Source organism: Strigops habroptila, chromosome 10, assembly GCF_004027225.2.
Source record: "Strigops habroptila isolate Jane chromosome 10, bStrHab1.2.pri, whole genome shotgun sequence".
In the NCBI taxonomy this organism is placed as follows: domain Eukaryota; kingdom Metazoa; phylum Chordata; class Aves; order Psittaciformes; family Psittacidae; genus Strigops; species Strigops habroptila.
In genome coordinates, this window is record NC_046359.1 from 38,290,186 (window position 1) to 38,434,364 (window position 144,179).

At 41.2% G+C, this 144,179-nt stretch overlaps 1 protein-coding gene and 3 long non-coding RNA genes across 10 annotated transcripts in view; 1 reads left to right on the forward strand and 3 right to left on the reverse strand.

Moving 5' to 3' along the window:
- Positions 1-11,525: 11,525 nt before the first annotated feature.
- LOC115613963 lies at positions 11,526-36,826 on the reverse strand. Of its 2 annotated transcripts, none has more exons than XR_003993582.1 (6): positions 36,146-36,826; positions 35,661-35,777; positions 26,485-26,654; positions 25,747-25,857; positions 24,092-24,166; positions 11,526-12,186 (listed from the first exon to the last, which is right to left on the reverse strand). It is a non-coding gene; the product is annotated as an uncharacterized LOC115613963 (long non-coding RNA). The 2 variants fall into 2 exon arrangements; XR_003993583.1 differs by lacking the exon at positions 11,526-12,186 and adding an exon at positions 18,472-18,766.
- Positions 36,827-48,313: 11,487 nt separating this feature from the next.
- On the reverse strand, positions 48,314-66,417 carry LOC115613962. 2 transcript variants are annotated; one of them, XR_003993580.1, is made up of 5 exons: positions 66,283-66,417; positions 63,587-63,689; positions 62,155-62,229; positions 61,392-61,520; positions 48,314-48,480 (listed from the first exon to the last, which is right to left on the reverse strand). It is a non-coding gene; the product is annotated as an uncharacterized LOC115613962 (long non-coding RNA). The 2 variants fall into 2 exon arrangements; XR_003993581.1 differs by lacking the exon at positions 62,155-62,229.
- Positions 66,418-77,940: 11,523 nt separating this feature from the next.
- LOC115613960 lies at positions 77,941-86,351 on the reverse strand. Of its 2 annotated transcripts, XR_003993579.1 has the most exons (4): positions 86,301-86,351; positions 82,993-86,050; positions 82,056-82,252; positions 77,941-81,540 (listed from the first exon to the last, which is right to left on the reverse strand). It is a non-coding gene; the product is annotated as an uncharacterized LOC115613960 (long non-coding RNA). The 2 variants fall into 2 exon arrangements; XR_003993578.1 differs by lacking the exon at positions 82,056-82,252.
- A 105-nt stretch (positions 86,352-86,456) lies between these two features.
- Positions 86,457-144,179, forward strand: part of ESRRG (estrogen related receptor gamma) — a 380,477-nt gene continuing 322,754 nt past the window's right edge. For 3 of the 4 annotated variants that reach the window (XM_030500070.1, XM_030500073.1, XM_030500072.1), the window contains exon 1: positions 86,457-86,765. The gene's annotated coding sequence lies outside the window, so the exon portion shown is untranslated. Of the gene's footprint in view, positions 86,766-119,208; positions 119,255-144,179 lie in introns of all 4 variants that reach the window. The other variant, XM_030500071.1, reaches the window with a different exon arrangement.

Consider the following 144,179-nt stretch of genomic DNA (forward strand, 5'->3'; position numbering starts at 1 on the left):
TTTCAGTGTGTGTACTGTTACTACCTAGTTTAATTAACATCTGTGCCAATCAGAGCAGCTGCCTATAACATAGAGAAGGTTAGCTGAGCATTCAAGAAGATAAATGAGACAAGGGGTTGCCAAGGGGATGGTATGTCAAACACGTGCCGTGGCTGCAGCGTACATACACATTCCCATTAGCTGTACTGCTCTTAAGTCTGAGGGCAGAGTTAAGGCTTTAAGGCAGGGATGATACATGCTTTAACTTCACATTTTTTATCTTTAAAAATGTAAATACCATTGTATTAGATATTGTGAAAGGGTTTGTGACCCCACCAGTCAACTTTAACCCTTATATCAATAGAGCCTTAAAGCAGCTAATAGAAATGATTTAACACTTGACATCTGAGAAAGATTTCGAGACTATGTACGATATTCCCTCCAGGAGCTCTAGGAATAGTAGAGCTACTAAAGTTCTAATGCCAAAATATCTCAAAACCAGAAGATTTAGAATATCTTGCAAATTAGGATTCTCCATTCCAACTGTATGCATTGCATCCCATCCCATTGCTCCCAAACCAACTGGTGCTAGAATACTATGGAAGAGTCTGAGCTTATGCGTGCCTTACGAAAGTGGAGTGCTCTTCCTAAACCTTCAATATTGTTTTAATTAACAAGCATCAGTATTGGGTTTGGATTTTTGGTTCTTTTTATCTGTTTTGGTTTTTGGTTTTTTAGATATTGGGAAAACAAGCTGCACTGAGATCATCCTATATGGACATATTAGCTTCAGAATGATTGTAGTAAAATCTTTCTGCCTCAGCACCCTAACAGCATTGTAATGCAACAGTCATAGGGTCTAGACATACAGTGGAACAGTTTTGCCATCACAATCTTGCATCCAAATGGCCTGATAAGACAATCCCTGTAGACATGCAATGAAATCCTTTCCCCCTAGTGACAACATCACAAACTCTAATTGTTAGGTATTATTCTTGCTTTGACATTGACATGAAATCTGTACTACAAAATGCAGATCTCATGCAAGTTTACATTGCATTAGCACACTTTTTGGAATTAGATTTACCTACATACTAATTATTCTTCAGTTATACTAAAGCTATATTAATGTCTTGGCTTTTCAACATTTTCCTTGCCTGAGTATGTTAGAATGGTTTTACATGGAAGAAAGCTTGTCCGTCTAGATTTGAATAGGGTAAAATTAGTGACGGTCTTTAAAGCATTCAAGCAGTGGTTGAATGCTTTATGCTTTACAGTTTTACAAAAGGAAATAGAGAATTTCTCCTCTTTTTTTTTTTTTTTTTTTTTTGTTTTTCTTTTTTCTTTTTTTCTTTTTCAGAAACCTTAAATGCTCAGAAAGTAATCTCAGGTTTACTTACAGCAGCACTGGCATGCTATTTTTCTCCATACCCTTTCAAAAGTAATTGCTTTACAAGGCACTAGTTACCAGTAAGATATAAGGTACTGTAAGCTTCTCCTAAAATTTTGCTGAAGTGATGAAGGAAATTAACTCTCACTTTCACTTGTGCATCTACAGCAAAGTTACATTCATAATAAGCTATAAAGGGTTTATTGAAAAAAATATGGATTTAATTTCCTCTTGGAATTTACTGAAGAATGGAAGATGATTTCTCTTGGAAGCTGAAGCACAGAGAGGGTGTTACTATGCTTAGCTCTGCTATTGATTTTCAGCATAGTCACTTTGCTTCAGCAAAGGCTGGACACCTCTGTAATGAGCAACCCATGTATCTAAGGAGACGGGATGTACAGTGAGGTGCTCAATAGAGACGGGCAAAGACATTTGTTCTTTTACAGCAGAGGTACAGTCTAAGGGAATGCTGTTTCTGAGGGTAAAAGCTGAGGGAAAGAGCTGTCATGGCCCTGAACAAAACAAGAGGGAAGAGCCTACCTTCTTTGATCCCTTCATCTCCTTTTTTGTTTGCTTGCATCTGAAAAGGCAGCAAAGTTGGGAACCACCTTCATTGCACAGGGCAAGTGGGGAAAGCCTCTTCTTCAGTGAGTTTCCAAGGGGAGATTGTTTTGTATCTTGGAGACACTGGGGAGAAAAGATTCAGCATAAGAAGAAAGTCCTAAACCCCCTTAGCATGTGCAAAAGGACTAACCTTGTCCCAGTGATGGCTTTAGTAGGGATTAGATGGAGATAGTGGACATCACCCTCATTCCCCTGTAAAACCTGGGCACGGCAAGAATCCCTGGAGATGTTTGTTTAATACCTGGAGGATGCTGCTGCCTAGCAGTGCAGCTCCATGCTGCCACACCTCCCATGGTGGCAACATAAGGAAACCTTCCTTTAATGCAAGATTTTGCATTTCTGTAGACATACATCCACTTAGCTCAAAGTGGTTCTCACACACAGTCTGTGTGATGGTAAGGTATAGGTGATGAAGACTGTCCAAAGAGAAGTTTTACTGACATCTGGACTACCTTTTCTTTGGCCATGTCATCAAAGGTTGTGTGACCAGCTAATCTCAGTTTAAAACACCTAGTTCTTCCTTTTAGTGAGAGGGCTGACACTGATGAAAAGTCAAGGCAAAACACAATCCTGGTTTTAACTCCTAAAAGAGAGTGCAGGTATTCCACTAAGTTCTTGACCATTGTTGTTGATTTCACTCACAAAGCACTATTCCAGCAGTGCTGAGTAAGCAGTACAAACCCTCTAATAAAATACCCTAATAAAGAAAAGTCCCAGTGAGTGGCAGGCACTTACACTGAAGCAGGAGTATTGGTCACATGGGAGTGTATGGTTGAAACAGGGGTGTTGGCAGATGAAGATAAAAGAGCCCCTGCCACCACTTTGGTGGTGAAAATGACATGGTTTTTTTCCTTAGAATAAAGCTGTGCCAAAGGTTTTGCATTTGAATATTTTTACCCACATAGGGAAGAAAAAGTCTTGTCACTAAAGGGTTCCAATGTGGTTTAAAAATGCTTTGGCGCCTTACTCTAAATTTAATGATGCGAGTACATTTGCAGTGGGCTCGTTTGGGGTGCATGCGTGCATACTTTGTGGATAATGAAGTCATCAGCAGTTGCTTGGCATTACTGGATAACTAAATAGCTACTACAGCATTGTTGTGAAGAAGTTAAAACAGCCTGGGGCAGCCATACTTTATGCATCTGAGTTTTCCTGAACTAATTCTGCATTCATGGACTGTTGCTATTTGTATCTGGAAAGATGAAGCTCCTAATTTTTTCACTCTCAGTCTCTTTGGAAAATTTCCCCATTCCCCTGTTCAAATGAATAAAGTGGGAACTACTCTCCATGTGAGGAGGCAGGAAGGGGATGCAGTACACATGAACACAAAAAGTCCCTTAAAGGGCAGGTCACTTTTCAATCTGTCTTATGGTATAAAGCACTTTCCAGATGAATCATACTAAAATACAGTACCTCGTGTATCAGAGTAACTCAGTTTAATTCACTAATGTATCCACTTGATGTCACTGTCACTGCCCAGTAGAATCATTAATGTCAAAGGGCTTTCTGGTCACAAAGACCTTGCACCAATAAGTGACTGAGCTGCACAGAGTCAGTTGCCTTTTGGACCCTTCCAGTTAGCTTTATCCCTATAATGGTCCATTCTGTTGGTGTGGACACTTCCATTTCCTGATTCTCTTTATTCATGTTTTGCATTCCTCAAGAGACAAACACTCATTTTTTTCAAGGTTGTATTTTCCTGCATAGAAATATTCTATCTTTCTCTTTTTCTTGTAATAAAAAGGTTGTAGCATTACCTTAATTATTTATTACTCATTTCTTCTCAAGAATAATGCCATTTTTTGAGAAGGCAGTGAATGGCATTTATTTGTTTAAATGTTGCATGATCTCTTGGTACTCTTCTGATTATCATTAGACAGCTTAATTTTAGAATGAAAGATCTATGCTTTGCAGTTCTCCTCTCTTCCTCGTTCCAGCATGCCCTTTTCTCCTCCCACCATCTCCCAAAGTTTTATTTGAACCTTAAGGAAACAAAGAGGTGATGTCCATCCATTCCCCTATATATTTCTTTTCATAGTGAAAACAGAATAGGTGTTTCAAAACACAGATAAAACCTAATTTTTAGTTATTTTTCCATCCCTCTCTCCTAGACTTATCAGCCTGAGATATCATGTGAGGGGGAGTAGAGCAATTAACTGCCTTAAGCTGGGATTTAGGCAATCGTCCACAGCAAAGCACAGCTATAGCATATGAACTGTTCTTTGCCAAAGCCTGTTGGCCAGGATCAAGTTCTCTGGGGACAGCTGTATCCTGCTTTAACAGTCCTTGATCCTTTCACTGTTGCCTTCTTGCTGTCTGGGTAATAAACACTTTGTCAGTCTATAGCTCTCTCTTCAGTGCCAGAGTAAAGATCCATCCTGACAAAGCGGTGCAATATGCTCTTCTGTGCTCCTTGCACTGGGTGAAAGCATCTTAGCTCCCCTCCTGCCCCTCTCTAATGCTGCTCTGCTGGAGCCCTGTGAAGGGCTGGAAAGCTGAAGAACTGGCATGTGGCTCTGCATATTTGTACACGGGACTTTATTATTTGTGTGCACGTAGGTATTATTGTGGGCGCTGGAAAAGGAGATTGTAAGCGTTTCATGGAAACACGCACTCAGAGCCAAATCCTCATTAAAAATTGCCTTAGCATCCAGGCCAGAAGAGAATTGCAGGCGCAAAGAGTATTCGTGTATACTGCACTTTCAGAGGGTTACTGAGATGCATGTTCCTTTCTACAACATCTCAGACAGTCAGGCTTTGCTCTAAGAGGAGCTCCCTATGGAGCTACAGCAGCTTTATGCTGCCTCAGAAGACCAAAGCGACCTTAAAACTGGTGCAGCAGGAAACAAGAGGATTACATTATTTCAAGAGACAACTTGGAGATGGCACTCTCAAAATCAACACTTCTCTTTGCTGCCAAAATAGGATGCGTGGCAATGGTACCGCTTGCCCGACTTCATTCTTAGTTCTTGCACTTCTGCCCTTTGGGCTGTTGGTAGCCAGTGTTATTTAGAGCCGTCCTTATTCTTGGACTGCAGAGGTCTTGCTTGGCATGCAGCCATCCCAGGCTCTGAAGATATCAGAGGCCAATGTTTCTGCCCTGAGCTGTAAGCTCAAGCCATAGCAAATGATCAAGATCAAAGGTTTTGTCTTTTTCCTTTTCAAAGCTTTGGGGTTAAATTGTTTCCTGTGCAAGGGCTCCCTTCAATATATCCTTGGGAGCCATTTTAAAGGCATTTTGCTCCCTTCTGTGGATAACAGTAGTTACCAAGTTGTGCTAAACTGTAATTTTGGAATAGACCATTTATGGATGGTTGTAGCAGTGCACCACTATTGCCAGAATTTACCCTTCATCACGTAATAGAAATAAGAGAAGGAGCCACTTGAAGGGAACTCAAGTCTAGAGTGCTTAGGTGCGTGGTTTTTTCCCCTCTAAAATATTAATTCGTTATGACGTATTTGTGGCCATATTAGCATCCCTTTGCACTACGTGAGCAGCACAAGGAAGCTGGAACTATAGACAGTCTGGTTCATTGCCATGACCAGGGAAGCAGATGTACCACTGTCCTCACAGCAATCTGCCTTACTGCCATGTCAGCTAGTAGCAGCTGCAAAGATGGAAGTTTTCCATGCTTCACCCTATTCCTCACTGAGGTGTGACTGCTTAAATCTTGGGTTTTATTCCATAACACACACAGAAATATTTTAATAGAAGTAAATATTCTGAATAAGACTATCAAAAGTTTACAGTAGTCAACATTTCAAATGTGGTAAGACATTCATTCAGTGTTAGAGCTGATTTGTCCTTCACATTTTAGGTTTTTAGTGAATATTTTGTGAACCTTAACAGATTTATGCAGAGACATATGTAGTCTCATTGTCTTCACTGGCATATAGGAAGTGAAATCTGAAATGGGGAAAACTTGTTCATTAATATTATGGGGAAGGATGGGAAAATGAATCAGTTTTAAAATCTTATTATCAGTTGTAAAATTGCAGCAGAATGAAATTTCTTAACACAGAACAAGTAAAAAGCCAGTTGTACACAAAATTCTCTATGCAGCATATTACATCTAGATCATCCATTACAGATATTCTGCATGACCTGGCTCACTCTGCTTGGCAATGTAAAGGATTTGACTTAGAAGTCTGACAAATCTTCCTGCTTGGAAAGTAAATTCTTGAGGGCTTCACCTGCTCTGCAAGGCCTGACCCAAGTATTAAGGAATAATAGACAGGTTTTTGAAAGCCTTCTTAAAGAGTGCTTCTTAAAATGCTTTCTGATTGCTGTCAGCTAATTTTAGGAGTTTGTTGGGATTTTCTCCCCCCATCAACAGAATTTCAGGATACCCTGCCAAGAATGCCTCTGCTGACCTCAAGGTCTGTCTATAGCAATATAACTCCCAGCCTGATCTTTCAGACAAAAGAATGAGTTTTAAATGTTACTAGAAATAGGGGGTTTATATACATTTGGATTTTAAAGATTAAGCTCGATGTTAATACATTTTAACAACGCATTGTCTCTGCTGACCCCAGCGGAGTGAATGGCAGCTATTAAGTCTGGCTATAGAGACGGAATATGTTCTTCTACACCTATAGGAAAATTTTCTCTACTGAAAGTGTTGTCAAGCATTGGAACAGGCTGCCCAGGGAAGTGCTCGAGTCACCATCTCTGGAAGTATTTAAAAGATATGCAGATGAGGCACTTAGGAACATGGTTTAGTGGCGAACTTGGCAATGCTAGGTTTACGGTTGGACACAATGCTCTGTAAAAGCTCTTTTCCAACCTAGATGATTCTGTTCAACTGACACTGAGCAGTAGCATCCACAAATAACACGAGCTAGTCTTGTCTTTAGCCAGCCTTGTCCCCTGTAAGTTTATCTCAGACTTCCTTGATCCTACATAACCACCAAAGGTTTCATGTGATCTCAAACACTCTCACATCTGATTGCCCTCCAGCTGTTTACAGTTAGAAGAGACACTCCTAAAATCACCTTTCAAAATCTGAAGGGAGGGTAGCTAGAATAATTTTGTTTGTTTGTTTTTCCCCTCATGCTTTTGTGTGAGAAATGGGCTGAAAGGGACAGCTGGGAGCCTGCATAAGCACGCTTATGAGGAAGCAATCAGAACTCTTCTTGTAAGTTGTACAAAAGTAGTACTCAGCCTTATTGAGCAGTCTTTCACCACTCCAACTCTAGTTCCAGATCCTATAGTCAGTGAGTTGAGTGGTTGAGATACGGCTCCCTTTCAGCTAAGAGCAGCCTTGGGAGCAGCAGGCTGCCCCAGCTCACAGCTGCTTCCATGATTCCTAGAAGAACAAATAAAACTGAATCTGTTTATTACTCTATGGGACAGCAGAGGTTTGTGTGCTCACTTGCGCATTGGAACAGGCTGCCCAGGGCAGTGCTGGAGTCACCGTCCCTGCAAGTGTTCACACACCGTGTAGGTGAGGACCTCAGTGACATGGGTTAGTGGTGGCCTTGGCAGTGCTGGGGAACAGCTGGACTTGAGCTTAAAGGTCTTTTCCAACCTAGTTGAGTCCATGATTCTATATGGGACTAAAGTAACTTATTTACTCCCCACTTGAAGCAAGACGAAGAGGCATTTCTCAGAGAACACGTGCCTGGTAGGCAATGCCCTCCTGGGTTACTACACAGCCCCTCCACTGCTCCAGGAAGAGCCTAACAACCTACCCTCACTGTCTAGCCCTGGCAAGTGCTTATAAGCTCTTCCTCATGTAGCACTGCCTTCCCACAGGAGCTTTTTTCCCTGTGTGCCTTCCTGGTCAGCTCTTTGTATTTGACAGAGCCAAGGAGCAAGCTACTCCCTGACCACGTGCTGCATGTTTTGGTGGTCCAGCTGGTGAACATTCCTATGCTTTCACCCAGTCTGCCTCTCCTTCCCCTCAAGGTGATGATACGTTCTCAGAGGGGGCCTCAGATCCATGGCTAATGAAGCAAATTGTTCCTGGCACTATTTCTGGAATATTGGCAGCCTTGTTGCTTCACGTCTTAAAAAACAAACCCAGATTTTGAATATCACTGAGCATAGAGTTTGTAAACTCAGGACAACTCTTTCGTGTCAAAGATGATGGTGCAATAACTGTATGCCATGACGAGCTTTCTCTAAATCCCCACGGTATATCAGAGTCCACTAATTTTTTTTAAAACCCCTTCTTTTTATATCAATGCCCTTAACAGAGTGTACAAACAGCAGCTAAGCCCTTCCCAAGCTCATTCATTTCCCTACCCAGTTCTCAGAAGGCAGGCATGGAGACCTCCCACCCTGTAGCCATTATCCCCATAACAACCAGCATAACCCAGCAGCAGAGCTCAGCAGACTCACTGCTCTGCTCCCAGCCCATTCCTTGCACAGGGACAGAGCTCACCCTTAAGGTTACTCTCTGCTCACATATTAAATGCAGGCCCTGGCCATCTATATTGTTAGCATATGGCATGTGTACCAGCTAACTCGTCTGGCTGTCAGGTGGCTGTAAATTAGGGTTGTGCCAATGAAATCGCTTGAGGTTCTTCAACACTGATTGGGAGATAAATGAGTAAAAGCTTCAACCTGCTTTTTCTTTATCCTGATCAGGTGCTGCCCATTAGGTGTAAGTTTGTGCTGTCTAACGAGGAAGGAAAACCCTTCTGATCAAATTGAGACATCCAGGGGTGGAGCTGCCCTGCTGCAAGCAGGTAAGTTTCTAATCAAAGCACTCCTCTAGTCTCTTCAGAGTGAGCCATCACAGCACAGATAGCCCCTTATGGCTAGAACATCTTAATTGAGCTGTGACAAGCCTTTATTTTGACAAGGTTATTAAGGTAAGCAGAATGGAGATTTTTTTTCCTCTTTATCTTGTAGTTAGACTTGAGGGAGCCTTTTTAAAAAGCCTAGTTGTCTTCTTTGCTTGCCCTGGTCCTGAGAGAAACGTGTGTCTCTTTTGGGACGTGTTGTGAGGGGATGGTTATTTTGCTTTGGTTTTAATATGGAAAAATCTAAGGTTGGAAAACCCTCTGCTCAGTTCTAGAAATCTTGGATGATGCATTGTTCAGAAAATATGCTTTTGTGTTGGACCCTCTGACAAAGCCGGAACACTGTAAACATGTTCTTTTCCTTGGATGACAAAGATGTTTTTGTCTCTGAGTAGCAGGACTACAGATTAAATCCTGGAAAACATTGCTAACAATTACAAACAGAAACTTATTTTGCATAAGATACCCAAAAGCAAGGATTTATTTATGCTTTGGCTTCCAGTTTTCTGCTTAAATCTGAGCTTTATTACCTAGTTTGTCTCTTAGCTGCACTGATCTGCTCTGTTGTTGGTTTTGTTGGGGGGTTTTTTTCCTATTATGTTTCTAGTTGCTGTTTGGGCATATTCAACCTCTAACATAAATCACTTATTGTATTTTGAAAGTTGGATAATGTGTTTAATGCAGCCAACATTAAAAATACACATCTGTTTTGATGTTAGGTGCATCATGCCAGTAAATAGCGTCATTTGTCTTAATATTTTTCACTCCATATATAAATGAGTAATGAGTTTACAGCCACAGAGGCATTTGTAAGCGGCATGGTTTGGGCTGGGTTTTTCTCCTTTTCCTCTAGGTTTTTAGAACACATTGTTAGTTTGTAGAGAAATGTTGGGGGGAGGTTAAATCACTTTTTTAGTTTGGGTTTTTTTTAAGTTTCCTGGGGGTTCATTAACTCTTCTCTCCCTTCTCTCTGATATTATGTTTCCGCTGTAACTACAATCGGGCTGCATTTTATACTTTGCATCTAGCCTAGGGATTGCTGTGGTTTGTGGCCATGCATTTTTAGGCAGCGTTCATCACCAGTTGAACTTTGCATGTCCCTGGCCTGTCTGAGCACAGGGCTGCTATATGTGTGTGTCTCTACCAAGGAGGGAGGATGGGGGTAGCTATCTTGCTTTCCATTTCTTTGCTGATGCCAATTCAATGTGGAAAGGGGACGCAACAATCTAGTTATTGGGTTAAGTACCAAAGCTGCAGGTTTTACTGAAATACAATAATTCAGGCTTCAGTGGTGCCTGGCAGATAATAGACCCCGTGGTAGTAAGTGTTCATAAAGCTTGAGGCCATCACATGCCCTGGACTGCAAAGCAGTGTGACCCTCAACAACCCTTCCCTTTGCTGCCCTTCTGTCTCCCAAACCACAATATTCTTGTCAAGCCATTTAACAAGAATCATGTTTCCTTGTGGCAAGTTGTACCTGTGCACTATTTTACACTCTTCCTTCTTCTCCCTTTATAGATATACATAGCTAGAAGAACGCTCTTGGCTTCTGAAGCAATGCCTGTACTGTTGCATGCCCTTATTTCATATTGCTCTGTTTAAAAATATAATAAAACCCCACTGAGGGTTTTCTGGGGTGGGAAAAAAAATTGGGACGCTTACCCTGTTACTGGAAGAGAGCTTGGAACTCCTGGATCTCTGAGTCTCAGAAACTTAGTTCCAGTTTCCAGATTGCATTTATTTTTGGCCTGACACTCATTTCTTAATGCATGAACACAGCCCTCCAGCTTAAGTAACTCTTTTTGTCTCCCTGGTGTGTACTAACAATGATGTGTTAGGAAACATCAGACATTCACACCCTTGCTCGCTGTCTACTAGACGTACCAAGACCTTTAATTCCCACAAATGTGTCCCTGCTGTATAAAACTAAGAGGTTTGTGAAGTCACACAGCATCTGGCCTAACGTCACCACATCCTCCTAATTTCCTGTCTGGCTCCTGCAATACCGAAGAAGGAGCTACATCAGTTCTTAATTTACTTTTAGCAGATAAGATCCCTGATAGTGAGAATCTTAATCCTACTTTCAAAGACAACCGTGAATGCCTCTCCCAGCAGAGGTAGTCCTCTCAAATCGCAAATCAGATGCTAAAGGCACCATTTGATGTTGGTACCAACCAAACCATTACTGTTTGCTTCCTAATTTTTATTTTTATACACTGTCAGCTTTGCATCTGTAGTTATCACAAAATAAAGAAAGTTCACTTAACAGTACCAGACTGTGTGGGAAGGGAAAATAGGAATAGGATATGTTCTATGTCTCTCTTCAGTTGGCTTCTACTTCCTTGTGGTTAATAGCTCAGGATGTGGTGGCTCTCCTGGAAGAAGTCCCATAATTTTATACTGCTTTTATATATGTTTAGAGATGTGTGTGTTTTGCTTTATATGTATATATATATAAAAAAATTGTATGCATAAAGGAAATTAGAAATTATCTTTTCTACATCACTACATTACTGCCTGTAGTTCTCTTAATAGAATGAGAAAAATATAATTCTGTGCCAAAGAGACAATATGCACACACTGGTAAGAGAAACCCTCCTTTATACCAAACAGCACTAGACAACCTTGCTTCTCTGTTTTCTCTGCATGTTTTGGGGAGATGCCATGTGGGTAGTATCATCGCCTCAGAGAATCCAGAGGTGCTATTGTTGGGCCAATAGATAGTGTATGAAGCAGGTTTGTCATTACAGCCATACATTTTGTTTCTTTAATGGCTCAGCATCAACGTTTCAGGAAGGTTGTACTAATCAACCAGCACAGATCTCCAGAGTATCCTTAGAATAGATAAATGCCAAACTTATTTTTCCTGTTAAACTTTAAGGGCCATTGCACTTCCATGGGTGGGTGTTTCCAGTCACACAAGTACTTGCATCTCAGACCAGCTGAATTTAGGGGAGTGCAAACCAGCCTGACGCAATGGATGCAAAAGTTCACAGGTGAAATGAGTTCAGATGATCTTAGTCCCCCACGGCACATGAATACATGTAATAAAACAGCAGTGCACTGGCACCAATTTCTCACTTCTAGCTGCAGGAGGTCCAATGGGTGGAAGGAGAAGAAAGAACTGTGTCTGTCTGGGGCCAGCAGCGGGTGGTGGCCCAAGGTCAGGTGTGATCCTCAGTAATGGGTCAGTGGATGTTATGACAATCTCATTGTGCAGCTGCTCTCCCTCTTTCTAAGATATTCTAGGAGAAAAAAAATCTCACATGCATTTTATTTAATGGAACCTCTCCATGATGTCAGTGAACTTGAGCTCAGATCTTGCAGTCGGCTGTGTATAAGCAAACTGATGATGCTCTGCCTGGAGCCATGATGAAGTCCACGGGGCTTGGTGTGAACACAGCAGTCTGGCCATGTGGTAGCAATTTCAGGGCCAGAGCCTGGAAAGAAATTGTTTGACATCTTTATAATGCAATTTCAAACCTGAAAGTAAAGCAAAGTAAATGAATTCATGAATTAAACATGCATAAAGGCTCAGAAGTTGCTATTATGTCTTTCTCTAGCCCTGCGACCACCAAAAAGCATTTCTGCATCCTTGCATTAAAATAGGCAGGCCAAAAGTGGGTGATATTTTTAGTGGTGATGCAGCACACCCTGCAACAGTGCTTCTTCAAGAAATGTGGTGTTGTGCATCCTGCCACTGTACATATGCACACTAACATAGATTTGCCTGGCTCTTTTATTCTTTGTTAATGGATAGTGACTTCTTTCTGTATTGTATAAAAATGTCTCTCGACTAAATTCCTTGAGCTATGAAGCAGTTGGTGTTGTTTTGGTTTTTTTCACCTATATCCTGATGGACAGCAAAATCCAGGGTGTGACAAATGGCACCTTCCAGGAAGGAATATATCCTTAAGAATAAATCCATATCTCCAAACTCTTTCTAATTTTATAGGGCAGCCTTTCATTCTAGATCTGTATCTACTGCAGTTTTGTAAAGACCAGATCTTATTTCTCAGTGCTTGTGAATTACAAGCATTACAAAAGTTCAGTTACAAAACTTCAGTTTCTGTTTATTTGAGAAACCTGGCTGAAGTTTCTTGTTGTGTTGTGTTGATATTTAGTCTCAGAATGCAAAATGTAGCTAGAAAATATAGCCACAATTTGGGTTCAGGAGCAAAAGGCAAAGAAATTACTCATCCAGAGGTATACTTTACATGCAGTCCAAGAGATCCATCTCAGTGAAGTAAGATGTACTCTTTTAGGGTGGAGAAGGTATATAAGGAAGGCTAGATTAAGGCATTTATAGTTTTGGAATATAACCCTGTCCATGTTATCAGTAGATTTTATGAAATATTGAGCCTTAAGCAACAACTTAAGCAGTTGTTACTGAAGTGCTGGAGAGAGAAACTGATACTATTTCTTTAAATACTTTAAATGTTTGACAGAGATTGAAGTACGCCTTTCCTTAGTTTGTTGTAAATGGCCACAGGTTTTGCATAGGAGCAGATAGATGTGGTTATAAACATGCATCTACACTCTACATGTTTCTAAAAGCTCTCATTACAACATTATATCAACAGCTATGATATCTGGACATTTTCTTCTTTGCTGCAGCTATAAATCATTCTTCTCATAATGCTGAGAATGCTTCATTCCCAGCTGCCTTCATATGGAGGTTCTAAGTTTCCTAATCATAGATGAGTTTGTGCTTCCTTATCTCTCTAATCTGGGTGATATCTCCAGTGTGGTTTAGTGGTTCATCATTATTTCATCAGAGCATTTTGGAGCTACCCACGGTATTGAAATGAAATGACATAGGTAACAGGGAAAAATGCCCTGGGTCTTGCATAGAACACATTCAAATCATGTTCTACTTTGTTGGGTTTTTTTCTCTAGATTACTCTGCACCTTTTTCAGATGCAAATTTCTTTACCTTTAATTAGCAACAAGTTTCTGACCAGGGTTTCAGAAGAGAAATTTGGAGGGCAGGAAGTGTGGGTGTTGCACAAGCCGTATATGCTCTGCCTCGAAAAACCTGTCAGTGGTTTGCAAACACGAATACAACAGAAAGGATGCCTGAGAGGTGGGTCAGAAGTTAACAGGATTTTGCCCTACTATGGAAACTTAAGCTGCAGATCGGAAAGTGTTTATGTGATATCACAGTTTGAGTGACAACTGTCAATAGGTGTTGGATGGAGGTGAGGTCAGTATAGATTTTTTTTTGAAAGGCTGTCTGCTGGTATTGCCTGTCATGAGATAGCTGTCATTTCCAAATCACTCCATGCATTCAGCAAATGTAAGGCATCAGCATGCTGGCAAAAACACTGAGGCAGCAACTGTTATGAATTTAAGTTTTAGAGATGGTGATACTCTAAGTGTAGGGGATGTAAATTTTCTAAACTTATAAAATATTTGGGAGGCCCAATATATTTGGCAAAGCATTAATTAAGGTTTTTTACTGAAATTTGTGTGTGTTTTCTAAATTTATGGTGTGCAAATCAGTCCTAAGACTTTTAATTAAGTACCCCAATGTCTTTTATGTTTCTTTTAATGGACAGAAAATGACTTTTGCTCAAGCTGACTTTCATTGTACAGTGTTATGCATTTTTCATCTGATGTGGGGAAAAAATCAATTATTTTAAGAGTTCTGTTCTTCTGGCAGTTCATTTAAGTGAATTCTTACTGTGTTAAATGATCATCAGTATTTTCTTTCTACATAGCAACTCTTGTAAAAGTATTGTAATGCACACAAAGAAGTGTAATTTGCCATCACGTAGAAATCATTAGTCTTGTGCTTTTTATGGACTCGTGAACCTCTCAGTTTCAGCCACAGCACTTTAATTTCGGTTTGGGTAAAATTTTGGGGGAAATGAAAATGAAAGATTAAGTAATAGGGAAGTGCTCACTGATTTGAATATATCTTTTATTTATTGGAGCTAAGAGGCTGTAATTCTGATGAGCCCATTTGTCTCGCTGTAATTCTAACAAGTCCAGTGGAATAAATGATGGATTGCCTCCGTGTGACCTCAGAATCAGGTCTGCAATAGTTACAATGTGCTTTGCACTGTGCAGAATTGTTTGTGTTGAAAGTCACACCCACAGATGTGTAATAAGACTTCATGGAAAAGTAGAATCTGACTTTGTTGATACTGAATTATGTTTTTGACAGGCATATAAAAAAGATTAATTTGACCTTTTGCTTAAGATTCTGAATTTTATCTTCCAAAGCTGTAGAAGGAAGTAACTCCTTCCCCCTTATCTCAAAACTCCAGGTTTCCTTTAGGTCAGGGGCTGTTTCTGACGGTTGCTTTCACTAAACCATATGGTTTTGGACATTTGTGTTGGGGAGAGGGTCTACAACTTTGAGAAAAAAATTCTAAAAACAATTGCATTCTCTTCTACCTGTCTCCACAAGTACAAGATGAGAAAGGCAATTGCTAAAGTGACAAGTTCAGCAGACTACAGTAGGCTTTACACATATTTGTGTGTGAAGTATTCTTCCAGCATGGAAAAGAGTGGTAACACATCTCAAGTAGAAATGCACTAGTTTTCGACCCTATTAACAATGCTTGTAGTATTATTAAGCTTTGTATTTGTAGCAATTAAAGTATTAAAAGGCATTTAAAGTTTAAAGCAGCCTCTCAGACATCAAAATTGGCCAAACACATAGATTTTTAATATAATGTACTTCCAGGATGATGTTTTCAGAACTTTGAGTCACACTTCCTAATCCCAATTGTCTATGAATGGTCACAAACTATTGGAGATGTCATGTGCACAACAGCAGTCTCCTTAGAATAGATGTACTATTTCATAGGTTGAAATTTGCTGCGTAGGGGTTTTGTTGGTGTTTGGGGGTTTTTTTAAGATGCAGAACTGATTTAGGTATGCTGCAGGTCCTTTCAGGTTTAATTTTACAATGTTTACATTGGAGCAGCTCAGGAAGAGGCAGATGTCCAAGGGTGCAGGCTCAAGAGGTCTGATGATTCATAGAGAGATGGGGTCGAATGTTCCTCTCCCACTGATTCATCCTTCCTCTGTCGTGGCAACCGACTGGGTGGCGTGCCCAGAGTTGAGGGCCTGGTACCTCGCTTTAAATCATTATTGATTTCAGTTTACATGAGCATCCCTGGCTGTGAACTGCTGCAGCTGAGGGCTCTGATTCACAACCTCTGTCAGACTTGAAAGTGGTGGCTGAAGAAATTTCTGAGCACAACAGCCTCTTCAACAATTGCATCTAATTCCATGCAAATTGGGAATCAAATCCTGGAATATTTTGCTACCCATTTGTGAATAATTATTCTGTTTTATTCTGCCCACTATTTGTATGCTTGAGTGGGAACAGCATAAAACAGATATAATACAAGTTGAAAAACTGCTCAAAGATCTCAGAGATCCTTTATTTATGGGGTAAAGGGAGGAAAAAAGCCATACACTCAAACATGTGACCATATCAAGAAATGGCAATTACATATTTTAAAATATCTGTGTTAGAAATGTTTTTAGTGAAAGAAATTTACTTACATCTTAGTGGAAAAAAGACACAGGAGAAAATATCTTTTTGTGGAAGATCAGAAACTTTCCTCTGGTACAGGTTCTTATGGTCAAGAATGTTTGTCTTTTGGTGGAAAAAGATACAGACAAACTTTGAAAAAGTAGATGTTCAAATGTCAGGAATATTATTTAAAAGAAAAAAGTGTATGTGTGTTGGGGTGGGGATTGTGTATGTGCAAAGAAGTGTCCTATTGAGATGAATCAGTTAAGGGTCCATCAAACTATCAGCTGTGATGATTTAACCTGTCTATAAACCCATATACAGGTGAAATAAGTAAATAGCAGCAGCTTGCTGACCCCCTGATTAATCTGTAGATTAGATAGAATATGGACCCTTATATTTTACGCAAAGGTTGTGATATCTTCTAGTCTGAACTGGGATTTCAAAGGGGAGTTTATTTGATTTGTGGTTCCTCCATAAAAATACCCCGCATTGCCAGCTGCCCATAATTCATGTGTTGTCTAAACCACAGGCATGCAAACAAAGCAAAGCCCATCTTGCAATTTCCCCCTACTCCTCACACATAGAAAAAGTGCCATATTTCAGTGCTAAGGCAGCTGGTTCTTGCCAACTCTGATTCTTGGCCTCTTTAGACAGCTATTGAAGATGTATCTCTATTCTTTGGCTACATGGGATGAATTTGCAACCTGACCAACCACACTTAATCATGCCCCTGTGATGGCTTGTGCATGTGAGTGGGCGAGAAGTCGGTTATACCTCAGACTTCTCTTTCCTCCTCTGCTTCTCCTTCACTCTGGGGTTAGAAAATTTCTCATCTCCCAAGAATCGCTCTGTTCCCATTGTGCCCTGGCAGTATGCAGAGAGATGCATGCCCAGGCTGTGTGCATCCCTTCTTTCCCCTTCGCCATCCTCTGCCTCTTTTCCTCTGAGACCACCCGGAGACAGTCCAAAAGAGAACAGTAAGACTGGCAAAAGGAAAGGAAAAAAAACAAACCAGAAAATGGCCTAAATGAGAAGAATGGAAAAGCTGGGTGGTTTACTGGCAAGGGAAGCAAGAAATGGAGGTGCAAGAGCAGACCATAGTATCAGTCTTCAAACTTTTGAAAGCCTGCAGCAGGCGGTTGAGTCTGTAAATTATTTGGGGGGTTTTCAGGTCTACAGGAGATGAGAGGCAGTGGTTAAAGTGCAATAAGACTTAAGAAAAGCTGCCTAATGGCAAAGATAGCTGGGATAGACAGGCAGTGGCATCTCCATTGTTGAATGCTGTTACCAATAGTTCAGACATATATCTGTCAGCAATGGTTGCATCTGATTTGGGATGAAGATGTGGACAAGGTGGTCTTTAGGAAGATCCTGACTTGTCCTGCCTCAGGAGATGAGGTCAGAAAGAGGTGAAACAGGGATATGGCAGAACTAGGCACAGAGTAAGATGCAGTTAGGCTGCACGGAGATGAGTGTTACTGATACTTCAAGTATGCAATATGCCTGTACAAAATGTTAGTTTAGCATTGTGTATCTTTATGGTCACATTTCTGTCCTGGTATCTATAAGTCAGTCATCATTAGAGAAGGGGTAAGAAGATGTAATTTCTTTCATTCTTGTAATGCAAGTATTGGGTGTGAAGATTGCAACCTGCGCTTGCCACATTTGGAACCTGTTACTGCAGTTCATTTGGAGGTATCCCTGACCACCTGGAACGGGTTAGTGACATTCTGCTTTTTTAATGGTATCTTGACCTGCTTCAAACTTACATTTTATTTACAGATTCATTTCGAAGTGCTGGTTTTGACATACCAAACTCTTTTTGGATTGGATCCTGTATGTCCCTGAAATTACCTGTCTTTTGTATTTTGCTTCAAGAGCTCAAATTACCTAGAAAATTTTAAGTAAAGGTGCCTTAAGCCCTACACCATAGGACAAGGCCTTGATGATAGGTTATATTTGGCTGTGTAATACCTTTCTTCGGTGTATGTTGCCCTTCTGGATACTGGGCGGGGGGGGGGGTCTGCAAAGCAAGAAGCATGAACAGAAGAGGTATGTTTTCTTTTAGTCTGATTCACCTGAAGCCTGCCTTCATGTTAGAGTAATTCAGACAGCTGCTTTGGTTAGGTTTTTGCATTTTATTGTAAACACATTCAAAAACATTCCATGTGACTCATTAAGTAAATAGGAGTAAATGGATTAACCAAGTAAATAGGAGTAACCATGTAGTAGGTAGCAGTACACTGGCTCATAGTGTTTGTAAGAGTTTTGAAATCTGGTTTTGCATCTTTAACTGGACATTTAAATATAACTCTTTTTTGTGGACAATCTGAGTAGGGCATTGACAGCCGTATGTGTTAGACTATGCAGAAGCCAAGCAGCATTATATGTGATGGTTGTTCATGGCTTTTTTTTCAGTTGCCTGAGTTGCTGAATGGAGCCAATTTACTGTTGGCTAAAAGCTGAAAGTCTCATCCACCTTGCAGAACGTGACTCCTCCATCCTGGGACTGGAGGTCTCTGAAAAGAACCAATGTCAAGTACAACCCACACAGTATGCATAAAGCAATGCTTCTCTAAGAGTTGATTTATAATTTACCTATTCTAGCCCTAGGCAGTGAGGAGGAAAGGCTCTTCACAGCAATGGAGTTTCATTATGGAAATAGCACAAAATTTTTGCTGATTAGTAACATTCTTTGGGTGTGTTTACTTAATGGTGGCACACCTTTCATGACACTGCCTTTCAGCTTCTTGCTGCAGCCACACTGGTTCCCAGGGGCTGTTCCAAAGTGGGCCAGCATTGCTTTAACTGGCTGTTTAGGGCAGTTTTACGTTTTGGTCTGTGGAGCCTGTGATGGCAGGGAAGAAAAAAAAATTGCATATCAGAAAATACTGCCAGCTCTAATGTTGAAAAGAGTTTGCTCAAGTGTCATCTTTTTTTAAGGGGGGGACCAAAACCTTCAGCTAAATTCATATGTCCTAGAGCTGTTATTATTTTATAACTATTAATCTCAGCACAGCACATTCCCTAGGCTTTTCCTTGGGCAGCTCCTCATTGACTTCTTAACAATGTGAGTTACTCCAAACAAGAACTGGGACGTATTTGCATTTGCAGCTCTTCTGCATGTTATTCTTCAGTTTCAGGATATACTTGGAATCATAGAACCAGCTAGGGTTGGAGAAGACCTTTAAGATCATCCAACTGTTCCCCCAGCACTGCCAAGGCCACCACTAACCCATGTCACTGAGGGCCTCGTCCACACAGTGTGTGAACACTTGCAGAGACGGTGACTCCAGCACTGCCCTGGGCAGCCTGTTCCAATGCCTGAGCACCCTCTCAGTGAGGAAATTGTTCCTAATCTCCGTCTAAACCTCCCCTGGTGCAGCTTGAGGCCGTTTCCTCTAGTCCTATCGCTTGTTACTTGGGAGAAGAGACCAACTCCACCTCAGTCCATCCTGCTGTCAGGCAGTTGTAGAGAGTGATAAGGTCCCCCCTGAGCTTTCTCTTCTCCAGAGTAAACCCCCCCAGGTCCCTCATCACACTTGTGCTCCAGGCCCTGCACCAGCTCTGTTGCCCTTCTCTGGCCCTGCTCCAGCACCTCAATGTCTCTCTTGTAGTGAGGGGCCCAGAACTGAACACAAGATTCGAGGTGCAGCCTCACCAGTGCCCAGCACAGGGGAACAGTCACTGCCCTGGTCCTGCTGCTGCACTATTGCTGATACAGGCCAGGATGCCGTTGGCCTTATTGGCACCTGGGCATGCTGCTAGCACACCTGCTTGAATAAAAACAGGAATTAGAAAAAATAAATATTGAAACAGATTAAGGATTTCAGAATTTGTTCTTCTTGAATATTCATACTGACAAGAGCTCTGCATATCTGCATGCCTTGCTAATACATTGCCATTTTTTTCTCTTTTTTCTTTTTTTTTTATTAATATGGGCTCCTTTTATTTGTGTGTTCTCCTGAATTACATTTTCTCTAAGCTGCAAACATTATCAAACTTGCACTAAGCTAAATATCAGGAGAAAAATAGAATAAGTAAAAATAAAGAGAAAAAAACCCTGCCTCTGCAGCTGGCAAGGACCCCTAAACAGCAGGACCAAGCTGTTCTGCTCTGTGTGGGAGGAATAACTTGATAGTTAGCTCAGATTCAGCAAGACAGTTTAAGCAATGCCCCCAAACTGCTTTGATGTAATAGCTCTTCATTACCTGGAAAAAAAAAAAGCTAGCAATCTTATGCATTGACTTCTGGTACGTGTCAACCAGACAAGCCATTCACCGAAGGAGCAGGATAGAGCTGAGGAAGACTGGCAGAGACACTTGTTCTACCCTTGCTCTTGCTGCTTCCCGTGTGTCTGGAAATGGTCCAGATACATGCAAGAAACATCTGACCTCAAGATATCAATGAGCACTTCAAAGTGACGATCTGTTCATTCATTTTGACTGCCATCATGGCCAAGGCATTGAGAAGATGACAAACCTGATCAGGACCATGCTGTGTATGCTCTCTGAGGTGAGGCAAATTGGAAAGCTGTATAAATCGTGCTGACAACAGTGATAAACTTTGCTCCTCCCCTGCTAATAATATTGTGACTGAATAAAGGAATTCATACCCAATTCATGCTCCCTTTAGAGACTTGGAATTGGACTAAAAAATGCTATTTAACACTTAAATGTAGCCAAGTTCTGCTTTTTCCAAGCAGATAATTCAAGGAAGATGGGGCCAATTGACACTGAGGAGGAAAAAAAAGAAAGGGTGTTCTCTCTGTGTTTGAATTGTTTTGCTGCCCAGACTAGAAAAGCCCAGGTAAACTTCATATAGTTTTATGAGACTCTTAATGGCAGGCATGATAATTCAGGCCAAGACAATACAGGCATGGGAAAAGCACGGGAGCACCTTGGTAGTGGTTAATGAGAGAGCTCACAAAGTGGAAAAACTCAAGTGTTTCGGGGACCTAGGGTCATAACATCAACTGCATAGCTTCTGGTGGCTGCTCTTGGTATGATTTAGCAGTGTATGGTTAGTGTTTCTGAGCTTTCCTTGGCATGCTTGATGAGGGAAGGCAACTTCTTGTCCAAGCATTGTGTGCTGCTGCTAGGAAAAGAATTGAATGAGTAATACAAGTATTGCTCAAAGCCAGAACCCTTGATAGAGTAAATCAGCTCCCTGTATTTCAATGACTAATACCATTGATTATCACCAGCTGAGAAGTAGGCCCTGAAGAGTATAAAACAATAGTGGATTAGAATGAGCAATCTATTTTCATATATCCAGAATGATTATGTCTCTCTAGAGATGGGGCCAGGCAGAGTTACAGTCAATTATCACTAGTTCCTTTTCATTGGAAAAGGAAAGAAAAATAAATGGTTACATCCACACATCTTTGTGCTTGTTTGCATCAATATTGGTTCTAGCTTAAAACTAAGAGACTCTGGAAATCAAAATGCTATCCACTTTGATTAACAATGCACACTGTTATGCTTATATCACTAAATTCTTATTTTCATTTAATTGCCATCACATACTCGATCTTTATTTTCCGTAAAAAATCAGCTTTATTTACACTAATTTATGCTTCTCATACCAATTTTTTTAAGTTACACCTGCAGATTTTTATCTGCTTTCCCTCAGCATAAAAGCCTCGGGATCAGCACTTCTCCGTTCTCCCATGAAAAGTGATGAGGTCTTGCAATGGCTGAAGTCATATGATCTGTCTCATCGCTGCCTTAACCAGACACCAGGAGCAACAGCATAAAGCAAGTGCTGTTTTGGCAGCGCTTTCCTGAAGTCCCCGTGCAGATGCTCTGCGCGTTTCACAGTAGAATTAGTAACAGCAATCATTGTTGAAGACTGAAAATGTCCCTGCTCAGGACTGCTCCTGGCAGCGAGCGATGACAAATCTGTTCCCTTCACTTGACACCGTAAGATGTCCGTGTGCTGCAAAGCTGCGTGGTTCTGAGGCACTAAATCACATCATGGGAACAAGCAAAACTTGGCTGTGGTACCTGAGGCTTTCCCTGCCTGACATATTACACTGTCAGGCTTTACAAGGTGCAGTAGATCTCCACATTTGGACTCTGCTGCACACCCTGTACTTTCTCCTCTCGCTCATTCTTTCATTAATTTGTCAGATGAAGTTCTCTTTATTCAGAGTACATGTATTCTTGATCTGTACATAGAGAATTTAGTAAAAGTTCACTTAAAATGTGTGGCTTGAATAGATAAGCAGTCTTTCTGAAGTGCTCTTTGATGAATTTTAAACAGTAGCACTGACTTGCACTGCTCGAAATACATATGCAATGCTTTCTTTTACCTGGAACAAAAATTGCCTCAATAACTGTTCATAGCTCCTAATAATGTCCTTAAAAGTACAGCTTTTAGGATACAGTTAGATAACTTTCGTAATGACAATTCAACTTGAAATTTCTTAGCCTCAGCTAGGGGAGAAGATTTCATTAATTTTAGAGTAACCATAGGTATTTTTCAATGCTCGTTTTAGAGGATACAGCTAAACAGAGCAGTTGATTTTTAGTGCAACACTGTTTTGTCAAACCTAACTGCAAATCCAAGAGTGTCTGTTAGTTGCCTTCCGTGTGTCCAGCTCAGAACAGTATTAATTTAGAAAAATGGCTTTTAAACCAGTTTGCATCGTGAAAAGAACAGCGTTCAGAAAATAAACCCCAGGATTTTCCAGTGTGTCAGTGATCCCTTTAGCATGTGTTTTAAATAATTAAGTATTTTAGATGACTTACTAGTTTTATGACTGTCCATTAAAAGACAGTGTGTTTCTTACTGTTGCTTATATCAGTTTTGCTTCTTTGATTTATGGAAATTAGCATGAAATGGAAATGGCATCTCCACAATATTAGAAGTATTATATATTTCAGTATTTTATTTATTGAATCGTGGTCTTATTGGGTGCAGGTTGTCAATAAGTGACCAAAACTAAAAGTCTGTAGAAGACAACTATCATAGATGGTTTGCACTCTGTTTTGGTCTAATCCGATGAAGTCGGTAGAAGTGAATGTGTGTGTGTGTGTGTGTGTGTGTGTATACATATATGAGCTATCTTTTGTTCAGAGAGCTTTATTTCCTTTATATTTTTCTTTTTTTTTTCCTCTCACATTGGAGCTAACTAAGTGCAGGTATCCCAGGTTGGATGGAGCTTTGAGCAACCTGGTCTAGTGAGAGGTGTCCCTGCCCATGGCAGGGGCTTGGAACCAGATGAGCTTTAAGCTCCCTTCCAACCCAAATGATTCTATGATAAAATGGCAAAATACAAGTTTAATTCATTTTGAAGACAGTGTGTTATGTGTTTAAGAAAGGAAAAATAACTTGAATATGGGCATCAGGATTTGACCATTTCACAGTAAAATAATTCAATTTTACTAATGAAATGAAGATGCCTTGTGTGAATAATAACATCAGCTTTTCCTTGCAGTCAGGAATCCTCCGCCTCCCACCTAAATAGTAATAATTTTTAGAAGGTCAAATTTGGAATTATCTCTTTGGTACCAATTACACAAATCAGAAGAGGAGGAGCTGAGAAACCCACTTCTGTTTTAGAAAGCCTTAATCTGACAAAGACTCATGTTAAAAGTTAAGTACATGCTTCTTGTCTTTGAGCTGAATGGATATCATCTGCTTTTCAGCCGAGATTCCAGCCCAGGTTCTTAGGGCTGTCTCATGTCATGAGTAGGTTTGTTGTTATCCATGAGATCCTTCAGCTTTTCCCTCTATGCCTGTTCATGAGAGCCTGATGACTATAATAAAGTAGGACGCTTTGTCTTGCTCCCTTGGACAAGATTAGAATGAAAGTCTAATTTCCAGATATCTTTTACCTTTATTACTTCTCCTTTGTGGTTGCAGTATTCTTCTGTCTTTAGGGCTCTTAGCAAGAAATTTTCAATGAAATTCTAACATTAAACAAAACCAAAAGGTATTAGAGTTAAGAAAATTAATTTAAAAGAACAGAAATAATTTACTAAATGTCTGTAAATTTACTCCTCTTAGAGTCTTAACTGGATAAGTCATTCTCAGCTTTGTTAAAAAGGGCAAAATAACGAGGAAGAACACATACTGCATGATGGTAACTCTGTTCTTTAATCAAATTGCAAGCATCCCCTGCTGAGCACTATGAGCTCCTTGCCGCAGCTAGAGGTCCCTATAAAGCCTTGCCAGGGACATCCAAAACTGACTTGGATTTTCTTATCTCACTTGGGATTTTCTTATCGGAAGGCTCAGAACCTCTATTTCTAACCAAATGGTCACCATTAGCACTACGAGCTAGGAACAGTAAAAATGTTCAGTCACAGAACTTTTAGGTTGATCTCACTATTGAACCCAGAGAAGGGGACCTGAGATTTCAGTACACTCGAAGTTCAATTTCCCCTTTGGAGATGACCAATAAACTGTGTAACATTTAGGTTGGATATTAGGAAACATTTCTTCACTGAAAGGATTGTCAAGCACTGGAAGCGGTTGAGTCACCATCCCTGGAGGTATTTAAAACTGTCTACCCCTGACAGCACAAAGGGTCTCTTAGCAATTAAAAATCACTTGCCATCACCTCTGAAATCCAACCAATCTTGGGATTATGTCTCCCAAGAGTTGTCCTGAGCCTGCCTTTGTTGTGACTGTTGCTACCCGATGAGGTCTTATTGCTACCTGTTTCTGAGTGTCATTTGACCCTAACAGGTGACCGTGTATTCCCAATGAAGGGCCCATGTCTTGGGAAATCTTTGATCTGAGTTTGCCCTATACAAATTATTCCACAAGATTACTTTGTCCTGTCAGGCTTTTTGTGTAGCTTATTCTTCCAGGCTTTTACTATGTTAAGTCCTAGGATAAACCAGAAACATTTAGGAAGTGTCAGAACCAGCATTCACACGCTCACTACTTCTAGTTAATTGGTGATCAGTTAACTCGAGGCAAAAGAGACCCACATTAAGTCGACGCTTACTATGACTTTCCAAAAGTGCTTTTTGTTGCTCTTTCTCCTGAACTCTTGGATTTCAGCAGGGAACCGAGTTAGAATTCTCAAATAAGCTTAACTGTAACCGACCTTCAACATTTCCAGTCTCTTTCTCCCAATCAAATATTCAGAAAAGGAATTTTTTTCCTAAAAGCTGGTGTGCCAGTCCAGCTGAATCAATGCACTTTATCACGGAGAACATCTTTAAAAACATAAGAAAACTTCCCTTTCTATGGAAGTAAGTTAAAAGCTCGGTTTTGTTATTTGTCATTAATAATTTCCCACTTGAAATTACTATATACTTCTCGAGCTTGAAATGGTGTTGAAATCAGAGTCTTCTGTGTTGATCTCATGCATTTTACTAAATGCCAGATGCACAGTATATATTTGCATTTGTTATGGTTGGGTATTAAAAGACAATTGCAATTATGAGATTGTGCAAGTATTATGGTATTATGTAAGATCCAAAAGTTAAAATGAGGTTTCGGAAACTAGTCCAGACTCTCCTGTTTTAATGCTTACCAGGGGTTCTCCTCTTATAATGAAAACCAGGCAATACAGTCTTTTGCCCAGACTTCCTGGCGGTGGGTTTCAACAGCACTTCAGCAGCGGAGAACTGTATCGTATCCCATTCTGCAGAAGATGAAAGCAAGGTGCAGAAAATCAAATTATTTTTCCCCAAGGTCATCTATTAAGGGAGGGGCAAAAATAAACTCATTATCATTCACATGAAGTATCACAATGACACGTTTCTCAGAATTCCCAATATTGGCTTTTCTTGTGTAAAAGTTAGTTGTGAAGAAATTCTTAATAACAGCAGTTTGTGTCAGGCATTTTTCATTTTTGATAGTAGAATGTAACCATTGCTTAATCCTCTGCCTTTGTTCTTTAGAAAGTAATAGTTTAAACCACACGCATAGATCAGGTACAGGGGGAAAATCCCTCCAGTTTTAGATCACTGGCAAGGATATGGGATGTACTGCATGTTTCATTTGCTGTATATCATTGAAAATACAGAGGACTTCACAGCAGAAGTGTATGTTTTAGGTTTGCACACATTTGTGGGAATGTTAATACTGCGTTGTGGGAATAGTGCTGAGTTCCCTGTTATCATGCAAGCAATTGCTAACTGTAGACCTCTGACTTTGTAATTTGTTCTTTATGGACTAGCCTGCAGCCAATAAGCAAAATCAATAGTCTTTGCTGAAAAGTAAGCAAGTGCCAGTGTGTTATGTGACAGGTGAAGATACATGTGCTTACCAGGGGTCAGAGGGCCACATCAAATTTCTCTCTGACTTCTTTTCAAAAAGCTAAATCCATTTAGGGAGCATTCGTCATTGGAAAATGTTGCAGTGGGGAATTAGACAGGCTTCTGCTCTTCTTTTCTCATTTAACGATGTTTGTTTTCAACAGTCTGTTCAATAATGTCACTGAGAAGAAATTATGTGAGAAGAATAAAGTGCTTATAGTCTATTTATTTATTCATTCATTTCTGTAGAATAACACTAGCTGTTGCGTTCTCATGTTTATTAATGCTATTGTGGCAGTCCAAATATTTGTTTGTTCTCATTTTCCTTTGGAAAAAAGGTGTGGAACAGATTACTTACTGTTTAAGCCTAAGGTGAAGGTTACACAGCTCCTAGGAATCTTACCCATTCTATAAGCTTTTGTTTCCTATCCTTGAGTACAGCACCTAACTATATGCCATAATTTTAATGCCATAATTTTAATGGCACGGTTTGGGAAGTCTCTTCTTTTCCAAGTGGAATGACCAGGATTGAGGCCATTCAGAAGTCTGCTAGAAAATCTAACACCAGCAGCCGAGATGTATAGTGCTAGTCTGTGATAAAACAGGCTGCTTGTGGTGGATGCAACTGGTGCAGTTTCCTCTTTTGCATCAAGTGCTGAATGTATTTCAGTGTTCTGAGGTCTACAGAAATCGCTATTCAAACCAGCCCTTGTCTCTCAACATAGTAGACTACAATGAAAGGCAGAAAGGGAAAGGGAAAAATCCAGCAGAGGAGTTTTATCTGAAATCCTGAAGTGGCTTAGGCTGATAAGCTATCAAAGAAAAGGACTTTCAGTATTTAGAAGTTAAAGTTATATTGTCTCTTAATATTTAAGTGCTTAAGTTATGTTCTTTTGAAAACTTTCAGTCTAATAGCAAAAATGATAGAAGGCTTAATGCCATTGTTTGCTTCTTATTGAATGTAGTTGCTCCATTTAATAGCCTGGACTGCTGCCATCATACTATCATATACACATGTGCACTCCCAGTCAGGAAAAACAAACAGTTACCACACAGGTTCAATCAGATTAAAGGTTCCCTGTGTGAGAGCTGAATATCAAAAACCAGATTGGTGTGCTAGATTCCTCTTGTGTCCTGTTTGATTTTTAACACACATAATAGATGTCTCTTAATTTTGCTACCTAGCTTTCTCTGTAGCTAGGGTTTTTTTGCTGCTGACTGCACAGATCATTATCATTACCATAGTACTTTCTCTCAGTTGAGCACTGCATCTGAAGATGCTGAATGGTACTTGATGCTTCTAGAAAGCTGTAGTTGAAGCCCTTCGATCTGGGTGCTGCCATGCTTCATGCCACCCCTTGATCACAGTTTCAGGATTCACAGGCTGCGTTCGACACCATGTTATATCTGGTGAATGTTCTGGTGTTCAGTAAGACAAATTTCTAAGGTGACTCACAGACCCTCTCAGCCACCAACAGTAAGAAATAAGGAAAACCCATTTTCATCATCTTCAAACAAGACTGCTGCCTTCTTAGCCTTTAGCTACAAAACATTAGAATAACACATTTAGCTAGAAAACCTATAAGCTCCACAAACTTCTATATCACTGAATTAAATTACTGCAGGATCATCTTTTTCCTACACTGATTTATTTTGCCAAGAAATAGTTCTCTCTTGACATGAATTCCCAGGCATGTGCTTGAATTTGTGGTAAGCAACTGAGGAAAAGCAAGGGGCAGGATTCGGATCTTGTAGTTGATTCTCAGGGAATGGGTCTGTGAGCAGACTATAAACAAATCAAGAACTTGCCTTTCCATCTAAGGGGTTGTAAAAATAAACTTATAATGGAATTTTATAGTTTGTGAAACTAAAAGATAAACCTTCTTATCCTCCTCTTCTCTTCATGGGGTAACACGGTTGCTGTTCTGCAGTGACAAGATGAGATAAAGCTAAAGTGACTGGCGACATCCCCTGAGCTCGAGGCTGCAGAGGGTTGAGGTTAAGCTTGAGATTTGCCTGCTCAAATCCTTTTCTTTTCTTTTATTTTCTTTTATTGGGTCTTAAACCTTTCCCACACTAAATAAACACCCTTTTATAGGGTTTTTCTTCACAAATGGCAAGGTTTGTAGCCTTGTATGAAAAACTCTTGTTGCTGATTCAGACTAAATGCTTCTTTGTTGTTTCTAGTCCCTCTGTCCCCAAGGGCTATGGACCCTTGAACAGTGCCACATGCTAGTACTTGGCCCTGCTCCCTTGCTGGGCTTACATCAGAGCTTTGGGTCTAAACTGTTTTGAACTTCATATCCTGGATCTAGTTTTGGCCGCTTGAATATATCTATTGATCTTATTGTGCAATGCTCCAGTCTGTGCTGCCACATCTTCCCGGATCTCGTTACTGCTTTGCTACTGCACCATCGTTTGGCTGGGTAGATGCGACATTCAGAATTAAATAGAAAAAGAGTCTAGTTTAACCAGAAGTCTCTTTCTTTTAACTTTCCCAGAACCCTATCATTTATTATCTTGTCTTTTTCTTGTTTTTTAGTCTTGCAAATATCTCATCAAAAGAAATTACCAGCAAAATTACTCTGGTGCTTGTCTCTTCCTATTTCATCACCAACACACAACATATACCATTTACAATAACAACCCCTATCACTTTTGTGATGGCCCTGCTACGCATTTGGTGTGACACATGCAAAGAGAGAGCAGTGGAAGAGGCGAGCAGCTCATGTTCTAATAGATAACAAAAGTTTGAACATGCATCCTTCTTGGCAGCGGTCTCCAAAACTGTGATCTGTTGAGATTTTGAGGGCTATCCAGATCATGACACTTAAATATCGTCTTTCTACCCAGATCATCAGCTGCAAGATGTTCTTTTTTCCGTATCTTCATTCTGGACACATTAGAATCAAACAAAATCTTCCTTAGAGGAATACTTTATTACAATTCTGTTATCCTTTCTTTCTCAGAGGGTGACTATGTGACATGTCATGGGTTGTATGTGCTTGCAACTACAGAAAATGTATCTTACTCTCAAATTTAGCCTTGCTCTGGAAGGGAATCAAATGAACCCATCTAGAAATCAACAGCATCTGTGTGAGCACAAATCATCTTCCATATGCTTACCTATTGTGGTCCTTAATTTAAATTTGCCAGTTTGCTTTCCTTAAAGCCACCTTAAAGTATAATCGATATTCTTCTATTTTGTTAATGGTACTGCAGTCACATCATGTATTTATGTCACACTTTTCATGATTTCTCTCTTCTTCAAAACATACTGTAAGGATGACATGCTTTATACACATGTTCTTGTAGTGCATGGAATTGTGCTAAATGATAATGATTAGATGATACTGATAAGAAAATATCATTCATATCTATATAAAGCCTAGAGAAGAACAGAGGCAAATTCTAAAATAGTTTACACGACTGATTCTTACCTTAATCATTCAGAAATAGTTTAGTGGAGAATCAGGGACTCGGAATGTTTCTGTGATCAGTGTCTATCCACTACATAAAATTATTCCTGACCTTAGTGGATTTTGGAAAAGGGTCTTGGAGTGACAGAATGGAAATTAGAATGAGATCTGTGATCAGTAAAATTTCCGGAGACCATGTTTAATTGTTTCTTAACCAGTTTGTTAAAGGTTTCTTTTCTGGTAATCATAAATGGGACAAATTTATTCAATTAATTTTGCTTTTTCAGTTTCTAATAATAAGTAATAGTCTGATGATTCATTATTTGGGATTCCTCCTAGAGCAAGTGCTGCAGCTAATACCTTTATTCATATACAGAACAACACTTTGAATCATATGAACATATTTTTGCCAAAGCAGGCCTCTGGTCTGCAGTTTTTCACAGGCAGTTCATTACAAATGCTTATTATTCAAAACTTCACTGTAATGGGATACGCACAACTTCTTTGTGATTGGTGACCATAAATATTCCTACTGATAGAATCATTCTGATTCTTAAGGCGTAAGAATGTCTGTGTATATACACTGGTAAAGCTTGCTTTGCTTTAAGGTGGCTATTTTGCAGGGCTTTCTACCAGGAAAAAAAGGATTTTTAAAGCTATTTATGAAAAAGGGAGCTCTGCATAACTAGAATGCAATTCAAGTCAATTGACTTCAGAAAAAATGAACTCGTGTATTAGGTTGTCTTTACATAAATAACTTTTCTTTACAGAAAAAATGAGATTAGGCTGCCAATTGGATCAAAAATACTTTAAAATGGATTAAAATTCAAGTAGATTTCCAGTGTGAAAAAGAATGAAATGACTAGTAGTGAACAAGGTTCTCCTAATAAGAAGCGTTATATCTGACCAGCTCTCTGCATAAGTTCTACTGCTTTCTGCAGAGCTGCAATATTCACTTCATTTTTTATCTCTAAACAGGCTGAAAAAAGGTATCAATGTTACTTAGCTGCAATGCAAATAAATATTCATAACAATGGCACATGCATAGCTAATTGAACAGGTTTTGTTAATATTATACTAGATATTCATGGACATGTGCCTTTTTCTATAATGAAAATACTGCCTAAGGCTAGCTTTGTTTTTCTTGTCAAGAACAATTTATGTGCTTTCATTTAAATGAATATAAACTTCTATTCTCATGACAAAGTAATTCACCATTAATTTGTGTAAGGAATTTCTTTATTCCCTTTGTGGTGCATTTTTATTGAAAAAGAAAAACCTAAATGTATCTCAGAAATTTTCTCTATGCATTCTGTCTAATTTCTGTAATAACTGGCATGAATGTGTAGGGATTTCAGTGATTACTTGCTAGGTAAATATGGGATATGGGCAGATAAGTTTTTATTTAAAATTAATCTGAAAAGATTTTTCTTGAAATAAAGGATTCCTTCATGATGTTTTAAATTTAGCACACACAATTCAGGAATATATACGTAAAAAACAATGCCCTTTATTTCTTTTTTTAATTCTTGCTTTATTATTTGTAGTGGAGATTCTGGTCCTTAAGAATGTTTTGAAAGGTGAAGAGAGCTAAAGTAAGGTAAAGGCAGATATGACAAATGTAACTGAAAAAATATGATGTGGATGGAGATATTGGCTGCTGAGAAACAGCTGAGGGTTTTTAGCTCCCCTTTATCAGGTAGCAAAGCATATATTCCTTCTTCCATGGGACTCTTATTTCCTCCTTTTATTAACTGTTTACACATTCTTCTCATTTAAATTTCAGTGATGTTACTTAAAGGTAACAAATGGTGCTAAGCACTGATTTAACTAATGAATTAATTCAGATGGCAAATTAAGGCTGTCTAATAAATAGAATATAACTTTCTATTAGAAGAGTGAACCTGAGGCTACTCTGCTGCCTGCAACACCTAGGTTATTGGCTACATTATGATTGTTTCACAAAGTGCCTAAATTGCAATTCTTGGCAATGATCTTTTAATCAAATGCTGATACACACCACGCAGTTCAAGCACTTAAAGGAGGCAAAAGGGAAACGTAGAAAAAGCAGGAAAACATGAAGCGTTACTGGACATGGTGGATCCAAGGCTATATAGTAAGGAATTTCTTGACTTACTTTAAAAATCTTTTCAGTCTTTTAAATTAGTACTTAAAAAAATCACATATTTGGCTTTCAGGAGTGATAAGGTCTATATAGTGGATTTTCAGATAATTATAATGCAAAGCATTATATATTCTCCTTATGCAGACCTGTAGTGACTCCTCGTTGTGTTCAGTTTTGGATTTGGGAGCCTTTTTCTAACCATGAGAAATTAGTTAATGGTGAAACCTGTTCAGTCACAGCCATCTCGCTCCGAGTGAGGGAGGTGACATGTTCTTTGCCATGCAAAGCCTTACCTCATGCCGAATTTGAGATGGTGTCTCAGAGTAAACAAGCTACCTTTGTTCTTCTGCTACTGACATCATTTAGACCATTCAGACATTAATTAATTTGGAAAGCTAGAGAGGGAGAGGTTTTTTCCCATTAGGAAGGGACAATCTAATGCGATTGGTATGGCCTATGGCTTGTGTTGCCTTAAAGTTCAGAGAAGCTATTTTAGGTTAAACATCTGCTGCATCCTGACAACCTGCAGAGTCTGCAAACATCTGAGTGTACAGTATATAAGTATGATACTGAGTTTAGGAGGAGGAAAATTATGAGATCAAATAGGGTAGATTTTGGGATGCCAGATCTTTAGAAAAGCTCTCTGATCTCTGGACAAAAAGGACTGACTCGCTTGTGGCCTGCTATTTTTCTTACAAAAACAAAACCAAACCTGGATGGAAGGTGGCATGAAAAACTCTCTCTGAACAGGACAATAAGAAAATCAGAAGATTGTTATCAAATTAATTTAAGAAAAGGACATTTAATTTTTTACTCAGCACTTGTCTCTTGACTAGTTTTCTAACCACATGTATGTGATTTACAGGGATATTATTTTCTATGTAAAATCATTGTAGATGGAAAGAGTGGGATTTTAAATAATTCTTAAAGACCATTATCCACCCATACAGGAGTAATATGGCTTCAAAACAAACCAGAAAGACTTAAAACACTGTAAGACTTGGGTTTCTTTCTTTATAGAGTTGGATTTTTTTTTGGGGGGGGGGGGGTGATTTGTTACAGTTTGGTTTTTTTCCCTTGTTTCAATATGAGTAACTGCAGCAGAACTTCCTAAGCAGCTTCAAAATTGAGAAGATTCTCTGAATGCTGCTAGCTCGCGAAGTGAGGAGGGGGCCTGGAGGGTAGACGTAAGCTACAATGGATCATGATTGATGCATTTTCACATTTCTGTTCCTTTCCCATTCTTGTTCATACACTGCTTTGACAATGTCTCTAATCCTGAGAATGACTTTTGGCTGTTGTATCCTGAATGTCACCACATCCCTTCACCCACGGGGTTTTTTTGTTTGGTTGGGTTTTGTTTTGTGTTTTTGACAACATTTCCTGTCATGTCCAGTTTTTTTAACTTCATTTTTTCCCCAGGAAAATATATTCCTTCCTGGGTTTTAGGTTTATCCTTTTACCAATCCATAGCTTAACAGATGTGGGACCTGCATGAGGTAGATTGAATATGCCCTGAGTCATCCTGAGCCATCCAGGTGAGGTCTGAACCAGCACAAAGCATTCCCAGCAACTCCAGCGAAGAACAGCCTTGCCACGGGATCCAGCTCCGGTTGAGGACAGCACAGGCCAGTAGCAAACAGCACCCTTCTCATGGTCAACATTTCCTCTCCTAAGGTTCACCCACCCAACAGAAAAATGTGGAGGTGCCAGTTTTCATGATGATGTGTAATAGTGCCACCTGGTGATTTTTAACATCTCCAGTGGGACCTTTAGAGTGCTCTGGCCAACTTCAACTCCCTTCGTGTCCACAGGAGTTGACTTTATGTGGAAGCGTTTGGGTCCCTGCAGGATGCTCTTGGAAATACTGGCTCCTTTGTTTTCCATACATTGTAAACATCATCCCTTCTCCCTCTCTTACCCAGTCTTGCCCTTTGTGTCATTTGGTTTCCAGTCTAGCAAGTGGTATAATTGCACTGGGCTGATTGTATTTAGATGAGTACTTAAACAAACAAATAAACAAACAGAAAAAGGGGCTGATTCAGCTTCTTCAAGGCCAAATAATGCCTTGAGGATCTCCAGGAATGGTGAATGATTTGTAGATAACACCAGGTAGCGATAAGAGGCAATAACTCTGTAAAATCTTTAATTGAGTCAGATTTCATGACATTGCTCTGCTCTGCGTGTGTTGAGAGAGGTAAACCCGTGAGTATTCCACAAGAATTACTGCATTTTCAGGGATATTAGCAAAATAAGAACATATACTTCTTCCAAATCAATGGTCATATTTCTCAATTCAAGTTGCTGAAACTGTCCAGACTGTCTAAAACAATACAGATTTTTACCATATATAGGGTGTAAAATCATGTTTCGTAGCTTAATGTAAAACAAAAGGCTTATCAGTAAACCCTTTTATGATGTTGCTACATCTTACAACCTGTCCTAACTATTCCTGTAAAAGCTATTTAAATACTGCTTGAGAGAGATACTGTATGTCTGGCAGAGAAGCCTTTTACAATCAGCAACGTATTTTTGTGTAATGTATCAGGAAAATATTCTGCATACAGCAAATGCAGGAAAGTCTCATATTGTACAGGATAAAAAGTTGAATCAGCGTGCACTGCTGCATCCTTTGCCAAAAGAAGTGTTGCAATCAGATGTTAACCTTGCTAATAGTTGAGAACTGAATTTGATTCTTCCTGTAGCTACTCTCTTCCTCACAGACAAGCATATCGGGAAGAAGCAGATTTGCAAATGGATTACATTCTTTTTGTTACAATGCACTGGGTGGTTTTAGTTGTATTTTTTGCGTGGTTCCATGCAGTAACAAAACCTGCAGATCCTCTGACACTCCTGTCATTGGATATGCAAGATTTGAAGTAGAAATCTGATAAAGATGTATTCTTATTGTAATTTTAATATTCCCAGATTTCACTAATATTAATATTCTTTAAAAGGGAAAGCAATACAGAAGCCATATCTGGAAAGCCATACCTATGTTCATCTGATGTTTGCTTCATGGGTAACCTTATACCAAACCTCATCTTTTTACAGATCTGCTTCCCATCTGATATATGGGAACAAGGAGGCCAGTCTCCTTTAGCATTGTGCCCAGAGACTTGCTGATGCGAATGTTATATCTTTTTGCTTCAGTTAATTTAGCAAAGCAAAAAGTATTGGACGACATCATTTCTATTTCCCTCTGTTCTGCAAGGCTGCCAATAGCCATGGGAAGCGACAAACAAGAGAGTAGTTCTGTGCCTCTCCTGTTTCTGTGAAACTCCTGATCCACCTGTTTGGACAGAAGTGTTTTATGGAGCTTTGCTTGTTCATGGCCTTTCCAGGTCCTCAAGAAAAGGAAAACTTGTTTCTTTGCATCTTGGCAAAAATAGGGAAAACTCAATGTTTTGCTTGTTTACTTAATCCCACTGCAATCAGATTAACAGCTGAAGTCAAATTCATCACCTCAGACCGCATTAAAGGTGTTATACCATCATGCCATTTAATGATGTCTTTTATGGTCACAATAAGGTATTTGTAATGAGAGACTAAAACTTTCGTGTTTCTTAATTAAAGAGATTTTCTAAACTAGTTGTAACCTGCATTTGGCCTTATGATGCCTCCCAGAATAACAATGACCTACCAGTTAATATGTAAGGGCTTGTGACTGATTGTTGCTCCTCTTCTTCTGCATATTAAGTAGTTTCATTAATTAATATTCAGCTTGCTTGCCTCTTGCACACAGGACATCATCTTTGCACTAGGTTCCCAGTAGACAAAAGAATAATTGTAGTTTAAATGAAAAGCTTTAGAGATCCCTTTGAGTGGGGTGTTAAGATTACAAACATGAAAAAGAGTTCAGGGGCTAAAGAAATTTAAGAGTCTCTATTGCAACAAAAATGTGGCTTTAGCTGGTTTGGTTTGGAAAGTCAAGCTACGTATTATCTATAAGAATGCCTTAAATGTATTGTTTAGAGGCTTATTTGGGTAGAAACCGCAACCAACTGTTTGAAATCTATGCTTTCAGGTATTTCAGCACATCTACATTCCCACTCTTTTTTCCAGAATAACACTATATTTTTAGGACTGGTTTTGACATATTTTATTTTATTTTATTATGTTACTTACTTGATGCACACTCGTATATGAGGTCTGATTTATCTCGTTTCCAGTTTGCACAAATCAGATCAAAGTTTCCAATTCAAATCTATTTCTTGATGAGCTGAAGAATAAAATGCTATACACAATGACTTCTGTGGCTTTCAACTAATTGTGCTGCCAGGACCAGCTATCAGATGGCAAAAGCAGTTTAGCTTGATAACTCTGCAGAAAACCAGAAAACACAGCAGCTCACCCCGGTGCTAGCCCTTCTAACAGTTAATACTGAGCGCAAGTATGTCTTTATTTTGGAAACATTGATTCTACAGTCGTTTTCTTTAATGAATGTCATTAATTTCTACAGCAATGACATTCTAACGTTCTCCACTGCTGTAAGTAAAAATTATAAGTAAATTTTTGATTTTGTGCGTGTATGTGAGAAACTAACCCACAGAATACACACATTTATCCTGCATTCAGAAATTTTCAAACTACTAGAGAATTGACCACCACATCCCTATGCTGTGGTCTGACCCTATTTGCAGTTTCTTATAAAAGCAAATAAAAATACATACGTTACAAAATTCACCCGATCAGAAACTTAAAGTTTAGGTGTCTGCGCAGTCACCTATAAAGCAGATCTGTTTCGCAGCTGCACGTTAGTTTATTTTTAAGGTAGTTCCCTTGTCATGGGACCAGGAATTGTTTTGTTGTTCATTTGCTTGTGCCTTTTTTTTTTTTTTTTTTTTTTTTTTTTTTCCCTTTTTTCTTTTTCTAACAATAAGTCTCCCTTTGGGATATGTCACTTGAAGCTTGTGTTTGTCATGCTCCTGGTGCAGGGGGAAAAAACACACACTAAATTCAATCTTTAAATTAAGCTGTAACCAAGCTTGTATATTCATTAGAGGAGAAAAATTCTCTTCTGAGAAGTTCAAATTGTTTATTGATTTTCATTTCTGTGTTCAAGTGAAGCTTGAGTAAGTCTGTCTCGTTGCAGTCCCTCTGGGGCAACACTGCCAACAAGTGCATCACATTTCAACCCAAGTGAGCAGTTAGCAACAAAAATCTGAGAATTCCTTTAATATTAATAAACAGTTAGAGGGTGAGATTTCCAGTTCAATATAGCTGATTCTTTTGCAAAGGGAATAACAGGCTTGAATTGCAGGCTATAAATGACAATCCTCTTGAAGAGCCTTAAAGTAAAATCAGGTGAGTGGAAAGCGCAATTAGTGGCATGCTGTTTGGGGAGTGGGAGGAGGGGGGAAATACGGAGAGAAGGGGCTGCTGCTATGTTCTTCTAAATTTTTATAATATTGACCTGATTCTGTTCAGCTGTAATCACCTTGTGAGTCTCTTAGCAAGGAGAAAAATACACACAATAGTAGTTACAGACACTTAATGTCTCTCTTTTTAGTCTCTTCTTAAGAACATGTTAAAACAAACAAAAAACTTAAGGAAGCGAACAACTGTTAGTGCTTACAGGAGCCTAGAGCCTGCCTTGGAGGTGGGCTGAGTGACCGAGTCTTAGTTTTGATGGTACTGGTGTCTCTTGCAAGCCATTTAAGTATTGCACTGCCTAGTAAAAAGTATGCTGAGCTATTTTTCTTCAGTTTCTCAAGGTTGATTTCAATTAAGAAATCTAATTAAATGAATTTGAGTTTATTAAACATGTTGTCAGATTTTTACCAGGATGGAGTTTTTTTACCTCTTTCTTGTCCAAGTTTGTATGTAGATACATATGCAGAGTTTTTCTTCCAAATAAAACATGTTTGTATGTGCTGGTCTTGTCACTGGTTAGGATCACTTAGTCAGCAATGTGCAATAAGACAGTGAAAGATAATTCTAGTTTCTCTTCCTAAAGATAAACAAGCAAGCAGCATTTCATGCCAAACAGAGAAACACATTAATTCAAATACATAGAGGATCTCTAGTATAAACTAGTCATAGGGCAAAACTGTGAATAAAATACTTGAAAATATTCCTCATAGAAATTACCAGCCATGTCCTTCAATAATTCAGCAGTTACTAGATGATATAAAAAACAAGATTAAAAGTGGGGGAAATAATCTATTATCTGGGCATCTGTTACACTGTGCGGGAAAGAAGGGCAACGACTGAAGCTTCTCTTTGAGTAAAGCATCACAGGTATCATTGGGCATCTATCTCATCATTCCTGCAGGCAGCTTGATTAATGAAATAGTGGGGAAAAAAATCCAGCTTTATCCTCCCCTCTTACCTCAACTCTTTCTCTGACATTGTTACATCTGCTCTGATGGGTTCCCTCTGCTGTCACCTTGCACAACATGCCTCAGCACACCCAGCTTTGGGCTGTTTAAGCTTCAACTAGAGCTGATACTCCTGTGGTTATCCACTGCTTTTCTTCCCTCTTCCACCTCCCATCACAGGCTGTGTGTATAAGTGGAGCCTGTGAAGCAACTCTTGACCACTGGTTCTCTAACAAACAGCTCAGCACAAAGGGAAATATGAGACAATGTTTTAAAATACAGACTGTGTGTTCAAACTTTCATAATTTGAAAGCATTCTGTGCCTTTTTTTTTTTTTTCTCCTCCTGAGATATTCATGTTGCATGTAGAATGTGAGGATTTGAAATATTCATTTCAAATGGCTGTTGATTAAATCATAATGGGAAAGTCATCTATTTCTGAAAGCTCTATTTCGGACAAGATTTATTCAAGAAAAATTAAAATAAGATTCTAAAACTTGCTCTGAAGATTAATATTTTTAAGAAGGGAATTTTGAAAATGCCTGAGTGATGACTTAATTACTGAATGATTTTAAGTGCCATGTGATGTCTTTTAATTCCATTTAATTTTTTCACCTAAATTATTTAGGCCCTTTTCAAAACCGTTAACTCCCCATTGTTAATGCATAAGCCAGAAGAAAAAGCAGCTGGGCTGTTAGTCCTGACAAACTGCTAAACAGCCCATTCCCATGGAGACGGAGGCTCAGATTCCAAGCAGAAGGAGATTCCCTCCTTCCCTTTATAGAATCGTAGAATCATAGAATAGTAAGGGTTGGAAAGGACCTTAAGATCATCTAGTTCCAACTCCCCTGCCATGGGCAGGGACACCTGGCCCTAAACCACGTGGTCCAAGGCTCTGTCCAGCCTGGCCTTGAACACTGCCAGGGATGGAGCATCCACAACCTCCCTGGGCAACCCATTCCAGTGCTTCACCACCCTCACTGTAAAGAACTTCTTCCTTATATCTAATCTAAACTTCCCCTGTTTAAGTTTGAACCCATTACCCCTTGTCCTACCAGTACAGTCCCTAAGGACTGTATCCCAATCCTCCCTTTTACCCCAGCAGGCAGACTTTGGCTGCCCATTGGCTTAAGGTTCTATCTAGCTCCAACAGGGTTATTTCTTCATCTGCTATCTTTGTTTCTTACTGACCCTGTGTGTCATTCTTTCACATTGCTCTTTTCATGGATTAAGATGAGCAAAAGACATGTCTTGCTCTTGTGTCTCTGGTGGTGCTACAGCTACTGCTGGCTGTGGTGGAGTTTATTTAATCTTTGGAGCAGTTCTATTATATAAATATATACATATATGTGTGTGCATGAATGTTTCTTGGAACAGACTGTTGAAAATGTGTCTCTTACATCTGAAGTATTTGTTAGAATATTTGTTAAAATGAAGAGTTGTGTATACACAGGAGATTAGCTAGGCTAATAGTTAGGTGCTTATAACTTCCAACCAGTTTTGCCAAGGGATCTCAGCTGGGTCTTGCATGTTCCAGAAAATACTCCATATGTGAAATGTAAACAGCTCTAAAATAGCAAAGCTACAGCTGAAGGAGCTGAAGGGGAAAAGAGAATGTTTGTTCCCTCATCAGCCATTTGGGAACTTGACAATTCCTCCAGGTAAAATGTTAGCCAGAAGGTTTATAGATCGCCATGAATTCTGATAGTGGTAGCGTCTCGCTTTCCGGTTCAAAACAAACTGCATTTTGCTGGGGAAATTTCCAGAATAGTGCTACTTAATGTCACAATGGCAGACTGGTCAAATGAATCTGCAAATCCAAAAGTGAAGGAAAGATAGAAGTGAAATGAGACTTCGTGTGTGTCCTCTATCTAGCAGGCAAAATAAAAAGTGTCCCTGAGAAGCTGATGATTGCTAAATGTCATTGGCTTAACCGTGTTGGTTATGATTCACTGGGCTGTGTGTTTCTCCGCTCCTTCCATAAATTGTCTGTCCTTTGATGTTTCTCACTTATTCTAGATCATTCAGGTCTTATTGTTGGATCTCTGTGTTAATCTGCTGTAAATGTTGATGTCTGAATTTAAAAAAACACTATATGAACAAAGACTTCAATAACACTGCTACTTGTATGCACATAGGTTTTGAAAGTCCATGCACAATGATTCTGTATTACAAAGTAATAGTTCACCAAGCCTGAGATCTCTGAAAGACACAGAATTCACCAAAGGGTTTTAAGAGAATTATGAGCTGGAAAGAATGGTCTGGATTGCAATCTCCACACACTTCTTTAATTGTAATCTCCCCGTTTTCTTTAATTTTTCTCATGGAACAAAATGTTCAGTGGCATTTTGGACTCTTTTGGTTTGCCACGTACCAGAATTAGTCTGCCAAGCTGGCATACAGCTGAAGGAAAAAATAGAATTTCTTGAAATGGCAGGGTGGCTTGAGTGGTGGATGGAGATGGTCTATTTAAAGGAGTTAATCCAATATAGGAGGTAGAATATCATAGAATTGTTTGGGTTGGAAGTGACCTTAAAGCTCACCCAGTTCCAACCCCCTGCCATGGGCAGGGGCACCTTCCACTAGAGCAGGTTGCTCCAAGCCCCTGTGTCCAACCTGGCCTTGAACACTGCCAGGGATGGGGCAGCCACAGCTTCTCTGGGCAGCCTGTGCCAGCACCTCAGCACTCTCACAGGGAAGAACTTCTTCCTTTAATCCAAATCCAACCTCTTTCAGCTTAAAGACTTTCTCTTCACGGAAAGATTGATTCAACCACATTAGTTGCATGTGTGGTGAGTGCCAAATTGCTTTTCTTTACATAAATGAAAATATTTAGAGAAGAAGTTACTTCTTTTTCCTTTGAGTCCTCCAGAAAAAACATGCTATTTCCATTCACTTTGAGCAATGGCTCAGGTCCCACCAGCCCATCATACTCTGTGGTGAATCTTGGTGAAAGTGTAGTCTTTCTCATAGGTCTCTGTCTCCTGTTCTTCCCTTAACAGCCATTTGCTGCCATTAACTGGACACTGCCAAACACCTCCAAATTCCTACAGCATCTGGTCCATGGGCCAGATGCCATAGATGCTAATTTGTGTTGGAGAGAACCCCAAATCCAATTATTATTGCTTAAGGACAGATTTTGGGTTTTCTCCCTTCTTTCAATGCTACTTGTTCCTTATGTTATGCTTTTTGGTCACATAAGACTTAACTGCTCTGAGTAACCTAGATGTGCAAAACACATCAAGCTTTACCCCATAGAGCTTTGTTACATGTTGTCAATCAACTAGATGTATGACTAGTGACCAATATATAGGACATCTGGGGTTTTCTGTTGAATTGTTTGTTAAAAAAATAATATCTAGATTCATGTTGTTTCATTTTATCCTGGTTTTAGATGAATAACAGATGGGTTTTGATTATTTAGTGTAACATAAAGTTTGCATTTTCATGTTGAAGGGAAACATTTGTGCGACTGTGTCTTCTTCAGGATAGTGGTCTTTTGAAAGACCTTATTGAAAGGCAGAGGACAAAAGGGGGAAGGAGGAGGATTCTCTGTCCTCTCTGTATTTCAGTAAATGGTTTCCAGATCTTCTTTTTCAAAGATCAGCTGACTTCTCTTTTATATCAGCTACAACTCCTTTTTCAGGGCTTTCACATGCATACGTTGTCTTGTGGGGTTCTGGAAGGGAAGTAAGTTTATTCTCTCAGAATATTTAATTTCTTCTCCAAAACTTCTGTTCCTTTCAATGTATTGTCAGCTGTCCTAGGAAAGTTACATGCTTACCTTTACTCACCCTCCTCACCATCCTTGAATGTGTACATGATGGTGATGCTATCAAAGCACAGTTTTCCTTTGGTGCCAATTCCCCATAATTCCCTTTGGTGCTTTCCTTTGCACTGCACAATTCCCCATCTGGTGTGTAAGGGCTTCATCGTCATTAAAGAGATCTGATTTATTTCTTATCTTTCAGAAATCATTTTTCATTAGAGTCTGACAGCCAAAAATTCATTTCATCACACACTGAAAGCTCTTGGACCTATACTTGCTGATTTCCATGAAGGATCCCTGATTTATACCCAAAGAGGAAAGAGGGATCAGAATACCAGCATGTAATGTGTTTAATACTGGGGACATACCAGGCATCTAGTTCCACCAATTCCAATTCTTCCAGGCAACTGTCTTAGAAAGAACTTTTAAAAATGTATGTTTCTTGGAATCAAAGTCGCCTTAGATCAGATGAAACAGGCAAGGATGTAAATTTTAAGTTACTGTTTTGTAAAGAAACTTGTTTAGTCGCTTAGTATCAGAGGCTTCTAATTACCCTGGATATAAGTTTTTCACTCTTTCAGTCACTTCATACGTTACTACTTCTATTAGTACAAAAATCTGCCATATGTTTTTACAGTGAGCATGTTAATCTGAACACTGACCTTCACAGCATTGTCACTGGCTATGCTCAAAGCTGACTTTGTGGGAAGCTTTTTCATCGGTGTTGTCAAAAACCTTCAATAATTAAAGTTACTATCACATATGTACATTTTTTTTTTCCTTTTCTTGTAATAAAAGAAGTCTCCTCTAGAGCAAACAAAAAGAGAAAAAATTAATTGATCTGACACTTGAGCTGAGAAGACATACTTTAAGGAATACCACTTAAAGGAAAAGGAAGTTTGGAGTCTCAAATAATTAAAATGAGAATTTGTCCAAGCAAATGAAGGTATTATCTTTCAATATACTACTCCATGTAGACTTGTGATGTCTTTCCGTGCCTTAGATTGCTGGACCTTATTTCTAAAGCAGCAGGATTAAGCTCAGAGTACCTTTTTCAATGACAAAGGCAACAAAAATACAATTAAAATGTGCAATTTTATTCAGGATGTGTGTGGTGTAAAGAACTTTATTTCCACTTCAGCCTGCACATGCTTGTTTTTGTTTCATGCTGTAAATCTTTGGTAGATTTGGATGCTATACAGGGAATTCCTTATCTGCACCTTCAAAATTAGGTTGCCAATTATCAATGCCTAAAATTCGTGATACAGCTGTTCTATGAAAGCAACCACTACATTGCCTAAGGAAATTACATGAACGTGGGAGGATATATTCCAATAAATTAGTAAACACTTAAGAAAATGCTGGAGGGGGGGACAACACCACACAAAATCAAAAGCACCCTCTGCTTTGGTAATGGATTAATAATTAATGAAGGGATTAAACCCTTGCTCTTAAAGCTTTTGAGTATTCCTTTTTAGCCCTAAATGGTAGCAATTCTCATTCAGAAAATGAAGACCCTAAGATACAAAGTTTGAGATAACACGTGCTGTCTGTGTACCGGTCATGCTGTTCTATCAATCCTTCTTCCATAGAAGATACTTACATTCTTATTTCAGCGGTTTGAAGTCCTTCATGTCCAGCTGTCAGTAGAGGATATTTCAAGGCCCCCAAAACTTTTTATAAAGACAGAATAAGTCAACAACATTTTACTACTTTTTTTAGCTAAGCTTGCAATTTTTTGAGTATTATAAACTCCCTCCAAACAAATGGGATTGCTTGCCAAGAAGAAACTACAGGATAAAGTCTTTAACAGAGTATCTGTTGTAGTCTGTCTTTGCCCACAAGTTCCATTGCAAGCGATGAAGAAGCCACAGCAATATACTCTAACAACAGTGAACATTACCTTTGATTATATAAATAAATAAGACAAGGCAGGCATGTGAAACAAAGATCACTCCATCAGTTTGTGGTGTTCCCATAAAAGGAATGGAGAAGGCAAACTTTTATAGGAAAGGAAGTTTCACCCACCACAATAAATGTGTGGTGGAGAAAAAGAAATGTAAGGAGAAGATGTACACACCTGATGTTGAAGAAAAGCCCATTCACGCTTAACACATTGGAGAAACTGTTCAAGAGCTGCTCATCCATGTTAAAAAATATTACCCCTGTAGTCCTGCTAAGGACAGTGAGACTTATTGTAGTCAACTGAATAAGTACTGGTTGTTCAAGTTTAAGTGTCATAGGGGCAGCTGTAATTTATGCATCCGATTTCTCTAGCACATCCAAAACATTTCTTTTCAAGAAACAGGCCAGATTATTGGGCAACATAATTGGTATGGCTAACTAAAACCAACGGCTCTACTCCAGGCTTTCTGAGCTGTGTCTCTTGTCTACCATCACTTTGCCTGTTCACACGAGTTGTTCACTTCTAATTTTGCCTGAGGTCTTGCGTGTTTCTGTCTGCCAATTTTCACAATCATGGCAGAGATTTGTTTCATTTTGAATAAGACTGGATTAAAAAAGTACTAGTCTAAACTTATACGAGAAGCTGAAATGCGTAAGAGGGTCACCAAGGGCAGGACAGAGCCCTCAGTCTGCGCGGGATTTATTGTGATTAGACAAGCTTTATGCCAGTCACCATCATTATCAGGAATTTTGTGGGTCAGGAACCAAAAGGAGATTGACCATATGGATGTGAACCTAATGGATTTGTATTTTAATAAACAGAGCAGGCTGACGTAGAAACAAACTTTGTTGTAAAAAAAGTACAAAGAAACCTGATGATAAAGTATCTCATGCCAGCTCATAGGGCTCAGCAAAATAAGAGGGGCCATAAAAAATACATGTTGAGGTGCAGAGGAGGAAGAGAGATTCTGGTTGAAGAGGCATCAAACCAAGAGCCAGCATGTCAGGTCTATGTCAGTACATTCACATTCAGTGTGGGAGAGGTGAGCCCGGTAATGGTGGGTCCCAGGTATAAAATCTGCCTGTCTGGGACTGTGGAAAGCTTGTGTGTGACCTTGCTTTTGCCAGGTCTCTACAGGGAAACTGTCTCTGACCACCTGATCCTAGTTAGTGCTGGTCCTGAAAACCATCAGATTAAGAAAGCAGCACTAGAGTGTTTCTGCTGCTCACCTATGCACTCTGGGTAGCAGCACCTAACCTGGTATAGTGAATCATCTGCATTATAACAGCAATGGCCGTTTAAATAAACCCTGTTCACAGCTGCTTCCTTCATTGCCAAAAAGTACTTCTGCCTCACTTAAGCCTGTCCAGCTGTGTTTTGTGGTCACACTGTCAACCACATCAAGAAAAAGATATACTTTTAAACCCAAAATCTTTTCACTTCATTGTTTCCACAAAGCAGAGAGTTGAATCGGTTCAGACAAGAAGGTAGTAACCTACGTGGGAAGGGAGTAAGTGATGCAAGAGGACTGAAAAATCTCTTTTTCACCAAAGAAAGTATAGTCTGGATCCAGAATTATGCCAGCTAGAACTGAGCAAGTACCTGCCACCTGCAAGTACCCCAGAGCAGGGTGAGCAAGGGTAGGTCTGTCACAGATGTGAGAGATGCAAGGAGCTAATAAAGCCAAGAGCAGTAGTTTCTTTCTCCTTCAGTCTCTGAAGGTGACAGGTGAAAATGTTCAGCGCTTTGCCTTGTGCCCTTTCATTGTCCCCTCTTTTGTTTATGTCCCTTCCCTTTTCTTTAAGGCTGGTGACTCTAGCAGAAAGAAAGGGGTGCTTCTATTCTCATAATCACCAGTTCCTTTGCTGTAATAGAAAAGCATTAATACGCAAAAGATCAATTCCATACAGAAACTGGGGAGACACAGTTTACTCCCCATACTTTTCCAATCAAATAAATGTGAGTGCATCCACTTATCTAGTCAGCCAAACACAGAAAGTTTCCAGAACCTATATAACTGTTAGTAATGACAAAAAGGTTTCACATTATCTACCTCATCCACATTTCCTCAAAGATCAATACAGCTGAGCACGTCTTCTGCATACTTCCATAAGGAGACAAATATAAAACTTAGTTGCATCAAATGTATTTAGAAACCAGTTTTTAAATGGAAAAGAAGGTGAAAAAAATCTTAAAAAATATCAATACAGTGTTAGAATTACATTATTTGAAACAAGGATGAATGGGATAGCACAAAGTCAAAAGGATTTACTCAGCAACTTTCCAGAGGTGATAAATGATCTTTGTTAAAACATGGTCGGCACAATGCATTTTACTAACATGTAAAGTGTTTCAATTTGGTAATTTGAAAATGTCAATGCTGAAATTCCTCAGATGGCTTTGCAGTGAGGGGAGGGAATATTAACGCCTCATATGGGTTTCACATTGCTAACTTCAGGCAAGTTTTTAAGCCTCTTGAAGAGCCATAGCTATTTAGCAGAATTGAGATTTCGGTGGGTTGCAGTAAGATTTCTGCTGATACCCTGCAAGGTGGATTGGCGGAGGTTTAGGACTGGAACTTCTACAGCCTTTGTTTAAAAGCCCTTTTGACTTCAGGCAAAATACTTGATGGCAGAAGAACAGACCTCAAAACTACAAATAGATTTGGAGGCTTCAGGTGCCACTCACCTCTCTGGAAATGCATCTCTTGTTTCCTGGGTCTTAGCTCTTCCCTCTGCATGCAGGGATAGCAGTCCATCCCTACCATACTGTTGGTACTGTAAGCTAGTTGGCACCTGTGATTTATTATAATAGCACAGCAGATATTGCTTGACTGTGCAGTCGTGCGCTTTCATATCTAGGAACAGTGCTAGTTTCAATTTTTTCCTGCCCCATATTTAATATAATTCTTGGGACTATGTTCATTGACTGTTTTCAAGGCCGTTGTTATAACCTTGATTTGCATTATGAAGCATCTTCATAGTCTTGCAGTATTCAACCCCTACTGAAGAGTTTAAAAGGTGTGCTACGCAGGAAGTATTTCCAGATGATTTCTGTCGTTACAAGCTAGGTTGACTACTGTATCCTCCATCACACACATTTCAATTCTGGTTTGGCCAGGTAGAGAGTTTGGGGTAAACTAAAGTATGTAGGACAGGAAGAAAGCCTGGCCCACAGAGAGGCACGAAAACTATGCCATGACATGTTTTGTTTTTCTCATGAGTAAGCATGTGAAGTTGCTCCATTGAAAAATCCTTGGTCATTCTTCCCAGCTTACCAAAATAGTGTGGGGGTGCTTCATAGCCTCTGAAATAAATAAATTACTTGAAATAGCAGGTGCAGCAACATGGATCTTTAAGAATTCAATGTGTCATTCTTCAAGCTACAAAATGTGTGTCCTCTTTATATTTATGGATGCCCCACTGTTTATGATAATGGAGAGGTGAGTTAGAAGAGTAAAAGATTGTCCATTAACAGAAGAAAGTAATTTTCTAGCCATACTGCCTTTATCTTCATGTCGTGGTATGAAAATAACCAATAACATGATTCCTTTATCTTAGAAAGTGAGTTTCAGTAAAGCCAAATAAGGTGTTGGACCCATTTCTGTCCCTTTCTGCTTTATTTTGGTTTTTACAGGTTAAATGTGTCTTACTCCAGGGATAATCCCGTTCTGGACTGTAAACACCAGAGCAGAAACTGACTCCTTATCTTATTTGTACAACATCCAGCACTACTGTAGTAAAAACATTTAGTAATGGTAGCATGCGTTCTCAGGAATACTCGTGCAGTCCAGAACTTCTCAACAAAGAGCAAAATATTAAATCTGAAACTTTTTTAATCAACTTTGACTCGTCAAAGCAAAAACCTTTCATGACAAGTGAATATGGATTACACTGTAATTTACAGAAAATGTTCGGAATGTTTTGGAACTGAGAGCTGTTATGGGTTTACCATGGCTTTTCATTTCACAGTCTGTGAATTCATAGTTAAAGAGAACTGAAGAAGAAAGAAAAACTTGGAAAACAATTTAGAATTATCTAAACGAAATTCTATCACCTGACCAACATGTTTTGAGGGATTGGGGGTGTCAGTTCAAGGAATCAGTCTTAGTTTTTAACTTTTTCTTCGCAGGTCTTTTTAAGCTGTATATGTGCAGCATGAAGAACTGTAGCAAAATAAGGTCTCAGCTGAAGTGAGCATACAATATATTGATTTTTAAGAATAAATCTTTTGATTCTTTTCTTTCTTTTAGTGAAATGCACTGTTAAGCTTAGTTAAAAGGGAAAGAGGCAAACCAAGTCCTGAGTTGTCTTTAATGCAGCTTTCTGAAGAGGGCTTTATAAAACCGGAAAGCAAAAAGCCATTTTAAAGTGACTTGCAAGAAGAGTATATACCTCTGTAGAGAAACCTTCATTTGGGTCATTTGGATTTCTCTCTTTTCCCTGGAAGCAGCTAGTCAAAACTGTCTGTATGCAACAGAAAGATAAAAATTTCAATTAGGTTGAGTGCTGTCATAAGCAGACTACATGAGAAGGTTTGAGATAATATGCATTACATATTGATGTCTATCAGCCCTGAGAACATAGCCATGTTTTATTCCATGCCCCTTTTGTAGGTTTGGCAGCAGTGGCACCCAATAAAGGCCTAATCATATTAATTTATGCCCCTATCAATTATGCATTCAGATTCCCCCGATAGCTTGTCAGTTTTTATTCACTATTTTCTGAAAAATACGCCTATTACAGTTACTGAGCAAATAGGAGGACTGTCAGAAACTGAGATTTAAAGAATATTACTTAAAAGGGGTGGGTTTCTTTAATTTATAAATCTTGTATTATATGTCATGCATTTGTTAGTTTTAAAAGAGGTGACAGTGCAGGGACAGATGTCACATTAAGGACTTTCTGAAGACAAGGGGAGAAGTCTCCTTAAGAAAGCTCTGTGTTTTATTCAACTTTTCTTGAAAGCAAAGTGTCCTGTGGTCTGTAGATGTAGTAAAAATGTATCAGCTTTGTTAGTTTAATGTGAATTTGATTTTGTGTCTCTTAAATGATGTGTGTCAATGAAGAACTTAACAAAAGCCTTTTCAGCTTGTAAACTGATTTCTTTTCTGGTATGGAAAACAGTATTGTAGCCAGCAATGTGTTAGTGTCTCTAACTGTGTTCTACATTCAGTGCCCATCATTGGGGTCATCATCAACAAGACAAATAAATAGATGTAGTCTATTTAGTGTGAAGTACATAAATTGCCCAGCGCAGCAATATCTACCAAGGAACTGTTGAGTAGTCTGTCCTAGTAACTTAAAAATTACCTTGATGTGTCTGTGGCATGTGAGACAAGTCCAGCCTACCTTATTCATACATACTATACTGTTTGAATGGGCCTGTGAGAGTGCTTTATTTAGGGGTAGATGTGCTCTTTGGAGGCAAAACTCCCAGATTTCCCCACCTACCACCCTTTGGTTTGCATTGCTGGCCGGTATCGGAGATGACAGTCAGGAATCTTTCCTGTGGGATTAAGCTGGGTGATACGAACTGCAGGACAGGGCAATGTTTTCCAACCAGGCATGGATATTCAGAGGAGACGATGGTAGAGCTGGTCTGGGGACAGGGCAGGCTATTAGTCCTTTCTTATCAAATCAGTAAAAAAAGACTGAGGTTTATCCCTGGAAGTTGGAGGTCCTGTCTGGATCACAACCTAGTCAAAGCCAGACCACTTGACTTATTTTCTCAGGTTTACTACAATGCCAAAAGAAATATATGTAATGAAACAAAATAAAACAAACAAACAAAACCCACCAAAACCCAAACAGATCTCTGCTCTAACTGTGCCTATCCTCATCTCTTGATACTCGAAACCTGACTGCTCTTGTTTCACCAGCTCCCTGCCACTAACCACTGCTCAAGAAAATCCCTCTTTTCCAGCCGCTGCCTGCATTTCCCTCATTCCAAGAACATACACTTCAGCTTCTCCTCCTCTTCCTCATTCACTTTCAGCCTCTCCCTCCTACTTCCAAAGCAGTTAACCTGATTTCATATCCTATTATAACACTATGCTGCAAGGCTTTCCTTCACCCTTCTTTTAAGAGTGTGTTTTTTCACTAAGGCTCTAAGTGTGGAAAAATACTTTGGAAAAGGCAAAAAAAAAAGGAAAAAAAGAAGGAAGAAAACCTCAGAAGTGCTAATGCTGGCAGGCCCAGAGTCTCCAGCAAAGGTCTGGAGCCTCTCACTTCTGTCCTTGCTGCAGGTGTGCTCGATGTAGTCAATGTACAATGGGCTCCTCTGTACCCAGCCCCTCTCTTTCAGAGGGTTTCCCCAGGACTAGTTCTCCTCTGCTGGAAAGTTCAGCAGGGTAAGGATCATCCTTTAAGAGGGATCCAGTTCTGGGGAGCCCCCAGAGCACAATATGCTGTTCTGGAGAAGGCCATCTCCCGTTCCTGACGAGAAAGGAAGGTCTGAATGAAGGGAGCCTCATTTGACATTTGTGTTTTCACATTATATTAGAAATACAAACAAACCCTCAGGACTCACCTTGGCGAAGTCCTCCCTAGCTTCAATACAGGTGGGTAACTGAGGCCTAAAGGTTTTGTTTTCTTCACCTACTCCTGAGCACATGTTGCTTTTCAGCTCTGCCCAGCCACTTCAAATAATCAATGAAGACTGAACTCCTGCCTATTAAGCAAATTTGTTCTTCCTTCCTCACAAATTCACCCACCCTTGCAAAGTACTCCAGCTTCACTATGGGTTGTACCCTCCCTTTCCTCTGGCTCTTTGAAGATGTTGCTCTTTGTTCAGTGAATTTGTCCAGATCCAGGAACATGTATAACATTACCTAAATCATTCCAGTGTTTATTTTAGCCTGACGGTGTTAATGAGGTTTTGCTATGTTACAGCATTTAAAATCTTTATAGTATCTTAAAGATATTGTATCTTAAAATATCCCCTTTGGGTATGTAAGTATTATCCAAATCATATAAATGAAGAAGTAAAAACAAATGTTTAGGTATTTGCCTAAGGCCATGCAATAAGTCAGTGTCAGAGCTAAGAGTCAAACCCACCTATTTGTGGTGAGTCAGCCCACGCTCGCATGATTTGGTGTGTTCCTACTATGGAAATCAGCCTATTCATTGCACGTAGTACTCATTTCAATAATTTCATAAACTGGCTCCAGGAGTTGCCTTCCCTTTAATAACAACTTTACCAGAAATGCTTTTGCTTACCTAGCTCCATGCATTTCCTATGCAGGGAGGGGAGACCGTATAACAGTCTTCCAATACCTAAAGGGGGCCTACAGTAAATCTAGAGAGGGACTTTTTACAAGGGCATGTAGTGACAGGACAAGAAGGAATGGTTTAAATTGAAAGAGGGGAGATTTAGATTAGATATTGGGAAGAAATTCTTTACTACGAGGGTGGCAAGGAGCTGGCACAGGGTGCCCAGAGAAGCTGTGGCTGCCCTATCCCTGGCAGTGTTCATGGCCAGGCTGGACAGAGCTTGGAGCAACCTGCTCTAGTGGAAGGTGTCCATGCCCATGGCAGGGGGTTGGAACTGGATGAGCTTTAAGGTCCCTTCCAACCCAAACCATTCTATGATCTACACAGGGAGTAGCGTACGGAATGTACAGCTTGCACAGTTGTTTTTTCACGTTTTATTCAGGGTTTCTTCTCAAAAAGGCCAGAAATTAAGCAGAAGAAGAGGGGACAGTGTTCCTAAAGTGCTGGGAAGATTTCCTGTGCCTGCCCTTGAAATTATAAATATCTGGACAACCGTTTATCTTGTGGGGTTGAGGAGTTCACACTCCATTTTTCTTTCTCTACTTTTTAAGGATTTGGTAAGACTTTTAGGGAAGGAAGTGTGCATGTGAAAAGGAGAAGAACATACAGGTAGCAGATATGTTTCAGAACATTTATGCTGGGAGTAGGTAATCCAGAAAGTGATGAAACAGTGAAGTGACAAGACCTGGCCTGAACATCTAAAACTTTGAAGAGGTTTGGCAGGGAAAATTAGAACAATTAAAGAGTGCCTCTGGGAAGCTTTACCTTGCATGACCAGAACTTCAACACAACATCTTGGTGCACTTGGTGCTTTTACAGGGGTAATACTCCTACGAATATGAATATGAATGGGTTTGCCAGCATCTTAGTCATCTGCAGGATTTTAGTCTGCACTTGGCTTGGGTTCATTTCTTTATCACCTTTTGTTTCCTGAGATCTTGTGGTGATGTGCAGTTCAGCCTGACCATCTGCTATTGCCTCAGTTCCCCTTTTGCAGTATTTCGAGGTATTAGTGGAGTGAAGGATCCTCTCTTCTACACTTGCGTTCTCAAACTTCCTCATTTAAAACTGAAGTGCCCGGGGGGGTATTGGTTGTTGTTTAATAATGTCCTAGCAGCTTTCTCTTCATCATTACAGTAGATTTTTATACTTCAGTGTATGCAGTTCTTAAGTATTTCCCTTGACCAGCAGCCTGAGGATTATAGAATAGTACTCACAAAACCAAAAAATTGGCACATCTTTTAAACTCCAGAGTCAAAGGCACAGAAAACACTACTGGATTTTGCTGAGATATATTTCCCCCTACCTAAAAAACAGTGTAAATTCAACCAGTAGCATAAAACGATCTAGCAAAAGTGGAAATGTAGTCAGCTAATAAATGAATTAATCTGTTTGGAAAACGAAGCTGAAAATACTGTACTTGGGAGACAAAGATAAAATGCAGTTCTTGGATGAGTTAAAAAGAAACACCCAGACCTCTTCAGGTAGCTTCACTTCACCATGAGCAGTAATCCATAGCACAGAAAGGAGCTTATTTGAGAAGCATCTGAAGAGCTGCATGGTGAGAAAGCAAAGCAATAATGCCTCTGCATGTGATTTTAGGCAGTTGAGACAGTATTCTTTTTTTCATATATCTCATCACCTAAACAGTTCAGGCACAAGGCATTAGTAAAATCAGAGATACTGATGTGTGATACTGCAGTGATTGATCATTTTGGCTTATTTTAAGCTCGTATCTTAAGAAGTAAAGCATCAGACTACAAACTTCAGGTTGGAAACACACTTTGTTTTTGGCTGATGTGCACCTCCATACATAGAATCATAGAATAGTTTGGATTAGAAGGGACCTTCAAAGGTCATCTAGTCCAACCTCTCTGCAATAAGCAGGTACATCTTCAACTAGATCAGGTTGCTCAGAACATGCTAGCAGTCAGCTGGTTTTCCACATCATTTTTGTTTTTAGGTGATCATGAGAGCACCTGACAGGCAGAATCATCAACATATTTTCAATTGATTACTTTTCTATTGCAAAACAGTGTTTTTTTTAAATGGAGATGCAGATGAAAAGAAACTTTCCATCCCTTTGAAAAATAAAAGCAATAATTAGGGGGAAAGCAGGAATGGGAGTTCCTCTGCACAGGTTTTGTCTGACAGGAAAGAACAAACACAGATATTGCCATGTTCTATTATTGGCTAAATTGTTAATTTCATACAGTTGTTTTAAAGGCTGTCCTTCCAAACCTGTATTACTTGAGGGAAATACTCACACTAACAGTTCGCAGAAAGAAAAATAAAAAGAATTGATTAGAAGGATGAAGAAAATTAGCTGTTAGGAGAATCTGCGAAGTCTAAATGTTTTCCAAAATATAAGTAATTGAAGAATACTTGGTAAGAATCTACAAGTATCTGAAAACGTGAATTGCCGAAGGTTTCAAAAATAACACAGCTTGGTATCAGTGACAAAATTATGTTAAATTAAAGGAGCTCATAGAAGTCTAAATTTCCTGAAACTCAACCCAAAATGTGCTTGAATGATGAGATTGTTTCAAATATGAAATAATTCGTCAAAGAATTGGAGAAATTATATGGATTGCAGCACTTCTAAGAAAGGAAGTAGACTACCAAAATGGAGTATATTAAAGATGGTGAATGTACTATTCCTCATCTTTGCACATCGACCTTGTTTCTGTGTTCAGAAACCATATATAGAGTTGTTGAGTTGGTCAATAAACTAATCCAGCCATCAATAAAGCACCTTCTTGTTTATTAATATGTGATTAAAAATGTATATGATAAAAAGATATTGACTGAGCAGAGTTTGGGTGACAAGAACAATTATAGCTTCAAGCCTAATCAGTACATGAGCTGTTTAACCCAGTGAAAGTCAATAGTCTATTTCTGAACAATTACACATTTATTTTTAAATAAAGTATTTGGGTTTTGCTAGTGCTCTCATTTTCTCTTCATGATTTAAATGTGGACAAAAAAGCAAAAAGAAACAGCCACAAAATAAATCACCCAGTATAATTCTACTTTGTGGCCCTTGTATGATAAAGTTGTAAATATGCAGCAAATAGGATTTGTTTCAATTATAACTTGCTAGCCACAAATACATTAAACTTGGAATAAGTACCTCTATTCAGTTGTATTACTAGGGTCTTAATCATATTTCTATAATGTCCTAATTTACTTATATATTTCTGTTGCTGTTATTTTAAGCTAAAGTCATAATTTTATTGCATTCAAAGTACTCCATCTTGATTTTGCTAAAGCAGTTTCTTAAACCTAATGAGAAATTATAATCAAAAGCCATTTAATTCCTCCTTAAGTGATCCTCAGCTCTTACAAACTTTTCTCACAGCTCAATGCACCCTTACTCCAGAGCAATATAGTAATATTCCACAGATCTAAAGAGAAGCACAGAAAAGTTTCAACTGGGTGCATCTTTAAATACCAAAGTATTCTAGTATAGTGTGCATTCGTTATAAACTGGGAGCAGGCGAATAGTCAGACATTCCTGGGCAAGAACACAGGGTCACTGGCTTGTCCCCACAGTGTTAAAAATTAACTGTGGACCCGAAGCAAGTAGCATCAAATGTCTGGGCTATCCACAAGCAGAACTTTTAGTGGGTTTAGCACTGGTTTGTGTCAACATTCAGGATTCAATCAAATCAATGGTACTCTCCAAAGTGTTTGCAAGTTGTAAATCTTCAAGTGCCAGATCAGAAAGCTCCTTATCTATTCCATACGTATTATGCTCATAAAACAGTTACAGTGAGTAGCATTCCCAGATATTTTTCCTACCTGCTAATCTTATAATCTTCTTAATTCCTTTGTGGCATAAAATGATGAAGACTTCAGTAATAAAATCTTTTGCAATGAAACGAACACAATGCCATCATTTACTCTTCTCAAATACGTTTGGTTTAGGTGAATGTAAAATTCACCTTGTTGTCGATTGCTGTTATAGAAAGTTGTTGTTAAACAAGGAGAAATAAATGAACTGAAAGAGAAACCTGCCATTGTGCTCACACATCCCTGAAAGTTTTGGGTTCTTTGAAATCAATGTTGACACTATAAACACTATTTTCTGAGTACCTTTATATTAACATATCAGTTCTGATCCAACAGTAAGTGAAAGTTGATCTGGTTTTCCCCTGATTGAAGCCAGAATCACTGTTTGACTCTTAGAAACCAGAGCAAGTCCTCCAGGAGGCAATTTCCACTTGATTTTATGGTGTAGTTCCAACATTTTTCCTGGATATGTCTGATTCTGGCTAGTGCAGGAGGTGGCACACTGGTGTAGGATGGCCATTGGTACAATCCAGCATGGTACCTCCTGGTCAGCAAGAAGTTTTCTTTGGGAAAGGAGAAAATAACTCTAGCTACGGAGTGGAGCTTAGGGAAGTCAGCCCTAGCAGCCTGCAGAGCTTGCAGGTCTTAACATCTCCACAGGAAGAGCCAAGTACAGGACGAAAGATCTGAATCTCTTTTTATCTATGGCACTGATAAGCCTGAGCAATTCCCAACACATTCTAATCTGAAGAAAGAGTTGGGTTTGATATCCATCTGTTTCAAGATAAATGAGAGTTCCTAAATCAAGGCTGGGGAAGGTATAAATATGCAGGCAAGAAAAATTATTCCTGAAGAGAGGATCCATTGCACTTTCAGATTAATAGGTGTAGCCCTCGCACCACACAGTAAAAAGGAGACCCTAGCAGATATGTTTATTAGCCTAAAAATCTGGTTTTCTGAGTTTAAAGTTACCCATCTGCTTATCTTCAAACAGATTCTGAATATAGCATTGCTGATAATATGCTTTGTTCCAGCCCATTACTTGATTCAGTTACATGTCTAAAAATATTAGTACGTTTAAGAATGTTGGTACATTTATGACTCTAATTAAATATGTATGCTATAGATCTTTATTCTTTCACTAAATAAAACAGGAATTTAATTCATTTTAGATTTACTTTTTTAATGCTCTTCCTCAGGTTGTTAAATTAAAACTCCAGCATTTACTGTACAATTCTCAGTATTTAGGAAAAGCTCACCTGCATTTTGAGGAAGTAAATAGCCAAGGTATGTTGATTTATTAGGAAAGTGAATTGAAACAAATGTGTTGCTACCCCAAAAATTACATATTTTTCAGGTGTAATTAATAGTAATAAAATCATCAAAATAAGATAGTGTTGAGGATTTGTATGATGGCTGGGAAGTAATTTTTATTTTTATTCATCTCAGCACCTTTATTTATCAGTGTGTTTGATCTTCACGTGCAATTCTACACCCTTCTTCTTCATCATCACTCATTTCATCCATGTAGAAGATGGAGGCTTCCTGAGCTTTCTACACTCTGTTGTCCTGACTCGTATATTCTATAGGACACAACACCAGTATGTCCGTTGCAATGAAAGCATCCAACATCTGCTTTTACAGTAGTTTCAATTCAATAGTGAGAGTTCAAATATACAGAATTTTCACTTTAATTATTGTCAGGCCATTTTATCATCCTAGATACTTAGTTTAAAAACCATTCTGTTTTTTGAAGGGAGAGCTAAACTAATCTGCAAATTTAGTAAGAATCACAAATTATAGCTGCCAGATCTCAAGCACTTACCACTTCTCTGCTAAGTGTCACAACAAAGCCTGTATATGCTATTCATTCACATAAAGGTGAAGTAACCCTGACAAAAAAAAAAAAACCCTGGGGAAAAAGCAAAGCAAAACAAAACACCCCATGAAAGTAGTTTAAACACTGTAGTTCTTCTTGTCAAGTTGAACTTGGTGAGGGGCAGGCACTCAGCTGCCTGCAGGAAGGAGGCTGACTCTTCCCTAGGCAAAGTTAGGTGCCTGGCTGCTGTTTATGCCTTTGCAAACCTTCCCCATGAGCAAACTGCTGAGGCCACGTGGCAGGTCCAGAATATCTTCATCATCTTAAGTTTACTTCCCCAGAAAACTCTGCCTTTCACCTTCTATCTATTGGTGGTATGGGTGAGTGAGCCATGTTTTCAATGAGTATGACAAAGATGGACAGCCACTACTAGTAGGAAGAGGAATTCTCATACCCAGAAAACTAGAATACGCTTTTTATTCTACTGCTCTCTCTAAATTTAGGCTAGGAGTGTCCAAGCCACTCATATCATCAGTGTGTTTATCAAACCTTTGCCTTTGAACATGTATCTATGAAACATTGCAATGCTATTGCAATAAGTGTTAACCTTATGCTCAAACGATTTATTGTGACTCCTACTGTTGTTTTGGAGCCTTTGAGATACATAGAGATATAGCCAGATTACTGTACATCAAAGCAGGTACATGCCTTTATATAATGATCTGTATATTCATGATTGAGATATAGCCACCTTAGGAGTGGGCTGATACAGGATTATCATTGTAAGAAATAGTAAAGCTTTATTGACAAGTACACTAGATCTTTAACTTGGTCAGATACACTGAGAAAGGATTTCTTATAGAGATATATATATTTTATTACTGGCTATGGTGAGAGGAATCTAGCTCTGCAAAGAGACTGATAATGCAGGGCATATAAATACACCAGTGAATACATTCTTTTCCATCAACATGACTTTTGTACTACATCTTGAAATCGTTTTGGTTTTATTAATGTTGTTTAATAGAGATGTGAATGTCACACCCAAAAATTTTGTCTCTGATACAAAAACATTTGCTGTTATCTGGGTCAAAATCAGTTCCTGAGCAGCCAGATGGCCATCCTTGCATTGCATAATTGAGATTATATTAGTTGTTCTGTCTTGTATACTGGTATAAAAATGATGGACTTGGAAGCATATGTTGCTTTGTTACTAAATCCAAGAGCAGTACCTAACACCAATGGTATTAGGCCCTGTGCTCCAGCAGATCAGTTTTGTTATGCTTGGTTTTGAAATAAGCTCTCTCTTTTATACATTGGGTACTTCACATATTTGAGGCCTCTAGAAAGCATTAAGCAATTTACTCTATAATGGTTCACCCAAGCCCATGGCTTGTTAGAGAAGCAGAGTTAGGCTGTGGTGGTGAAAGCGATGCTGAGGAGGTCCTTGCTCAGAGGAAAGAGCACTTTATTTGTTACAAGTTACTACTCAAAATGGTGGTGACTGCTGAGTGTATCAGGACTCTTGAAGCTGTCTTTATACTTTGCTCTCATACGGTCTCTGGGCTACTAAAAACTAAATCAGGTTTCCTTTTTTACATTTGCATTTACTTATCCCATTTGTTCAAGTTATTACAGGTACAATTTTACAATGCCACCGTGGTTATTTCTGGGCAACAAAAAACACCCTGATGCTGAACTGCAGGTTAGATGATCTTCAGGTCCTTTCCAACCCTAAACATTCTATGATTCTATGAGGATCTGCTGTGGGGCAAAGTAGGAGGAGCAAATTATTGTCTGACTTCTTGTCTTGATCAGTGAATTTTAATCCATGGCTAAGCAGACAGTTAGTTTAGCCATTTCAGTGGGTGCAGCAACTGACTGACTCCTGGCAAAGGATTCTCCAGCTGAGGTCAGGACCACATGGCTGATGATGTATTTCCTATCTCTGTGACTAAAAGGGAGAGCGATTCTGAAGCCTTTTGTGTTGTAACACAAGAAACAGAACCTCGTAAGTTTAAGAGTAGGGCTTCTTTCCTGTTGCTTGGTCAAATCCAGCCCCGTGTAGGCAACCTGGGTTGTTAATGTTAAATCCATCCACCAGAAATCATTTGAAAGTGTTAGTCTAGTTCCCAATGGATAGGTGCCAGTGTTACCAATGAAGTAAGCTATTAAATATGTGCTAATCGACAAGAAGAAAGTCAGAGGATATTTTGACGCTCTAGTTTGGTCACCCCTTTGCTATTATGCTTAACTTTGGCAGGACAGAGGTGTTACCTGATCAGCAGATGAGCTAGAATACTTCCTAAAAGCTATTAACCTACTACCTTTCATAAGCACTCAACTCCCTAAAAAGTAAAAAGCATCTGTTAAAATAAGTGAGCTATTACTAATACCCCTACATTTGCAGTGGGGCTGACTGACATGAAAAATCAAGGAATGAAAATCAATAAGGAACCAATGCAAAACCCTATATTTTATTGAAAATTAAGAAGAACAGCAATAAATTAGGTAGGGGATAAATCTTGTGTAGCTATATAATATTTTACACATACACACACACACTCAAATTAAGAGAGCATTACAGGCTCTATAAACAATAAACATTTAAAGCCAGTAGGAAGCGAGAGAATGAAAGCTAATCACACTGCTCAATACCAATCCCTTGTGCAGATGCACATACAGCCTTTAATTACACCATCTTGTACTTGCAGATGATGAAGAATTTTCCAGGAAAAACTGTTTTCCTCAAAAGTCAGACTATGTAATAGGAAAATATTAGTTCTGAAGCAACTGGAGGGATTTTAAAAAACAAAGGGAAAGATTCTGTGCAGTAACCAAAAGGCAAGTCCCTTTGGTGGTGTACACCTGAAATGGAGGTATCTCAGATACAATCACTGATAGAGACATGCACTTTGGTCTTTTCTGGGTCAGCACCTTACTCCCGTGTTCTCTGACACCACGGGCTTGTCCCTCTCCTTTTTTATCTCTCTTCTTCCCCCTTTTAATGAATAACTTTACAAAGCCTTTGCTTCATCCGCTCTCGTGCAATGGTATATGAATGCAATTTGACAGGGCAGTGGGACTTTTCTGCTTGATCTTCTTCACGAGCTCACCTTTGGCATTTAGAATAGTATGTGAGCAAAGCTTTCTTCAGGTGTTAGTGTTCACTTCTAAGCTTACTTTTATGGGACTCTAAGCTTTCTTTGGGGCACACACATCCTAACCCGAACCTAACACTGTTTTGCTGTTCCTCTCCCCACGACGCTTAGCTTTTACAACTTGAAGAGATAGGATCATCCTATCCTTTTTAATAAATCTTTGTTCCAAATGAATCGCGTTAAAGCAAAAAAAGTCTGCTAATTTTGGGTATTCAATTAGAGATATTGTCGTCTTGATTTTTCAACTGGTTTGGCACTCTGCATCACTTGGTATAGTCAATGCACAGCCCTGTGGATTTTATCTGAGGTAGTGAGTGATTCACTTCAGCCTACCAGACCCGAAAACTTCAAGATGGGTCCTCATAATAGGAAAATCTCAGTTAATCATTACCTTGTGAGGCAACTTTCCCCACGCTGTAGAAGCTTTGAGGTGAAAGGGGGATGGAAGCAAACTTTGCAGGCAAAATCCAGCTATTGCCTTGCCACAAAGCCCTGCTCTCTCTTCCTGTGATTCTCTACCTTTTACATGAACCGTGCCCAATTCTGTGACAAATTAGACAGGAATCTAGTGAATCAAAACTACAGAGTTCTGATGTGTCCCCAGGGGAAGCGTACCTTGCGGGGTTTCATTTCCTGAAGAAATTTGTGGAATAAAACCTGTGTGGTCATGTATCATAATGTATGGAGACTGAATCCAGGTGCTCTGAAACCCTCACGTTAGTCATTTCCTCAACATCCCAGTGCCTGATGTTGTGGCTAGCAATGAATATATAACACTTTTCCTTAGTTCAGAGGTGACACACACAAAAAAAAAAATTTAAAAAATATTTTGGATCAGCTCAGAAATACTTCACTTAATTCTTTCTAAGCATTAGAAAGCAGCCTCTGTCTTGAATAAAAAGCAATAATGATGCAGCTGAACTGCATCAGGTAAACACAATGAAATAAAACATTTTGCCTTTCAGATTCCTACCATGTTTCATATAAAATTCAGCCCAGCTACTCAGGACATCCTGCAATCATTCACCCTTGCTCTTGGCTGACGTTAGTCAGTTTTGCCATCCCTGCCCTCCTACCTCACCTCCAGGCTCCTCAACCGAATGGTTCCTCTCTGCTTTCTCTGCACAACCTCTGTGTCTCCTTACCTACCCAGTCCCAGGCTCCTGCCTCCAAACACCAGTCTCAGTTCTTTCTCTCTGGGCTGCTTGGCTGCTTCTATCGCCTGCTCTGTCACATTGCTTTTTTCTCCCCATCGTATTCATGCAGAGACCTTTCTTCTTGACACAACCTTCACATTGTTCAGAGCTTAAAAGAGAGAGGATTCCTACCTCTGGTTCTGCGCCAAAGCTCGGGCTCATGGGGAAAATTTGGAGGTGGGGATTAAAGGGGAAATCTGGCCTTACCACTTAAGCTTCTGTTTGCAGAGAGGGCCAATCTTTAGCGAGTCCTTTTTCCTGCTAGAAGAAAAGAAATCATTACTGAGAGTGTGCTCATGACAGAATGTCTTATATTCACAAGTTAGCCACATTTGGATAAATTTTCAGGCAGAGTGGGAAAGGCACATTTTAAATACAATAAAAGGTCACATTTTGAGTCTGTGCTTCAAAGCCTGAGGGCAGCAGAGCATTTCAAAGGGGAAAAAAAATAAAGTTTCCGTTTTAGTATGAGTAAAACTGTTTATTTTTCCATAACCTTGTTCTTGGAAATGGACAAATTGTTTTGGCAGGTATTTTCAAAATAATCTGCCCAGTACGGAGGGGATATCAGTTTTCAGCCTAAATGATGATGTTTTTTCTAAAGCTACACGCCACAGAAAATATGGTCTCTGCTGAGAAGTGTTTGCCAACCCCAATACAGGGAATGGCAGCATATCTACCTTGGAATATTGTCACAGATTACATCCTCTGAGGACTTCCGATTTTCTTTCAAACATCAAATACCTTCATGGAAAGGCAATAAGTACAACTTCCTATTTTAGGCTACGAGTTCTCTATTTTAGAGGCAGAGCAACTAAAATAGGAGGAAAGGAGAAAAAAATGAGGGATAGAATCCATACATCCTGATCTGATCCTTAGTCCCCCATATACGCACCCATTGCTGCTGCCTCCGAGAGGTGTTATTTGTGTGATGGTCTTCCGCCCTGGAGTACTGGGGATATTCTTTACCCTGCACAGACACACACATCAGAGGTAACATCCCTTGCATTCTTTCTGTGATTTAACTCTCTGTGATCAAAAGTTTTGGGGGCAGGAGGTATTTGCAAATCATAGTTTAATTCCACTAAGAACAAGCAGCCTCCTGAATTCAGCTTGTATGAGAAGAAAAACATAAAAATCCCCTATTTCTGAGGTGCCCGCTGCAATCTGGGGGCAATATCCTGTGGAAGAGAGAGGTGTGAGGGCTAGCGATGTGGCAGGGCTCCGTGGGACCAGTGGCGTGATGGCCAATGTTGTTGCTCCAAGTACCTGGGCTGGGGTGAACCCCAGCAAAGGCACAAGTTGGAGACACCAGAGGCCTGAGATGGACAAGCTGCATTAGAGTTGATGCCACTTTCTGGCTCACTTAGGAGAGGAAGAAGTACAGCTAAGTGTTAACAGCAAGTGATGAGATAGCCCCATGCAGACTGAGAACCTCTGCTTAAAACCACCCCAGCAGCAATAACAAATTCCTCAGCTTAAACTGCGGTCCTCTTCAGAGGAAAAAAAAGGGGAAAACAAAAGAGAAAGAATTGCCAACTCAAACTGCTGACTCCTATTTTCTTATCAAAACACCACAGCATACATCTTAACAGCCCGAAGTAAATCAAATGTGGGACCAGCTGGAACTGGCCAGCTCTTGGCCCTCCCTTGGTATCAGGTGTGTCCCTGCACTCCTCTGGCAGATTAATTTATGGTCTCAAGTGACTCAGAGCCCCTAAAACTTTCAGTACCGCTGTTAGGACGAGGCTGAAGGTTTTCTTTGGAAAGCATAGTTGCTAGAAGTTGAAGGTCTTCCCAATGCACAGAGATACACCCCTACTGATGTCAGTATATCATATGTATACGTATATATATGCATATCTATCTATATATATGCATATATAGATATATATGCATATATATATGCATATAGATAGATATTTATATAGATAGATATATCTAGATATCTCTGATTTTTAAACTCACCCACGTGACTATGGGACAAAATTTGGAGATATGGCCAAAGCCTGGATGTGTGCTGGGGGAACTGTCAGTCTGCTTTTGCATGTGGAGCTTACTTTTGGAGTTGGAAGTGGAGGGGGAAAGTGGGATTTGGAAGAGCTTATAGCAATGCATCCCTAAAGAAACCTTCCAGCTCAATAAAATAAGGGGAGAAGGTACAGGAGAGTGTGCAGAGCACACCAAATTGAGAGCAGCTCTCTCAATTCTACCTGCCTCATGCGATCTGCAGCAGCGTGTGTGTGATCAATATAATCTATTGCAAAAGAAAGCCTCGGTGTTTCTGTGGGGGAAAGGGGTTTAGGGAGAAGCTCTTTAATTATTACCTGCGGAGAAGTTAAAGTATAACTCGGTAGTAATATACTCCAGTCCTTGGGCTGGGGACGAAGGATGGAGGGGGGCAAGTCAGGCATCTAACCTGCCTGAGGTCTGTATGGGAATAAGAAAAATAGAATTAATGAAAAAACACTAATTTAAAAAGGAAGGGGAGGGGAAAAGAAGAAGACAAACATAAAGCATTGGCGAGGCAAAAGTAGGGAGAAAACAGGTGGGTATTTCAGGCCACTGACCTCTTTTTGTGCTTCATTGGGGGGAGCACCCACGTGTGAACCGGTGCGTCCCCCCCCAACCGGTGTTTATAAGCCTGAAAAGCTCAAATCTTCCGCCTTTCTGCCACGGCCTTTCGCTTGCACACGCTGCGGAGCGGCTCCGATAACCCCTCCCCGCTCCCCCCTCGGGGCCGCAGCCGACCGCGCAGCCCCGCGCATCTTGCGCGGGGCTGCGCGGTCGGCTGCGGCCCCGAGGGGGAGGACGGAGGGCGGGTTGGAGCTTCACCCCGCGGCTACTTGCGCATCTTTCCCCCCTTTCCGAGATCACCCCCCCCTAAAAAAGGGGAGGAGAGCCCTGGGGCTTGCAGGGTCCTGCGCCGTGAGTACCGGGATAACGCCTATTGTATTGTTTTGAGGGAGTTCCCTTCTTCGGCAGGTCAGCGCGATAATTCGAAGTTGGTCCAGATCGCTCGCTTGCAATCCCAGACGCGCGATTAACACCTAAGAAATGTATTGATTTTAAGGTATCAGAACGTAAAACCTCAGGAGAAACCCCATTACTATTAACTAGGAGCCGCGCGGAGAAAGTCATGAGAGAGATCATTAAATATGGGTCTATTTTTGACACGTGTCCTGCGAAATAGCCCCAAAATATGGTGCGGTAATTTGATTTATTTCTTTTTTCCTTTGGCACTACAGGTGCTAGCTCTGCCTTCCCTTCATTTCCCACACCATGTATATTAAACAGGGAGGGAACGCCGCTCCATTGTCGGTGGTGACCCCAACCTTCGCCAGAATGTTTTTGCTCCTCGGTGTAAAATTGCGAAGTGGGTCTCCCTCTAAAATCCGCTATATTGGTTTTTATAATCAGCTCGTGAGCTACACTTTTGCGCATCCCATTTCTTAACAATTTAAAAATGTGGGGAAAAAAATAGAAGCAAACTCAGCTGTCACCGTATTAACATTTCTGTCTGACTCAGGCCAGGCTTTCAGTAACTTTGCCGGGATCGGGTCCTGTGTTTCTATAGCCGTCCCTGCCTCCCGGCTCTTGGCAGGCCCTGGGGTTTGCTGCCCGGCTAATCCCTCTCGCACCCCCCATCGCACGAGGAGCCTGTACTTCCCACCCTGCGGTGCAAATTGTCCCATTTCTGGAGAGAACTAAATAACTTCTGCTGTTATTTAGTGCAGAAAAGAGAAGAAAACCAGACTGCGTCGTGCCGCCGTCCCTATCCTTTCCTCCCCAAGATTTTACTCTTTCCTCTGGAGCATTTTCTCCGCGTCCAGGAAAACACAAATCACGGGTTTGCTTTCCCTCCGTGCGAGGCTTATCGCCCCGTCCCTCCGGAGCAATAAACCGGAGAAACCCCACGGAGCCGAGCCGGGCCGGGCCGAACCGGGGCAGCCGCCGCGCTGCGCACCCGGGCGGCGGGAAGCGCAGTGATTTAAGCCGAGCCCGGGTCTCCGTGTTACTAGGAGCGTGTATTTTTTTCTCTCTCCTTTGTAGGATACAGAAGGTGAATAATGAAATCCCGCTGCTAATAGTTTATGAGCCATGAGATTGGAAATGTGTATGGATAGACCGGCTAAAAATCACTTGCGAGGAGCCGGGAGCCCGGCAGAGGAAAGGATTTCGCATGAGCGCAGGGAACGGGGCGGGCGAGGGTGGGGGGAGAGCCAGGGCAGCCTCCGGGAGCCTTCGCCGGGGACGGGAAGAAGAGGGGGGGCTCGGTTAGTGCCGCTCCCCCCGGAGGGGAATGGGGGCAAGCTCGGGGCGAGCTTTAGGGCCGGTTCAGGGGCAACCGGGCGCTTGAGCAAAGGGGAGAGAAGCCGCGTTCCGCGGCGGTTTGGAGGCAGGTCAGGCTGGGGGGGAGCAGAGTGTTTCACGGGGCTTTCTCACGAGTGGGTCCATGGCAAACACTTCATCCCTAACCAAGTAGCACACTCACCCACTCAGTAATTCCGACCTGTTTCCTTTCTGTTCCCCGCTTGCGTTCAAAGTGAGGGCACATTCAGGAAAGCCTGCCCTCCTCCTTCACTTCCACCCGATATCGCGTGGACCCCCCCCCTACTCCCGCTTCCAACCCCCCAAAAATAAAACCTCAACCAAAAAAAAACCCACCCGCAAACGCACCGTATTTCCAATTTGGAGTTAAAGCCGGTGCTAATCCGGGTCAGTTCCTGCCCCCGGCTGGGAAGGCAGGGAGGGAGGATGTCGCGTATGGGGGGGGGACGGGACGGGGGACGACACACAAAAACAACCCCCCAAATAAACAAACAAACAAAAATCTCGCTCACGATCACAATAAAGTGAAATTCCTTTCCACACACTCACAAGTTTAGCTCTCTCTGCTGCCTGGGGGGTTTTAATCTTGCAAAGAGAAAGGGGGGCTCCCTGCGCAAAATTACGCCTTCTCCTCTCATTTGTTAGCTGATTCCATCAAAAAGTTCGCTATTTATAGGCTACACACACGAACCTGGAGTAATACAAACCCTCCCGTGTTGATCCCCATCGCAAAGTGGCCGGTCCTGAAGCATCTGATCGGGTTTGTGTGTGAGGGAGGGAGAGAGACCCCGGCGAGAGCTGCCCTCCGAAAGGGGAGAGAAGAGCTCAAGCTGAGAGACTTATTAATTGCCCAGAGCTGCTCTGCCACCAGCCATGTGAGTACCCAGCGACGATCACCTTTTGCACAGATGGTCAGCGATCAGGCACAGACACTTTCTGTCCTTTTCTCCCTCCCCTTTCTCTTTTTTTTTTCTTCTAATTTCCCCTCCTGTCTCCCTCCTTCCCATATTTTTTCTCTTTTATTTTTTTTTTCCCTTTCTCTTTTTAATTTGGGTTTCCACGGCTTATTCCTCTCGAAGAGGAGGAATGAAACGTAGGCGAGCGCGGGGGAGAAAATGTGCCGGAGAAGAGGAAGGAAGGAAGGAGTGGTGGAGGGAGAGGAGGAGGAGGGTTTGTTAAGCGATCGCCTTGTCCCCTGAGTCCGAGCCGGCTGGGAATTAGTAACAGCGAGATAACGGAGGTTGTATCCCTCCTTCTGCCTCCGCTTTTCTTTTCCTGGAGCGCTCAGCCCCCCTGACAGTTATTACCCTGGTATCAGCGCGGGTAACGAGCTGTGTTCGTCAAACCCCATTTGGGGGAATTATCAGGGAAAAAAAAACATAAAAATAAATAAAAACAGAGAGACAGAGCGCGGGGTGAAGGGGCTCGATCGCTCCGCGCCCAGCAGTGACCGGCCCCGGCGAGCACCCCGGTCCCTCGGGCCATGCGGGTGGTTTTGGGAGAGAGGGGAGCCCCGCGGCCCATTCCCCGGCGGGGAGGAGCGAGGTGCGGCGGTGCCAGCCCTCGGAGGGGTTCGGTGCGGGAATTCGAGCCCCACGCAGCAGCCACGGCACGTGGGTTTAAGAAACTGCACAGATTTGATTCGAGAGCGGGGGGAAAGATGGAATCTGTAATGGGAAAGGTGGCTCTCGGACAGGTAGGTGTGGTGGTTTGTGGAGGAATGAAGGGCTGGGAGACTCTTCCCGTGGAAAGGAGGGGTGTGGGCAGAGAAGGCGAATTTGCTTCCAGCATGGAGATGTGCGTTTCTAAACCCAACACTTCGAGCTCCAATCACACACTCTCAGGTTAGCGTAGCGTTAAATTAACAGGGTCGGGGTTATCGAGGGCATTATACCGTGTGCCCGGGATGTAACCTCTGCTCATTTATACACAAAGAAGAGGGAGAGACGGAGTTACACCTGGAAAGCCAAAGGGCACGGTGAGTATCGGTATTTGTTCCTCTCCCTCTACATGCCTGTGAACAAAGTTCAAAGGCAGCCGGTGCGGGGCTGGGCCGGGTCCGCCGCAGCCCTTTGCGCCCTTCAAAGGCTCCAGCGCAGCCGAGATTGGTGCTGGGAACCTCCGGCACAGTCCCTCGGCGAGAAGAACTTGAGGTGTCTTGGTCATAACTTTGCTGCTTTACGTAGGGAAGGGAAAAAAAATGAAGGGGAAAAAAAAAAAAAGCAGTGACTCGGATCCAGCGGTATTTATAGGTGGCGGCAGCGCCTCCTTTTCAATAAGCAGCCGTGGAAAAGAAGCGTCAGAAAACTGGCTGCTTTACATTGATCCAAGGTGCTTGGACGCTCACAGCCGTGCGAGCCAGGCTGAACCTACAAAGTCACGGCTCCTCTCGGGTTAGGCAGCGAGAAGAGGAGCAGGATCCGTATTTTGCTGTCCACTATCTTGGGCACCATTCAATTCCCGAGCACAGGTACAGGGAAGTGTGCGATGGGAGACTTTCCCCTTGTCTTACATATACGCACACAATACAGGGCACCCGCAGGGCTGAAAGTGGGCCAGGGCTGTGCGGTAGGGATCAGATCACACAAAGCAGAGGAAAGAAATCCAGTTAAAAATACATTAGTTGAAATCAGAGGACGAGCTTGAATGTTGTTTTTTTTTCTTCTTCTTCTTTTAAACAAAGGTGCACGTTAGAACAAGCTGGAAGCACTTTGTGCCTGACGGTATCCCCCACGCCCATTGGAAATAAAGCAAGAAGCTTGCTCTTTCTTTGCATCTTTTAAACCTTGTTTTAATTAGAATTGCTAAAGTAGGACACCCCAGTGGAGGATGTTTTCAAGTATCCACCTACGTCTCTGCTGTAAGCAGAATTGCTCTCTGCTAAATTGCTTGAAACGCAAAATTCCGCCCCACCCCCAGCTTGTTTTGGCACCTACTCACCCTTTCCCCCCCGAAATTGCAATCGCTTATGAAAGGTAACTCCATTAGGAGGAAAAGAGAAACCCCAAACAGCCAGCAGTAATGAGATGAGTGGACTCCGAGAGTCTCAGCTTTGCTCTGTGCAGCAGGAAAGGGTTTGGGCAGAGCGTCCCTCAGAACTAATGCCCTTTTTTTTCTCTATTTGAAGTCCCAAATTGGGCGTATGCTTGCCCTCCTTTAATGTATGTGATTAAATCATAACAAAAACAGACTCCTCAGCTTCTCAGATTTCCTCACATACGCGAAACCTTTTACACGAAGGCAAGTAATTGAGTTTAGTTAACTCAGGGCACAGGCTGGGCTGAAGTTTGACTCGGGCTCCCAGCGCAGCTTTCCACGCAAACGCTTGTTTTAGCTGCACCTCACGCTCCTCTTTTGCCAGCTGCAGGATTTTAGCCTGGTTTTATCATTCCCCACCTCTGTCTGACCTCGCTGCTGAGGGATGCTCAGGGCAGGGGCTTGCGGGACGGGGGGCTCTTCTTCCCCGTCTCGCTGGGTTCGGTGAGTCCCGGGCTGGACCTGGACCGGCTCCTGGCCCGGTTCCACGGGCATCCCCTCCATCCCTGCACTATGCTCGCTGCTCGCTTCCACTCGCGATCAAGGACTAGGTTAATTTCGCCTTCAGGAAAGTGAGGTTTTGTTAGCCCTCTTCTAGCTTAAATTAAAAAGAAAGCGGAAAAAACCCTACAAACCCAAGCCCTCTAAAAGTTTCTCAGGTAGAACTCGGATTCCCTTTGGTCATTACTCCAATGAGGAACCCCGTCAATTAAGAAGAAGGATGATAATTCCTCGTCCTTCTCCAAAAGGTGGTTGCAGGACGGCACTCGGTGCATGCTGTCCCTCGGTAACCGGATGACACGATCGCCACCCTGCTCTCTCGCAGACGTTGCTTGGCTTTCCCTGTCCCGCGGTTGAAGTCGGGCAGCAGTGAGAGACCCCCAGGACACCCCCACAGCTGCCCGTCCTGCCCAAACACACACACAAATCCCCGCTCGCTCCCTGCCCGCAGCCACCCGGGCTTGCCCCCGGCTGAGCTCTCAGCATCTGCAGCCAGCATGGGGCGAGCACAGCGAAAAAGGAGTTAATTGTCCCCCCCCACAGGAGGGCAGGGGCCTCATAGCAACAGGTAACGAGGGCACCTGCAGCTTTTCAGGGGTATTTAACTGCTAAGAGAGGGAGTAGGAGGTTTGCGAAAGGGTCCCGTTCGGTAAGAGGGGATCTGGGGGGAGAGGATCACCCATAAAAGGGTGTTTAGCGACACTTGAGCAAAAGTTTAATGTTGAGGGGAGCGGGACCTCTGTAGCTGCCTCGCTTTGGTCTCTTGCCCGCTGTTTTCTCGTGGTCCCCGAAAGCGGCTCCGGCTCTGGGGAGCGCTGACCGCGGGGTTGGGGCCGGACGCGGGTTCCCGACCCCTTGCGGGGACCTGCCGAGGACGCTTCGTGCCCCGTGCGGAGGGAAAGGTACCGACTGCAGGGACGGGGAGCGGTGCAGAACCCCCCCGAATGATTTCACCGCGGCACAAGTAGGCGCTTCGCGGTCGGGCACAGAGCAGACCCCGAGCAAACCCTCGCAGGGTGTGTGTGTGCGTTGTGGGAAGGCTTCTACCCTGGGCAGGGGGCCTTGGGGCAGCGGGGAGGGTTTCTGGGCTGACCCGAGTGGGGGGAGCTCCTCTTTTCCCACCCGCTCCCTGGCTCTTTGTTCTTTGCCCTTTTGTTCTCCCTCTCCTCGGCGTGTGCCCGAAGTTTCCAGGGGGTTGGAGGTGCGGAGGAAAGTTGCTGAAAGCTGAGGAATTGCGATAAGTGGATGCCGGAGCAGGGAAAAGAGGCGGGGGGGGGGGGGCCTTTCCCGGGGCTACGAGCCCTTCCCCCCATTCTGTCGCTTTGTCCGGCCCGCCCAGGGGACCGGTGTGCCGCGCTGGCACTGATGCTGGAGCAGAAGGGGTTGGGGGGCTCCCGTGGCCACCGCACACCGCTCGGGGACTGTGCACCCCCTCTTCTCCATCGGAAAGCGTTCTGGTGGGCAACTGTCCCTTCTGCCTTTTCTGATGGCGAAAAAACCATGGGTGAACATACTTCAGTGAGGTGAGGAAGCAGGTCACGGAGGTGAAGGGTTTCTGCATGTTAGATTTTAGGGCATATGTATTGGTTCGAGTTGCACAAACCCCGAATAGATTTGGCTTAGTCACTTGCTTTGTGGTGTGTTTTCCTGCTTGCTAGACAGGGCTACGGTAACGTGCTGTCAGGAGTCAAAAAGTTGACACTTGCTTTCAAAGCAGATGGAATATCCTTGTAGAGCAACGTCGCAGCTTAAAAGGCGGCTTTAGCATGTTTAGTGGGAGAGCATGGTATGGTTTGGTAGTGACAATAACACTAAAACTTCCTTGGAAAAGCAAAACAACTTTATTCAGTATAATACCTTGTAACCTTACCTTGTCTTTACTAATTCTTATTAAATGCTAGAGAACTACATACTTGTTTTACCTTGCATTAAGAAATCACTAGTAATTGCAAATATCAGTTATCACAGGATACTTCCCTCTCCCCCGATGTATGAAAGTAGGAAGACACTTTATTTAGGTGAGTTAGGTATAAGGAAAGCTGATGTAAAAGGAAGTTTTAATATGGTGCATTGGAGTAGGTCACAACAGGTTACAGGCAGAGCCAGATCTGGGTCCCGAACTCCAGCAGACTTCCCTGACAGCTCCATTATGCTCCCACCTTTACAACTGAGGATATAATGGATGAACACAGCACTCTGGCATCAGCTGAAAAGCTGCTTGAATGTAATTCTCATATTCCTTGTCATCGAGAGAATGACCATAAATATTTACTATTTTATATACGTAGAGCTCCTATAAAATATTTTCTTAAATATTATATTAATTGAACTTTTGGATAAGATAAAAAGGCTGAAATTGTTTATTATAGTGAGCTAATTTTCCAGAATTTTTATATGTTTTTCTGATATAAAACAAAATATACAAAGCCGAGAAACAAGGTGCGATAAGATTAGATTTGACTAAGTACCTGTTTTAGGTCAGCACTGCTTTAACGTGCCTATGCTCACATGGATCATACCATCCTTCTGGCAGATGTTAAACCCCAGGATCAATTTTTCAAATGAAATGGGGTTTGATTTGAGGAGATGTGGGGCCTGTTATTCCGGCTTTCTTTTTCCCTGGTGTCGAGGGGATGCAATCCCAGTGAGAAGTCTGGGAACCTCGCGACTGGAAAATCCAGCTTTAGGCATTTCAAGCTGGAAACTCGAACGCAGAAGCTGTCCTTGAAAACTTTGACCTTTATTATTTAGGACCGTGGTTCACAGTTGAGCACAATGATTGGTCACTAGCAAAGTAGAGAAAGATACAGGCATCGTATCGGGTGCTTTGGTGGTAGCTTGATTTTTCTAGCCGAGTGTCTCTCCACATACAAGTCTTAAATGCAGAGGCCATCAGCATTACTTACTATTCTGTTTATATCTCAATGCTCAAACATGTTGTTGCAATATCCAGGTAAAAATGTTCAATGCCACTTACAACAAGGAATCTGCCTTAAGCAACGCTATAATCAGTAATAGCTAATGTTACTGAGAACAAGAGTTTCTGCAAATGACTTACCACCACAGGAGTTAACAAAGGTACTGCTGTAACTGTGTTCAGAACTAAAACCAGACATCCAAGAAGGAGAATATAAATTTAATTGGGAAAATGGATATTCCAGAATGTTGGGTGTGATCAATAACAATTGTTTCTGTCTCAGAAATGACACTTAGAGATGCTAGTGGGTACTTGTTTGAATAGAGGGTTTCTGCAGCATGAGAAAAATGCATTTCTGACTCCAAAGCACTCAGTGAAGGAAGGCTGGTTGCATTTATTCATATGTTAATTACTTTTCCTTTTTTTGCTCATGCTTTCTACTGACGTATATAATTTCCTTTTAATAGATGAGGAATCCATACATATCTATAAAAAAAATCAGTCAACAGACAACCCCCTACTACCTCCCTTGGAAACTCTGACATCGAATACAAGTTACTAAATATTGCACTGGATTTCAGAGAGCAAACCTAAACACATAAAGGTGGTTTGGGGTTTTATCGTCTTCATTTTTGGAGCAGGGGACAAAGCTGTAGTGGTTCATCCTGTAGTAGTTTGTTAAACTACTGAGTTGTTTAAACCATCGGGGAAGACCCTTTACCTCTGAATTTTTATCACCTTTGTTGATAAATATTTGCAGCAAATGGGGGGGGGGGGGGAATAGACTGCTTTCATTTTTACTTCCCTCACACTTCTTATATCTAAGCAGTTCTAAACTGCATCGGTGCAGAGGAATATGGCATAAAATCAGAATAAGGAGGAAAATAAAAATGAACACTCTCTGCTTTATGATAGAAACCTCTAGGCATAGGTGTGAATGAATACTGATTCATTTATACAGTTCTTACATGGAAAAGCCTTACATTTACAACAAAGGTAAGCAGCATGTTGTTCTGCACTTAGCAGATGTCGGTGTGCTAAACGGGGAGCAGCGATCTCCTTGACATCCCTGAGGAAAATTAGATACATGCTCTCTATTTCTTTCTGGAAATAACTATGGGAGTTATGTTGAGAATAAAGGGTTAACAACGTTAATACTCTCCCCCCCTCTAAATGCCCACGTATATACTTCAGTCTTTAGAATAATGCAAATCTCCATCTTTCAAATGTGTTTACTACATGTGTAAAATTACCACTAACCATAGTAAATAGTGGTACATGTTGGCTCAGATTAGTTGCTGAATAAATAGCAATTTAGATTATTATTTCTTTTACTGTTATATCGGGTATGAAGAGACCTGGAGCTCATTTCATCATGCAGGTATAGGAGTGCGCTTAGGATGTCGACTGAATATAGTACATGCATTTGCAACAAAACCTGGTGATAATGACATGTTTTCACCTAAGTATTTAATCTGTTGCAAAATTTGTCATTCTTAATAGAATAATAGTAACAAACTTAGAAATTACTTCCCTGTATTTATATTTTGCCACAACTGACTTGTTACTCAAAGCACAAAAATAAGCATTTCTCTGTATTTTCTAAGTGACTCATGACCCTAAGGTACAGCACTGGCATAGTACACGCAATCTCCCTCCCTCAAAATACTTGCAGGACTAGTATGTTATTGCCTATGCATGGCTTCTTGAACATACACCAGTAATGTGTAAGTGGTGCCGGCTATAAGCATGGAGAGAGGAAAAAATGAGAAATCAGTCTAAGTTTATTTCAAGCAACCGATTAAGATAACGGCTCCGTTCTGTTTCCATTGCAGTTAACACCAAAACTCGTGACTCTTAACAGCTTCCTCTTACTGTTTGGATTGTGGAAATGCTCAGAAATCCCAGCCAGAGTTTTGGTTTTGTTTGTGCAGAAATACACAAAAATAACAATCTTCTTTGTTGAAAGCTGTGGGCCTGGCCCTTATTTTTTTTTCATAGAATTCTACTTAGTATTCTTATATTATTATGTAGCAGGAGGTTTGCCCCCCCCCCCCCCCGAAACAGTTATATCCATGAGTGACATATTTGCTATTTTATATTTAATTATTTCAAACCTTAACCCAAATACAGGGTAAGAATTATTTATTTTAGAAAACCTTTTTTTTTCCCCACTTAAATACAAATCCTTACATTGGTGCCAGTCTCGGGAAGCTGCCACTGAACTGTTGCTAAGTTTAACATCCATTAATGAAGACTACTAAAATGGGTGAGGAACTTGCACATTTTCTTCCAGTTAGGAAAATGTTTAAGTAGAACTGAACTAGGTAATTCCATGAACGTGCTTATCAGTCAACGCTTCCTAAACAAATCTCCACTTATCATCTTTTAGTTTTTGACCTTACTCTTTCATATTTTTGTATTCAAATTTATAATTAAAAATACAGCTCTTTAAACAAGGAATGAAAATAGCGCAGATTTCTGAATTATGTGTTACAAAATCTTTTTTCTTGTATTTTCTCTGGATTATTTTCTTCCCTCCTCCTTCCCTATTCATCTTGCCCACTTGAAAAATGTTGGAAGTAGTATGTTTTATAGTAGGATACAGCATAGTGACTCCTCTGCGTTCAAAGGATACTTGAAACTCTTCATATGATAGCTCTGCATCAGTAGAAAATGTTAAATATTTTTTGGCTGATTGAATCTTTTGTATATGGCAAAAAATACAGTAATCCAGTGATGGTTTCCAGCGACACGTGGAAGTCAAATGATTTTGCAGCTGCACATGTACATACACTGTTACTGACATCAGGTCTTTGGGGGTAGGTGGTGGTGGTGTTTTCAGGGAAAATACAAATAAATGAAGCTTATACTTCTAAACTGGGTGATACCAGCTTCTATACAGTCAGAAAAATTTGTGCTTTTTCTAATCTGTAACAACATCTATCCAACGGAACAAGTAAGAGAGAGAGATCTACATGTGTGTCATAGATACCTATATAAGTGTGTGTATATATATCATGTCACAGCCAGGGAAAAATACACTCGAGGAGACAAACTTGCTCTAAAGGAAGTGCCGCATAAAAGGGGAACTTTATGGGTTGGAAGTTGTCTGTCTTGGTAGAATGAAGGAATTATCCAAACTAGCATTCCACCTTCCTTAAGCATAACTCTATGTAAGGAAGGATCACCAGTAGTGAGAGTGACCACAGGGACTGAATTATTTCTCAGTTCCTTTACTCATTATTTAGCAAGTACATTTTTATCAATATGTTAAAATAAAAATGCTTGAAGAGGAAGAATATACAATAGCTTCAACCTTTAGATTTTGGGGGTTTGGTTGTTGAATGCTTCCTGATACAGAACAAACAAAAGGTGGGGAGAGTAACTGAGGAACTGTGATAGGACTGGCATAGGTCTTTGCTCATTTGGTAGAAGATGCAGACCAAATCACTTGTCATTGAGTGCTAATATCTTCAGAATCACACTGAAGTTCACCTGATCTGTAAGTTTGGCATTGCACCCATTGAAATCCTGAGATTCATGTTCCACAATCTGAAACTTCTGCAACTATATCTAACTTTCATGAGTGGTTTATTTTCATATTACAGCTTTATTTTTGGGGGGTAAAACAGACATGATAAACTTGTGATTGATTATAATACTTAACATTTAATGAATGGATTTATTAATCCAAGGGATATCAAGGACATAACTCTTACTTTCCTATAAGGAAACTGAGGCACAGAGAGAGAAGTGACTCTCAGAAGCCCAAGTTCCCAATAATGTGTTGGTGATGGATTTAGGAAGACAGAGCAGGTTGCATACACCTGCTACATACATGTTGTATGTATGTATGTAGCCTCATAGAGCATATGCATTTTATGATGCCTTGACAAACTACTAAAACCTTGTTCCAACTGTTCCCTCAAGAGCTTTGTGATACTCTTTCTTCAGTGTCAGCCCTTTGTTCATTAAATGTCTATAAAGCTTGTACCTTATGGTCACCTGTATGAGGACTGGAAGACCTGTTTGTCTTTCCAGTACTCAAAAAACTTCCTGAATGTTAACTCCTGTATTCCCATGTATAACAGCAGAATTTCCTGAAATCACTGGAATTGCTCTTGCACAGCAATATGTTGCACTGAAGCCATAGGGAGGAGAACTAGCATCCCATGTTGTACATCCTCTGCAGCAGCACAAAGCCAAGAGAGAAAAACTGAGGCATAGTGGAAAATAGTGAGAATGGCCATTTTCATTTGGCTTGTACCTAAAGAACTGTCCCAAGAAGCAGCGTAAACTGCTGGAATAGAAGAAACCGTTTCTGGATGTTAACTCTAGGTAGCCCTGGTAGCTTAGTAATGTGATATCCTGTCTGCACAGGTAGGAATGTAGAGCAACAGTCTCCTAATAACTGGAAATTAATACACCAATGGTTAATAAACCATGGTTTCTCTTTTTCTGTAGTCTTAACTGGACAGCCATGTCGCAGGAGTTGTGTGAAGCCTGACAAACATAGGCGGGGATCACTGAAGTTCTCGGGATGGCTCCAGAAGGATGTGGAGGTGGCATTTGTGAGCTAGTGGCTCTAATTCTCAGCAGAAATTTAGTAGCAAAACATTATGGTGAAGTCTTCTAACTAGTGAAATTGCTCTATTGCAATGAACTATACCATAGTAACCAATAGTACAGTGCAAAACGCTGCCCTAAGTAAAACTAGCCTTGCTGAAATAAGTGAATAGAGAAAATAATGGACACAACTTAACTTTAGGTAGCTTATATAAAGAACAGTATTAGTTGGTTAGGGAAAAAAATGGTTTATCAGTAAAAGAAACATCAGGGAGACTGATATGATCCTAAGGTTCTTTCCAACCCTAACTATTCTATGATTCTATATTAATTGTCCTGTAACTAAAATGAGAACTGGCTTCAGTGTAAGGTAACTTCAAGGACATGTCCAGCAGTGACGTTTTACGTACGCTGTGTAGTGTCTGTGTCCACCAGCACACAAACATACTCAACATCAGGAGGAAAGCTCTCAGCCAAAAAAGAGGCATGCTTAGCCTCTTCCTGGAAGAAGGCAAAGGGAGATGCAGAGATGCTTGCAAAAGAAGCAGTTCCCCATCCTTAGCTCCTCAATGCCTTCCCCTGTAGAAGCCCATTGGGAGGATGCGCTCCAGCTTGGCAGCCTGGAGTGTAAGACCTGGCCGGACACCAGCTCCCTCCTCCCCTGCCTGCTTCTCTCTGTGCAAGAAGGCAATGCCAGGTGGCCACGGCTGTCCTCTTTTCCTGCCTCTATTTGGGTCAGAGCTGCCATCTGACCAGAGGGGTAACATGGGGAAGGCTGATCCCTTTCATGACCTATTCAGGGCTATGATTGCCTAGCCCAAAACTGAACAGACAGTGCTCTGCAGTGGCTCTCCTTGTTTTGGGGAAAATGGTTGAAACTCTGCCATCCAGCTACAGAGCAGAATAAATGACTGGTGATATTTTGAAGCATCCTTTATTTTCTACTTTGTTATCTACAGGTAGCTATATACAGATCTGGGGACTATCCTTTATATTCCTTCCTGAATCTTCGAAGAAGACAAAAACAAGATCAAAAATTATCCCTCCTTCACTAAACTTCTTTAAAAAAGCCCCAAACCCCATAAAAAATTCAAGTCACATTAGATTACATATTCTCATAGAGATTTAGATAAATTGGAATATATTGTCTTAGATATTACAAGTTTTTAAGCTTTATAAACTCGATGTCTGTACGCTATTAACAAACTACTTCAATAATGTAATGGAAATATCATAGCTAAAAAGGAAATAAACAACTTGCCACTTTGGCAGAATTATCACTGCCCTCTGTGTAGGAAAGGCCTCTGTAGTTGGCTGCCTTTGCTGCAATTACTGGTGTACTTTCTTCCCAGGATATCCTGTTGTTTGTCACCCTGCAATCTTTTTTGTTGGGCTTTTGGGTGCAGGAATTTAATCTGATGAAATATTTTGTACAGCACTTAATAAATGTACCTTCTTCCCCTGAACAATGCTACTAGGCTATAAATACCTAATGAGAACACATCTTTGCTGGTGTAAAGGTGGAGCAGTTACCCTGATTTTTGCCAACATCGCTCTGCACTGACACTGGGGCAACTCTGTTGGGCCTGACGGCAGTAGGTCTCTTGCCCTGCTATTTCTGGCATGAGAGAAGGAGCTAGTATTGTGGGACTTGTTTCTGCATCCTTCTCATCTGCATCTTGCTAACCTCAGTAGGAGAGAAGAGCATAGCATGCAGCTCCTGGCAGCGGCAAGCCCCACTAATTCCTGCACTGCCCAGAAATTATCTTCTGTCATTAAAATTCAGTTGTTTCCCTTCACATTTAGACATCCGCCCATGGACAAACACCCATCGTGTAACTTGTTCCCCTCTCCCTGGGGGTGGTAGATTAGCACAGGAGGGGAGGGGAAGGCTGTAGCTCTAATAGTGTCTGGAAAGATGGAGTCAAGAAAATGAGCTGCCCTAAAGTTAAGGAGTAACCCACATGGCTCCAACACTGAAATATGTGATAATGTGGTTGTAGGATTTGATTGCTGAAGACTTTGCATTGGTTCTGCTTCTGTCTTGGCTGTATAAATATTTAGAACTTTCTACTTTATTGCTTTTGCTGTATAATATGACCGAAATCATAGAATGGTTTGGGTTGGAAAGGACCTTAAGATCATCTGGTTCCAACCCCCTGCCATAGGCAGGGACAGCTTACACTAGACCATGTCACCCAAGGCTCTGTCCAACCTGGCCTTGAACACTGCCAGGGATGGAGCATTCACAACTTCTCTGGGCACCCTGTGCCAGTGCCTCACCACCCTCATAGAGAAGAACTTCTTCCCTATATCTAACCTGAACTTCCTCTGCTTCAGTTTGAACCCATCACCCCTTGTCCTACTGCTACAGTCCCTGATGAAGAGTCCCTCTCCAGCATCCTTGTAGCCCCCTTCAGATATTGGAAGCTGCTCTGAGGTCTCCATGCAGCTTCACTTCTCCAGGCTGAACAGGCCCAACAAATATAATGGAAAAATGCAATTTTTTAATTGGAAATTGAAGACCAGATTCCCAGGTAGTATGAATTGGTATGAGCCCACTGATTTCATGAGAGCTATGTCAGCTTTCACTGGCTGCATAGCTGTTTTCTAGTCTGTGGCTCTGACCAGCTAATTACTGAATAAGGTTTCACCATACCATGTCATTCATATACAGTAATGGAAATCAGGGTTCTGACTGGGGTTAAGCAGTTAAATATAAGTAAAAGCATTCCTCTATAGAATAAGATGTTTTCACTTTTCTCATAATTTTTCATCATGAACAAACGGATTAAAACTCATGTCCTCTCCTTCCTATTGGCCTCCTGACCACCTGCTGGAGGCCGTCAGGTGTAAGAGGAAGGATGGGTTTAGTATCAGCACATTTCATTTGGGTCTCTAGAAATGAGCATCTCTAACATGCACCAAATGGCAGGGGAGCGTTTCTAGCAGGAAACCCAGGCCTGTGGACGCAGCCTGGGACCCTGCGGTCCAACAGGCTTTGTCACCCTGACTGATGCTAAGGAAGTCCTCCTTACAAGCTTCCATACACCTTTTTCTACCTGTATCTATCACATCTTTGCAAGTACAGCTTTTTGTGTGTGCTGGGGATGTACCCAGGCATTTTGAAAAGCCAGAAGACTCACTAAACTTCTAAAGCTGGGCAATGTCTGTGTGCTTCAAGCATGGTCTCGATGGAGCTGAGGTAGTTGAGCCTTCAGCCCAAAACTGCTTAAGATCCAACATTAACCTATTCATCTTTTGCCTCAACATGCCAGGTGAAGTTCTGAAACCTCAGGGAAGGCTTAATTCACACAAACAGTGCTGGGGTTCCCTAATGGAGCGTCACAGGTGCTTTCTTCTCAACTCAACAGTATCAGTTCCTCTGTCTTTATATAAAACATAGCAGCTAGAGAATTCAAGTTCATGGATGAAGGGTTTCATGTTTCTTCCTCTTCCACTCTATAAACTATTCTATGCATAGGCTTCTTCCGCTCTTCCTTTTGAAGCTCTACCATCAGCGTTTAAGGTTATTCAGGCCACAGAAAAGAAGCAGCAGGGCAGCATGACTGTAGCCTCCTGTGAGAACACTGAGTTATGTGGGATAATCCTGGATCTCTGGCTTCCAGGACTCCTTTAGCACTTATACATTAAGAATGAAATACATTAATGGGCTTTTGAGATTCCTGAGCTATGACCTGAATCATAGATAGAGCCTATCTGCCATTAAACATAATACCTTCTTGGCAGCCGTTCCTCTTCTGCAACCTCTGGCTTCGAGACCTGTTTTGGAAAGGCAAGAGGCATTCTGGAAATCCTGTAGTCACTACCTGTATACCCAGGAATCAGGCCTATCACGTGCTGTTTTGTACCTGTCCTTTCCTCAGTAAGTCATATGTACTTTGCACATACAGCATAGTTACTTAAGTGCAGACTGCTGGTTATTGCAATATTTGTGTAGCATGGGGAAGGGGAAAGGGCTTAAATTCTGTTTTTATTTTAAATAACTGTCTTGGCAGATACACAGTCCATAGTGTTTATATTTTCATGGAATGCAATGTTGGTGACTGATGTTAAAACGAGAGGAGCAGGTATCAGATATGGCCGAGCAGGTTCTAGAGTTGGTCTGGACTGGGTCAGCCTTGCACTGCAGCTGGCTGTCAAGGGCATTTGGAAAGGTGCCACTCAGCACCGTACAGTTTGTCTGCGAAGTACATGCAGTATTACTACTTAATGACGGCAGTTTGGCAACTTTTGTCTGTATGAAGCAAGCCAAATTCTGATCCCTTTGAGTTAGTTCAAATTCCTCTGACACTAGGCTCACTACTCAGCAGGAGCCAGACTGCAGAAGCTAAAGGGTGAGCTTGCTTATTCTGAGCTGACTTGGATCTCCTATTAGGTGAGGGCCCCATGCCGAATCCTGATCTCTGATAAATTAACTTTTTAATGTTGCATTACCACTAGCGTACAAGCTAAATATCTACACAGATATTTACATTCCAACAGCCAAAAACAAGCTCTTCTTATTTTTTCCTTCTGATTTATGAGTATGTTATGTTTTGCAGACATGGGTAACTCATGTGGGATATCTTTCCCACAGAGTAAAACCAATGTAAATTCACATGACTCAGGGATTTGTTTCAATGCTCATGTATAAACTCTCATTTGAAATGACTATGCTTGAAGATCAAAAGAAAAGTACACTCGCTTGTATTAATGTTTAATGCGTAATTCACATTGTTAGAACAAAAAACAAAACTGTTGGTTGTTGTTATGACAAATATTAACCATTGGCACTACTAACCAATTCCCATAGAGGATCCTTAATTTCATTGCATTGGCTGTGTGCTGAGGTTTCCTCTTGCCCATGTTGTGCTATCATCTCAGAGACTTAAAGACACTTTCCCCGCTGGATGAGAAATTCCCCTGTAATCATAGAATCATAGAATAGTTAGGGTTGGAAAGGACCTTAAGATCATCTAGTTCCAACCCCCTTGCCATGGGCAGGGACACCACACACTAGACCATGTCGCCCAAGGCTCTGTCCAGCCTGGCCTTGAACACTGCCAGGGTTGGAGCATTCAGAACTTCCTTGGGCAACCTGTTCCAGTGCCTCACCACCCTCACAGTAAAGAACTTCTTCCTTATATCTAACCTAATGACAGGAGTAACGACAAGAGTGGGAGAGAGCTGGGACAACCCACCACTGCAGGGGGCTCAGAGACCTCTCAGTGGAAGCACTAAAAAAAATAATCTAATCCAATCACTTACACAAGTAGAATTGCAGATCAGACATCCTCCTGATGCCTTCAATCTTAGTCTAGTTTGAGCCTTAATATCAAAACTAGACCCATGCTCAAAGTCACAGCACAACAGAGTTCAAGAACTCGATTTCTTATTGTATGTTTATCTGTGTTTTACCTTCTTTAGACAATGCTTACTTTCTTACCACAAAGCTTCTTTCTTAAATAAGCAGGTTTGGTGTGAGGGAGGCACATGTGAAATCCACTCTCTGTATCCTCAACCCAGACCAACACATGAGAGCAAAGCCATGCTCATAATCACAAATTGAGCTTAGGAAGGAGAATCCAATGTGTGGCATCATTGCCTGTTACATGGAGTAGCGGGACTACTTCACCTGCATACGGGAAGACACCTGGGTACCCTTTGCCACCCCACATTACAGCCTTTCACACAAAGTAGGAGTTGGGTTTTTTATCTTTGTAGCTTTTACTGGCTTTTCCCTTGTTGGTGTTTAAAGGGTCAGCAATTTGTGCCATCTAGTTTTTTTATTCATGTTTCCAAAAAATTGGCTGTTTTATTAGCTCAGCTTACATCATTTCTTTGTCTAGTGTTCCCCCTCCCCCCCAAATACCCCAAAACAACTTAAACCCCACCCAACAAATAACCTTAAGTTTAAAGTTAAAGAGTCTCAATTCATGTCAGAGAATCGACTATCTTCTATGGCACAGAATGAGACCAGATGACATTTGTCAAACTTTCTGCTTGGCATAAAGTCAAAAAACTCTATGTTCTCAGTATCATTTTGGTAGCTTTCCTGTATGCCAGCAGGGATACAATACACCTGATTCAGAGCAGCTGCCCAAGTTTCGGGTAGGTTCTTCCCCATTTTAGATCTCCGTATGCAAACTATACATTAGCTCTCTACTCTTAAGGCCCTGTTGTTCTGCAAACCCTTCTGAGCAAATCTGAGAGGTTCCTCATTCAGGAACTAATATTGTTGAATTAGAATGGGTGCTATTGCTTTGAATGGCATGCAGTCAAAGTTTAAATGGATCATGGGTGTTTATAAAAGGACAGAGCAGAGCTTTGGGTTTGTTTTGCTTTTGTTTGTAACAGTTCACTCAAAATATTTACCATTGAGAAGCTGGTATTTTCTCCAGCAAAGAAACTATTGTCAACCTCAAGGCAGTTGAGAAGGTACTTGGTGTATATACTGATTAAATTGTTTATTTTAGTGGAGTGCACATGGCATTTCTACCCTGGAATTGATCATAAATACAGAGCTGTTGTGGGATTTGTTGATAAAAGAAAAACATGTAATGAATTAAACATGCTTCACAAGGAAAGAAGTAGGTAAAACATTGGGGTAAATTAACCTCATGTTATACAGAAAGACTAAATTCTGTTATTTTCACCTGTGGGACTTTGGACTTGTCTATGAGCCAAATCATTCCAAAACACCTATTAGGTACACTGCAGTAATGACTTTTGACTAAACCCATGTGTAGACAAATCTTGTACCAGCAGAAGAATTCCCTTTCTTGAATTATCTTAATCCACTTTGAAAGTGGATTAAGTGAAACCAGGAAACAGCTTGGTCATTCCAGAATGAACAAGCTATCTGAGCACATTCTGCTTGACATTCACGTCCAACCTTATTTCAGGATAATTTTCCTGTGCTGAGAGGCTCTTAGGATATATCTACATAGCAAATGAACGTGTGATTATAGACATACCAACCTTTCCTTTACTCTCACTGGCATGAGTAACAACAGTAATGAAAGATGGCAGGAGAGACTTCAGTGCAGCCTTTTAACTGAAGCATACACGCAGCCCATTGTGAACAGCCTCTGCTGAAATCCACCTCATCACACCCTCACTTCAGAGACACCTCATGTCCCTTAGACTAATACCAGGGTTGGGGATGCCTCTCTGCATCTCTGGGGTGTATGAGCACCAAAAATTGCATATGCGATAGGATGGCCCAGCTGAGTTAAATGGAAACCAGGTGAATTTCAGAGGTTAATCATGTTGGAGAAGCATGGCTCGCACATTTTTAATATACACACCTTTGACAACCACATAGTGTCACCTGTGTGGCTGCAGAGGCCAAATTAAATATGCTGTAGACAAGCACAACTCAGTTGATGTCACTAGGGCTGAATTTGGCTCCATGGGTGAGATCTTATTTGACTAATACTTGTTTTGTTGCCTATCTGCTCATTTATTTTAATGAAATTTATGCATTTTAATGTTCCTTTAAGAGCATTCCAAAAATAGCAATTTGATTAACTAATTCACTTTTAAAAGTGTAACAATCACAACTAAAAATCTCCCTCTTAGCTGAGGTATGGAATAATTGCAAGTAGCATCTTGGGTAGCTATGCCATACCCTTCATCCTTTCAAAGCAATTCCCCACATCAATCAGAAGAGCCTGACTTAAAAAAACTAATGACGAAATACAGACAACGATCAAGCTGTACAAAATGCTTTTCAGGTCTACCAAAAAAATATATCAGTAATGTACCCAGCTCTGCTGAGACAGTATAGTTCAGACAGGTAAGAATTTCACTTAAAAGCAGTTCAAACCAAGTCCAAAACAGAAACATGAAGCAGACTCGTCTTTCTAGCCAAGCCAGAAAGCATCTTAAATAGCTTGGGTTAAAAGAAGACAGAGAGAAAGAAAAAAGTGCTTTCACTTTCAGGCTCCTTAAAATGATGTTTGGACTGTACCATATTCCGAGAGGGACTTCCTTTTCCCCCAACTATTTTTCCAGCTGCAAGAGGCGAGATAGCCATTTAAAACATGGTGCCGGTGAGAGCACAGAGTCCAGCAACAGAAGAGGCGCACACTGACTTCTCCCTGACTTTATTACCTTCTAACAACTGGAATAGCAAAACCTGATTAGTAGCAATATTAAGCAAAAGCAATTTTCCTTTTATTGTATTTAAATGAGGAAAATGAAAGCGTTAATTCTAATATTAAGGCTGAACAGAGGCGGCCACAGAAAAATAATTTCATTTCAGCCCTGCTACATGTGTCGCTTCATGAACTCCGCTGTACTAGTTACATGTGTATCCCCAACGTTGTAACTGGTTATTAAAATAGGTGGTGCACAACTCAGTGCAGAAGAGGTAAACTTGACTTTGGGCACTGCTGGGACGCTCTGTGGTCACTCTGCAGGGTGTTGTGGTGTTTCAGCAGTTGGGGCTATTAAGAGTGTGTGTGTGCAGCAATTGATCTTTAGCTGAAGAGGCGCTTAAACCGAAGCGACCATGGGCAGTTTGCTTTTGAGAGAGGCCTAGTCATGGAAATACTTCTGCACGCGGGTTAAATCCAACGTGTAGAAGGTGCCCTGAATTTAGCAAGATTATTTGCGTAGACTTAGAGGATTTGCCTGAAAGTACAAGAAAATCAAGGGAAGAAATCGCGGGTGCCTTGCCAGCCCCTACCACTGCTCACACCAACCCCGGTGCCAACTGCAGGCCGGAGCTCGCCCGCTCTTTTAACGTAAAACCGCCCAGCTTTCGGAAATAGCTGCTCCGCAGCCCTGGCAGCGGAGGTAGGGGGAGATGGTTTAAGCACCCGCGAGTAAATCCCGCCAGGGTTTGCGCCAGTCCTTAGCAGCGACGCCATTGTGCTGCCGAGCGGCCGCCGCGCCCCGCGGGAGCACCCCAAATTGAACCCGGGGTCTGTGCGGCGGGGGAAGTCCGTGTCCCGCACACACACCCCCCCCCAGCCTTCCCCTGCAGAGGCTTGGAGGAGACTGGGGGGGGGGGGGATGCTGCCGTGCGGCGCCGGGCCTGCACGGCAGCATCCTCACTCCTCGCCTAGGAGCATTTTACGCCGCCTCCTGCGTTTCGGGAGCCTTTTCTTTCAATACATATATTATATATATAATATATATATTAAACGGGCCCCCCCCAACCCGTTTCCCGATCCCGCGGCGGCTCGGCAAATGGCCTGCTGGCTGCTCCTGCGTGCCTCCAAGTATCCCCGCATCCCCTGGGCGAGGTGTCCCGTCGGCCTCCCCATCGGGTCGCCCCCCCTTCGGTATAGCAGGTTGGGGGTTTTTTTTTGGGGGGGGGGGGAGTGAAGGGGGGTTGGTTTCTCTTTTTGTTTGGTTTGGTTTGTTTTCCAGGTGGGAGTTGGCGGTGACCGGCGAAGCTCGCCTGGCACTGAATGTCACCCTGAAGGTAAAATGAAAGACAAAAAGATGAACGCATGCCTGCGCCCCTCGGCCGCGCCGCCGCTTCGCCGCACCCCGCCACCATCGCGGAGCGGCAGCCCCCGCCGCGCCCCGGATTTCCTGTCCCGGCTTTTCATTATTTCCCTTTAAAAAAAAAAAAAAAAAAAAGGGTAAAAAAAAAAAAAGAGGTGGGGGGGTTGGGGGGAAATAAACCCAAAAAAACCACGCATGTAAAGGAAACGTGCACGTACCCGGTAACGAGCCCAGGAAAAACCCGACCGCTTCCCCCTTCTCCTGCCAAGTTATCATTGAGAAAACAGACAGGCGGCGTGACGTCCCGGGTCAGGCCGAGTGCGGACCGGCGCTACCAAGGCGGCAGGGAGGCCCGGCGCCGCCGCCGGGGCCGGAGCCGCGGGGTCCGGGTCCACCGCCGCCCGCCCGGGGCCGCCTCCCGCCCGCCGGGCCGCGCCCGCCGCCGCCGCCGCCCCCCGCGCCCCCCGCCCGCCCGCCGCGGCGCAGCGCGGCCTGCAGCCCGCCGGCGGCTCCCCCCTCGCCGGCGGAGGTCGCGGGAGCCCGGTTAAAGGAGGCGTGTGTAAAGATTTTGCAATGTCCCTGCATGGTGTTGTAGACTTTCCTAGCAAAGAAACCGGCTTCGGCTTCTTTAAAATCCCCGACGACTCACCTGACTAACCTGCCTGCGGTTCTGAGCTGACCAGGTAAAGCGGGGCCCCCCCGTCCCCACCCCGCACCTCCGCGAGCTGACATTGCAGCGGGGGGCATGGTTCCGCACGGAGACGAGCCGCTCCAGAAGCGCTTCTTCCCTCCCCTCTCTCCCTTCTCTTTCCCCTTCCCTCCCCCCATTCCACCTTCAGACCTTGTCAATTGCACTTGCTCGGAGTCGGTCGTCCCCGTCTGTCTCCCCCCCACCAAATCACCCTCGTAAAAAGCCGCATGGCAGCACCGGCCACCCGGGGCTCAGTGGTTCGCGTTTCTACGATAATTATTTAAGATTATTGGGCCGGGTGGGGGGCTGAAGGGGGGGGAGGGAGAATGATTTTGTTTTCTGCTGACAGATCCTACCCGGGCGGGTTTTGTCCTCCCCCCCTCCCGCCCACGGTCAGGGGCGCCGGGGAAGTGACGAGGATTTGGCCAGCAAGAGTTTGGGGTCCCGGGGTGGCTTTAGCTGCTGCGAGCGGGTCACGGGGACCGGACTTTCCAAGCCGGTGCCAGGGAGCGGGTGCTTGTGCCGGCGGCTGCTCCTGCCTCCCCCCCACACCCCCCGCCCTTCTTCCCTCGGGGTGCCCTTTTGGGAGCCCCGGAGTGTCCGGGCAGCGGCGGGGCCCGTCCTCCCCGGCGGGGAGAGGCCGTGGGGATGGGGGGCTAGGAAGAGGATGGGGTGTGGGTGAAGGAAGGGGGGGGCCCTGCTTGTCCCCGTCCCGTCCCCCCCACCCCGCCGCCCTCTCCTTCCTGAAACACTTCTGCGAGCGACCCGTGGGAGCCACGCAGGCCTGGCCGGAGCCCTGCCCGTCGGGCGGGGGGTGGGAATTCTGCTGCCGAGCGTCCCTTCCCGTCCCTTCTGTGCTTCCCCCCCCCCCCCCCCGCCCCGTGCCATGCGGGACGCGCTTTGCCCCGCTCCTGCCGTGGCGTCGGGAGCCGCGGCCGGGCCAGCGGGTGCGGAGGGGGCGAAGGAAAAGTGAGGGAACTCGACGTCCTGCGTGCTCCCTTCTGCGCTTCCTGCTGTAGGTCCGGAGAAGGGGTTGGGGTGGGGGAGCTCAATGTGACCCGGCTGCGAGGAGAAAGATTTTTTTCTCCCTTTTCTATTTTATTTTTATTTTCTCTTTTATTTTGCCCTGGGCGTTAATGCTACGAAGGGGCGAGTGGTCCGGTGGTACGTTTTGAAGCACTCCCAGTGCTCGGTCTAGTTAACATGTTTCTCATGGTAGCAAAGAAAGGACTGCATTTAGGAGATGACTAAATAATGGGGGAGGCAAGTAAAAATGAGTAGAATATAAAGGAGAGGAAAATGAAGGTGAATGGGAGTGTGGGAAGACAGGCACTGTGCAGTTTGGGTTCTTGGGTTTCTCTCCTGCAATTCTCCCCCATACCCTCTCCATACACCCCCTACCTCCCCCTCCGCCCCATCCTATCTTTTCATAGTACGTAGGAAACTCTAACAGCAAAGATAACCCAGCAGATAGATAAACAGATGCCCCCCTCCCTCCCCTCTTCAGCCTGTCTTGTGGCCAGGAGGGAAATGCCCTTTGTATAAAAGCACCCAAGTTTTAAGCATTTATTAGCCACCCTGTCTCAAATACAAAGTGTAAAACTTGCCCGATACATTTTGGTGTTGCTTCCCTGTTTTATTTCAGAGGACAAAATGTTCTTGTGTAGCATACCTACGGTGGCTTTCAGGATGGGAGTAGTTTACAATATAACCTACATTAGATTACACATGGTGTGTGCGTTCCATTTCCTCTGAAAATAGCCAAAGCCTTAGAATGATGAAGCGACTCATGTGGTTATGATCTTCCGTGTCTTGAGAGCATCAAGGTAGCCATGGGGCTGCGTGCTGGGGATGAGGGGCTGTGGTGCGAGGGGTTCCACGGCTGTCTGGGAACCTGGCAGAGCTCCTTGTAAAGGACTTCACAGTTTAAAGCATGCCAGGGGCAGAAGAAGGTAAACACGACATTCATTATCAAAATAAGGAGAACAAATCGATTGCAGTCACTGTGTGTGCAGTATCACAGTTATTCCCCAGTATTTTGTCAGAAATTAAAAGGTTACCACTAGAGTACTATATCCCTATCGCCAGCTCTGGCACCACTTATTACTGCAATGGTATTTCAATATTAAGTGATCTCAGAGATATTTCATCTTTCATTTTGAATCCTGAATTTGAATCAGCATTAGGATGTCAGGCCTGTGAGATAAGGTATAACAAACTAAGTAGACAGCTGAAGGGCTCCTGGCGAAGGTGTTGCTGAGAAGGATATCTCGGGCCGTTCACTGTAACCTTGTTTACAGGGACATTTCAATTGCAACCTGAATTTAAGCAAAAGGCTGCCTGGACTGATGCCTGCGTGGCTGAAACCCATCACGAGTGTCTTTTGCACTCTAAACCTTCTCTCTGCCTTCCTTGCGTTATCGGAAAAACTTTTCTGGAAGGTTAGGATGATTTTCTGATAGGAAAATTAAGACGTTTTCCTAAGAGGAACGCTGCTCTTTAAACTCGGGTACATTAGCAGCAAAGTATTCACGAGGTTTTAGGTTTTTTCCCCCTTTATCTGGTTCTCTGGTGCATCAGTATCAGTTGTTACACCCGTCTTTTTAACTCACCTATATGGCTTTGATTTATTATAGTTAAGTCTTGGTGGTTCCGAGTGTATTTTGCAGCACATGAGATCGATTTGAATCCGAAGGTGAAAAAAGATGCTTATTGTGACAAAGGACAGTTTTGTAGTGATCTGCTAATTTTTTTTTTTTTTTTTTGCTTTCTTTTTCCTAAAGCTATTCCAAGAAAATCACGTGTGTTTATTAGCGAGTGGGTGCTAAACGCCAGCAGCCACATTGTTGAAGAAAAAAATGCCGTTGAAATGCTTTGGAATAATAAATAGGATATGTAATGGTCAACCACAAGATAAAAATTTTACACAGTGTTTTTATGGCTCTAAATTGGCTGCATTGTAAACCAAGCTTACTACTCGATTAAGTCATCAGAGTTTTCAATTATTTAAGATTATCTAATATAGCCTTCATCGTCCATATCAGAAAATTATACATCAGGTTGTAATTCCTTGTTGTTGGTATGTGAGGGCTTTGTTGTAGACGGGGGGTTTAATTTTGACTTATCAGGACAAATATTGCAAAGCACGCATGCAGAAAAATGATATGGAAATAGCCCCAGCCCTACGAGATGGGGATAGTTACAGCACTGAAATGTACCTAATACAATTTGAGATCCACTCACTAAGAAACCTTGACAGTATCTGCCTCGCAGGTACCGTGCGTTTGGAAATACTATATCTCCATTTAAATGCAGATCTTCAGTTTTCTCCAGGGGGCAGTTGGCAAACCTTTCGATTGAACCACCAGTACTAGAAAAACTAACTGAAGATTTACCTGCGAACAAGAGACCCTTTCACGTCTGCCTTTCTGAAAGAATGATTGTCAAATTTCCCAATATTGCAGTTTGATGTTGATTTTGAATAATTCTGGATGCCTTCTCAAAAGCCACAGGAAAGGAGTAGTGCCTTTTACTCAAGGTAGGCCGACATCTGTGCACTTGTTTAGCAAACTTAAGAGAGAGAAAAGCTACAAACAAGCTCTTTGTTTTTACATGAGTGTTGTGTTTGCATGTGAGTCTTGTGAAATGGACAGAGAAGTCTTGCTTTGATTTTGACCTAGATTCTTCCTGATTATTCCTATACAGCTAGTACCTGCTTATTTCCCGCTGTGAAAATAGGAGAACAACTGTTGATGCTATCTAGCTGGGGCTGCATGGGCAATAAGCACGCACATCCAGTAAATCTCCCCTCCTCCTCCTCCTCAGCTTCATTAGTAATGGATAAAACAGTGCTGGAGTCCAAAGAGGGTGCAAGCCAGTATTTCCTCTCTGGTAAATTTTTCATTCTTAGAGGTTTTAATTCAAAGGAAGACTGAAAAAAAAAAAAACCAAACCCCAAACAAAAAACCAAAAAGGTGGAATGAATGTATTGGTTTCTGTTTCCAGATTTGGCACAAAAGTGTTGCACACTTGCAGAGCTGAAGAGCACTTGCGGGGCTGAAGAGGGCTATGTTTTGTTTGAAACAAGTCTCAGATCCACCTTACTCCGTATTTGCTTGAAACTCAATGCCTCTAGGTGTCAGTACTCCTTAGAGAGGCTTGTCCCATCCAGTCCACTTTTCTCTATTGTTTGCCAGCTGTCTAGCTTGGGGTGTAACCCAAGGCATTAAATACCCAGGACATAGGGAATGGGAGCTCCCATTCCCTATGCTGCTACCAGGCAGCACAAACTACCTGGTGCAGGGGAAACAAAAGATCTGACCTTTTCTGTGCCGGGTGCCATGTGCTGCACACATTACTGGCTGCTCTGGTCTCCCGACTGTGGGCAAGGATGCTGCCCAGGGATGCTGCCCTTGTCCCTGTGCCAGAGCCATGAGGTTGTGGAGATACCATCTGTATTATGCTCACCTGTTAATGGCATATAACCCATCGGCTGCAGTACCCTGGAGAAAACAAGCACTTCAGCCTCTGCGTGGAGTTCAGGCAGATCTGCAAAGTCCAGTCTTACGTGCACCCAGCGTTAATGTCAGAGATGCCATTCAGCTTAATTGTTATTCCCGTAAACATCTGCAGGTTTCTGTTTCTAGTTGAAGCTACAGCTGGGTGGACTTCTTAAAGGAATGTTTTGCATATTAAGGTTGAAAGGAAAGTCGAGCCTGATACATTAACTTATCATCTGTGTCATTCTCTTGACATCAGTTGGATTACTACAAGCGTATATGACAAGGAGATTAGGTGCGAGATCTTCACACACACATGCTTTTGTTAGCGTGTTGATCAGTGGAGATGTTACTTCTCTGAAAACCTTGTTCTAAGTCAAGCGTAGGCAAGCACAAACCTGTGCATGCATATACAAGTTGAGCAGGGCCTATCCTTTATAATGCAATTTTTTTTCCTTTAATATCTGAGCAAGATCTCTTCTAACTCAACTGTTAGGGGAAAGAAAATGGAACTTTCCTCAAACAGCTTTTCTGTTGGGGAATCTAGTGGCAGTTGCTTTGAAGCATGTGTAATTGATTATCATACATTTATTTTAAAAAGGAGACATAACAAGGAATCTAACATGATGTTTTGGAATATATCTTCTCCCCACAATGTTCTTGAGGGAAATGTAAGGTTGCAGGCATCATTTCATGCCCTGTATGTTTTTGAACATAAATCAAAGAAATTGTTGGAGAGTTATAGATGTTCATGGCAACTGTAGCTATAATAAACACATGCAGTATATATTTTCCAAGCTATTTTGTATGGGTGAAAAGCTGAAGCTGGCTTTTTATACGAACAATTCAACTTAATCACTGAAAATTTATTTCCTGGTTAGGGTGGATTACCAGCGTAGCATGAAGTCGTACACCTTCGTTTAAGTTCATCTGGTGATGAAGCCTTGGTTAAAATTGGGAAAAAAATTAAATTGGATCTAGATACCTTGAATGAATTATACCAAACGTCAAATTTATTGTGATGCCTCCATGGCGATATTTACATCTATATTATCATCTATATTGGTTTAAAAGTATGCTGGATACTTTAAGAGAGCGAATAAAAGACAAGAGCGGTATGAAAACCCAATTTTAATTGTACGCATAGCACAAAATGTGAGCGTAGTAGATACAACAGGAAAGAGAATCTTGAACCATCAGGTAGTGCAGAGCTGCTAATGGGAGCAACAAGCAGCTTAGGCATACAAATTTCGTGATGATTGTATTAGTTTTGATTTAAAGCCTTAATAGATGCAAAAGGAGAAGTGACTTTTGTGGTTGAATTTCAATGAGGATAAGGTAGCCATTCAGTGTGTGAGGATGAGGAAGGTGTTTCATACGTTGACAAGGATCAAAATGCTTTAAAGTGCTAAAAAGAAAATCGAGTAGTCACAGTTAATATCTATGTGGATAGACTGGGGACAGGACGTATTCAGCATCTGCGCAGAGATCAGGCAGGTCTAGATGAACAGAGTTTTGGACTTAATATTTAAGCAAAATCCTAAGGGTCTGCTGAATAAAACAGGTAGGATGTGCTGCTTGGAGCCTGGCTTTGCAGGTGCTTTCAGGTCTAGCTCTCATTACTCTGCATGCTCCTGTTGGGTTCAGAGATTGGCAATTAAAACCATTACTGCTTATTGAAAATCGTAAGACTAGCTAAAAGGTGTGACTTGTAAAAGTGTCACTGGGCTTCTGTTCTATCGTGGTTACCTTCAGTTGTTCCTCTTTTATTAGAAGAGCCAGAAATCTCTTTTTAGAAAAGAAATCTGGATTGTCATTACTTGACTCCTGAAAATGGGTTTTTTAAATGTACAACACATATCCTGAGATTGATGCTTAAACTGAGAACTTGCTGGTTTACTTTTTTGTAGTTTTAGCCTCAAATGACTTCTTCTTGATGATCTCTTTGAATTTTAAGACCTGCATGAATTAATTAAACAAGAAACAACTGATGGATGTCAGGAAGACACGGCATAGCCCATCATGGGCATCAGTACTAGTTTAGACTTCAGAAGAGCAGGCAGTGGGCTTGGGTTTCCAAGGCCCACCCTGGGGATGGGTGGAGGAGGGATGGAGACTTACAGCTTCTGACATACTTGGGATCAACTTCCCCTTCTTAATTTCTCACCTAGCTCTTGCTCCTCATCCTCTCCCTACATTTTTTGGGGGTCTCTCTTTAGTAGTCATCAGATTACTTTATCCTGTCCTCTGAAGGTTGGAAAATGGACCTTGAATTGTTACTATGCTTCCTGCTGGGTACAGTGCTGTGAAAACAAAATTCAGTGAGAAAACCGTAAAGGAGAGAAAAGAGAAGGCAGAGTGTGGCAGGCTGAGGTATAGCTGGGAAAACTGTGAGGAGAGATTTGGCGATTCCTATGTGTCCTGTGGTTGGGATCTATGTATACTTTCACATAAGAAGGTAGCTGAAGGAGCTGTGTCCCTGGATCCATATTGACCCGGCAGTGATAGATAGGACATGATAATAAAGGAGAAGTAAGGAGAAGCGGACTCTAGCCCAGAGTGGGCGTCCTGCTGAATATGGTTAGATTATTGCTCTCATGCTGCATTCCGAAGTCTCAGCCTTTCTGTGCAGACATTTGAAAGGACTTGGTTTACTCTGTGCTGAATTTCTAGCAGATAAAAACCAACCCTATTGCAGTTAAAACGGACAAGCTGGACAAGTGCTGAGAGTGTGGTGTCTGGGTGGCAGGCTGGGCCCTGGCACACCAGGAGCAGGCGGCCCAAGGTTATAGCCCTTCTGATGCCACAGCTGGGACCTGGATGCACGACCTCAGGTTTTAGCCCTTTACCTTTCTCTGACATGCAATCCCTGTCTTGCAGCACAGAAACTCTGCTTTTGCAATAGGCGTTAAAAGGTGATGGTGCCAGTTAAGGCACGGGAAGGTGAGGTGATGCGTCGGAGGTGACGCAGGCAGTCAGCGAGCCCAGCCTCTTAGCCAGCATTTCAGTTCCCTGCCTTGCGCCTCCTCTCCAGGGAGAAGAGCAAGATTAATCCTGCTGGTGCCACCACCACACACTTTCATTTCTCCTATATGACACAGTCCAGGGGTGGACAGGGTCATGCTCCCAAAGGAGAGAGGCACATTTGGGTGGAAGCGCATGCTGAATCAGTATGGTTACCCTGCTATAAATGGTGCCTACCTTTTATTTTTCATGTTTTGTTAATCAGATTTTGCTTGTTCTTACTTTTTATCAAAGGGAGGTGAGGACTTGAACTGAGTATCCCTGAAAATTGGGCCACAAACCCTTGAACTTGTTTGTCTTTGCGAGTGACCGCATGTGTGTGTGTGCAACGTGCGAACGCACACTTGGATGTTGTGTATCCACAGGATCTCAATTATTTTGCTGTTTGAATCATAGAGCATGCTGTCTTGATGTACTGTCAGTTTTGGTTTCTGCCCTTTGAAATAAAGTTCAAAATATTAAACAAATAACACGCAATATACTAGTAGCTAGAATAGTCATAGTGCCCGAGGGGAAAAGAGGGTAGTGAATAATCTGTTTTACAAATGCCCAGGGAAAAAACCCTTAACTCCTCCTAAGCAAACTCTGGAATGGTGCACTTTGAGAAGGGACTCTTCTGAGGTTTGCTGGTTATCCAGGAGAGAGAAGTAGGTCCCGTTTGGAAAGCAGCGTGCAAGCTCTACAGTCACCCTCTGGCCGTTTGCTGGGGGAATGTGTGGTCCCAGTTACTCTTCGGAGAAATCACCCTGGGCTAAATGGTGAAACAACTAAATCTGAATTAATTATTGATACTTCCTTAACATCAAATGTGAGGATGTGTTTGGAGTATTGCTTCCCGGTTTAGGAGTTGAAATAGCGCTAGCAAATGTATTCTTTTGAAATGTTGCTTTTCTGGTCTTAGTCTACTTGGACAGCAGTAAGAAACCACAGAAGCTGATGCAGGTGCTGCCCATCCCTGGCAGGCTCTGGATATGTATAACGTATAACATTATATGTTTTGTATGTGTGCGTGTGTGTGTATATATATATATATAAAACCCCATAGATATTTGGAGTCACACTGGGATTTTGGTCAGAATACCAAACTTTGCTGGATTTGGGATGTTGTGCTCTACCGTTTTAGTCCAAGGGGGGCCATGCTAAAAGGCTCTGGATAAGATATTAAATGAAAAAAGCAGCCCCCTCCCACTCCCAAAATCTTTTGACTTCTTCTCTGTATCAGGAAGAAAAAACCCGCTGAGAAGTGTGTGACTGATGCAAGGCAGGCTCGGGATGAATTTAGGATAAACAGGATGCCTGTTGCACTTAATTTAGCAATTCTAAGGCAGAAAATGCTTTTGAGCGCAGCTAACAGCTTCTCATCTGCAAATGCCACAATCAAGGCAAAGCAAAATATATTGTGGCGAATTCTGCAGCTCACAGTCATGACACAGTCAAAACCTCCTATTACAGCAAGGGAGACTTCTGCCTGTATCCTGCCTGCCTGGGATGCAGGGTTTCAGAGCAGCATTAATAAAAGCGATACAGTAAATAATACAGCTCCAAAAGTCCTGTAGGACACGCAGCAAACGGCAGTGATTGGAACTGGGTGAAGTTGTCAAAGGTTGCTTTGCTCTCCAGAGCCTGGCAGTAGCTCCACTGAAATGTGATGCCATTGGTTTTCAGCAAAGGTTTCTTTTCTGCAGGGCTGCAAACAGAGATCAGCTGCTACTGTGTATATACACAACTAGGGAGCAAATCAAGCAGCACATTTAAGCAGCCTTTTTAACCCTGAGACTTTCCAAGATTCCTTCTTCACGCAGGAAGTTTCCTTTATATTGTCAGCTGTAGCACTTTGCTTATGTAATGAGATCAGAGCTAGGATCACTGCTGCACAGTAGAAAGACTTCCTTAAGACATTTGTCCTTGAAACTGCACCAAACTCTTGGAAGAACCCAGAACCTGTAAGTATGTGCGATATAGGCAACAATAGCACGGTGCAAAGCTGCAATCAACCATTATACAGTATCCGATTAGCAGGGTAGGAGGGATTTTCTTTTCTTTTTTCTCTCAGATGTTACGTTACATTCATTTTCAGTTTGTTCTAAGGAAACAAATCAATTCGGGCTTCTGATACAGTGACTTTGCAGTAGATGAGCTAGTAGTAATATGTTTGATTTAACTATTTGTTGCTCTCATGTAGCTTGTGGGACGATTATTGTAGCCATCAAACTATAGAGAACTTTTCTTATGTTTTTAGGCATTTTAAAAGATTTTTTTTTGGGGGTGGGGGGGTGTCCATCTTGCAAATAAGTTTTTGCTTTGCTTTCTGGTTTTGGCAACCCCACCCTACGCCAAACTATAAATAACAGGGCAAATGGAATTAGTGCATATTGTTCTTAGGTAGCAATGAAATATATTTGTTTGCAGGTTTAATTTAGTCATTAACAACGTTGCACCGTTTGGGGTGGGTTTTGTCTTAATCGAATTCTACTCAAGGCTGTCTATTTTGTGTTTTACTATCTTGTCTGTGTCTGTTTAAGTTACTTTGCCGGGACTGCAGTCTGATTAAACCTGTATTTAAGCACCATTTATATTCTGGGCACATTTCTGGTAAAATAAGTGTTTGAGATTTATATATATATATGTATGTGCGTGTGTGTGTGTATATATATATTTTAAGCCTTAAACTGTATAGTTTTATTAGCAGTGAGCGCCAGAGAAGGCACAACATGGATGAATGTCAGACATAGACCATATAACCGAAGTCTTCTGTGCACTAAGCCTGATCAGAACGTGCCCACTTCTGCGACTGCAACTAATAAAAGCCTTGAGCTCCCTTTCAATAAATTTTTCATACACAATGATACTTCTGTTTATCAGATTAATTTCTCCCAGGTTAGCCTGATTGATAGCTGGATTGTGGTTTCTTAAGAGCTTTCTCCATGAAACCCCACTGAAGAGCTGCATTCCATTTAACCAGTGAATGTAAAAACTGGTAACCATGGATTCAGCCACCACTAACTGTCGAGAGCAATGACTTGTTGTAAACAATACAAATGAGCCAGGATAGCAGAAGCAACCAGACATGAAATGATTTTAATAGAAATTACGGTAAAGGTCATGTGATACTGTATTGGCTTGGATTCAGTGTTAAAGGGAAAGTATTTCAGTTTTCCAGGTTTGATTTAAATTGCACATCTCCACCGGCTTCTTTGCGTTTGTGTAAGACCCCCAGAAGGGAAAATTAAGCAGTTCTTTGGAAATGCCTCTGCTTAATTGTACGTCGTGACTTAGGCCCTGATCCTGAAAGTGTGGGAATAGCTCTAATCAGTGGGGATTATTCACGTACTTAAAATCAAGTGTGTTTGTAGGACCAAGGCCTTTCTAGATAAGTTAGTAAGAAAGAAATACATATATTATAAGGAAATAATAACTTGTCACTAAAGATAAATAGTGGAAATGCAAGTTTTACTAGTGTTATGGGTTTGGTTGGAGATTTTCTTTTTGCTTGTTTTGGTAACATGAAAACAAGTTATATTTATGCCTTCGTTTTTAAATGTTATGACTTTCATTTCTCACCCACCATTCCTCAAATCCTCTTCCTAATTTATAGCCTCTCTTTTGGAGAACTGGTAAACCATGGTGTCAGCTATTATAATATAGCATGATGATAGGCACATGCAGATCGCATGAGCAGTCGTGTGTCCTATCTCAGGAATTTCCATCCCTACAAAATCTTTGCTGACTCCCAGCTGTCACATGGCTGTCACTCACAAATTCTAACCATAACCAAATCCTCCTCCCTGGGCATGCGCTCACCAAACCTCTCTAGCACACGTAGATGAGGCACAAATGTCCCTGCTTAAGCACTTTCTCTTCATAAACGGGCCTCTCTCCCAAGCCTGCTTGCATTCCACTAATGTTTCTCCCTTCACGTGTTTCTGGGTGCTACTTCCCTGCTGTGCCTGCGCTTTGTAAGGAGGAACCTGGGGTAGGAATGGTCGCCAGTAAGAAAGGCAAACAGAAATAACTTTGTGCGTTGTTTAATATAACTATTCAAACCAATGCGAATCTAAACTCACAACTTCCACAGCCCCCTAAACCTCTCCAAAATAATTAACCCTTTCTGTTCTGTAGACAGCACTGTCACCTTGCAACATACTGACTTACTGTTTTGCGTATGTACTTGTCAAGACATGTATATCATTTGGAAAATGTAGATTATAAGAGTCCTAGACTGGAACTTTGGTTATTTTTATATTTCTAGGTTATTTCTGTATTTCACAGATGTCGTGTACATCTATGCTGTTTTATCGGTAACTACGATTTGTATATTTTTCAACCAGAAGTATTTCAAACAATTTCTCATCAATCTGTTACAGCTCTGACCAGTCTCTGTCAAACACAGGTTGCAACTAAAATGCATAGATAGATACAGGACAAATCTTGCTTTCCCTATTCTGCTGAGCTGCCTCACCAGACAGAGGGGGCGATTGCTCGTGTGAGTTGGGAATGTAGGATTTAGCTTCTACGTAGATTAACAGCAGGCAAAAATAGGTTGACTTCTACTGAAAACAAATACTTCTGAGAAGTAAAAGGAAAGCACTTGAACTTGAATATATAAGAAAAAAATATATATGCCAAGCTGCAAAATATTTTCTGTTGCTTGTCTGAGTCAGTGTTAAGAGTGTATCAGACCTGTAAGTATATTAACACTTTACCAAAAGGGAGGAGGTGGCTGGACGGAAAAGATACCACCTTGACTTTGCGTATTTATCCTGGGATGAATCCAGAACTGAAAGTAAAATGCAGGTGAAAGCGCAGTGAGACTCAAGGCCAGTATCCAAGTAAATTGGAGAAACTGCATTGGCCTTCTTAGCACTGAGATCATCGGGAAGCATTAGTAATTCCTACACCTCTTGAAAACCGGGTGGGGGACATTTGAGTCGTTGTGCCTGGCAGAAGAAAACAGGTTTCACTCTGGTGAGATAATGCAGTGTTCAGGAAGGAAGGAGTGCACTGTGGTCCCATGGACTTTGCTGGCATGGGACAATGGGCAGTTTTCCTTTGCTCACAGCGTCTTTTGTGTTTCACGGTCTGTGACACATGTGCTTGCCTACTTTTCTGTATTTAACGTCTAATACTGATTTTGTAATGCGAAACTTGCAAGATTTAGTGGGTAAGCTGCTGGAGCTCTTTGCCCATCTGCAGATAGGAGGGACTGGGAGGCAAGTCCCTTTGTTTCTCTCCCATTTGATAAAGTTCAGGTGCTGGTCGATGGGCAACAGCAGGAGGCTTAGACCAGAATTCTCCTTTGAAGCAGAGCTCTGGGAAGATGTATTTGAATCCCCAAAATGGAGACCTCAGTGTTTTACCCATAGACAAATCTCAGTGTGTGCAGTCAGGCAAATGTTGCAGTGCCTGTTTGGGGACAGGCAGATATATTTACCATTAAGATAATATTAGTAATAATTAATGGTATCTCCCTTATAAACACAGTAATATAGAATAATGACAAAAAGTTGTATTTTATGATTGACATTCAAATCTACTAGTTTTATGCAAAGACCACTTTTGCCAATTAGATATTTTTTGTATATGAAAATATCATATTGGCAGTCCTATCAACTAAATTCAAGTGGTGAAAGAACAGGCACTTTATTCTTTAAAAGAACAAAACAGTCTTGATATGGAGGTACCAGGTGTAGGGAATATAGGATAAACTGGTATCCACGTCTACTCACACTTCATGGCTGAGACAGCCAACGGCACTGCAGGTAAGTAAGAAATAAATGGGTAGCTTTTGTTGGGTGGACTCCTGACTACCAGGAATTGAACCTAAACTACTTAATTTCATGGAGCATGGCAAACTAGTTGGTCACTGCATGACAGGATATTGTTCTTTGAATTATTAACTCTATGTAAGCATTACAGTGTTTTATAAATTTCTGCGCCTTTCTAGTTTTACCTCTAAGCTGGTGTGGGTAAGTGAAGGTTTTTTTTGAGGACTCTTATAGTCTTTTTGTCTTTTGAACATTTTCAAATGTACTTCTTCCCATGGGCTATTGAAGACCCATGATTTATGGTTTATAATGTTCTCCAGGTCAGCAAAACTGTCATAGGGTCTAAAGACAGGACTGTGATCTGTATCAGCTGCATTAACTTTCCATTAACTTTCCGTGACTAGAACACGTCTTTGATTATTCTGCATTATTCCTTTGTACAAAATAAGGTCATTCTCAGTGTATTTTAGTTTTAACTGAACCAGACTGTCACTGACCATCAGCTTTTGCATGCATAGACTCTCTCCTTCCTGGCACGGCTTTAGGCCCACGTCCACAAAAGGATTAGATGCCTTAAGTGGGACTTAAGTGGGATTTAGGCTTTGAAAGCCCAAACTGAGATCCTCAATATCCCCACTGAGCTGCCACCTAACCTTAGTAGTTGCCTAACCGCTGTGAGTGCCTACATTTTCAATATCCAGGTTTCCCAGGTGGCCAAAGATCTGCTTTGGATATTCTCAAGCACTTCCATCCTGACAAGGTCGAGCATCTCTGCTCCCATCTTTCCTCCCACTTCCCAACAGACTTCAGAAAGCATGAGCTCCTCTTGCAAAGCAGTGGGTTTCTCTGTGTGATGTATCTCACTTCCTCCAGCTGTGCCCTTGAAGGAAAGGACCCTCCGGTAGTTTCTTTCAGGACCAGCCTGGGAACCTTGAAAAAGATACCAAAACAAAGAAATCTGGGTATCACTGCTTAAACATATAGGTCCTAGAGAAGAAGTGGGATTTCAGATATGTGTGGCCTGTTCTCTGCTGGGCAGTGGCCACTCGTGAATTTGCTGGCACTGCACAAGACACAGAGGTATCACACACATAGAGCACCTGAAAGTTGGGTACTGGGATGCAAGATTATTGCTCCTAGAGGTTTTCTTGGAGGGCAGTTTTGGGGAGAAGCACTTTAAGGGGGAAGAACTTTTATCTTCAGGTAGTCATTTAAGGTTTCACCTGACTCTGTGATATAGGGCACATGTTTTGTTCTTTTGACTTATTGGGATGTACAATGTGTCAGAACCCAGAAACAATCACCACATTTGTAGGGCTTCAGTCTCAAGCATTTCTGGAGCTGTGGCGAGATTGATAGCTGTCTCGCTCTGTGGAGGCCAAAGCAAATAATGTCTTGTTAGTAGCTGAGTAAGTGGTCCTGTGCCATCACTTATTTCTCAACTGTACTCGTGACATTTCGTGTGTTCTCAGCCATGTCTGTTGTTTGTTTAAATCCTGCTCAGTTCCTTGATTTATCAGTTTTCTGTAGACTTTTGTTCGAGTAGTCCCAGATGCTATCTTATTTCAAATAGATGCATCCTTATCAGCAAATAGTCTTTCATCAATAACTTTAACCCTTTCATGTAACTCTGCATGTGTTCACTTTGACCTTCTCTTTTTAAAATATTGGAATTTTTATGGGGGCAGTATTTAGGAATTCTGTTAGAATTTCACTTGAATCATAAGTTGTACAGGCATTTGCCCATACCTTTTCTCCACATTAACAGATAAAACCATTTCCTTTCCCCCTTAAAGAGCGAACTTCTTCTCAGAGAATTCCTAGTTTTCTATTTTGTCAAAGATAGCTAGAATGTGTGCAACCTTAATGTTATTTATTGCTACTTTTGATGTATGTGCATGATCTTAAGGTCCTTTCCAATCTTAACCCTTCTATGATTCTGTGTGTACAATCCTGAGAACAATGCAGAATGTAAAACATACTTGTATAGCTTAGAAACTATACAAGTACAAAGAAAGATAGACTCTTTGAAAGTTTAGACACTGCAATCATAAAAAGCCTATATATAATGAATAAACTTAACATGTAATATGAAGTGCTATGTGTGTTCCTTACAAAACTTGGTTGTGTTTATATTGACGTAGCTAAAATTTGTAGGACTATCTATGATCATGACATTTTAATAGCCAAGAATATTATTCATGTATTTTTAAAAGTGATGCAGGGAGATCTGTTATTTTAATGGAGAGTATATGTTATAAATTAACCTGTAACTTTCAATCCACTAACTTGCGTTTTCAGAGTAGCGTGCTTGAATTATTACACATTTATTTTGGTATTTTAATACAAACAAACATTGTCTCCTAAGCACATCTTTCATAATTTTATTTGTTCTTTTGAATTACTTGACACACAATCTCTTTTTGGCATTTTAAGGACAAACAGTTACATGAAATTTGTTAGGGGCAGGCTTGTGAGTGTTCCCATCTTGCTGTATTACCCCTTTTACTGCCGAAGATCTGCTCCTACACTTCCACGAAGACACTAACATGTTATACAGAGTGATAAAACCAAGCACAAATGAGGTATAGCACAGTAAGGTGATGTAAAGAAACCCATTGCTGGCCACTTGCAGGAGGGAGCTGGTGGTGTGAGTGTTAAATCATCCTACATAATGAACGTATGACTATTGTATGGAACCAATTTGAGGTATAGGAAGTTCAGCAAATATTGTGCCTTGGTGGTTGCCAGATCACTTGCGTGCTTGCTAAATCCTATATACAGCGCTTCCGTTTGCTGGGTTACTCACTGAGCTTTTAATAGTCAACTTAATTTTAGTTAAGGTTCAGTTTAGTAACTCTTGCAATTAGTGGAAAATATTGCCAGTGTTCATCTGATAAAACCATATTACATAGGACATGCACACTCATGGTACATGCAGAGGTAAAAGATAACAGATCGATTCTGATGGATCTCATCATGACTCGCTTTTAAGGATAAATTACAGAACCTTTTAATTATTGGGGGTAACCATGCAGAAAATTGAATCTTGAGTTTGCACATAGGAAGAAGTTTGGTCTCTGTTGCTTCCCAGTACCAACAGTGGCTCCATGCACTGGGGTCCCTGGCTGCCTCTCAGGCTGCTGGCTTCACATCAATGCTGGTGACATGCTGCTTCTGAGGTGGGATTAGAGCTGTCGTAAAAGCGAGAGGTCTTCATTTTGGGGCAAGCTTCTGAGCCTCATCCTGCTTCTTTGCTTTGTCTCTCTGCAAGCAGCTGAGGAACAGGAGGTAAGTCTGCTGCTTGACTCTTTTAAGGCATTTTTATGGGTTGTTTTATAGGTATGGGTAAAGGACTACAGCTGAGATTTCTTTTTTTGCCCTCATATAAAATGGAGATATGACTTCAGCCAGCCAGATAGCGTCCTGCAAAATGAAATAGTGGGGACAATAACCATAACTAAGGATTAACTTGGAAATAAAGGCAAAGATACAGCAACCAAATGCAGCGAGAGGGTGTGTTTTCTTTTTATTCCAAGTGAATAGGTTAAAATGTATGTGTCTGGCTGATGTTGCTGGAAATTGTTGGCCTGTATGTTTCCACAGGACCGACACTACAAGGACAGTTAGAGCAGTGTGTTGCTCTGTTAATGGTGCTCATATCTGAACTAGGATTTCTCAGATCTGTAAATACCCAAAACACAGGGATCTCTGACAAAATACGTAGAAATTGTATAATAGAGGAGGCCCAAGGGCATGTACATGTTTATCATGATTGTGTCCCTTGCTCAGGAGTAAATGCTGGTTACCTCTGTGTGGAGTGAAATTCAGGAGTGCATGTTCCTATCCCGTCCCTTGGGCTACAAGTTGCTGTCTTGAAACTGTCTTGTGTGTGCAGGGTCTTATCCTGGTTAGAAATACACTGATTTAAGTAAAGGTAATAATATTTTTTTTCCATAGCAACCTAATGCAGAAAAGGTGAGATTAGTGATAGGGCCCTACTCAGTTGGGTGAAGAACAGGCAGCGGAGAACTCTGATCTATAGGAGAATGTAGGTAAGTGAGGATCTTTGCATATGAAATCATTCTCCAGCTGTATGGAATAGCACACAGGATAAAGTCTTGGCCTTGCTGAGATCAGTGGGAATCAGTGTTCTTATCATTGTAGATTCTGTATACTCCTGCAGTGCTCTTCTCAACAGTGACAGAAACCCCAGCACAGACTTCAGCAGAATCCTCAGCATCATGTTAGGTTTGAGCTTTACAGGAAAGATATCACTGCTATTAATATTATGGAATAAAACAATACTGCCAAAGATAGGGGGGTTTAAAGCTTTCCATTTTGTATTTTGACCCCGTTATTTTGAGTGATGCCAATATAGAAAATTAAATGTCTGCGGGGCTTTTTGCAAAGCAGGGCAAGAATGGTTTTTTCCTCAGTTTTTCCAGTTACAGGATCAAGATTTTGGATGCTAATCATAAGAGGTCCTGGAAAAGGAAAAATAGCAATACCTACCTTGTAGGAATATTTGTTTGTTTGTAGAGTATGTGAACTACTTGACAGAAAGGAGCCATAAGAAATTACACATGTTGTTCTGCTGTGATAGAAGTCTGTATTTAGGTTTCTATCAGTCTCCTTTATTTATAATAAAATCTTTGACTATCTTTTCCAAGTTGTTCCACTATCAGTAACGATATGATAATGAGGACAGAGGATAGGTCATGAGTCTGCAAATATGTGTGAGGAGATGGTGAGCTTAACCTACTAGGTGAAAGAAAGGTTAGTATAGCAACTGCAGGAACACTTCAAAGCATGCACCTAGTTTGCTGCACTAACTAACTAAATTATCCCTGCTATAGATATGTTTGACAAACATATCTGTAGCCCATATACTGTTACTTCTCAGTGGGAAATAGCAGGAGGCTTCTGTTTGGATGCCATTTGACCAAATCCTTCCCTCTGCTTCCTTGCCTTACTCTTTTCAAGGACTTTCCCTGCCTCTTTGCTCGTTTGAACAGAAACTTACCCCTTTCTTTTTAATGGTGGAATATATTGTAAGATGGGAATGATACAGCCTGACGGGATGGGTGTAAAGTGATTTTTTTTTTTAAGCAAGTCTAATGAGAATTTAATCCTATTTTAATCAAATACTGCCTGAGCCAACCAAAAATATGCTTTTATCACTCATGCTGAATCAACTGTATGCTGGTGTCAGCACTATTTCTCAGCAAGCATCTTGCATCCTCCATGTAATAGTACAGGGTGTTTTTGAGCATCCCAGTCTTGTTGACTTTCTCCACAAACAGTGTGATCTGAAATGTAAAGAAGCAGGATTACCCTAGCGCTTCCCATCGCACAGAAGTGCAAGCTGGTGCCCTGTTCTTTGACACTAAACCATGGCCTGCGGTTGGCAAGCTGTGGGCTTTAATAGGCAAAGACCATGGGGAACTTCTGAGCTTTTTAGTCTTTCTGCTGCTGTAAAGTTTGTTTCACACAATGTGAAGTGTGGTCATTTTAATTCCTGTGCCTGGAATCTGGCTGGCAGGTTGGGAGTGCAGAACAGACAAACTCAGGATGTTTATACGTACATTAAAATAGAATGAAAAAAAAAAAAAGGCAAATTTAGGTGAACACAGAGGGGACCTTGTTTAGGGCCACTCAACACCTGGTTTAGATGGCTCGTGGTGAAAATCTTTAGCTTAAAAAGATGCTGTTTGTGTCTCCTTTGAACTGAGTTTATGCAAGCTCACTCATCATGAGCCGGCAGTTCTAGCTGCAGAGAATAGAGATAAAATTTTGGTAGGTTTTGCCCTTTTTGTTCTGAATAATACTGTCTTCATTGCAAACCTTAAAAAAACCAGCTTTGACATGTTCGTTTTCATACACAGTTCATATTAGCTACCTCCCTTCTTCAGAAGCCCGTAGGCATTGATGTATTAAACAAGTGATGTAAATATCACTTGTTTAATAAGAACTTAAAAGTCAGAGATGTGATTTCATAGGTGTAACTCTGATATTTATCTGCTGTCTCTTGAGGTGTTACTGGGGATTCCCACTTTAGTAGCAAGGATTGAAACTTGTTTGTTGACAGTAGTTTTCTGATTTGAGAATACAAGAGAACATCAGTGTGTTTTTTTGACTCGCTTTGTTCTCTAGGCTGATTTGGACAGGTCACACTGAAAGTAACGCTTTGAGCTTTCCACATTTGTATTTGTTCCATGTCGGCCATTTGAATTTTGTTATTAAACTCTACTTCTGTAATAATTTCTGCAAGCTTATCTCTTTTGGAGCAAAGTATTGGCTTTTCCTTATTTCTGGCAAACTCCTCATGGTTTTCTTTTTGTTTCCTCTGTCGTCATAATTTTAATTTGTCTTAATCGTTAAACCTATTTTTTTTTCCTTTATAGATGGAAAAGAATAAGGGGTTTGAAAAGAGGCATTTATAGTTTGATTGTTGTCCATTTTCCTACTGTAACAGAGCAAAAGATTGCATCTTCCCTGAAGTATTGCTCATACATATAGTAGTAGCCTAGGTGCATTGTAAGCTATTAGTCTGAAACACAGAGTGTTTGAAACAAGGTATTAAAAGCAATCAGTGCATAGAAAACTGAGGAAAAACCATTCTTTTGATGCACATATTCATCTTTCCATGTCAACTATAAGAGAAGTGTGCTCATACCTGGAGGTAGTGATGTTGTCTAATGGAAAGAGCAAATGCCTGGGAGTCAGGAAGTGGGTTGCTTTCTGGCTTTTCTCCAGCCTGCACACCTTTCTGAAATATGTTGAGATTTCTGGATGAAAAGCACTATATATGAGCTAAGTGTTGTTTAAGCCTGCTTAGTTGACAGTATTCTTCAGTCTGTATTATTTTCTGGTTTGTGTGTTACATGAATAGAGTGTGAAACTGCTAGGAGAGGCTTTTGTTCTTGCACACTGAATCTTTTGTTTGGCATCTTATTCTTTTTCCTGGTGGTAAAGTATACAGTAGCTACTGGTGCAAGAAGGAGGTACATAAATAGCAAACACATTGAACTATGAACAATAAGTAGTTTTTTGGACACTACTGGAAGAGCAGTGACCCTCTTGATGTGTTACTGTGGGGAGATGACAGGTATATACTGTCCCATGATTGTCCATGTCCATGTAGCTGGTACTTCTTCTGTGTCCTGCAATGTGTCTGTTCTGCTCAAAGGCCATTCAGTCCTCTTGTAACAGTGACAGGAGACTAATAGGTAGCTTCAGAGCCCTGTCAGTGGCAGAACTGTATTTATGGCTTTATTAGTATATGTGCCACTCAAAAACATAACCTCTAGGACAGGACTTCCAAATTGCCACCATCACAGAAGGATCTTTCCCCCTGTGCAGTGTAATGGCAGCAACAGACCCCTTTTCTCCACTGCACCGTGCACACAAGACCTGTATAGCAGTTCAAGCAGCACGTGCTGCCCAAATACTTGTTTTGCCCTTTCCTCTGAATGAGGGCAGCAGCCTGGATTTTTCCATATTGGTATGTAACAGCTCATTTAGTACATGAAACGTGCAATGTAGCTGGAGCACCTTGCTCTAAAAAAAACAAAGTCTGTACCTGCAATTGAAGATTGCCAATATGGAAAAATTGTATGTATTGTGTTAAGGGAAGTCTGTGAGCCACAAGTAGATGGATGTTGGGAAGAGCAGTTTAGGGAATTGTTACTATATGCCTGTTTGCCACTGTCCTGGACAAGCCTATAAGTCTAAGTGGCCCTTCGGTTTCACGTGCTGTGGCCATTCTCCTAGATACAGCCGAACACATCATGGGTATGTATGTGTGTGCATGTGGATAGCTGGATGGACATTCACTGTGGAATATATAACAATGGGAACACTAACTACATCTCTTCATAATCCCTTTTCTGACAGTTTCTCTTAGTGTTTTTTTCTAACAGCGTATGAAAACTTCATGCTTGAGGGTGAAGCAAACTCAACAAGTTTATTTCTCTCTTGTTGCTCTTTGGGTGTTTTCTGTAGTGAGAACACCTGAAATTCTAGCCCTGTACTTGCAATTCAGCATGTATGCTTATCAGAATGCCATGGGAGTTTATTACTATTATTATTATTATTAATATTATTATTATTTTGTTTAATTTACTTCTTGGCTAGTCCACAGCTGTAAAAATAAGGCCAGGCTTTGACAAAGAAGAGATGACCTAAAACTGATGTTAAATAAATAGTCTCCTATTGCATCAGAAATGGAGACTGGACCCTTGTCTTTTTAATGTCTCACAGATGGGGGATGACACTTCCCTTCCATGTGGAATGTGAATGTCGCCTTCGTGAATGGCAGAATATGGTGTTATCCTGTGACACGGTGATTTCACATGCTTGTTTTTAATGGACTGTCCCACCTCTGAAGTAAATTAAAACCCATAATTGTCTCCAAAATATTCTTGTCTAGAATTTTACAAAGTCTGTAAAGGCTTGATGCTTGATGGATATGTTTTTATCAAGCACCTGCTTTCTTTGCCTAGCTCAGTTATGCAGCAAGGTTGTTTTTACAGAACTAAGAAGTGAGCAGTATATTCCATATGCCACAAAGCTTTGTAAAGAATCCTGCTGATGACAATTTCACAGCTGCTGAGAAATAGGCCAAGCCTTCCCTGTAAAGTGTCAATAAGGAACAGAATATCTATTCCACTGGGATTGGCCATTGCATCCTCCATCCTCCCCAACTTCTTCCCTCTTGAAGGAAAATGTTAGCACTTCCAAACTATGTAATAACAGATGGTGGCAGAAACCAATTTCTACTGCAAAGCCATTTAGTCAGGAAGTATTAAGAAATGTTTTGGAATTGTGAAAATGAATTCTTGGCTGCAGGACTACCAGAAGCCTACTAGAAATGAGACACTGAAGCAACTGCTTTATAAATGCAAGGACTTGCTTGGCCCTGAAAGAAATGGCTTTGGCCAAACACTTTAAAAAAAAAAAAGTAAATTAAAACCTTATACTTCTGGACTCCAGAAGTATTCTGTGTCTTATGAGTGTTGTAAGAATTAGGTTCTTAATATCTGGACACTGATTGCTTGACCAACTACCAAGAAAGCAGCCTTCAAAATATGCAGAATGACCTCCAGCTGAGACAAGCTTAATATAGCTCCTCCTGGCCTAGTCAGGTGGAACCTTCCCTTTTGGCTCAGCCGATTTGCTGCCCACAGACCATGAAAGTCCCAGTGCTCTGGTAACATACATGGACACAAAATTAATGCGGGAACAGCACGGGCCACTCTACTGATGGGTTATGCCTAGTAAGTGGTGTGCGTCTGTGAGCTGCTGGACACAGCAGGTTCCTTTGGTGATTTCTGTAGCTGACAAAATGTGCCTCTTCGGAAAGCACTTTGGGAAATAGAATTCATTTTCAGAAGTGCACCATAGTTGTCTGTCTGTGCCATAACTCTGAAATAAGCAGCAACATGTTTTTCCCTCCAGCGTTTTCGTTGCGAGATTTTGCTGTTCGTATCAGGGCCATACATTGAAAATGGTTTGAGAGAACTTCCCGTAGATGTGGGACATAAACGATACTTGGCAAACCATCTTGTTTCATCTATTCTGTTAGAAAAGTATACCAAATTATACGGTAATGTCATGTCACCAGAAACACAGAGCAGATGGAAGTATCTTTCCACATATTGACTCATGTTACTCTGATGAAAGGAATTTGTTTCTCTCCTTCTGTCAAGCCTGCTAGCCTCTGGCAAAGAATGCAACCCTCAGCGAGGAGAACTTCACGAATAATGTTCAAGTGACCATTTGTTTTAAATAGCAGATACCCTCTGAATTTCTGTTTAAGTGGTATTTGACTTGATGAGAGCAGTTTTCGAGCTGAAAACACGTGAAACTGAAGTCAAAAGGGAGTCAGTGTAATCGTTAACTGACTCACCTTCTGGATGTGACAAGTAATGAAACAGCCTAAACTTGCCTGGAGCTTTCTTTGGGACAATACCCACAGGGGAAACCCTCTCACGCTCAAGTGAAGCGTTATCAAATGGGCCCTCTATTTGCCCCAAATGCCAGCTCTTTTCTGCCTTGTCTCTAACCATCTGAGGACATAAAACTGCTGATCTCAGCATCCCAGCCAACATTTGCATCTTGGGGGCTTGAGTACAGGATAGTAAAATCCCCAAGACAGCCTTTTTTACAGAAAAATGCATATATTTTGTGTCTTCTTTTCCTCACTAGCCCACTCCCACAACCAGGGGAACGTTTTATCTGCCCGCGCTGGGATTTTCACGTTTGCAAACCTCTTTAACCAGCATTTGGCTCTTTCCACTTTCTTACTTTGATTTGGATGACTGCCTGATGCACCTGCTAATAGCCTGAAGCGTTCAAGCCGAAATTTGCAGTTTGTGTCCCATACGCGCTCAGACTGTTTGCTACCTGCCTTCTGGAGCACCTGCCACATGGTTTGGGCTTGAGAGCCTGCTCTCCACCCGCTGACACAGCACTCCCCTGCTCTCCATAGCCCCTGCTTCAGCTTTGCCTGGGTCTTCAAGGTAACGTGGAAATTGTCCTGCTTGTTCTAATGTTTGAGTGAAGAAGGGGATTTCCCCAGTACATAGGAACGAAGGTGATGCAAAGGTGAATCGGTCATTTTGGTCATCCTGAGACCTTCCCCATGACGTTCACAAGCAGACTTTTTGGATTTTTTAGAACAGGGTTTGTAAGAGGATTGTGAACTTGCTGAAATCAGCTTGGAGGTCAGCGGTGGTCAAAAGCCGAATGGCAATTTGGTGTTCAGCATTGCTACTTTACAGAGAAGGACCAAAAGAGACCTGAGGAATGCTCCTCCCTTTCTCCTACTCCTCTACTTATGAGGATCTTTTGTACCATGAGGTTGCTCCTGATGTCTAAACATAGGGAAGGCTGTTAGAATTAGCTCTATAGGCTGCATTTCATGAGAGAATCCTCTTCCCTGGCAAGGGGCAATCCTAATTGGAAGATTTCAGTGGTAACAACTTCTAACAGGGAATTTTCTTATTCTGCCTTGGGAAGCATTAGCTTTTCCCAGAGTGTTGGTCTGTGCTGAGGGCATCATTTACATGGACCTTCACTTTCCAAAAAGGTATTTGTTTTCTCTGTTAGAAGGATTCTGTTAATAGCTACGGAAGAAGCCCAAGTATTGGCTTCCTACCTGGGGATTTACGCCTACATTTCCTGCTGGATCATCCTCTTTCCCAATGAGCCATATTCCTTAATACAGCCACACTGTGCCTTCCACCAACCTTCCATATTAGTGCCGTGCAGGGTTTTCCCCAGGAACCAAAGCGTGTGCCTGGGCTGCAAACTGGGGCTTGGGTGCACCAGTGACCATCTTGCAGAACCGGGCAGGACAAGGGCTGATTTCTTCCTTCTCACTTTCGTTTGGTTGCCTCAAAATAACCCTAATTAATTTTGTGGAGAGTTTAGTGTGTTCCCATGATGGGATTGCTCTTTGTGCGGATCTCTTGCATGCTATATTTAGGTATGGTTTTTGGAACACCATGTGACCCGAATCAGATAACTTCTGAACTAGTAATCATGTCTTTGACACTGACTCCCTCCATGGCTTTGGGGCATTTTACAGTTGTTTTCTTACATACAGAATGAAAACAGATATACTTACCTGCCTTGTAAAAGCTGCTGCCAGGGTTAACAAATTTTTAAGACTTTGGTTTAAGCTAAGTTTCATTTTATTATTTCTACTGTAGTCTTAGTTTTATTTTTTCTTAGATGCTTAACTTCAGAAAATGATTCTTTACCATCTTATTTTTTATGAATTGATGAGCTCTTTCACCATTTTAAAAGAAAGAAACAAGTTTCTTCTGTTTGTAGATGAAAACAGGGCAGAGAGAAAAAACATAAATCCTCTCATTTCCTGCCCCACACAAACTTTCTTCCTTTGTTTACTGTTTGGTCTATTAATGTAGATGAAAACCCCAAAATGTTAACCTGAACGATTTCCCCTTGCATTAGCTATGTCCCTTTTCTTAACAGGGGAAGTTAGTTATCTCTGTGTTTTCTTCCTGGTTCTTTAAGTTATGCAGCCTGACTTGTATCCTGTCATCATCCACTGCTCGAGGCCACTCAAGCCCTGGAGGAATCTGAGCTCCCTTTGGCTCCGCATCCGGCATGGCTGGGGTTTGGAGCCTGTCATCCAGTTCAAGGCATCATCTCTTTGTTGCTCATGTTATAATTGCTGCTTTCTGTGTCTTGGCAACTTCTTGCAGGGAACTGTGGTGCTGGCATTTCTTTTGGCTTCACCTTTTTTTTGCCCTGACCCCTTAAAGGCCTTTTGATAGGCAACTGGATCAAAAGGTCTTTTTGGCCTTCAGTATTTGGAAAGAGCTTGGTTTGACTAAGTAGTTAGATTAAGAACAGGAGAAATTATGGGGATACTTCTCACCCTTTAGGGAGTAGTTGACAGAGAGGAAGAGAATCTGTCCTTATTATAAGTCAAATTTATTAAGTTTAAAGAGTAGCTTTCCCCTTAAAGAGTAGCTTTTTCTTATTTTTTTTTTAATTTCTTCAGAATGAAATCCTTTACCCAAGAGCTTGTTATTTCCCTCCAACAATAGCAGTAAAAAGCAAACTAACACATACAACTAAAATCAGCTTTGAGAAAAAAAGGCAGATAATGAAATATCAGCCAAAGACTCTGCAATATGTGTCTGTCAGAGGAAAAAACAACCAACATTCCTCTCTTTGAATCTCTGAAATGTGACTGCAGCGGGCTAGTTGGGGAAAATTTGTTTGAAGATGTATTACGTTCCACGATCAAATGGAAAAACTGGCACCTGTCATCATATTTAGCAAACAGCTGGGCAGCATGGCCAAGTGCCATAGGCTCTTTTCACATGGCCTTTATGCTGGAACCATCCAAGCTCCATTCTCAGCAAGTGGAGAAACCCTGTGCCTTTAAATGGTTACAGAAACATCTACTTAGGGGCCAGCTCTTATTGCAGCAAAGCCTGCTTCTGATGCTTCTAATTAGCAGTTAATGGATTATACTTTACTTTTATAACCAACCCAGCAGGCACTCTTCTATAGTATTTTTCAAGCTATTTTTGGTAGGAGATATATGCAATTGCGCTGCTCTTCATGCTTTCATTTTGAGCATGCAGCGAATATTAGAAATAAATCACTATCTGGGATTATTTTAGCACTCAAATGCTTAGTTTAAGTCCGATAAAGCATTTCCTAAATGTATTTTCTTTCATCTAATGTCTTAGAAAAACCGTAATGTGTTAATTGCCCTATCTGATCTAGATGTGATGCAGAATCTCCTAAATACATCCTTATTGTTAATAAAAAGATATTAAAAAAGCATGCTTTTATTAAAAAAATATATAAAAAAGTTGCAAACACAGCTCCAATATATATTCTTTTAGGAAAAAATGTTTTTCCAGCTGAACGCAGTATAGGTACTTGCAGAAGCGTAGATGCTTCAGAAGTTAGATGGGCTTACAGAAGCTAATGATTTTTATACTTCCTTTGACATGAAATAACAGTAAGATTGGCGGCATTCAAGATTTGCAATGCTATGTATGTATGTGCACATACATATGTGCAGACAACATTGTATACATACTCTGACATATATACCAAGCTGTGCATGTGCACATATATCTATGTTTAATAAAGAAATACATTTACATAGGTTCTAAATGTAGGATTATACTATTCCTCCTCCCACCCTCAGGGAACGTATTTTGGTGCCAGTTTCTAACAGTAAACGTGTCTCACTGAGACTGCCTTTGAACCTGGTCTCTTCACTCAGGCCATGCTTCCAGTAGGACAAGGTTTAACATTGGTTAGGCTGGAACAGGAGGGGGAGCTCTCACTGCACCAGCCAGGAAAGGGGAGGATGAGGTACTCAAGCCAAGGAAAAGAGGGGGAACGAGGTACACAAGCCAATGAATAGAGGGGGAGTGACCACCAGCTGCAGGCAAGATGCGCCCTTAGTCTGCTCCCACTTACTGTGGTCCCTCCACCAAAGCGGAGAACTGGGCTTCTCCATCCCTTACATCAGTAATACACACACACACAAAAGGGTTTGGCTCAAGTGATAAGCAATTCCAGGTTTTACCCACAGTTTACAGCAAAGGAAGTGCCACCTGCAAGGCTCCCAGTTTGAAAGCACGTTTGTATTCTCATCGTGATGCAGCACCACACTTTCTAGCTACAAGAGAGACACTAAACTTGTACTGTAATGTTTGTTGAAGGGAGTGAGTTCCAAAATGCTGTCCAGAAAAAACGTGGAAACTGCTATTTTTTATTTTTTTTTTTTTACCCAGCAAATACTAAAAAGAAAAGGAAGAGAAGCAAAAGGAAGGGTTGGATAGTGGTTGTTATGTGAAACGTCTTCCTCAGGGTGATGGGACAAGCACAGCTTACTTTCTGTTCTGGTTTTTGAGGAGGATGGGTTTGGGCTTTTCCTCTGTCATATAACATCCCAGTGGAGAAGGAGGAGGCCAGCTGTGCAGGGGCCAAAGAGCTGGTGTTCTCCTACCCCTCACAGCCCTACCTGCTGCGCTGCAGGTGGGGAGTAGAGGGATGCCTGCTGGGCAGGCCCAGTCCCACCTTGTTCCTAGAGCAGGTCCTAACTGTTTAATCCATTTCGCCTTCCAGCTTTTTCAGGACAGTGCAGCAAGAGACTATCCCTTTGCTTGAAGTGAGGCGATAGTCAAGCCTCTGAAATTATTGTGTGTTTGCTCACTTGTAATCAGCCAAAGCCATTCTGATGTGCTGAAATGTGCTGTTATATTTCCCTTAAGAAATAATGTGAAGATCAAGAGATTGCAGTATTAACCCCTTTCTGACCACCCCTGCTATAAAGTGCTCCATCTCTCCCTGAGTCTGGTAAAAGCTTTGCTTTCTCCCAAAGCTTCTGCAGAGGTAAAGTCCATTTCTTTTGCCTGCACAATCTCCTCATAGTGCATTATAAATGCAATTTTGGGGTTACAAAGACAGGATTAGCTTCCCTTCAATGTTTGTTTGAGGTGTCAGTCAACGTGGCTCCTTAGAGCTACATTTGTAGCCTCCATACCATAGTGGTGAAGGCAAGACTGAGACACCACCAGTTCTGTGGCAGCATCTCAAGATCTGCATCAGCCAGAGCTCTGGGAGGACTTCTGCCTTCCCCAGGTTTATGCCCCAGCAGTTTGTGCCACGGCAGGATAAGCCAAGCTTTACAGTAGGTAAGGTTATCAGGGAGAATTTCATACAGAAGACGAAGGCTCCTTCAAGCAGAGTTTGGTTTGAGTTCCTAGGAGGTCAGCATGGGAAGTTCCCCAGAAAAGCTGAACTTTGGTGTTGGCAACCAAGATAGAAGTTTTGGGAACATTCAAATATATGGTATCAGAGTATGGCAGTGAATTAAAATTCTTAAATCCATTGTTTTTTTGAAAAGAAATGTTCTGTAGCTCCTCGTGGAAAGTTTGATGAAGAGCAGTATGCCGCTCTGCGCAGAAATTGCGCTCTTGCAACCAAGTTAAACATCACTGGTTGCTCTCACTTAGATGAACCCTTTTGGAAGTTCTTTTTTTAAAGCTAGCGGATTGGACTTCTAATTTTAACTCTTAGGGTTTATAATTAGAAACATTTCCAAACTTGTTTACAAACACCTGCACTTGACAGCATGTCTGCAATTTTAGAGGGACTCACTTGTCGCTTCCAATGGGGGTTGAGAGGGCATCTGAGTTCTTTGTGTTTGTACAGTTAATTTCAGGACACTGGAACAAAATTCCATGTTTTTAAAATAAGGTTACAAATACATGATGTTTTGCAAGGGACTTGTGTGCAACTAATCAACAAATAGGTCTTATTGGCTAGTTGTGGGCAATTTCAAAGTCAGGAGGATTGTTGGTTAGTGTGGTCATTTGGAGCAAGACTCAAACTGGCACCCAAAGGAGAAATTCCAGGAACTAATTTTAGCAGTTTGGTCTCTCAGTTGGAGAAGGTGGTTTACAGGTACTTATCTCTTATTCAAATGTACTACTTTCTTGCCGACTGTCCTTCAGAAGTTATTTAGGAACAGTTTAAAATGACTTTTTAATGAGTTGTTTTTTCATACAAAGTTAGAAATTAGTTGTTGAACGTACAGTGAAGCAGTAGAGCATGGTTGCCCTCCAGCCTGAGCGGCACATGTGTGTTGCAGAAGTCTGTATGCAACTTGTTTGCAATTGGGTGAATATCATACTATCTTACTCATTGGTCAAGTATATAATCACGTTAGAAGTAATTAAAATATAAGAAAAAATCTTTTGGCTCCTCGATATGCCTGATTAAACCTGATTTTTAGCTGCATCACATAGGTTAAGAATGTTGCTTATCAATTTCTAGTATAATAGGAAACATTATCTTTGCTAAAATTTGATGCTGCATGAGAGGGTGGCAGGAAGAACCCTTCAAATCTACTTCAAGGGTATGGCTGAACCAGGGGTAGTCAAAGCAGATTTAAGCAGTAGCGGCATAAGGTGTCCTATTGATTGCTTTATGCTCTTGTTGTTACTAATTACTATGAAAAACTCCAGTTAATTAGACCAGCTGTTTGGCTGTTGTGTCGTCTACTGAGAACCATGGTCAACCTTAGAGAAACTCCAATATAGGAGAGGATAAGGAGGCCGTGGAGCAAAATGGGGTTTCTTTTCTGTTGTTATGTTGTCCAAAAAAGCACGGACCTGGATCCCGATGAAGGAATCCATGTTAATGTCAAAGGATCATGTCCTCAGAGGTGCTTACTCTCTGTCAGTTTCACTGAGAGTTGATATAAGTGGAATTAGGCACCTAAATAACTTTGTGTATGCGTGGTCTTTGAAGTTAAAACTGTAGTCCGCAGCCTTCATCTTGTGCTTGACCCCTCTGCAGAGCAAACAGCATATAATCACTGGGGGGGCCCTTCCAAAGCAACTGCCTTTAAGTAAACAAACAGAAAATTAAATAAAGCTTTTGGAATCCAATGTACAGGTCTGAAGAACTAGTTTTATCCATCTGTAAAACAGCTTTTCTCATAGCTGTATTTCTGATTTCCTTTGAGGCAGTATGATTTTAACAAGCGTTCACTTTCTATGTCAAGCAGGCATTTCTTTCAATCTGACTTTTTAAACAAGTAGGCTAGGCAAAATCGTGATGTTACTTAGGTAGTCTGCAGCACAATTTCTTAGCAAGTATGACTGCAATTAATAAATTGTGTTGCAAACATATTAGGCTGTTACCATGTTTGAAAATCGCTTTACAAGCTCTCAGTTTACAGGCTTCCAGTTGATCAGAGTTAGAAACACCTGACATGTTAGAAATTGCTTATGATTCAAATATGACCATAGAAATTAGACTCAAGTGGAATTTAATACCACTTCTCGCTTAACTAGAAACTTCTGTTTTATTTGGAATTCTGTCTGGAGATAACACTTCCCTGACTGATGTACTGAGGGAAATGTCGCTTCGTTCCAGTGTTTTCAGTTTTCCTCTATGTCTGTTTGCTTAGGTCAGCTCAGTGCCCACTTTCCTATGTGTTAATATGTAGAAATGTTTCCAAAAGGTTAAAGGAGGCTGAAAAGCAAGAACTATGTAAGAGTAGAAAGATCCGCCTATCCAGCAATGCCTCAGGAACATGCAAAAACTTCTTTGATGTCCGAAGTCTCAACTGTGAAGTTAGTGGCAAGCTTTCTCAGATGTCTGTGATAAGAAAGAAAGACCTCTATGGAGTATTTGTAGAGTTATCTAACCCGCACAAACCTGGCTGCTTCTTTGGTGTGAATTTTTGGGTGAAGTGATCTGTTCTCAGAATAATCTGCCTGGCTCCTATGGCAAAACAGCATGGAAAAATCTCTCTTTTGGTGCATTTAGAGGGATATTGTCTCCCTCAGAAAGTGTATATAAGATAAATGGAGGAGTTGTGGGAAGAAGGGAAAGAAGCTTCAGAGTTCTGCTTTGGTTCTTCTCACAATAACTCTCACTTCAGGTAAAATTGTTACTCCTTGCAAAGAATCCCATAGGTTGATTGAATAGTTTGAGTCACAGCATGCACTGTATACCAGCATGATTTACGAATTGAATTCATAATCCAGGTACCTGGGCGTGTGAATGTATACTGTATACCATCATATGCCATGAGAGGGGAAGCTCTGGAATCAGGTGGCAGTTAGAAATCAGCCATGGATGTAAGGTGGCTGCTCGTATACTGCCAAAGGGATTTAACATAGGTTCCTAACCCATGAAGTCCCAGCACTGAACATCACCAGGGCTGGGACCCATTGCAGATCCCTGAGATGCAGATCCTTTGCCCACTTCTCCCTGGTACATAAATATGGTACATAAATATAAACCATTTTTTAAAAGTCCATCAATAGGTGTAAAACATGCTTTTTCCATAGAAGTAACGAAGGTAAAGACGACTGTGACTATTACTATGGCCTATTGAAAATTACCTGTAGCTTAAATGTTTGTAGTTTCTTATTATTGGTGCATATGCTTTGTGTGAGCAGCTGTTTCATATTTCCAAAGTAATCTGTGATTCTATGATTCTATAATCCAGTGCCATAAAAATATGTGGTTTTCCTTCTTAAAGGAAAACTGCTACATGCTAGTTGTACCCCAGCTGAAGGGACCTAGAGCAAATGTGTGTGAAGTGAAACTGCTTCAGGATAACCTGCCTTGGTTTAGGGGACAGTTAATGATAACGTTTATTTTTGTGACTTGTCTGCCAAGTATTTGTACCCTAATTAGGACCTATTTTGAGGGCAGAGCATGTGATCTTGTAAGAAACCCCTTGTACAAGATGGGAAGGGCAAGGGGATTTTAGTCCTTAGTGCAAACAAACCCCATCTTCTTTACGTAGCATCCCCTGAATGTGTGCATTATTTCTAGTGTAGCATATGAATCCCTGGGCTCATGTAGAGGCATTTCTTAAATTGGCTCATGGGAGTAGCTGTAGCCAGCTAAAGTGCTCGGGTGTAGAGTGCTGGGGAAGAAACTGAACTGAGTCAAAGCATAGTCACAGTTCTTAATTCTACATAATGTCTTTCGCAGTAGAGTAGAAAATTACCTTTATGACTAGTGGCAGGACCTGTTGTATAAGTAATCCAGCCATGGTGCTGGTTGGTATCTCACTTTTCACTTGAACCTCTCTGCGATGCAGGTCTTGGAGGAGTGAGTGCCTGGTGCAGCCTCTGCCTGGCTCCTTGGTAAGTCATTCGAGTCTATCTTTCTGTACATACAGTCCCTTTCCAAACTGCTGAGCAAAAATAAGGGTTTTTCTCATAGAGTGCTTTAAAAGAGAGCTACTAATCAATTTTTTCTTATTATTTTATGCCCTGTGATTTTTACACCACCCCCACCAGCTGGTTAATCATGCAAAAGCTGAACACTTCATTAGCCAGAACATGTTTGCCCATGGGCATTTCTGTAGTAAATTAGTTCTTTCTATTTATACAGGTAAGTCATGGCCAAAAGTCTTTAAGGTGCCAAAGGTAAGGGTTTGAATCAATTATTTTTCTGAGTTTTCAAGAGAAGTAGGTTTAACTTTGCGCACTGTTGATTGGAAATTACTTTTGAATTAAAGATAGTGGGATAAATGAGCATTCTCAGGCTGTTCTGAAACACATTGCTTCTTTCTGGATCTCAAATTTGGCCTTTGTAGTACAGCCTGCCTTAAAGAAACCCCCCAAAACCAAAAAACAAACCCAAAACCAACCCCCTCCCCAAGACAAAACCACATGCATGTACCCACCTGTATATATATACACACATATATATATATACGCAGTATCTGCATATACATCGCAAGACTTTGCTTGTTTCAGTGGCATGTGGCATATTGACCAGTGTTTTTCCTTTCTTACTCTGTGCCTTTTAAACTATTAATTGAAAATATGTGGTTTGTAGATTCTTTTTCCCCTCAAATCAAATGGTGCCCTCTGAAAGCCTAGTTTAGCTCGACAATGAATTTAGCTTTCAGGCTTTGGCCATTGCAATATTGTTTGAATGCCACCATTTCCTGCAATCAATGTAATTTTATATCTACTTGGAATAGAAAGTCAAGATGGTGATTGCCTTAATTTAACTCAGTGTTTTATTCATTAAGGAGCTGATCCTGAAGTCCTTTCAGATCAAAGTCTGTCTTGATTTCAGTGGAACCTTTTGGCGCACAAGGTGTGCGGTAGCCTTCTAAAATGTTGTCATTGTGACTAGTGAATAAAAACTAAATGTGTTGCTAAATTTAGGCTGTTGCTCATGTCAGCTTCCTTTTCTAAATGACGGTAAGTGCATTCCATAAATAGTGTGCCTCTTATGTTGTCATATCTCTTTGGCTTGCTTTGCAGTATTTTACAGGATATTTGCAAATGAATTTTGTGTTCAGTAGGCAGGGGATGAAAATAACACTACTCGTTGGGTCTCCATTAACCAGCAGCTAATGAGGAACCATTTCAAAGGCTGGATGACTATAATTCAGATTAGCCTGCGTGCCAGGCTGCTCTTGCTCCAGCTCAGGCTCGTACTGTGCCATGCTTTTGTGGTCTGGAGGGACAGAGCTGGTGCTCCAGCACGGAATTTTGTTGGTTAAGTTGTTTGTGCTTCAGTTTCCCTTTTGGAAGGTAGGAGAGAAGAGTGAGTGTGTGTGTGCGCATGTAGATAGGTGACAGTGCTCTTGACCTCCGCAGTCAAGTGTTTTGAGATGTAATGAAATACTCTACAAACGCTCTACTTGTGCTCGCTGGTTGATAGCATTGTTACTTGTAGAAAAGGGTACTACATGATGACAGTGAAGGTGGTCCAGACTGGCCCTTAATTAATTTTATTTTCAAAATCTATATTAGTGGCTGTCACGGGGGCACCTGGGCACTTCACGTCAATAAAATAATCAATTTAAAAAATGTGTAGACCAGAACTCTGTGTTCACTAACAAAACTCCTGTTCCCCGCTACGAATAAAGGTCAGTCCAAGGCTGGCCAAGCAAGCAGGACTCGCGTTCCTGTGCCTTGGCGCTTGCCAGACGCGGCTCTGGCAGAACACCACCGGCAGCACTTCCAGATGCCCGTGGTCCCTGCAGAGAACGTCTTGCTGCTGTGCCGATGACTTGTTAACCCCCTGCACGTCTCACATAGGTTTCAGGACCAGTGGGAGAGGTGGAGAAAGGCCAGTCCTGATTTAAAATGTGACTTTGCCAGTTGCGAGCAGCCCACTGAAGCGCAGAAGACAGGGGCTTGGAGGAGCTGTGCTGCTGAAGTAGAGACAGAGACCTCCTCCCGAAGAGCAGGCTAGAGCTCTCTTAACTGAAGGAATTGTATTGATGATAAATGTTACATTATGCAAGCTTAGCAAATTCTCTAGGAAAACAATGCTTCCCAGTTTTTTTCTTAATGTGTTAATATTTTATGATACCTGTGCATTAAGGGCCGGTTCCTACAATCTTTAAGTGAGTTTGGGCTGCTAAATTGCCTTTATGGACTTTAAAAAACCCTACTCCTGGTCATCACGGATTAGCTAAATTCCCAGTCTCGTTTAACATGCTGATGATATAAAATCAGCTTGTTTCTGGTTTTCATGCGTTAAGTGAGCACGTGTAATTAAATTAAATGTTGTTGCAAAGCTGCATTTTGTTTATCTGTATTAGTACATTTGGGGCAATAATCACACTTTAATACATATCTAACTGTGCAGACAACACTGAAAGTAGGAGTTCCTGAACACTGATGTAATTTTTTTGAATATGAAATGGTTATATATTTTGATGTCTTGAAATCCAATTGAACTCAAGCTGAGCTTAAAAATCCAAGGTCTGCTTCAGGAGAATTCAGGCCCATCTGGCTGGTGGGTAGCAGGTGTGCAGTTTGTGTGTGTGTGTGTGTGTGTGTGTGTGTGTAAGGTAGGGAGGTGATCGCAGAGAGTGAAGCATTTCTCTTTTCCTGTAAAGCTTTAATTCCAGTTTAATGCTGTGGTCTGAGGCTCTCTGCAGTTTAAGATCTTGCATCGACATCTATTCTGGGTCTCCATTTCTAGACAACTTAATGATGAATGGCAGAATCAAGTAAGTGTGCATTGTTTTGGAAAAAATATGGTTTCTAATTCTTAAGGTTTGAATTTAATTTCTAGTTACATTCTTTGTAAGGAAGTGTGTCTTTATAAACTGATACATACTTGATCCTTGAAGACCCAATGAGAAAGGTTTCATTGTGGCATGTGGTATCAAGGTCTTCTTGAGAGTTGTATGTTCCCACAGCAACAGAGAAGGTTTGTTTCATCTATTTATTTTTATAAAAGCAAAGAAAATATATTATGTAGTTTCTATTTTCATCAGGCAATGGACATGTTCTACATTTTTGTGTTACTGTGATTATAATGAAGGAGGGTTTTTTAATCTTTAATCAAGCAACTCTACTCAGCCCACCTTATAACTTGTAACCTTCAGAGACTTATCCCAGCCTTTCTTGTTTTCCTCTTTCTCCTTCTCTTTCTTCATCTTTTGATCAGATACTGCCAGTTACCCTCTGCCTGGAAGCTTTTTACTTAGGAGGTATAAGAACCTGCTCTTCATTGACTTGTGGCATTAGCTATCAAGTCACCTCCTTTTTGAACTCTGATCAGCTCTCCCTCTTTCAACTTTTAAATATTTCCTGTTCCTTTTATTTGTCTTCACTGCTATATAACTTTGTGCTGGAATGTCTTTCAGCACATGTGGTTTTTATGGGAGTTGGCACACAAAGCACTACTTAACAAAATAAGTAAGCAAACAGTCATACTTCTTTTTACATATTTTTTAACTTCACACTACTACAGTAGATGACACTTTGCTACTGTATTTCATAGGGTTTTTTCATGGTGAACTGAATTTCTAATGTGGAGTGGAGCTGGTGCTGTGTTGCCAAGGGAAGTCCATCTGGTTTGACAGACAAAATCAGAAGTGTTTCTCTGGACATTCCTGTAAAAGATATCTCTTTTATTCATTTGCTTGTATGGAGTTAAATGGAAGAGGTCACCCCCTTTGACAGAGCAAACTCTTTTTCTAGCAATAGGTTTTTGCATGAAAACATTTTTTTTTTTTATTAAGTCATCCATACTGCACCGTAGGCTGTTTGAGTGTAACAGTATGTTACAGTCTGCAAAGTTAATGCAGTTAATATTCAACTGAACTTTTGGGGGGTTGCTAATCCCTTAGGCGGGCTTAGCAGAAAGGGCAAACATATTTATAGCACTTTGAATCAGACTGCAGTGAACAAGTAAGAGTATGTGTTATACCATGCAAATGTTACACAATTTCCAGAAAACTCAGTGCATAACCATCTTTTAAGTGCATAACCATCTTTTTTTTTAAGTTGGTGAAATACCTCATCTGTAAGAGTTGTTTGTTCGGTGGACAACAGGGCTGTTAAAATGAAGCTCTGTGAAAGGTCTTGAGATTCCTGTTCTGGTGATAAATTCTGTAAGTTCTGAACAGATTTATGGGCTGCTTAGTTAGGAGCTAACTGTATTCTTTAAGCTCAGTCATTTATATTATTCCCTAATAGGATTTCATTGGACTTTGTCACATATCTGACTATGACTGAGTGTGAGTAAGGTTGTCAATAGCCTATTCCAAATGGACCATGGTCTCTTACTATCTTTATAGTATTCTTGAATGATCTTTCCTCTGAAGTGGACGTGTGACATTGGTTTTGCTTTGGTTAGAGTTGTGGGCACACGGGGCAAAAGAAACAAAAGTTAAATCACGAGTTGTGGGAAGTTTATAGAGAAGCTGCAGAGCTCCGACTGAGAATGTCCAACAATGAGGGTCATGTTTCTGTGAGACAAAAACTCTCCATATTTAAAACTTGAGTGTAAAGTTATGCTGAAAAGGCCCTGTAAAGCTACCAACCCATCTGGAGCCAGAGAAAAAGAAATTATGATCTTGGATTTTCCACAGAATTTGATTGTGTAGAGTTTTTTGTCTAATAAATACAACATCCATCAAGTGGTAGTCAACAAAAAGTCATTTCTACATTATTTTATTGCGAGAGAGAGATTGTAGTATGTATGATAGATCTTTAAGGTGAACTTCTGGTTCAATACAAACTCAAAATACAGGTCTGACAAAGTGGCTGTTCTAACTAAGATTTTAAAGTATATTTTACATTTTGGCTATTTCTTCCATTTTTTCCCCTAGATATTAAATATTGGAACGAGTGACTCCAACATGGAACCTGACCTTAAAGGAGGCTTGGGTGCCTGAATTTATGCATATACTCAAGTAATTTATCCGTTTGCCACCTTACCTGTACACACTCTCTTCCTTTTCCTTTTGGCCTTTGTGAACCACACTGACCATTCATGGTCCTTCAGGAAAAAAAGTTCTACAAAATAATGGATGCGACAGAATTGTTTGGAAAACTGGAATTATGTTGGTAAAGATTTTCAAATCTATTATATTTTCAGTTAAAAATAAAATGACTGAATACCAGAGTAAGTTAAGATTTTGTATTGGTATTGTTTATATCTGAAGTACTAGAAAATAACCAGTTTATTACAGGTAAAATTCCAAATGCCAGATTATATTAAAATACAAGCTCAAAGGTCAAACAGCCTCTCCCAAGGAAGGAAGAAAGGAGGGAATTTGGGCTAATCAGGTTAAGGGCCAGCAGGTCTGCAACAGGTACACAGGGGTGATGTGGCCAACACTGTTGTGGGTTCCTTTGGTTCCTCATCCTGAATGTCCCCAGCTCATCATTGCATCAATCGCAAATCCTAAGCAAGATTCAACCTTATGCCTTGACAGCTCTAACAAGACTCTGTAACATTTCTGTTATTTTATTAAGCAGTAGATACATCCATAGTAAACACCTAACTTCACAGAGTACGCTGGTGAAGGTGTGCTGGATCTTAGCTACACATCCTGCAGCCCTTTGGAGCTTAGACATCAAGGAAACAATCAGCAATGTTATTGGGAAACCCAAGAGTTAACACTCCAGTGATGGTAACTGTGATAAAAGGTGTGTGTGTGTGTGTGTGTGTGTGTGTTACTGTGCTGTACTCTATACATTTATGGGCTCTTTTTATAGTAGCATTCCCAGGAGCAGTCCAGGTCCAATCAGGACTGGTATGCCATTGTGTGAGGTGTTGTTCTAATTCATGTGTAAATGTGGAATGGTTGCTGCCCTCAGGATATTACAGTGAAATTACAAACAGCATAAAAAAATAGTAGGAGTTGTGGAGGAGAAGGAGGGCAGCTGCAGCGAGGTGCGCTTGTCTTGTCAGGGATGTGGTACGTACAGCCTGATACCAAATGATGGGCATTTCATTTATTTATAAGTCTGCTGCCTTCAAAACAATTAGCCTCATTGTCTTTCGTTTGTGTCTCAGTTATTTAAACAGAAATGTAGGAAGTATGAAATGAATCACTCCTGAGATCCTTCTAGCCTCCTGTTCTGTCTCTAGCAATGACCAACACCAGGCGCCTTAAGCAAAGTTGTAAGAGCCTCACAATGGGCAGACATGGGATAATCTTCTCTCTACATGTTCTCATCCTAATCTTTCATTATTAGGGATTAATTTAAGCTTTGAAGCAGGAGGTTTTTAAAGAAAAATATTTGGTTTTTTCCCCCTCTCCACTGTCAGCCTTGTTTGAAGTATGAAATATCCTCCCAAGCCTGAGATCCAAGCTGTTCTCAGAGTAATCCTACCTGCTCCTTGGTGTGCTGACCAAATCTGTGGCTTGGGAACTGGTAGTTTTTCTTCCTCTGGTGCCAGAAGGCAGTGGTAGATACTTTTCCACAGGGAGGTGGGTGCATAAGCATGTTGAGTAGTTATGGCCTGGGTGTTCCCATGTCACCGTATGTCAAAGCTGTGGTGCTGCAGCTGGACCTCTCCCTTTTCTTTTGTATTTTAGTGGGTAATTTGCAGTAAAGCACTATAGGAAATAACCATAAATAAATCTGGGAACCTTTGTATTAATTTCTTTTGCTAGCTGTGTACATATGAGCAGCTTGCCATTTGCATATGTGAATCTTGTCATAACAATTTCGGGAAGTGATTTGTTAATAATCAAGTTCTCAGAGCAGCTCTAAATCAGTAATTGATGTAGGTCTGGATAAAGCAAGCTTTCCGCCTGCCTATTTTGTAGAGCGTTTTTGCCAAGTTTCAAGCTAGTGTGAAAACTAGCCATCAGAATAAAATTTAGGACAGCTGGGATGCTTTGCAGTGAAGACTTTTGGCTCCACAGTTCAAATAATCACAATAGCAGCTCAATTTAGCCTTTGGCTGGGTAGGTTTGGCAGGGCACAATGAAAAATAATTATTTCATGGCCTGCTTATTTGTCCCTTAACAAATAAACTCTCTGACCTATGCAGGCTTATGTAAATATGCTGCCGTATGTGGGCTTGTAGAACGCTGTCATGTCCCCATTTGGAAATATGTTTTATTTCACCATCATGTTACTAACTTTTTTGGAGAGTTCTGTTTGGGAAGCAAAGAAAGGGATAGGAGGTATTGGATACTGAAGCCCAGACAGCCAGGCACAGAGTCTAAAAAGCCATCTAACAGTTTTCTCTCTGAAAACATATCCCTATTAGTATGCAGTGTTTTCACTGCTGTAATAATAAGAGCAATCATGATACGAGCAAGTCCGTCTCTTTGCAGCCTTCCCACGCGGGATGGAGAATGACAGCTCCTAAAGCATTTGGATATTTGCCTGAATGTATGCTGCTTAGCTAACCATGGTTCAACTTGCTCTCCATCTTACGGCTTCCTGGATATCCTTCTCAATTGGTTTGGTGACAGCTTAAAATGTGAGACTTGAAGGGGGGGGAGATGAAAGCTTAGCAAAAGGCTTTTTGTGTGTATATTTAAGGGGAAGTTTTATTACACTTGATGATGGAGAGACGTGCCACACTATTTTCTGTTCTTACGATTTTAGTATTTGCACTCTCTGTTGTACTGGCAACAGCCAATCCATAACATTGTCTTGCTGTTTCCCACTCTGGAGGGGGAAAAAATAAACAGAAGAATACAGATTGATGGGGTTGTCTTCTGACACTACCATTTTGGTTCTGAAACAGTAAAAGGAAACCTTTTTCCCAGTGATCTGAAAGTTCTCTCTAGAACGTCTGCATTTACACACTCATGCATATACACAGACAGACATGCACACACACATGCAGAGGCTCTTGCTGAGGTGGCTATGATCTGTTTTTAATAGTGGCACTTCTTCTCAAAGTGTCATTTAAAAAAACCATCAGCAGTCATGTCATGCATCGGGATGAATTTCTAAATGTAAATGAGATTCTCTCAGTAATTTATTTACATTTGTTTTCAGCACAACAAATGAGACATCACGTAGCTTCATAATTTCCCATGACCGAGTCACCAGCATGAGGTGTGTAATTTACCCTGATTTAAGATGCTTATCTAGAGGTTCTTGCAACAATACCTGGTGGGCTTTTTTTCTGCTACTTTTTGCTGGCTTTTAACCCATCTACCACACCTCCTTCTCTGTTTTTCAGTTGAAAAAGAATTAGAAATGTCTCTCCTTGAGGTCTTTTTTCAGTACTGCTGAGAGGGATGGCTTTGTTGCCTTGTTTTGTATATTATTGTCTCTGCTATTTCCTTCTCATTTGGTAAAAATCATAGGAGGCTTCCAGAACATATCTTGCTTTACAATCTGATGGTGCAGGAAGGCAATGCTGATTGTGGACATTTCTGATGGAAAGATGTTTGTCCAGACACGAAGCATGAATGGGAAGCATCCTGCAGTTGTTGGTTCTCTCCCTTTTTCAGCTGAAATACTAAATCTTAGGTCTGGTCTTGGCTCTGCTGCTGACTTGGAGTTTCTGATCTGCCTGTGGCTTTAGTGATACTTGGGTTGAGAGGGGATGTGAACGCCAGTTTTCAAATAATGTGGACAGAGTCATGTACTACAAAACTAATTTATTTTAAGCCCGTAGTTGGAACATTTAGATGTCTAACTACTTGCTTGAGTATTTCAGGTAGGTAGATGATTAAAGGTGCAATGTACCATGCATACAAATTTGTACTTCTTACTTGCAGACTCAGTTAAGGCTTGACTGAAAATCAGGGCAGTAGCTTTTGCTACTTTACAGGCTAACAACACAGGAGAACGGAGATACTTTGGTGAAAGTTACTGGTAGTTCAGCAGCAGTACAAAAAGCTATGCTTTATAATTGTGCTGTGGCAAGTTTGGGATGTTATCATGTTATCATGCAAAAATACATCTTTATGGAGATCTGCAGGATTAACCATATGTGGATGAACTTTTCCTTATGGAGAGAAAGCATGACATTTCTTTGTGTTAATTCCCAAAGAAAAATTCAATGTATTCCTTTAAACTGAACAAGTATATTCCAAAAAAGAGTAGATTTGGACTGGGTTTTCATGTGCGTTGTACATACTAGGAGCCAGTTGAGATTTAATTTCTGGCCTGCTGGCCATTTCCTTAACATTGCATGGGTCTAGCACCAAATTATGCTGATGACCTGTTCTATCACCAAATTATTTACAGAGCTGCGGTTAAATTATAGAAATCTTCCAGACAAGCAGTGCTCTGGGCAAATTATTTCATCAAAGTTATTTTCCATGGTGTACTTCAGCAAAAGCTTACAGGAACAACATTAATCTTTTTTTGGTATGTGATTATGCATATGTGGTAACAGCCACCTTGTCAGAAATAGCTAGCTCTCTACCTGGGAAAACAGAAGGAAACCAGGATATGAAAATTAATGATCTCTTTGCTGTCCTCAGTTTGAAGCACAAGTTTTATGTTATGAAAGTAAGGACTGGGGCCAGTAGTAGGGTGGCCATTTCTGTACACTGTCAACTCCTTCAAGGACTTTTGTGGTTTTCTCTGTAGACTTACAACTGCACACCTCTGTGCTCTTGTAAAATCAGATACTGCATAAGCAGATCAGCTGGCTTTGCTAGTTCTCTGTCACATCCAGGCCCAGTGGTCACTGTCTCCTTTTACGGGGAAGTACCTTTGTATATCTGAAGGCAATATTGGCTTTTACCACGTTACGCCCATCTAGCAAGACTTGAGCTGCTGTATGATTATGAGATGTACAAAGAGAATATAAATCCTAGAAGCAGCCCTAACTCCCGATGATAATTGGCATCTCAAACTCTGTTCCAGAGTTTAGGAATATCGTCAGGGTAGAACATACATATTTGGGTTTATATGGTCATACCTACTAGGTGAAACCATACTTACCTGTAGTGGTTCACTTGGAAGAACTTTGGCATAGCTCACTATTTAAGGACTCTGGATGCAGTGTTAGCTCAGTGGTTTTTATCACTGCAGATTTTTACAGTGTTCCATTTTAACATGTTGGCACTGTGGGAGAAGAATGTCTTCCCAGCCTCTGCACTGGGGTGCGCTTCTTGTTTAATGAACATAGAAATCCAGGTTTTAAACTGACTCCCATGCGTAAATTCTACTGGCAAAACAGGTGCTTAAAAACCTGTGTTTTCCAGACCTCCACTGCCCATATCTTCAGCATAAAACTCAGCCACGTGTAGATGGCAGACTCAAATGGGACCTCTGCGCTCAGGGCCCTGATGTTGAACGTGTTGTGAGGAAGGATAGCTCAGAAACAGGTGAAAGCTGAAGGTCTTTGTAAACTGGACATGCATTTAACCTGATTTCCAGCTGGCACTGGGCTCGTTGTTCTTACATGAGGGCTGCACAGGGTGTTTGGGCCAGCACTGAGGACACCACTTGGCTGTTGAGCTTGGTGGGCTCAATCCAGGCACACGAGAGGTGGGACTGCAATAGCTGGAGTTTCATTGTGTTGTCTGAGGATTATTTTGATTAGCAGGATGTGAATATCTGTGAAAGCTGGGTTTTCTTCACTCAGGATCCTTAGCAGAGGCAACTCTGATTAAGAGCCCCCTTAATTTAGAAATGCTCTTAAAGACAGGAAGATACTTAAAGCTGGCTTTGTCCACCAAATGGAGGAGCTATGCTCTCGGGGCCCATTAACAGTGCTGCCTGGATGGCCACTGCTGCACAAATACTGGGAATTAAGTCTCTAAAAACCCCAAGAAGCTCCAAATTGTATATCTCACCAGTTCTTTACTCCCCCAGTTGTAATCCATATCTCACTTATTGCTAGAGTCAACAGTCTAATGGTAACAAAAATCGCAACCTTTCATCATCTATTGATTTTCAGTCTTTAAAAACTGACAATAAGCTATTTTTTTTGTCCAATTTCTCAATAAATAGGAACATTTATTGGTTTTTCAGTTTTATTGTATTACATTAGAATATATTTTACTGCATATAGTGGGTAATGTAGCATCAGGAGACATGTTTACGTTCAGCAAGTAACTTTTGAAACTGCATAACTCAACTGAGATATGTAAACAAATTTGTAATGCTAGTTTAATTTAGATTACAATGCAGAATACTCAGGCTTGAGCTCATTTTTCTATTTATTCCATTAAGATCCTCTAACTAATGGAGGAGAATTGCCATAAAAGTAATTACAGTAGAACATCAGTAAAGGTGAACATCTACTTTCTTTTCTATCAGAGAGAGGGAGGAATTTTGTAGTTACGTAAGCATCACAATATCTGGGTTCCTTTCCTAGAAATCTGCCACAGACAATGTTGTACAGGTTGGGCAAGTAATAAATTCTGTCTGTGTGATGCTGTGTGTCAAACAACGTGGCATGAACATCTTTCTCAGTGACCTCTGTTACCTTCTCTCTCATTTTAAACAAGGAGACAAACTGGAATATGATTTAGCCCTGGTAGACCTTGGGATGTGGATCCTGAGTTGCCTCCCCCCTGCCACCTGCCTTCATGGCAGAAGATCACCCGGTGGGTTTTTCCCATTCCAGAACCTGTCAGGTAACACTGAAGATCAGCAGTTGCCTCTTGCTTACTCTTGCGATGAGAAATGGCAGTTTTATGATATTTTTATCCCTGGTGTAGAAGCAATTTAACCTTTTTTTTCTTTTTAGTTAAGAAGCAGTTAATTTCTCTTCTGGTGACATTCAGACCCACAGCCAAAGACAGTAAGGGCTCTGTTGTTTCCATTCTACCAGCAGAAAACCTGAGGTGAAGGTGCCACTGCTGAGGTGGGGATGTACAAAACAACCTCTGCTTTAAACCAGCTGTGCCGCCTCACTGGTCTTTGCAGACCCATGTGGTTCTTCTGCTTCAAGGCTATCAAAGTCATCCTGGCAGGCGTCTCAGATGAAATATTTCCCCTAGATCATGAAACATTTTCCTGTACACTATGAATGCAGAGACAGTTCTGGCTTATGTTTCATAACCATTGCACAGTAGACAGAGAGAGGAAGGAATTGGGTGAATTGGGTGTGATTCTGCAAGGCACGGGCTCTTTCTCAAAAGTTGCTATGGATCTGGCTGTCATCTCTGGTTCCCAGGATCTGATGCACAAGGAGTTAATAGATATCCAGTGACCGAAGCCATTTATATTTCTCTTTGTATAAGGAAGTGAAGCAGAGCATGTAAAATTAGAAAGAAGAACCAAACTTGAAATTCTCTGACTTTATGACTAGTGTGTGTGTGTTATTTTCCCCTGATCTTTAATTACATTCTGTTCTGGAGTGGGGAGAGGGGGGGAATGCTAATCTGGTGCACCAACTGGGGGAAAACCAAACTGTTTTACAGGGGAGTCTAGATGACAGCACACAGCAAATGCAAAATTTGACATTCATATGAAAGTAAGCTAAGCAAGACCAATAGAAGAGAGCCAAAAGGATTGCAGCAAGAGGAATACAAGGGGTTTAAGGAAACCACAGTTTCTCTATTTATTGAAATATTACAGCCGACCTTTAAGGTGATGATAGGATGTAGATTTTGTAGAACAGCACCAAGAGAGATGGCTGTTACAAAGGGAATATGTGATTGGATTCAGGTTCATGAGAAGCTGGGTATAGAAGAGGATTGCCCTTCCCTCTTTGAACACGTAATATAGCGGGGTATGTCTCATTACACTGAATGGAAAGAGGCTGTTTTTAGGGCTGCTGTTTGGTGTACTTGCTGATGAATTTCCAAGGGGTATTTTGATGTTTACTGTAGAGATGCTTCCAGTGAGTTGGAGAAGATGTGACTGAATATGAAGCTTAGTTCTGTGAACGTACAATCCTGCTCTCTGTGAGTCTGCCGTAAGTTGTATGTTCAGTATCAGTCTGCAATAGTAAATAATTTGTAGGAGTCCAGCTGTGACTGGACAAACAGCATCCAGGGCACAAAGTCACAGGATACTCTTTTTCTTCTCTCACTGAATAAAATAGCCTTTAAAAAACTATTCCCACTTCCAGTCAAAACATTAAAGCCAATGAACTGGGTGGACACTTTAAATCAAATCATAGAATGATTTTGGTTGGAAAGGACCTTAAAGATCATCCAGTTCCAACCCCCTGCCATGGGCAGGGACACGTTCCACTAGAGCAGGTTGCTCCAAGCCCCTGTGTCCAACCTGGCCTTGAACACTGCCAGGGATGGGGCAGCCACAGCTTCTCTGGGCAACATGTGCCAGCGCCTCAGCACCCTCACAGGGAAGATTTTCTTCTTAATGTCTAATCTAAATCTCCCCTCTTTCAGCTTAAAGCCATTCCACCTTGTCCTATCACCACTAAAAAGTCCCTCTCCAGATTTCCTGTAGCCTCCTTTAGGTATTGGTACCCTTTTGCTGGGGTATAGTAAAGATGGTCTCTGCCCTGTTCTTTGGTTCTGATGTTTGCTTCATTCCCTTGGCTGAGAGCTGGGTCACAACACACTGCTATGCTCTTCTGCACCATGGGAGCTGAGCTTCTGTGCAGAAGTAAATGTCTTTGATAAACAGCTTGACTTAGCAGCACTATATGCTTACTGTTTGTTGGAGTAAGGAATGAGGGATGTATTGGAGTAAGGGATGAACTATTTAAAACAGAAATCCCAGGGCGGTGTTCTAGTGTCATGTTTAAAAGGCAATGAAGAACCTGACCTAAAGATATCTTGCGTAAATAGAGGTTTAGGCACAGGTCTTACCTTTTCTCTGAATTCTTTTGATTCTTTTTTTCACTTGGTGGATAGTATGTTCCAAAGGACCTAAGTTCTCCTGTGGGATGAGAATGAGGGCAACTATGACATGTTACAATTTGACACCTTGGAGTGGCATGTAAAGGCATCTTTCCTGCTCCCCAGTGGCGCTAACCCATGATGAATAATCATGGAGCCAATGGGGTAGCATGTCTTGTACTCTGCACCAGCTGTGACTGGTGTGGATCCCTGGGGTGATGCTGAGGATGAAGTGAACCCTTGTGTGCTCGGATGTATCGATTATAAGCAGATCATCACTCAACACCCGTGTTGTTGTGACATTCTGGGCAGTTTACCTCTGCCCCCAGGAACGCTTGTAACAGTGAGCTTTAATCTGGATTCCAATTTTAAATCTAACTTTTATGTGAACCCTTAGGAAAAAAAAAGAAAGTTGAGCTTTTAAAAAGAAAATAAGTGAAAGGTGGAACGAGAGAATAATCAAGATTATTTTTTTTTTCTCTTTGGTTGATGCTAGGAAAGAAAAGGAACATACTATGGATCCTTTCCTCTTTCTCATTGTGTTTTGATCCAGCCCATTACACACACTAGTCCCAACACCTTCAATCATTTCCTACCAGCTGTGTCTCTGGGAGGCCAGACTTTACTCCTGTATTTTTAGCACTGTACTGGCTTGGGGCATTCCCTCGGGGCATCCTCTGCTACTTGCTACTTCTTACCGCTCTCAGCTGCATGTGCACATCCGTGCCCAACATCACACTCAAGCCGTACAAAGGCCACTTGCCATCATTTACATTTTTCATTAGCCTTCTAAAGTAGTTGCTCAAAAATTACAGTGGCTTTCCTAGCTGTTTGAACTCTTTTGGAAGGCTGTCATTTTGGATCACTAGTCTACTAGTGGCCTATAATTGTTATGCAAAACATTGCACAAACATAACTAATTGCACAATTAAGATTGCTTTCTCCTCCTCATCCCATTCATCATACTCCTCATTCACACCTATAGTCAGCATCTGGCATTAACAAAGGCCGTGTTTGTCGCATTAATACATTCCTTTTGTAGTGAAAACGCCTTTTGTATATCCCTTTGTTACTTAAGGGTCCTGTCAGCACATTCAATATGCCTGAAAATGGTGTTTAGAAAGCCCTGTAGTGGACATCCCTTTTCCAAAGGTTTAATGGGAGGGTAATGCAATGCTCCAGGAGACAAACAACTCCCACAGCTCAGAAAAGGGACTGGATCCACATCAGCAAAGGACCCCCGTAACAACGCTGAAGTAAGTAATGCAGTGTTTTGCTACTTTTTAAAATCTGGCAAATAATGCAGGATAGCTTTTCTTCACAGTGGACATTTCAAGGTCATCAGTCCCATTAACCTGATGTAGCTGCATAATGACTTTATTCTCATAGTCCACACCAAAACCAAGCAAACCAAATCCATGTTGAAAAGTGCAGGAGGTAGCAGGGAAAAGTCCGTGTATGCGAAGCAAAACATGAGAAACTGCCTGTTACCCTTACTGCCAGACCTAGTGCTTGAATATAGTGACAGTGTGTCACTCATATAAGGGCAAGATGGGAGTGTCTTGGATTGGAAGCCTACGGAGGTCTGCAGCACTGTAATTCTTCTTGGGAAAAGGAAATGATGTAAGTATCTTCTTCTGGAATCGTTCCCCACAACTCTATAAATTTAAAGAAATAAAAAACAAATAGAAAATCGATTTTTAAATGACAGTGAATTATTGTCATTAAAGGATCTGTAGTTTTGTGTCAAGGGAAAAAAAAAAACCCCAACCAAACTTGGTGTACTATATCCTACTTTTCTGAAGCATTACTTAATGTACCAGTCATTGCTGGGAACATGGAGTCCTTTTAATGCTAGTCAGGTAATATGTCATTCTCTCTGTAGAAGCTCTGCGGCGGAGACATGAGTTATATACTGATGTAGCTATCAGAATATCATGTGGTAGCACTAATGTGAGTCACTACAGTGGAGTTTGCCCTGTTCGAAATTTTTACATAATTAAAGTGAGTCATTGTCCAAATTCTGCCAAAGTGCAGATGTCTTTAATTCAACATACGCAATTCAGCTTGCATATGCCTTCCATAGGGTGAGCATCTTCTCCTTCGTACACAGCCCTGGGTTAACTCTGGTCTGGGAGCCATTTCCTTTCGCCATTCAGTGTGCAATGCTCCCATTGGAATCTATGGCAGCTTTGGTAAAAATAGCTGGAATACCCAGACCTTAAAGAGACCTCTCTGCTTCATTTTATGTTCTGCTGGTAATTCTTTAAATGCATTGTAGTTAGACCAAAACAAGTTTTGTATTTTTGTTTCTGTGATAACGAAGGATATGGCCTATATATCCCGGTGAAATACGTTCAGTTGCCTTCCACGGCATCTGTCTCTGTACCAAGGCAAAGACCAGAGAGAGGATTAGAAAGGTAAGGCAAGTTTCTTTGAAGGAAAGCAAACTGGGTATAAATATTCCATAAATATTGGGCTTTTAAAATTATAAACTTCAAGATGGTGGATGGTTTACTACTCATGGGTAGTTAAACCAGATGGTTTTACCTAAGATTAAAACCACCCTCCATGCAGTTAGCTGTATCATCTACGTTTCTGAAGATTTCATACATCATTTGCTTTCTGAGGTCAGAAGATGATCCCATCTGAGTCATTTGGCTGAAGAGGCAATAGCTTTTCTTTCCTTCTTTCCTCCTTCTTTCTTCCACTCTTTCGCTCTTTCTATCTTATGTCTCTTTCCTCCATCCTCTCTTTTTCATTCTCCCCCTTCTCTCCTTCTTTCTCTTTATCTTCATCTTCTTCCCCAACTCTTTCTCTCTCATTCTTTCTTATCCTCCCCTCTTTTTTCTCAGCTGCAAATCTCATTGTTCTCCATCTAATGCAGAAGCATAACAAAAATGTGGTTAGCCATCACATTCAGAAATAGCTCATAGTTTTGCTGGGCACAGAAGGAAAGAAGAGGCATGTATGGAAATGTTGGAAAAAATGTCTGATTAACTCATGAGAGATAGTGAAAATGACTAAGGCTGCTCTGCTAGTGTCTGAGTCACTCAGTAGATGCTATTTTATTTATTAACGTCTTCCTTAATAGGGACATTATCTATAATGTTTACTACTGTAAATTCTTTCCCAGGAAGGGAGAAGTTGCATTTAAAACCATTTCAGTTTCACCTGCAAGTTGTTCAGGGTGATGTACCACGTGTTTGATGAACTTGCAGTGATTTTCAGAGTCGTTGCCAGGCCGACTGTCAGGCAAGTTTCGTATGCATTACTGATTTACTTCAGATGTTTAGTACAAGCTGTAAAGGGGATGACTAGTTCGTTTGTTTGGGAGTTTCAGCCTTCTATACAAGCTCTATACTCATAATAACACTGGCAAATATGTATGTGTTCTTGAAAGGTAACCTTTGAGCCTTACACCCAGTTTTCCTTCTGAACCATAAAACGGTGTGATACCTTTCTTTGCAGCTCAGAAAGGGAGGCTGTGTTACAGGAGGAACTTGTATATTTTATTTAAAAAGTAGTTGTTCTCGTATGGAAACACTGCAGCCTTATGTATGCTAGCCCATCCAGAGAGTAGCCAGACAAAGGGGTATATGTTTCAGACAGCCTCTGAGAGTCCTGAAAGCTGCTTTAATAGTTTATTGATGACAGAGAGGAGGAATAAATTCCTCCCGTAGTCTCCCACCCCACGCTGCTCAGTTAATACTGCCAGCAGAGGAAGAAGGAAGTTCTCACACCTTCACCTGCTGCAGAGAAAGGATTACACAGGTAAGCAGTCCTGCATGCCAGGTACATAAATAGTTAGACTCAAGAGCGTGTTATTTTTGACACCCTCGGTGCCTACTCCCTCTTCCTGTTAATGTTTAAGTTTTCTGCCTTGTTCATGATCTCTGAGCTTGTTCCTGTTAACTTTTTTTTCTCGCTAGTTGTAAAAAATAAAGCTGCGTGGATGTGCTCGAATAGCGAGACACAGTGTCCTAAATGATGTAACTCAGGTTTTGGGAGCAGGATAATTGCGGTAGTGTGAGGCTCCTTTTAGAATAATTAGTCTTGCTGAGAAGCAGGGTATAAAAGCCTGTGCAGAGCACAGTAATAATGCAGTTACACCATTTCCAGTATTTGTGTGCCCCCGCATAGCACTGCAGATCAGAGCAGGCGGGCCCACAATAATGGTCAAGGAATGATTTCATCTTTGCAGCCCTGTGCCAGGACTGTGATACAAAATAACGTGGGATTCATTCTAAAGGAAAAAGTGGCGCTCACCTTCCATACTAAACTCTGAGATCATTAAGAATCATTTTTACAAAGGAGAGATTGATGTTTCCGTTCATGGAGCCAAAGCCTGTTCTTGTGCCCTGTTACTACCTGGCTCATGCCCATCCAGGAGTGAACTCTACTTCAGCTGCATGCACTTGCACATGTTGGGATTTCCATTTCAAAGTACAAACAATTCTAATATTAAAAAGGCTATTTCCCCAGTGGGAGTATGAGTTGCATGAGCTGCTTACTTTTCTTTTTCGTCTTTTGATCGTATCTGATAACACCTTTAGATCTCTCTACAACTTTTTCTTTTTTCTTGTCAGCATCACACTGGACAAAATGTCAGTAGAAGTTAAAGTGGAAAGTGTCCTTAGAGAGATAAAGGTTCTCTTTCACTACCCGCTATATAGTTGACTCTTCTGCTCTTTTCTGTTGGGGTTTAGCCTGCTGGGGCGCTTCATTGCTTAACTTAAATTTACTTATCTGTTAGACAAATAAGGGATAGCCTTGGCCATTAAGTAAATCTACTGATGAAGGGAAAAGGGATTTTCTAGAGCACCTGTGTGCCTTCCTGAGACGCGGAGTCCAAAAGCATCTGATAAGGTAACCTTCAGCTGGTTTTCTGCAATGACTTTTATCAATGAGTCCTAAAAGCATTGATATTTTCAGGCATTATAGCTGAAGAGAACTGCAGTGTCCTTGAACAACCCACTGGGCAAAGGAACAGCATCTCCATACTCAGCTGGTGAATTCCCATGTACTGTCATACCTGACTTAGTTTTAACTTTCTCTCTGGGATGTCCAGTGGGTAGCAGGACGTTGGCTCTACCCAGTATGCAACACTAGGCTGGTACTGCTCTCAGGTGCTGCCCGGATTTGCTGTTGCCCTCAGAATGTCTGCTTCTATATTGTATAGTGAGGATAATCCTTTGTTTAATTTTTTTTTTTAACATTTTGAAAGGAAAATAGGGGTCTCATTCAGGTCTTTCCATTTTTGCATGATAGTACAGTTGAACGACGTGTACATGTGTTAATTAAACATCCCTTCTTATCACTGTTTTGGTAAGTGTCCTGTAAATTTAATCACTATGACACCTCTGTACACATTACAATCCTTTTAAAGATCTAGAGAAAAATCCTGGTGGATTATTCAAAGCACTAAATCACACAGAATTACAGTAGTTATTAGAGGCATTAAAACCTGTGATAAGAAGCTTTATCATGCATTTTTGGGGAGGCTTAGTCTTTATCAGAGATGACTGTAAATAGAAGTGAACAGTAAAAAAACTTGATAACAGTTTATTTTACAGTACATCAATAATCAGGTGTTGTAACTACAGTATAATTACATAATTATTGCAGAGTAGGTAACTACAGTATATTAGTTTTCTTGTTTTCCTATTATCACAACTACCTGCAAGATCTGAGCCAACAAGGGGCCTTATTGTACTCCCATTTATCCTGCATTTACACATACATGCATACACACACACATATTTACATTATATATGTTTTGACTGACTTCAGAGGAGTTGAACGTGTTTACATGGCGGAGGAACAGGCAGTGTGACAATCTGAAGTTGATATAATCTCTTCCATATATGTATATATACACACACACATATATACATATACACACATATGAGTCCGTTTATCTGAACTCAGGACAATAAAGGAAGGGAATCAGATTTTAGCTGTGGTTGTATTTAACCATCTTTTTATCCTTTTTTTTTCCTCCCTCTTTTTAGGTCTGGAAAAGTTGTGGTATTCTTAATCACTTAGATAAACCTCAGTTACAGACCTACTCAGTGTGTGAGTGTTTATATTATATCTGTAGCTTATTTATCTCTGTACATCTGCATCTGAATATAGATTAGATTAGTCTCTGTTAATTGTACTTGGGCTGTGTGTGCATGCCTGCGTTTACATATTTCCAGTAGTAACCCTGCAATGTTCAGTCATCTTGGGGTGTAGGCTAAGTGAAGATAACCAATTAAGCATGACTTTCTCATTTAATGCTGTTTATGATGTTAAAGGTTTCAGTTTATTACAAACAGTTGTGAAGCTGGCAGAAGAAATGTTCACGTTGAAATTAAAAGCTTTTCTTGTTAGCAAGTGCTGAAGGTGTAACGCAAAATGTGGCCCATGTGGAGTATGGAGTGACTTCTGCTCCTCACAGCTTCAGTAGGAGCTCAGTGATACCTCTAAGTGCAGATTTGGGCAGTGCACCCCAAGTAAGCTACAGAGAGTTTGGAGATTAATCCAAAGGAAAAGCAGTGAGGGTGGTAAGAGTGAGAGGCAATGTGACCTGCCAGGAAATACTGACAGTATTGGGGGTGCTCAGCCTGAAAAAGAGATGTCTGAGGGACAACATGGCAACTGGCTGTAAAAATACAAAAGAAAGTCAGCAATTTATTCTTCATCTCCATGGTGACAAAAGGGAGGGTATGAGAAATAATTTGTTAAGCAGAACCAAACAAGATTTGGGTTAGGTATTAGAAATGACCTTCTAAGGTGGATAAAGCAAAACACCAGAAAAAAGGCAACTTGGGATGTCGTGGCATTTCTCTTGTTGGAAATTTTTCAGAAACAGGCATAGATGGTCCTGTCTTGAGGCACAGAGGGGGATAAAAGGCATCAAAACATCTTGACAATACTCCTAGCTCTGTTTTTTTCTGTGACTTGATGATGTCTTGTTTAAGAATCATAGCTGTGAGAAGGTGACGTGTTCTCAGCTTGCTTATGAGTGGGTCAGAAGAAAAACAGATGGATTGCTCATCTGAAATAAAAACTCTATTTGGTAAAAGGCATTGGAAAGAATCATCATCCACATGGTTTTAGTAAACTGCTGAAACTTCATTTCTATCACGATTTGAGGGCAGATGCTGTATTGGCTGAAGCTGGTGGCAAAGCTTCCCCTGGCAGTAGCAGAACCAACGTTAATTTATACCATAAAATCCTTAGGTTTTGCTCATTTTGAACTAGTGATTGCACATGCCAGGCATAGTTTATACTGCTTAATAAGAAATTGTACAGTGAGAATAATTGCATTTTGAAAAGTAGTGACCCTACTGTTAACTTAAACTTTGTAACTACCATGCAGTTCCCACATCTAAGTCTAGTAGCAAGTATGAATGTAAACTTAACATACTCTAATTTCCTTTTCTTGTCCTTTTGACTGAGTAAAATGTCAGGTAATCTATTTACTACCTAATACTTGTTGATTAGAGGACTCCATGTGTAATTTTCAGGTGAAATAACTCATATCTTTCTGGTTTTTTTTTCCCCTACCCTGATGTGAAAGAACTCTCATCGAGATACCAATATAACTTTTATGATGCTTTCTAATTATTTTCTAGAAGAAATTTGGGGTTTATTTCTATAGGAGCTGACATTTTTAGTAAACGCTGAGAAGCAATGATCCAGTCGGAGAATAATTTGCTTGATACACCAGAACGGTACGGGTGATGTTCATGGCCCTTCTTCCACCTAGCCTATCATCAAATGATGTGCAAAATGCCAGATTGATGAGTAACATGGAAGCACTGCACTGGCAGGACAGAAAGGTTCAAATCTTAATACGGAGGACTGATTTGGAGGTTGTTAGTTCCTTTGCAAGAATTGAGGAGGAAACATGAACAGAAAGATGCTGAGGTTGCTGTTTGTGGCTGAGGCCACTTTCACACAGTCCAGCGAGTGTATTTACAGTGCTTATTATACTGCTGTGGGTTTGGTCTCTCTTTCAGAGAGACAAGGGGTCTCCAGTGGTTATCTGAACACAATCACAGAAGGGCTTTCTAAATTTCTTTTTAGACTCCTGGCATTTCTAATGCTAAGTATTTTAAGGATATGGTTTTCTAAAAAATTGTTTTATTTTAGAAAACAGACTTTTTACAGAGGCATATTAGAGAAGAAAGGGTAGGATTATTAAGGGAAGGGAATTAATTGTGTCACTTCTGTGGGCATTAGGCAAATTGCCTCAGTTGGAGTTAAGAGGCAGCATGGGAGTATTTAAGTATAGGGTACCTGCCATGCACTTTATGATAGTCTTAGCTTACGACCTTATATCATTTTATTTCTCTATTAAAGCAAGGCATTCCACACTGAGACTGCGATTGTGCACGGAGCGGTATTTAGCATCTCATGTCCTGAAGACTACCTGGTGTACTGTGATAAAACAGGGAAGGGAATGTTGAGTACCTGACATGTTTGTTTGATAATCCAAGAATTAAAAGGTGCTATCTGATATGTGGTAGGATGGAAGATATGTAAATGAGATGGAAAAATGTCTGACTTGGAAGTAAGTTCTATGTGTTTTACCCATAAACCTATTTTAAACGGTACAGCAGATGCCACAGTAAAGAGAATAACTTTAAAAGTAATTACAGGCCACCCAGAAATACTAGACCAAGTCCCTGACTCCAGCGGTAGTAAAGACCTTACAGGTCAGTCCAGTGATGGTGCTTAGCATTTATGTGCTAATTTGGCATTTCACAAAGGAGTACTCAGGTATCTAGGAACAGACTGTGCTGACTCAGAGAACCCGCCAGCCCTGGGGAGAAGGGAGAGAGACTGATGGAAGATATTGTTTCTGAGTTTTATTTTACATGGAACAAGCTCTTGCAGGAGGAGCAAGAGGATGCCTTTGGAGTTTTGGAGGATGCCCGAGATATTTTCTGCATAGGAGCACATTGTGACGCTGCCAGTGAGCACTCTCTTTAGCCTGATACCAAGAATATTGCTACCTCTGACACAGGCAGAGGTAGTTTAGGCTCCTAAATAGATTTTGATGCATGTTATGTGGTCCAGTACTTTGCAGAGAGATAACCGGGACTGTGATGCATCTCTAAGGTTTGTGAGATGGATATTTCAAGTACAGGTGCTTTTCAATGAGAACAAAGCTATCATGGGTATTGTATTGCAAACCAAGCACAGGCTCTTGAATTTTGTGGAGCCATCTGTTTTTCACAGCAAAGAGGATGTGTGTTCGTGCAACAGCCAGGCCTTATATTGTATCTACATGGAATAGTACATCAGCACTTTTTCCTCAATAAGTTCTCCTTCACAAGAATTCAGAGCTTCACTTAAGTGATGTAACACGAGGCTCAAAATGCCAAAGAGGTCCAGATCACTACAGCTTTGCATCATTTAGGCTACGTGGTGCAGTGAGATTCACCAGTCTAAGATGTGCTTTTGGAAAGGTGTAACTGCCCCATTTCATCTAAATGGACGCCGATTTGCCTACTCAGTGATAAGCCTTTAATTGTCAAACTTGCTAATAATCTGTGTGATTAAAGGTATATATAAAAGGAGAGGGAGGAGAGTGGAGAAGCTCTTTATGAAAAGCTGCAAAGTCCAAAGCAAATAACAGCCAATATTTTACAACAGACAGGAATGAACTGGGCGGTGTGTCCATGTACATTCATTAAATTGTTAAAAGGCAAAGGCCAAAGAGGCTGGCAAAGCCCAGGGTGGCATCGGGAGCCTCCAAAGGGAGAGTCAAGCTCCCTAAGGGCAAAGGCAGGTCAACCAAGCCAGAGCAGCCCAGCAGAGCCCATGGGTGTGTACATCCCTCTCCATAGGGCAGGTGAGGCAGGCATGCCTTTTCTGAGTGGTGTCCCATGCTTATCTTTGGATGAAGCTCAAAAAGGAACTGCCATTTCCTTCGTGAATTCAGCCCCAAATGGGACTCTGTTTGAGGTGTCAATAGGCAAAATGTGGTTTAGCGCTACAGGGCAGAGCACGGGAAACAGAGTTTTTCCATGTAGAGTTTGGCTGCTAATGTATGTAATGGGCTACTTACTTGCTGTAAGTTTGGCGTGTTTATAATTTGCCATTGGCTTTGAATTGAGAACGTGTCACAGTGAGACACTGAAATCCTCTGCTGAGGAAATGCCTTTCCAATCTACCATGCATTCCTCTAAAGGAAGCAATGTTACCTACTACTTCTGCATTTAATAGTTTCCCTGATGTTAAATAAATACAAACACCAAAGGATTTCCCAAAAGGGTTGGAAAAGCAATTTCAGAAATGTTGTTTCCAGAAGAATCACTGGAAAACCAGAGTATTCATTTCTATGGGAATTATGTTTCCATTCCTGAATTCTTTTTCTGAAGTTTATTTTTCAGTAGAAATTCTTGCTGTCTATTCACATTTGATTTTGGGATTCTCTAACTATATGGGAGATAATGCCCATGTTAAGAGTTATTTCATCTCTGTTTCATTTCCCCATCTGTAAAACAGAAATAATAGCTCCTGTTGTACAGTGCTTTAAGTTCATTAACAAAAATACTGTTGAAAACTTAGGTACTGTATTGCTTACAACCCAGAAGTCCCACTCTTAAACACTGAAATGATAGTTGTAGGGGTTTTAGGTTTGGGTTTTTCATATTAGTTCAGTGGGAACATTGTAAATCAGGCATGATTACCACAGAATGTAATAGTTATCACCCCTGGAACTACATTTAACCAGTTGACTGAGAAGTGGGAGATACTTTGTGCTCAATATCAAATCTTAACGCATCAGGCAAACTTTTAAAGCAATTCCTGCCACTGTCTGTATGCCCGACATATTCCAGCTGCAGTAGCAGTGGAATGGATTTCCAATACACGGGATTTCTAGGAGGAGCCTCCATTTCGTGGGACAACTGGTGCAGTGCTCATAGTTTAGCGCAACTGCAAGCCCAATCTCGGTCTTGTCCCTGGAGCTGCATAGCTGGATGTACAGAGCAGGAACTGGCAGCACAGATACCGTGACCTGTGTCTAATTTGTGGCTGCTAAGTTAACGTGCACACTTTTTATGGGTGCAAATTGTAGTTGGAAGAAC